The 110,093-nt window shown below is 43.9% G+C and overlaps 3 protein-coding genes across 8 annotated transcripts; 1 reads left to right on the forward strand and 2 right to left on the reverse strand.

Annotated features, from left to right (window-relative positions):
- Positions 1-11,369: 11,369 nt before the first annotated feature.
- Positions 11,370-43,094, reverse strand: Klrg1 (killer cell lectin like receptor G1). Of its 2 annotated transcripts, none has more exons than XM_040738786.1 (7): positions 42,936-43,094; positions 41,931-42,123; positions 24,112-24,277; positions 20,240-20,344; positions 18,948-19,108; positions 12,534-12,631; positions 11,370-12,233 (listed from the first exon to the last, which is right to left on the reverse strand). In XM_040738786.1, exons 3-7 carry the CDS (start codon positions 24,191-24,193, stop codon positions 12,122-12,124), a joined length of 558 nt encoding a protein of 185 aa, XP_040594720.1. In that variant the 5' UTR covers positions 24,194-24,277; positions 41,931-42,123; positions 42,936-43,094; the 3' UTR covers positions 11,370-12,121. The 2 variants fall into 2 exon arrangements, with proteins under 2 accessions (XP_040594720.1, XP_021080386.1); XM_021224727.2 differs by having other exon boundaries at positions 42,871-43,094.
- A 483-nt stretch (positions 43,095-43,577) lies between these two features.
- M6pr (mannose-6-phosphate receptor, cation dependent) lies at positions 43,578-52,857 on the forward strand. The gene is made up of 7 exons (XM_005066034.4): positions 43,578-43,760; positions 46,927-47,106; positions 47,923-48,089; positions 49,824-49,933; positions 50,201-50,331; positions 51,162-51,288; positions 51,387-52,857. The coding sequence occupies exons 2-7, from the start codon at positions 46,928-46,930 to the stop codon at positions 51,507-51,509; spliced, it is 837 nt and encodes a 278-aa protein (XP_005066091.1). The 5' UTR covers positions 43,578-43,760; position 46,927; the 3' UTR covers positions 51,510-52,857.
- A 282-nt stretch (positions 52,858-53,139) lies between these two features.
- On the reverse strand, positions 53,140-76,524 carry Phc1 (polyhomeotic homolog 1). 5 transcript variants are annotated; one of them, XM_040739402.1, is made up of 16 exons: positions 76,380-76,477; positions 75,267-75,275; positions 73,643-73,800; positions 71,962-72,072; positions 71,069-71,149; positions 70,291-70,440; positions 69,475-69,630; positions 61,278-61,767; positions 58,953-59,746; positions 58,285-58,432; positions 57,839-58,050; positions 56,740-56,854; positions 55,882-55,990; positions 55,539-55,689; positions 54,913-55,144; positions 53,140-53,897 (listed from the first exon to the last, which is right to left on the reverse strand). In XM_040739402.1, exons 2-16 carry the CDS (start codon positions 75,268-75,270, stop codon positions 53,743-53,745), a joined length of 3,066 nt encoding a protein of 1,021 aa, XP_040595336.1. In that variant the 5' UTR covers positions 75,271-75,275; positions 76,380-76,477; the 3' UTR covers positions 53,140-53,742. The 5 variants fall into 5 exon arrangements, with proteins under 5 accessions (XP_040595336.1, XP_040595340.1, XP_040595335.1 ...); XM_040739406.1 differs by having other exon boundaries at positions 76,283-76,419; XM_040739401.1 differs by having other exon boundaries at positions 69,475-69,606; positions 76,283-76,389.
- Positions 76,525-110,093: the final 33,569 nt, after the last annotated feature.

Below are 110,093 nucleotides of genomic sequence, written 5' to 3' on the forward strand. Positions count from 1 at the left end.
CATAGGTCCTATTTATTGATTATTGGCATTATTTCCTGAGTGATTGGAGTCATATTCTGAAATTCCTTACTTATGCCTACCATCTATTTTTTCATTATATGTACTTATTTGCTGGGGTGTGTGTGTGTGTGTGTGTGTGTGTGTGTGTGTGTGTGTGTGTGTGTGTGTGTGTGTACAGGTGCCCCAGCACTCATGAGAAAGTCAGAGGACAGCTTGCAGAAGTTGGTTCTCCCCTTCCACCATGTGAGACCCAGGGATGAAGCACAGGTTGTCAGGCTTGGCAGCAAGCACCTTTACCTTCTGAGCCATCTCACCAGCCCCGTGTGCCTGTAAGTTTATCACTGCATTTTTCCTCGAACACTCTCAGAGCTGGGTATCACACTGAAGTCCTCGATCCACTTGGACTTGATGTTTGTGTAGAATCAGAGCTAAGACTCTAGCTTCAGCCAGGCAATGATGGTATAGGTCTTTAATCCTAGCACTCTGGTGACAGAGGCAGGTGGATATCCTAGCTCTAGGCCAGCTTGATCTAAAGTGAATTCCAGCACACAGGTCAACCTTGGCTACACCGAGAAATTCTGTCAAAAAAAAGTCTCATTTCATTGTTTTGTCCAAAGATACCTGTTGAAAACCACTACCTTTTCTCCAGTGTGTATTTTTGTCCAAATCAGGTGGCTGTAGCTGGGTGGCCTTCTATCTGAATCCTCTGTTCTATTCCACTGATCTATATGTCTGGTGTTTTGTTTTGTTTTTTGTTGTCCTTGTTGTTTTGTTTTGTTTTGTTTTGTTTTGGGAGGGGTGGGGTTTTCAAGGCAGATCTTTTCTGTGGCTTTGAAGCCTGTCCTTGAACTCGCTCTGTAGAACAGCCTGGTCTCAAACTTGCAGAAATCCACCTATCTCTGCCTCCTGAGTGCTGACTGTATGTCTGTTATTATTACTTGGCTCCAAAGTATAGCACAGTTATGTGATGCCTCCAGCAGTATCATTTTCTGATCAAGATTGCTTTGGTTGTCCAGGTATTCTGTGTTTCCCTATGAACTGCAAATTTTTTATGTCAAATGTCCCTGGGACTAGGTATTGAAATTGTATTGATTCTATATTGGGGTTTTTGTTTGTTTGTTTGTTTGTTTTTTCTTTCTTTCTTTTCTTTTTTGGGGGGTAGGAAGACTGTTTTTACAATAGTAATTGCTGTAATCTGTGAGCATGGGGGACAAGGGGATCTTCCCATATCTTAGTGTCTTCCTCAGCTTCCTCTGTGTTTTGAAGTTCTCATCATGGAGAGTTCTTATGCCCTGTGTTAGATTTAGTCCAAGGTTGGTTTTGACTGTTGTTATTTTTGTGGTTGTCTTTGAGGTTGTCATGAATGGAACTATTTCCCTGATTTCTTTCTCTATGTATTTGTTATTAGAATATGGGAAGGCTGCTGATCTTTGTGTGTTAATTTTATATCTTGCCGAATGTGTTTACCAGATCTAAGTGTTTTCTGCTGGAGTCTTCAGGATCAGATCATCTGAAAATAGACACTTTGGTTTTTTCCTATTCACACCAATTTTACTTACTTCTTTTGTCTTATTGATATAGGTAAGAGTGCTAGCACTATATTGAAAAAGAACTGGGGAGGCTGACACCCTTGCCTTCCTCCTGATTTTAGTGGAAATGCTTTTGAGTTTTCCTCCACCTAACATCGTGCCAACTACAGGTTTGTCATTTACAGCCTTTACTGATATATGTTCCTTCTAGTCTATTTTTCAGGACTTTTAACATGAAGAATGCTTGATTCTTTTTCAGAAGCCTTTTCTTCTGCCCTTGGGTTCTTTTATGTAATATGCAACATTTATTAATTAACATGCATTGAGCCATCCTCATATCTTTGAATTAAAGGCACTAGATCATCATCAAGGCACCCCACAGGTTTTAGAATGTTGTCATTTCATTTTCACTTGGTTATAAAAAGAATGTCTTAATTCCTTCTTGATGTCTGAAAGGGCTTACTCCTCATCTAGCACTGTTGTTTAATCACCATGTGTTTCTCTTGCTGTTAACTTGTAGAATGATTGTATTGTGACAAGACAGAACTTTGGACTTGTTTCAAGTTGCCTGTATTTGTTGAGATTTGTTTTATGTCCTGGTACATGATCCATTTTAGAGAAAATTGTCCTGATTACTAATTGCTACAGGAAGCCCCAGCCTGAACATGGTCAGCACCATTCCCCAGTTTGGGGCCCTAGACTGGATAAGAGTAGAGAAAGTTAGCTGAGTGCCAAGGATGCACACATTCATTTCTGGTTGCTCTGGAGTGCAGATGCGATGTGATGTCTAAAGAAATATGTTACAGAGAAATAGGACATGTATAGGAAGTGGTTTTACTTCATTCATGTCCTACACTCAAAACTCTTCCTACCCAGCACACTCCTCCCTTCCTGCCTCCTACTGTTGGGTTTCTTGTCCACCTCTGTCTTTTTATATTTCTTAGACTTCTTTTCCTTCCTCTAAACCACCCTGTAAGCTCTCCACAGTTCACCATCACTACCTTCATCGGACTTGTCAGTTACTACAACCGAGGTGATGGCAGCTACTGCCCAAACTGTGCCACAGTGCAAGCTGGTGTCACTAGAAGGCACAGCCCCTGCCTTTTCTGGCTGTCACCATGACTCAGCAATGCTGTCTCTGAGCAGATGTCTATCTTTTCCTGGTTTAATTATTCCAAGCCTACGATTTCCTCCTTTGTTCTTGGTACATGATTTTATCATTCATCTTACGGAGAAGATAAATTCACTAGACAAGAAGAGTGTGCACTCTTTTTCCACCGTTCATTTCCTCAGTTATCTGTTGGGACTCACATTATATCAATACTAAAAGGCCCAAGAATGAGACATTCTTCCTTTCCATGCACTTTTAATCTCCTCCTTTTAACTGAATTTTTTTTACCTCCAGTGGTCAATGTGCGCTGTTCTATCTTATCCACGTTTGACCTCACTTGTGACTACTTAGATATAATATCCTTCCTTCCTGTCACCAGCTATTTCATGAGCTGTTCCCACTTACCTACCTTTCATCTGCCAACTCACTGAAACTGCGCATCTGTCACCATCACGCCAATAAAGAATATGAATAATAGCCTCCTTATTGTCAAATTCACGGAGCTCTCTTTCATTAATACAGCTCATTAACACTTCATGCTAATGTTTCTCTTTTGCTTTGAAAATCACTCCATCCTTGGCTTCCTAGACTTGACTTCAATGTAAGCCAGAACTAAAGTGTCTCCCCTCCTCTTCATTTCTTTCCATGCCTCAGTACTAACATGGAAACAAAGACTTTGTCATCTTCAAAGCTGTGCTCTCAGAGGGATGACTGCCAGCTCAGAACATGTTGTCAGAATATGTTGCAAAAGACCCAGAGCATCTCCATCTAATGAAAACTCACCACTGCCCTTCAAGACCAGAGCCAGGAGGGAAAGTCAGGTAAGCTTGAGGAATCTATGGTCTACATTCTCTTTGCCTTGTGAGAGTATAAACAGACACTTTGATTCACAGTTCTGGAAAGTTGAAGTTGGTGGGACACTTGGAGGACTCTTTAACCAAATTTCAAATACATATTCTCTGGTATATTCATATGAAAAATAATAAAATGTAAAGGGTAGTTACTTAAAATCTACAGGAAAGAGGATAAGGCCTAGAACAGCTAAAACAATTTTTAAAAAAAAGAAAGTGATAGAGGAACTGATTTCAAGATTGCTAAGCTATTATGAGTAAGTTGTAAAAGGAACAATCATAAATAACCGAGACAAAGGAGAAATACAGAAATTGATGTGTGTGTGTGTGTGTGTGTGTGTGTGTGTGTGTGTGTATTCACTGATTTTGAACAAAGCACTAAGTCACCAAAAAAGAGTAGTTACTTCAACAAACAGTGCTGAGAGATAAGGAGGGAGCTCAGTTGGTAAAATATCTGATGCATGAGCATGAGAACCTGAGTTTATCCCTAAAACCCACAGAAAAAGCCAAGTGAATGACTGTAGCTTCAGTGATGGAGGAAGGTGGGCAGAGACAGGAAAATCTCTGGATCTCATTGTCCAGACAGCCTAGTGAACTGATGAACCACACATTCAATGAGAGACTCTATCTTGAAAAGAAAGATGGAGAACAATTGAGGAAAAAAAACCTAATGGCCTCCACACATACATGCACATATGCAACCACATGCACACATGCACATCCCTGCTGTCTTAGTTCTATATTGTGACAAAGTGTCATGACCAAGGCAACTTATACAAGAAAGCATGCCTTTAATTCCAGCACTTGGGAGACAAAAACAAGTATATTTCTGTCAGTCTGAGGCCAGCCTAGTTTACATAATGAGTTCCAGAATAGCCAGAACTACACAGAGTAACCCTGCCTCAAAATTTATTTATTTATTTATTTTAAAAAGTATTTAATTTGGGGCTTATAGTTTCAAAGGGTTAGAGTTCATCTTTGTAGACAGGGAGCATAGCAGCAGACAGGAATGATGCTGGAGCAGTAGCTGAGACATCTCACATCCTAAGACACAACCATGAGGCAGAAAAACTTACCTGAGGATGGAATGAGCTTCTGAACTCTCAAAGCCCACCCCCAGTGACACATCTCCTCCAACAAGGCCACACCTCCTAATCCTTCCCAAACAATTCCACAAACTGGACACCAACTACTCAAATATATGAACATATGGGGACAATTCTTATTCAAACCACCACACCTACACAAACAAGTAGATATATAATATACACAGGACAACACGTGCAAAATAAAATGGTACTGAAATAATTGGGCACCTATAAGAAAAAAAGGAATTTCAACATATTCTTAAAGAATTGTTATATACTGAAGCTAAAACAGATCACAGATTTAAATGCAAAACCTAAAACTATTTCTAGAAGTTAGAAGACAACAACAATGTGATCTTTGTGGTACTGAACTAGGCAAAGATTTTAGACACAATAAGAAACCACAAGCTACAATACAAAAGGCCAACTACAAAAAAAAAAAAAAAAGAACAAACCGTGTATCTCCCAGAAACAAACTTCTGTATATAGTGTTTCTGTGACTTTAATTCAGAAACCCATGAACCAAGCAGGGAATTGATCTTGCAGGAGATTCTTTGGTAGAGACTAGCTTCACACTGTCTAACTTAATTCTGATACTATCTACCCCAAAATAGCGTCATAGGTTGATGTCCCAGTTCTGTGACAGTTATCCATATCAGATGATGTGACAGTTACAAGCAGTTTGCTCCCTCCTCCCTCCTCAGGTTGCCTCCATTTGTTAATGGACTACAGAACTCAGGAAAATCTTCCTTACGTGTGCTCATTTGTCATAAAGGATGCTATAAAGGATGCAGATGAACAGCCAGGTGGAAAAGGTAGACACAACAAGTCATGTAAGAAGGAATTCAGGGAGCACTCACACCCTCAATGGGTGTGCACCCTTCAGAACTCTGGCCTCTGAGATTTAGTGCCTCCTTTTGTAGACACAATTATTAAATAATTGGCCTGTGATGATCAAACCAACTTCCACCCCCTCCAGAGGTGGAACAGTAGAGTTCAAAGTCCCAACCCAATTGTTCTGGGGAGCAGCCTAAAGCAGAAACCGTGAAACTGAAGAGCCTAAAGCTACCTAGGAGTCACCAGTAATTAAATTGCTATTCAAGCGACATCACTCAGGGATGACAGAATTGTAGGAACTGTTTTGGGGGGAAAGTAATCAAATTGCTACACAAACAGCATCACTGTATGTCAGGGGGAAAAAAGGAAAAAAGTGTGATCAAATACATTTTCTAATATACATCTGTAAATGAGGTAAGCTGATTCAGTAGTTAAGAGACTGGCTGCTTTTCCAGAGGAACGAGGTTTACTTCCCAGCACCCACATGGCTGCTCCCAATGGTCTGGAGCTTCTGGACCAGGGAACCCAATGCTCTCTTCCAGCCTCCATGGCTCCTGCACACACGTGGAGAGCAGACACACATACATTTTTTTGTTTCCAGTTTTTGGGTTTTATTTGGTTTTTCAAGACAGGGTTTCCCTATGTAACAGCCTCGGCTGTCCTAGAACTCCCTCTGTAGACCAGGCTGGCCTCAAATTCACAGCAATCTGCAATGCCTCTGCATCCCAAGTTCTGGGCTTAAAGGCATGTGACATTGTTTCAAAAAAGTAGAATGAAAAGGCAAGACGCAGACTGAGAGTGCATTTGCAAAGTCTATCTGAGAAGAACTGTACAGAAAACCCATGATTGAAGCATTTGCGAGGTTAGCTAGGTAAATTAGGAGTTCAAGGTCACATTCTGCTGCATAGTGAGTTCAAGGCCAACCTGAGCCACAGAAGACTCTGGCTCAAGAGGATAAAGTAAAAAACTAAAACAAACAACAAAAAATAACAAAAAGTTAAATGGACAAAAGACTTGAACAGAAATCGCCTCAAGGGAAATACTTAGGCAGTGCATAAGTGCATTAAAAGATGTCAGTATCCTTAATCTTTAAGAAATAGGAAACTGTTGGGCGGATCTCTGTGAGTTTGAGGCCAGCCTGGTCTACAAGAGCTAGTTCCAGGACAGCCTCCAAAGCCACAGAGAAACCCTGTCTCAAAAAACCAAAAAAAAAAAAAAAAAAAAAGAAAGAAAGAAAGAAAGAAAGAAAGAAAGAAAGAAAGAAAGAAAGAAAGAGGAAACTAGTGAGATCCACCACTAAAATCTAAAGAACTGCCACAGGACACAGAGGAAATTGTACTGACTGGATTATGAAATGTTGCAACCACCCTGGGAAAGGGTTAGTATTTTCTAATTTAAACATAAACCTATATTTAATGCAATCATCCCATTTCCTGGGTATTTACCCAAAAGAAAAAATCTGATGTTCACATGTAGATTTGTGCCCAAATGTTCATAACCTATCTATTTATTTAAGGTATTTTGCAGTCTCTTTTAGCTCAGGATGGTCTCAAACAAACCTGAGATGACCTTTGAACACTGACCCTACCCAGTTCTGGGTTAACAGCTATGCACTACCACACTTGGTTCTATAACAATTTTAATCTCAAACTGGAAACAATATAAATGACCAAAATACATGGAAGAATAAATAAATCATGGTAAATCATATGAGGAAATATTAGCACACAAAAATAAAGTATTAATATGTACGATATGAATGAATATCAATTATTTTAAGTAAAGGAAGACAGGGAAATGTACATTATATGATTTCTTTAAAAATGTATATACTATGGCTTTAAATAGTGCAGTCTGGCCAGGCCTGGTGACACTGCCTGTAGTCTAAGTACTCAGAAGGCTGAGACATTCACTCATGAAGATCATAAGTTCAAGGCAAGTCTGATCCACAAAATGAGATCCTGTATCCTAAAAAGATGCAGCCTATAATGCCAAATAAATCATGTTCAGATTGAGTATGGGAGGGGTGTGCCACGTGGGAGACTGAAGGAAGGGGCAAAGAAGTATAAAATGTCATGAGAACCGTTACTGACCACAGTGGGTTTTCATCTTGGAAAGACAAGCAAGCGTGGCCGAGACACACAAGCGTGAGACAGTCGTGTCCTGTGTGGCAGGCAAGGAGAGCACAGCAGCCATTCCCAAAGCAATGGCTCCTCAATAAAGGTGAGGTGGTGATTTCATTCAGGGAGCTGCCCATACATACTCATGTCTGAGCATGCTCAGTTGCAAGGTTAAGGAATACATTTCTGAGCATGCTTGGATTAGGGTCATAATTTTAGAAGGAAAAAATAGTAAACACACTTTTTAGTGTACTTAGCTCAGGGTGGTTTCCGGTTTGAGTGTTTGGGTTTTTTGTTTGTTTGATTTTAGCAGTCCAAGGAACTGAACCCGGGTCTTCTCACACGCCAGACAATGCTGTGCCTCTGAGCTACTTTTTACATTGAGTCAAAGTCTAAGGTGCACAGACTGGCCTGGAATCCACTTTAATTCTTCTTGAACATTCAATCCTCCTGCCTCAGTCTCGTAGCTGGTATCACAGTCTGCACCACCAGGCCTGGTGTTCACGCTGGCTTCCAAGGGTGGCAGTGTCTAGAAAGCCAGTACTGTAATTACTCCAAGTAAACAGCAGTTCAGGTACCGTAGTTCAACCAGAAGGAAGGAGCAATAACGATAACCCTCTTTCGTTAGCACAGGCAAGAAAATTGGCCAACGGCATGAACAAGAAAGTGGGACAGAAGAAATTAGCAAAGTCTTCTGTTATCAAAGAGCTAGAGCGGAGGTTCACAACCTTCCTCACACCTCGACCCTGTGACACAGTTCCTCATGCTGTGGTGATCCACTAACCATAAAAGTTATTTCATTGCTACTTCACAACTGTACTTTTAATACTATTTTGACTTGCAACATAAATATATTTGGAGACAGAGGTACACCAAGGAGGTCTCCACAGGTTGAAAACTACTGAATCAGCCTGTAGGTGAGGAGGCTTGAGGTCAGGGACATGTGTCCTGCAGCACCTTCCCAGACCACAAGGCAAAAACCAGAAGAAAGGTTAAGGGTTACTTAAGGAAACCAGAGCTTCAGGAGGCGGGACAGACAAGCTAGGAAAAGAAACTAGATGCCTCATGTCTGCCCACTGAGACATTTATGAATGAAAACTGCATTCTGTCCAGGATGACTTGAACCACGGGCATGAAACACACACACACACACACACACACACACACACACACACACACTGCTTCCTCAGACCAACAGAGAAGAAAGATTAATCTCCTTCTGTTATTATCACTTTAACTTTGAGTCGGCCCTGTGTGGCTTAAAACTTGGGATGGGTGTTGGAAACAGGAGCTAGTTAACTTCATACACTACCAGGAGTTTATCTTTCAACATCTCTTAGCTTTGTCCCAGGAGAGAATAGCTAATTATATTTGCTGCCATCAGTTTAACCTTTAGATTGTGGTCAGTGCTCTGTTTTCCCCAAGGTCCGTGATTAATTCATCAGGAAGAAGCAGACCGAGGATCACTTGGTAAAATGTCAGTGTTTGTTTGTTCTTCTCTGCCTGTGATACTGAGGACAGAAACCAGAGCCTAGCGCATGCTAGACCAACACCATTCTACCACTGCCCTGTGTCTGAAAGTGTTATGTAGTCCCTGTAAGAAACTGGATCTTCGAGCCGGGCGTTGGTGGTGCACGCCTTTAATCCCAGCACTCAGGAGGCAGAGGCAGGCAGATCTCTGTGAGTTCGAGGCCAGCCTGGTCTACAGAGCGAGTTCCAGGACAGCCTCCAAAGCCACAGAGAAACCCTGTCTCGAAAAAAAAAAAAAAAAAAAAGAATCTGGATCTTCTCCCAATTCCCTAACTCTTTGCCAGGTCCAGCATTCCAGTCTGAAATCTAAACAACAGTATAGTGGGTAGGCCCATTCCCTGAGTAGAGAAAACTCAAGGATAGAGCTATGAAGAAATATTCATCCTGGCTTTAAAAAATTGTGGGGAATCAGAGGCAAACTACAGATATTCCAGTAAGACAATGGGTACAGCATACGGAGGCTGTGAAGCAGCCAAAAGGATGAATTAATTACACACAGCTGGGGTGGACAGGTCTCAATGGCGTAACACAGCCGAAAGCAGTGAAACAGTGAGGTGTGTTTTGAAACCCATTGAGTTACCTATGAAACAAAAATTAAAAAACCTACCCACTTCCTAAAGATGGAAGCAGACAGAAGGAACATTCCCCCAGAGGAAAGGTGAGAAGCAGAAACAGACATGAGAAACATACATGACCCAATAAAGACACTGATGCACACTGAGGAGTTTCATACTGCTGAACTTTGTACTCAGTAGAAGAAAATAATAAAAACCCAAAGAGACAGAAGCCTCAATTCCTGCTGCTGTCTCAAGAATACAGTTGTATTTCCCTCTTTACCATTGTCTCAGCCTCTACAGAGGTCTTTCTCTCTCTTGGTTATCTTAATCTTACTAATACTCTGGTGGTGTCTTAAGTTACTGCCTTATTCCAATCTGGAGAGAATGCCCAGTAAGTAGAGATGCCTGGTTCCATCCCCAGACCCCACATGGTAGAAAAAGCAAATAGCTCAACAAGCTGTCCTGACTTCCACACACACACTGTACCACACAAATTAAACACATTAAACTTCAACATACATAAATGACACCATATCCTGCTGGGAATGAGCAATTTCTATACTAACACTTGCCGGGAACAAGATGGCACCCAGCACTGGTAACCATGAGAAATCCTTACACATCAACTGAATTCTTTGTGAAGGAAACTGCACTCATCCTGCCTGCCATCCCCTTTCATTTATCTTTGGGTAGATAACTGAAATCGCACACCTTCCAGCAGTCAAGCCATGGCCCAAGTGGAACCATCATCATTACTCCAACAGAGTGGGAGAAAATACCACCACACCCATAAATTATGAGTCCTCATCCAGGGGCAAAGCCAAGAGACTGCAGGAGGATTGGCATGTGTCTCCACTATTTCCTTCTATGAACAGAAAATCCAAATTAACTGTTGCCTTTGGGGTGTTAGCACTTACTACTCCCTTGGGTGGGCTAGAAGGGCCAGGATACACTCTTTTTCTTGCCTTAAATCCCTCTAACTCATGGCCTAACAGAAACAACCTGAAGAAATATCTTTAACCTCTCTTGTTTTGTTCACCAGTTTGTTTATTAAATGTTTGCTGAATGTCAGTGCTATCTCGGAGGCTGAGATGGAGTGGTAGAAGAGTGGACTACGAAAAAAACATGGCAGCCCAGCATTGTCAGAAGACCAAGATTTACTTCAGTTCTGTTGTGTGCGGCCTCAAAGGGCACCTTCCCTCCTTACCTGTGTCCCGACTCTCCCAAGAAGAAATAATGAAGTCTTCTCACTTTCAAGGCATCAGGACAGGACTCAACCACATAAATTACTTCTGTCAAGTTTCCTCTATAAAAGCCCACTGTGAGATTAATGGCTGTCACTGAGCCAACATGCAAAGCACACATTCACCACACCGAACAGAAACTGTCACACATTGGCTCCTTCAACCACACTTGCGCAAGCTTACTTGCAAAAGCAGAGTAAGTGCAAGTGTGTAAGCATGAAGAGCGAAGCAGCAGAAAGCAGCAGGCTCCCTCGGCCGCTTCCACGCCTTGTAGTCAGGTCTTCCCGCAGCAAGCAGACTTTTAGAACAAAACTTCACACACCAAGAGCTACCGGTAGGACAGAACGCGCACCATGACAGGATGCACGGGACACACGTTATGTCACGTATTCTCTGTTTCACGCCAGGACACAGAAAAGAACCTCACCAAAATACTACATGCAGTGCCTCCTCACATTGGATCAGAATGTAAAACAGAAATGCAGCAGAATGTTTTTTTTTATTTTAATTGTGATTTATTTTATTTCAATTCTTAAATGACACATAATAATAATTGTACACACTTGTGGGGTACAGCATATTTCAACGCAGGTCAATGATCAATCAGAGGGGTCAGTATATCCATCCTGTCAGGCATTTGGAAACACCCATAGTTCTTTCTTCTAGCTATTTTGAAATTCACAGTAAATTGGCAGTCATACAGTAATTACTGACCATTGTTGTCACCCCATTGAGCTACAGAGCACTCCAGGCAAGCCATCAACCAATCTCTACCATCCCATTACTCTCCTGGACTCTGTACCTACTGTACTTCTCCCTGTAACTATGGCACAAACTTGTGTAGCTTCCAAGCATGAGTGAGAACTGACGTGTGTGTTTTTCTGTCTAGTTGATCTCCACGTAACAGTCACTGGACATGGCAGGGTTTCATTCTTCCTCGTAGAGGAATAGTTTTCCATATATCTTTGACAGAGATGGCAGAGGTGGGGATGGGGGAGCCAGTGTGAGTATCTACAAACAAACTCTATTGCCCAGATCTAGGCTTTAAATGGCTACCATAATACTTACTTAAATAGTCTCCAAGAAAGACCAGCAGGGAAATGCCAGCCCCCAGGAGGCTATGCTAACTAATCCTGCATAGCATAGCAGGTTTGGCATTCGGTAAACACACATTTGTGAACAAAGATTTCCTGGGCCAGTTCCCTGTTTTTAAGACCTGTGGGGGAGCCAAGGCTCTGGACAAAGTGGCACCCGTCAGTATATGGTCTTCTTACAGATCCACCGCAAAGGAGCTTCACAACTAGAGGCTTGAAGGCCAGTTCTGTGGATGGTACCACATGTCTGGATCAAGCTGTTAGAAAGAATCCTGTAAGAAATCACAGGTGTCAGTCACTTTGGGTAACATGCACAGGAGAAGACTTGAAAGGCGTGAAGGAAAAAAAGGTGAGTCTGTCTCTTTCTCAGATCCCGCAGGTCCCAAAACAGCAGGAGAATCTCCGGCTTTATCCGCCCCTTGAAAACATCACCACAGTTTTGACCTTCCCACGATCACCCCTGCTCATCCCTGTCACACTTTGCTGGCTGTGGTGTTTCCTTCTGTTTCCTAAGCCCCAGGTTTTTTCTGCCTCCTTCTGTTTTCATTGCCCTCGCTCTTCAAAAACTTTACCTTAAGCTTAGAACCGGGCCATCTTCCCACCTCCAGCCATCAGTTTTCCTCAAGCCGATCCAGTAAAAGTCGTTGTCCAAGTACTCTTGGAAGGGAATCTGAGAGAGAGATGGAAGATGCTGAATATAGATAACAAAGACTCAGAACACCAGAGACCCCTAAGTGAATCATGTGATCATCCACTCTCTCAGAAGTGGGTGAGGGCTGGATACCTATGTACCCTGAAATTCATGTTTGAAACCCTAACTTCCAGTGTGGTGGCATCTGAGTTAATTAGGCTTATGTGAGGCCATAGGATGGTGCTCCCATGACAGGATTCTGTGACCTTAAAATAAGAAGAGACCAGATAAAGACACCTTTGGATGAGTTGAAAGGGGCTCTCAGCAGGGACCTTGAGTTTTAGAGCCATCCTAGTCTCCAAAGCTGTTGAGTGTCTGGTGATTAAGCCATCCTCTCTATAGGACAACTGTTCCCCCTTTTAGCTTCTAATTCAAATGGGGTTCTGGGTGCTAACAGAAATCTGCCTACTGCAAGGAGCTACTTTCCCAGCACTGACCTTTAGTTTATAAGCACATTCTTACAGCACAGCAGATAAGATGCTGTCGCAGCTCCGCCTTCCATTGCTACTTCCTTTCTGATTAGATGGAGCCTGATAGTATCCAACAAAGCTCAACCCTGCTGCAGAAGTGCTTACTCCTCCAGCGCACCACCCAAGATCAAACTCAAAGCAATACGCTTGTGTGTTTCCCCACTAGACTTGTTTTCCAAATCCTTAATCTTGTATTTAACAAGGGGGGTGGGAGTACGGTAAGGCAATGAGCCTAAAGGTAGAGTTAAACTAAGTATACCAGTCTCTATGCTGTGCTGCCTACCGGGACCAAGATAGATGATGCTTTGCTCTGTACAGGGTACAATGAAGTGAAGATGTTTGTGTCCTAAGGGAACTGCCCAATACATTAAACAGAACAAAGAATACATCCAAGAAGCTTACTCTTTCTGGAAGCTTGAGCATTCACATAATGAATAATTGCATTTTTTTTTTTTGAGGCAGGGTTTCTCTGTGGCTTTGGAGGCTGTCCTGGAACTAGCTATTGTAGACCAGGCTGGTCTCGAACTCACAGAGATCCACCTGCCTCTGCCTCCCAAGTGCTGGGGTTAAAGGCGTGAGCTACCAACGCCCGGCGAATAACTGCATTTTTAATAATTTCCAGTGACAGCTTAATTAATTGAATTTGGCCTGAATTACTTGAACCATTTTTTTTATAGTTTTTTTTAGATTAGCTTTTGTTGAACAATTTCTTTTGGAGAAAATAGTCTTTTATTAGGAATCAAGAAAGCCCAGTGAAATTCCAACTCTATTGTCATGGAGATGCTACTAGATGTCCCATTTGGTGGTCATTGTTGTCCTATTCCTGGAAAGTGGTAGCTGAAGAGAAGGAATGTATGGGCTTTGCTTTGTAGGCCTTCCTTTGCCTACCTGCAGCCTGATGGGCAGAAAGAAAGGGCTCTTCTACTCATCGTCAAGTGAAGAATAAACTCTCTGCACACCCAGGGACAGCACAGTCTGAAAACGCTTCTGTGTTGTTTACTAAGGCCAGAATCTCTATTTTCTCTTCACTGGGCTTCAGGTTTCAAAACCTAAAATCTTTGCTACACACACAAAGGCTTGCATGATCTGGACCCTGCCAACCACCTCTCCACCAACTTCCAGCTCCATCAACCTTCTTGCATTAGGTCTTTCCACGTCTCCCTGTAACACCTTCCCCCGAGATTTTCACATGGCTGTTGCCTCGCAGGCCTCAGTCCGGCTTCGGAGGGGTTCATGTAAAAAAGCGCCCACAGTCACTGTTCCATCAAACTGCACATTGACTCCAAAGCTCAAATTAGCATATTTGTTTACAATTTTGTCTCTTCTCACTAAAATAGAATTACTGTAATGGCAAGTACTCTTGCTTACAATCTTCCCAACACCTTAAGGAGATATAGGAAACCCTATCCAAGGGGTATTTCTGGAGCAGTAGACTGAAGTCAGGTATCATGCTAGAAGGGGCAAAGCTTCCTAAACCTAAGTCTCCGCCCCTTTTGCCTCACCTGAGTCCTAAGTGTGCACGCTGGGGTGGCAAGGAAGAGCAAAGAAGAGAGAGACTGGGATGGAGTGGCATTGCAGTGTTCGGGGTGGCTTGGAACGTCACGCATTTCTAAGCAAACTTGCTTAAACAGATTGCTTAAATTAAAAGAGAAATGTGTGCTGTGTACTTTCTGGGCTGGAGCTGGGGTTCAGTGGTAAAGTGATTATCTAGTATATACAAGGTTCTGGATCAGTCTCCCTCACCACAGGAGAGAAGAAAAATATTCATTGCATTTTCTCATCATCACCAGAGGATGAACTGGAGCTGAAAATGGGGAGACCTCGGGCAGGGCACTTTCAGTAATTGCCTATTTGTGCTGGTTTAATGTCCACAAGACCCACACGATGCTAAGCCATTTGAACAGCCCTTTCTACCTAAGATGAACCCAGATAATCAAATTTTTCACAAGGACATCCCATGTGGAAAATGCCTTCAAAGACAGATAAAATTATTTTTCTCTCTTCTGGCTGGCTGATTGGAGTTTATGGTTGTGTGTATACATGTTTGACTGAAGAAACAGCATGAAAATACACCCAAGGGTTATACTCAGGACTTGCACTCCCCCCGCCAAAGAGACTACGAAATGGAACACTTGAGTATTGTGTCTTTTCTGGAACCATTAATGTTTGCTTGTATTCCAGAAAAGGAAACAAATGTAAAACCTAAAGGTAACAAAGACATTTGTTACTTTTAAAACTGTAATTAAAAAATAAACCAAATGCACAGGGCTGGAGGGCTCAGGGCTTAAGAGCACTGACTACTCTTCCAGAAGACCGGGGTTCAACTCCCAACACCCACATGACAGTTCTCAACTGTCTGTAACTCCAGTTCCAGGGGATCTGACACCTTCACACCAGTGCACATAAAATAAAGTTAAATAAATTTTTTAAAAAACAAATGCACATTTTTTTCCTTCCTTCTCCTCTTTTTCTAAGGTCAGTGTTTAAACTTGAAACCATGCATGATGGCACATACCTTTAATCCCAGCACTTGGGAAGGCAGAGGTAGGCAGATCTCCATGAGTTTGAGGCCAGCCTGGTCTACCTAGTGAGTTCCAGAACAGCCAGGACTACACAAAGAAAACTTATCTCAAAACCAACCAAACAAACCCCAAAAACATATATATTGCATATATAATCTATTCTATACTATATATAAATATGTGTGTATATGTACATACAACTTAGAGGTAATATTTTTTAATTAAAATAAAACTACAATTAAGGTACAAAGTATACTTTTTAAGTTTCCAAATTAAGGTGGTCCATGGAAGGCATCTGAGCTTTTAAAGACACATTGAGGAAAGTCAGTCACGCATCAGAACTATTAAATAGTCAGATGTTTTGATTAATCAACGAGGTCTTAATGACTAAAACATAAACTGTTGCCCAAAGAAAAATAATTGATGTCATGGCTCATAATAATTAAACACAGGTAGAATTTTATCTTAAGAATTTGAAAATATTTATGCAATATTAGAACAAAACAGAATCTTAAACAATCTCTAAAAATAAAATACTCCATGAATCTGAACAATTACCTAGGATAATTTAGCACTAGATGGAAGAAAATAAATGAACAACTCAGCGGAAAACACAAGGTGTCAATACACCCTAGAATCACAGGATGTGTGCTTTTAAACAGAAGGTCTCCTGTTTTCAAAAACATAAGAAAAGAATCTTTTCTTCATTTGAGATGAAGAAAGCCATGTGAGGTGCTTAACTATTGCATAGAAGTATTAACTTGAAAAATAGTTTCCCCGAAGTCTAACAACAATTGGATTTGCTACTTTAATAACCCTTTAACAAGTTCAAAAGGATACTGAGGGGTCACAACAGAAAACCTGCATTGGTCACACAATTTGAAATCATTGTAACCAGGCTCAGGGCACAGCGGAAAAGAAAATAGTTAACTAAGTTTGATTTAATAGTGACCATGTAGCCTTAGTTTACAGCAAATTAATTCTGGAGGAGTATTTTACACCAAGGGAAGGCCAGTTAAAGCTTTCACATTTTCATTGCATTTATTTACTTAAATGGTTAGGGGAAGTGGGACAAGTCACAGCACACGTGTGTGGAGGCCAGAGGACTACATGCAGGCAGTCCTGTCCCAGGGATCGAACTTGGGTTGTCAAGTTTGATGGCAAGCACCTTTACTCTCTGAACCATCTGGCTGCCCTGAAAGTCCTCAGTTTTAATAGACTTGTGTATCTGCAGAGTCTCACTCTGTAGTCCAGGATAGCCCAGAGCACACGCTTCTCCTGCCTGAACCTACTGAGCGGTGGAATTACAGCATATGCCTGCCACTAGGCCCAGGTTTTTGTTTTTAAATATGGTCTTTTGGGAGTTTTCCAGACCCGAGTATGAAACTGGGAATATTGCTCAGACCATAATATAGTGAGCAAGTCCTGCCTTGAGAACAAAAGAGTAACCACAGTGGGATAAGCTCGCTACCAATCCATACAGATCCTTTAGTTATAGAATTTGACAAAGTGTGGAGAAAGAAAAAAGCAAGAATATACAAGAATATGGAAAGTAACTTATTAGTAACTGTTATTAAATCCATCAGGAGCACTCCACAGCCTCCAACACTGACTGGAACCCAGGGCTCTGGGGTTGAGAGAAAATGGTCTCATTTTGGAAATGCAGTCGACTTAACTCTGTTGAGTGTTCTCCACAGTGAGTACAAGATCCAGGAAATATAAGGAGAGAAAGACAAAATCCCTCAAGAACCCTCTCTTCCTCTGGGCAGAAAGACAGAGATAAGATACGCCTCATCTTATCGCTTCTCAAAACTCCATGGCGCACGGTGTAATTTACATTGCTGCTAGAGCGAATTCTCTGTGGCCAGTTCTCAGCTGCTGTGTTGTGACTCACTGATGCTGTATCTGCAGTCTGGAGGCAAACTTTCCAAGCTAATGGCTCACTTTTGCTATTGACTTCAGTCAGACCCTCAAAACAGCTATATCAAAATGAAACCAGCTGCTATGAAAGTTCTAGAAGCCAAGGTTATTCCTCCCCTGTGCAGTGAAGAGAACCCGGGTCTCTTCCACCTTGGCTTAGAGAAGGAACGAAGGGAAAATCAAGTCTGAGGAATGGTTTGGAGTTCAGATCCTTCCAGAATTTTAAGTGTCTAGGTGTTCTTTTGAGAGAAAGTAAGCTAAGTACCGCATCTTTTCTCAGAATAGAAACTGGCAAGCCAGGTGTGCAGTGGACTCCTTTAATCACAGTGGATTTAGTGGGTAGAGGGCTGAGTCCAGAAAATCATGAATTTCAACCCAGCCGGGGCTCCAAAACCCCCATCTCTCAATTGTTAATAAACTATTCTCTGTGATGGATTTTATTCCCCCCAAATTAAAACAAACAGCAATATCAATACAAAAATAAATAATCAAGAAATTAACAGTAAAAAACCAGATTCCTTACTTTCTTTTTCTATGTGAACAGTAATCAAGTCTGGGTAAGTTTGTGCCAGCATGTCACACTGCTAACATCCTCCAGGACCAGCAGAGGTACGGAGGGGGACCTTAGGAAACAGGATCTCCACAGTTTTCTCTCCTTCTTAACTCAACCTTCTGCACATTGTTCCCAGTTTAGAATTTACTGAATTACAATGACTAAAAAGAAGGCACTCAGCCAAAGACATGAAGTCCCTGTGCGTGGCCCTGTTGTCCTGTGGCGCCTCTCCTATCCCTCCCTCCATAGACATGAAGTCCCTGTGCATAGCCCTGTGTCCTGTGGCACCCCTATGCGTGGCCCTGTTGTCCTGTGGCACCTCTTCTCTCCTCTCCTCTCCTCTCCTCTCCTCCCCTCCCCTCTCCTCTCCTCTCCTCTCCTCTCCTCTCCTCCTCTCCCTCCATAGAAACCACCGCTTCTTCCTTGGCCTGCGTGTTTCAGGGCCTACGGCCTTCTAACCAACTCTGTGTTTTAGGCCTAGTCCTTTGCTGCAATGCTTGCCACCTTCTCAACTTCAACACACACACACACACACACACACACACACACACACACACGCGCGCGCGCGCGCGAGCACACACACACACACACAATTGCTTGAATATCACACAAACAAATAAATATTTTTTAAAAACATACACAAATACCAATCAATAAATGTTTGACTGCACACACATACACACAGGAGCTACAAGACCGAGGCAGGACCACAGTTGAAAGCCTGGACTGCATAGCAAGATCTCAACTAACAGGAGGGAAAGAATGGGTGAGGGCAGAGGGAGGAAGAGGGAGGGGAAATAGTTCTATATTTTCTACACGTTTTTATTTACCACTTCCTTGTCGTCCAGAAATGTAAGGAGATGTGAGCCTTTGTACGCACAGAATTCCAGACTAGAATTCCAATCCTTTTTCTCCATTGAGAAATAGAAACAGTGGCTACCATTCCTCATCCAGAGGATGGGACATTGGGCACACACAGAGTCCTTGGAGCCTAGAAGGAAAAAGACACAATTCACATCTTTGTGAACGAACCAAATGGTCCTGGAAAGTAAAAGGGATGTATAAGAAAACACGGTATCCCCAGTGTCTATCTTGCCCTACCCCTTTTCAAACTAAGGTTTAGGGAAATCCTAACCTAAACACATGGCCTCAGACTGAACGGTACAATATCCAATTCATCACTTCTTGTGTACACATCACTTAGCAAGCTTGGATTCTGCCTGAGATCTGTGGGGTGCACATCATACTGAAAATCATCTGTACACATGTGACATATACAAACGCTGCATAAAGAATGCATTCATCTGCATGGTACACATCTAAGTACTGCCTGTACACCCCCAATGTAGAGCCACATGGGCTGAATCATGCAAGATGTCCAGCCTCAAGATAGCACGCCATGTGTGTACTGGAAAAGGAAACAAACCAGAAAGAACCAACAGATGTGGTCACCTGGAGTCAATAGAAACTGGAAAGAGTTTTTATACTCAGCAAAACTGACTTACCCGAATATAATTTCTTTTGACAGAAAAGCATATCAGACACTAAAGTGAAAAGTGCTAGAATTCTCCTTGATGGGTTCTTCTAGAAGATACAATCCTTGTTTCTTTAAAGTGCTTGAAATGAGCGGGTACTGTGAAAACATCTGGGGGGACTTCAAATAAGGCTCCACAGTCTGCTGGTTTTTCTCCTTCCATGAGGCACATTTGTATAAAATCATCACAAGTCATTCTACCACAGGACCACAGGAGCACATACATACATACATACAACTGCAATACAGACTACATATTCCAGATTGGGAACTAGAAAGTGGAGAAAGTTTTCCTCATCACATAAGGATTAGATAACTACCATTGGGAAGGCTGCACGTAGTATCAGGATTGGGTTCTGCAGACTGAGGTGTTACCTTTTCCAGACAACTGTGGCATAATCCACCTGAATCAGAAAGTCCCAGCTTCCTGGGAGTTTCTCTGCAGAAAGTTGGGGCTTGTATATGATGTAGGGAGTAGGGTTGAATCCTTGGAATTCTCTACTAAAGTCTGTAAAACCCTGCCACTGACAGTCATCTTGCTTTATAACATAAAATGAAAGGTTGATCTGGGGTGAAGTCAGCACTTACCACAGCCCAGGATCTGTTGACACATCAGTAAACCCATGAGAATCACAGTCAAAAGCCCCAAAGCCACAGTCACAAGGCAGGAAAGACGGAGCCTGTGGAGGGCAGCTGCGGGGACACAAGCCAAAGCAAGATCAGAGTCAGACATAGAAGCTCAGGCAAGAGCCTCTGCTATCTTACATCAATTCTGCCTGGAGGGACAGAGATCCAGGCCACACAGCTTCCTTTCCTCCTTCTGTCTGGCACTGGCTCTCACGTTAAGGAAACTCTTGCCTTTGTGATTGTGGCTTGTATGCTCGCACACTGGGACAGTGAGCTAATGGGCAGACAGCCTCTGCCTTTTGGGAACTGAAGGACAACTTGGCATTATTTACCAGAATTGCAAGCATTTGCCTTTTGGCCCCCACAATTTCTCCTCCAGAAACATTTTTCTATAGATATTCACACATGTGCAAAACATCAAACTTATAAGGCAGCAACATCTACAGGAAGAAAATGCTAAATGTCTAAATGTCTCAGCTAAAAATCTAAATTTTTATCAATAAAAGACTAGCCAGATCATTGTGGTGATGTATTGTTTATGATTTAATAAAGCTTGCTTGAAGATAGTTGTAGCCTTTTTTACTAGACAAAAGGGAGAATTGTGATATATTGTTTATGATCTAATAAACCCACTGAAAAACAGAATGCAAAGCCAGCCACACTAGACAGTCATAGAAGCTGGGCAGTGGTGGCTACACCTTTAATGCCAGGACTCAGGAGACAGAGGCAGATGGATCTCTGTGAGTTCAAGGCCACCCAGGGCTACATGAGAGTGAATCAATCTAAAAGAGTAACAGAGCTCATGCCTTTAATCCCAGCACTAGAGAGGTATATAAGGAAGAAGCAAAAGATCTCAGAGGAGATTTAGTCTCCAGCCACGTTGAGGACAGGAAGCCATTCAGTCCTCAGCCACACTGAGGATTCATGGAGCCAGGATCACCCTTTCAGTCTGAGGTAGAGGTGAGAGCTAGTGGCTGGCTGCTTTGCTTTTCTGATCTTCAGACAAGCTTTATTAAATCATAAACAATATATTACCACAATTTACATCCATGAAATATGTAGTATCTGAAGGAGGATTTTTTAAAAGCCAATATGAAGTGATTTTTATGCATATATAACTAAGAGAAAGACATATTCCTCAGCAAAGGGGACACTTGATATCGCTGAAGTCTCTCCAAGATCACTTCTCTGCCTTTCAGCTACGCTCAAACATGGCATTCCGCAGGGTTTCCTCTTCAAAGAGGAAATGGGTGGCTAAGAGAAGAAACAGAAGTGAGATACTTTCAAGTGTTTTCCTTTGTATCCTCCAAATTTTAAATAAATACAAAATTTAAAGTGAAGCAAAATAACCTTCACTGCAGGAGCAGATGACAAAATCCACCTTGTCTTGCCTGTAACTTTTTGGGAGCATATTAAATATAGGCTGGCCTTGTGTTTAAGGATGGAGCATTGTGTCATACTGTATGGTATATATCCTCTAAGAATACTGTATTTCTAGTTTGAAAATGAATTTTCTCAGATTTTTGTTTAGAAATCACAGGTGTCTTACAGTTTGATGGTATGGAAAATACGTGTAAAGAAAAAATTGTAAAGTTTTTTATTCTCTTTAGTTATTTTTAAATAAAACAATCATTTTGAATCTTGACGTGGTAGCCCATGACTATAACTTGGAATGTAGAGGCAGAAGAATCAGTAGTTCAAAGTCATCCTTACTATGAAGCAAATTTTGGGCCACTTTGGTCTATGTGAGACTCTGTCTCAGAAAGAGAGAAAGAGAGAAAAGAAAGAAGGAAGAAGGAAAGGAAAGATAATTTAATTTTCCTAATTCAGTTTCATGTACCTACTCAAATTTTAGATAAATTACTCTTATACATTTGTATCTATGAAAATGTATTGATTTCTTAAAGTAATTTCATAATGAAAAAGGCATCATAAGAGTTCAGCATGACAAATACTTTGACTCATGAATCCCAAATCACTAGCATTATACTACAACAAATAGATTTCACCTTTAATCACAGCACTCAGGAGGCAGGAGCAGGTGGATCTCTGTGAGTTCGAGGACAGCTTGGTCTACATAGTGAGTTCTAGGACATTCAGGGTTATATAGAGAGACCCTGTCTCAAATAAATAAAGATAAATAAATAACAAATACACCAGATTTGTGGCATAGATGACCTCTTTAAAAAATATGGTTATCCCATCCCCCACCCCACACCAGAGACAAGTTTTCTCTGTGTTGCCCTGGCTATAGTGGAACTTGCTCCATAGACCAGGATAGCCTTAAACTCATAGAGATTCTTTTGCCTCTGCTGGGATTAAAGGTGTATACCACCAAACCCACCTGCATAGATGACTTATTAATGAAATAAAAAAACCTTCATTTGTAGTTGTTTGCTAAATGAAAACAAAAAAGGCATCAAATTATAGTTATATTTGAATAGCCACCATCCAATTTAAGGAAATAAGCCAAAATTTTTTACTTATTTCATGTGTATATTAGTTCCAACTATTAATTATTAGGTTCTTTGGGGGCAGTTTCAAGACAGGCTTTCTCTGTTCCTGTCCTGGAACTCATTCTGTAAACCAGGCTGGCCTCGAACTCAGAGATTGGCCTGCATCTGCCTGCCAAGTGCTGGGATTAAAGGTGTGCCACCACCACCTGGCTTAGGTTCTTTACTTAGCATATAATATTGTATATAGCATATAATATTAAGTTCTATACTTCAAATATACATTCCTTTTGATTAATAGTTCTATTCCTTACAAATTAGAGTAGATTTAATAAAGAAAAACATCACACATATAAAGATGCATAGTTCTATTTAATTTATAGAAACAAAAATACCCATGTTTTAGAAAACATGCCAATTTTTTCAAAAGGCAGCATTAAAAATTATAACCAAAAAGGGAAAACATGATAACAAGATTATATAACAAACAGAGAAAGTCTACAAAACTACAAAAGAGAATATATATATCTTCTGGGAGTCACCTGCTTGAGTTATAAAATCAAGTATTAATTTTGGCATTTACATTGTTCCCTGTCTCAGATGGGAATCTGCATAGAAAATTGGTTTTGTGTGTGTTACTGTTGGTGTCCCCTGACCCCCCCCCCAGATCACATGGCCCAAGATCTACAGAGTTCAGCTTCTTTTTTTTTTTTTTTTTTTTGGTTTTTCGAGACAGAGTTTCTCTGTGGCTTTGGAGGCTGTCCTGGAACTCACTTTGTAGAACAGGCTGGCCTCGAACTCACAGAGATCTGCCTGCCTCTGCCTCCTGAGTGCTGGGATTAAAGGCATGCGCCACCAACGCCCGGCTAGAGTTCAGCATCTTTATTCCCCATCACCATTCAGTTGCAATATGAGAGGGGGGTGGACCCGTTTCTCATCCTAAGAAGTCTTGCCATTACCCCTCAATAAAGCTGTTACTTTCTTTATGTCATGGCTAGAGAAGCAGAGATGGTAGGGTTTCAACAGTCAAAGTCAACTGCTCAAAGCCTGGCTGCAGACAAAATTCTCTCACAAAGCTCTTATATAGATCGCGATCAACAAAGAATAGCACACTTGTCTAGATGTATAAAATCCTTAAGAATAAAGAAAACTTAAAACAACAACAACAAAAAGATGCCATAGCCATTGCTTGGCATTAGCTGGGATCTCAGAAGAGCCTAGAAAAGACTTATCTGAGACCCAGATCACGGGTGTACTCTACGCCGAAAGTCCATATCCCCCATCAGCACTGCAAACTGAACCCAAAAGCATTGCCTCAAATTGCCCTCAATTTTCTGCACCCTGTCCTCCCAGTCTTCAGGGCTGGTGTGGTTAACTCACCTCTGAGCTTCGATCCAGAGCCTTCTTGGACTTGAGGTGTGGCAGGCAGTTCTAATGTGCAATAAATATCTCTGTCAGCCATCTCTGCCAAACGCCTGTCACACTCGGTGGAGAGCGTTGAATGAGAGCAGGGTGAGAATGAGCACCAGTGAGGAAATGGCCCATCCTGTAAAATAGCAGCAGGAAACTTGACAGAAGCAGAAGCAACTTTCTCAGGAAATGATTGAAGTTGTAGGGTTGCTGTAGAGATAAATGTTCGAATTGCTCTTTAAACTCAACGGCAGCACTCCTTAGGTGCTCATCAGGCACATGCTGGCTCCCAGTCACATCTTGCTCTGCTGGGATAACAGTGCTTAAGTCCCTGGATTCTACACTAAAAGTGAGGGGCTCCTAGACCTCATCCCAGAGACTCCTTCCCTTCTAAAAGAGACAGACACCAACTAGAGCTGAGTTTATCATTTCCTGGGCCTCCTGAGTCGGGATGAATTCCTGTGTGATGGGCTGCTGGCCGCATGGGCCCGGATCATGCTAGAAACTGACTCCTGTGTATTTGGCAAGTGTGGCACAACGCTGTCTAGCCCAGAACATTCCTCCAGGCGTGTGCTCACCTTTATTCCACACAGTGGCAAATTCACCATGACCTTTTCTCATTGCTTTATCTTTCTGTGCAAAGACAGTTACAAAGAGAAACAAAACTAATGAGGTGTCAGCAATTGATTTCTAGTAGGAGAAAATAAAAATAATTTTAAAAAGCTAATAAAAATCCAAGTAAGAAAAACATAGGAATTGAAAATCAGATAAGATCATTGTCCTGGCTAGTTTACTGTCAACTTGACACAAGTTAGAGTCACTTAGAAAAAGGAGATTCTCAACTGAGAAACTTCCTCCATAAGATTGGCCTATAGACAAGATTGTAGGTGTTTTCTTAGTTAGTGACGGATATAGAAGGACCCAGCCCATTGTGAGTGGTGCCACTGGAATGGTGGTCCTGGGCTGTATAAGAAAGCAGGTTTCATATGGTGGCGCACGCCTTTAATCCCAGGCAGAGGCAGGCGGATCTCTGTGAGTTTGAGGCCAGCCTGGTCTACAGAGTGAGTTCCAGAACAGCCAAGGCTATGCAGAGAAACCCTGCCTAGAAAACAAAAAAAAAAAGCAGGCTGAGCAAGGTAGGGGAAGCAAGGTAGTAAGCAGCATTCCTCTGCCTCAGCTCCTGCATCGAGGTACCTGCCCTGTTGGAGTTCCCACCCTGACTTCCTTCAGTGATAGACATGGAAGTGAGATGAAGTAAACCCTTTCCTCCCCAAGCAGCTTCAGGGCATAATGTTTTATCACAGCAATAGAAATCTAAGACAGTCACTAAGTTAGAGTGAATAAAGACAGAAGAGGGAAAACAAAAGAGAAACAGGGACTGATAATGAAAACTAATAAAGTTGTTCCCAGTCACGACAGAGGGGTCCTGGACTGTCCTCCAACCAAGAAAATGAACACCTACAAATACACACACACACACACACACACACACACACACACACACACATAATGCTGTGGTCTTTGAGAAAAGAGAGTTATTAAGGTGAACACAGCTCTCCAGGCTGGCTTCCCCCCCAGGACCTGGTCTGACTCAGAACAGGAAAAAGAATTCTAAACAGGGAAGCAGTCACACTCACCAAGCAGGAGTCAGATACTGGCACTGGGAGCTGCTAATGTGGCTGGAATTTGCACAGCCCAGTAACTGATAAGAGCTATGCAGAGGGAAGTACCTGAAAAACAGAGGAATTCACCACAGGTCTGTGACTAAAAGCTAGGATGCTCGGTCATGAACTAAAACTGCATCTCATTAACACGGCCCCCTGCAGAGCCAAAGATGAATGTCAGACCAGAGATCATGTAGTGTTTGCCAGTCATACTAACACACACACACACACACACACACACACACACACGCACGCACACACGCACGCACGCACGCACGCACGCACACACCTAGGAAAACACCAAGAATCCACCAGTGACTTAGCCACAGACTTGAGGACAAATACTGATACCCTTAAAAGGAAAAAATGTCAAATATAGTTTATACTTGTAGTCAAATATAAATCAGCATTAAAGGGGAAGGAAATTCCATCGTGTGCTGTGACTGGTGTGGCGGTGCCTGCCTGCAATTCCAGCCCTGAGAAGGCAGAGGCAGGAAGATCATGAGTTCAAGGCCATCCTGGCTACACAGTCAGTTTCTGTTGCTACTTGAGTGTGTTAGTTGGTTTTCATACTGCTATGATTTTCCTGTTGCTATGACAGAAGCTTGTTCATGGAGGAGAGTTCCTTTGGGCTCACAGATGAGGAATGTGGTCCCTCATGGTGGAAAGGTCTGACAACAGGAGCTTGAGACAACTGAATCTACAAGTTGGGACAGAGAGAGAGAGAGAGAGAGAGAGAGAGAGAGAGAGAGAGAGAGAGAGAGAGAGAGAGAGAGAGAGAGAGAGAGAGAAATGCTGGTGCTCAGCTCATGTTTTTCTTTTTGAGTTGAGGACCCATTTTGGGTGGATCCTTCCACCTCAGTAACTCAATTTAGAAACTCCCTCATAGACATCACAGGAGGTTTGTCTCCTAGGTGACAATCAGCAGTGGTTCTCAACCCTCCAAAAGCTGAGATGCTTTAATCGAGTTTCTCATGCTGTGGTGACCCCGTTGCTATTTCATAACTGCAACTTTGCTACTATTATGAATTGTAATGTAAATATCTGATATGTGAACTCTGTGGTGTCACACCCACAGGGTAAGAACTACCGCTCTAGATCCTGTCAAGTTGACACCATCACAAGCTCTCCCCTTGCCAAGTTGACACTCAGGCATAACACGTTTAAACCTTCAGTTGAGGAAAAGGCATTAAGTAGAGATAATGAAACAGAGACTGGAGTCAGCAAACAAGAACTGTAATAATTACAAAAATATGTTCAAACACTTAGGAAAAAGGTAGAGTCAGAGTGAATAAAGAATCAATCAAATCTTTAAAAAATAATTGGATATGGTTAATAGCAAATTGGAACATTCAGAAGGAAAGGTCAATGAATATGAGGAACCTGTGGATAATACCAAGGTTGGGGAGTTGGCTTGCTTAGTAAAGTGCTTGTATGCATAAGGACCTGGGTTCAGATTTGGCGCCCACATAAAAAGCCAGTCATGGTGACATGCATCTGCAAAACCACACAGGACAGTGGAGACAGGAGGATCCCCAGGGCTCACTGGCCAACCAGTCTAGCCAAATTGATGAGCTACAGGTTCAGTGAGAGACTTGGTCTCAAAATAATTTATGATGATGATTTCAGAAGACACCTAACATCAACTTCTGGTCTGTACATGCACACACACACACACACACACACACACACACACACACACATTCACGGGGCAGAAGGGGCTGGTAATGTGTGATGAATGTCACCAGGTGAAAAAAATAGATTGTAAAAAATTTACTGTACAGGGCTAAGGAGATTGCTAAATGGTAAGAGCACTTTTCATACAAGCATGATTTGACATGAGTTCAAATCCTTATCATTCATGGAAGATTTTGAGCAAAAGCAGCATGCACCTATGACCACAGTATTGTGTTGAGCGGAGACACAAGACTTGCTGGAGCTTGTTGGCTGCCAGCCAAGCTACAGATTCAGAGAGAGACCCTCTCCAAGGCATAAAGTGAAGAGTGACAGAGCAGGACACTCAGCATGCTCCTCTGGCTTCCGTGTGCATGCATCCTTGCACACGCACTACACACACACATGCAGAAAAAGAAATATGTGTAAGTCAATGAATGGTCAACAAAAGAAGCCCAAAATGGTGTATTAGTTTCCTGCCGCTGCTTTAACAAACCACCTGTGACACACTTAAGAGCCACAGCATGTGTTTTCTCAATGGTCCAGGGGGTCAGAAGTCTACAAACACTGAGCTGCTTTCCCTGTGGAAGCAACCAGCTTCCTTCACTGCTCCAGTGCCTCGAGCTGCCTGCCTTCCTTGATTTACGGCTTAGTCCACCAGTGTCAAAGTATCAGTTCTATTTCTGCTTCTGCAGAGGCATCTCCTTTTTCTCACCGACTCACTGGGTCCCCCATGAGTACATTGGAGGCACAAGAGCAGTCCAACATAATCCCTCATATCAAGATTCTTACAATCTAGCCAGGCGGTGGTGGCGCACGCCTTTAATCCCAGCACTCGGGAGGCAGAGGCAGGTGGATCTCTGTGAGTTTGAGGCCAGGCTGGACCGACAGCCTCCAAAACAATACAGAGAAACCCTGTCTTGTAAAAACCAAAAAAAAAAAAAAAAAAAAAAAAAAACAACATTCTTACAATCTCGCCTATAATCCTAGTACTTGTAAAGCTGATGTCAGAGGATCACAAGTTTCAGGTCAGTCTGGGGGCATAATGATGACATACATGCACACATGCATGCATGCATACATACATACATACATACAGATATACATGTCAATCACAACTACTGAGTCCCTTTGGCTTCATAAGGTCATGAGAGCTATTACTAAGCCTGTCACAAATGGTCAGATTAACATAAAACAAAATTGACCTATACCAAGATAACATTTCATGATTACATTAGTCATGCCACTGAGACTATCAAACAACTACAAGTGAACACATGTATACAATTCAGAATTTTAAATCATTAGAAACAAAAGCTTAGTTAATTAAAGTGAAATCAACAAATACATAATCATGTAAAAAAACTTAATCTCTCTCTTCAGTAACTGGTAAAACTACAAAGCAAAAAAATCAGTAGTAATTTTAGAAAACTATTTCTCACTAATGATTTTCTTTTCTTTTTGTGTGTGTGTGTTTCTTTAAGGCAGAGTTTCTCTGTGTATCAGCCTTGGCTGTTCAGGAACTTGCTTTGTAGACCAGGCTGGCCTGGAACTCAAAGATCTGCCTATCTCTGCCCCCTGAGTGCTGGTATTAAAAGCATTTGCCACCACGCCTGGCCCAATGATTTTTCTTCTTGATGAGGAAAATGCTGCCCAGATAAAAGGCATCAGATGTTGGCTCAATTCAACACAACAGCACCGCTCTAAAGTCAACAGAGATATACCCACTATTGGCTTAACCTAAGAAATTAATGATGGCTTAATATCTTCTCTCTCTAAAAGACATCTAGGAGGGACCTCACACTGTGACTTTAGTTACTCCCAAAACTATGCAAGACCCTGAAAGTATCCTGGGGTCACCTTTCTCGAGTCCAGTCTTGGATGTCAAAAGAAAAGCAAGGAGAAGCCCTGTAGATGGATGCTGTCATTAGCCCATTGAACTAATGGACTTTGATTTGAACAGTTTCAAAACACTAGAGTGGGATTTTGCTGAGCCTCTGCCTCGGGCTTGTAATGATACACTTTTGCCTTTACGTTCCTCTCGTGACTCTTTCCAGGCTCAGTCACTTCTCTAAATTACTCAGAACAGTGTAACGTTTTTTCTCTTTTCTGTCTCTTCTGTAAGCAGGCTTTCCCTAACACAGCTTTCTGGGCTTCCTCACTCTCTCTAGCACCCTGCTCCTCGCCGTCCATGCCAGTTTAAACAGTGTGGCTCTTTTCCCTTCTCTTTTCATTCTCTTCTACCAGCAGCTGCTGAGATTTACAGCCTGCCTGCCCTGGAGGGTTCTCCTTTAAACACTAATAAAATTGTCCTTGAGCTTCAGAAAAATCAATAGTGATATAAAGCATTTCAGCCACACCATCACCCACGTTGATCTAATTAAAAATTTACCCCTGAAATTACCCTGAACAAGTAGAGAATACTTGGGTTTCTTTTTTTTTAAGTTTGAAAAACAATGTTAATTAAAAAAAACAGATAGTATATTGAGCTATAATATACATTTCAATAAATTTGAGATGCTAGGACATTTTCATCTTTATTTGTTAGTGGGGGGTTTGGGGGGAGCACACACATCACGCTGTGCATGTGTAGGTCAGAGAACAGTTTTGCAAAGGATGCTCCCTCCTCCCGCTTCTCTGCATTCTGAGGAATAAGTGCAAGTCACCAGGCTTGTGCAGAAAGCTCCTCACTACCAGAGCCATCCACAGCCCAATATTAGGCTATTAGACAGACATCCCACAGCTGCAAAGGAGTCAACAACAGGGAAAAAACTCCTGACAAGTTTTTAAGAACCTGGAAATTGAAACCCACTTCTAGGTAAGTCATAAATCAAAGAAAAGAAAACTAAATGCTTTAAACTGAGTGGGGTGAATGCAAACACTCACTAAACAGCTAGGCTGATACTTAAAGCTATTGCAGCCTCCAGTGGGTAGGAGACAGAAAAACATTTCATCTCTCCGTGCCACAGTGATTTATTTTTTTTAAGGAAAGAACAGAGCATTGCTGCATATGTCTGTAATCCCAGCATTCAAAAGGCAGAAGAAGGGGACCATCATAAATTCAAGGTCAGTCTGGGTCACAAAGCCTCTACCCTCCACCTCCCCAAAGTGGGAAGATCAGAAGCCCTAAACTCAACTTCTACCTTAAGGAAGAAGAAAAAGAACAAACTAAATCCGATGTTAGTAGATAGGAAATTATCTAGGTCAGAGAAGAAATAAATACAGAATATAAAAAAATGAAAGTAAGCTGTTTTGAAAGGACAAGCAGAGTCAACAAACCTTGGGCTTGTTTAAGCACAAGAATCAGGCTCAAACAGCTAAAATCAGCTTTTGACAAGGTGACCACCGTAACTTGGCTGATCCGTAGATATGGGAGAACTTCCCATCACCAACTGTCTTCTATAATTTCTGTCTTTGGTGCTGCATAGCTTTCATTGTAAAAGTCTGTAACATCTTGATTAAATCTGTGCCTAGGAGTTTTATTTATTGCTTTGTTTTTATATTTTATTCTTTATTGTGAATGAAAATTTTCCCTGACTTCTTTTATCCAAATAATTCATTTTCAGCATATATTAAAAGTCTACCAATTTTTAAGTTAGAAATGAAAGAGAAATCTGTTCCTGCAAAAGAACCAAGTCAAAGTGGATCAAAGCATTAATGTCAGATGTAAAACTATGGGAAGAAAGCATGGAAGAAACACTTCAAGATGTCACTGGCGACAAATCCTAGCAGGCTTCTAACAGCCCAGGATTATACGATCTTCTCTTCCAGAGAAGTTTATGAAGCATGCTAGCAATCAGCGCATAGGCAAGGGACAGATCTCTGCAACTGTGGGGCTGAACTTCCCCCTCCCCCTGCTCCCTAAAATCTGGCAATGTGACTTCTAGCACCTACTCATCATCTATTTGCCTGGGACCCACTCTCTTCTCTCTGAAGATTGCAAGAGGGGACCCTCATTTTGCTTAATGGCTGAAGTCTCCTCAGCACCTGAGCTCTCCTCAGAGATCCCACTTTTCTGTCTTCCCATGGAGCTAAGAATTGTCCTAATAAGAGACGTCAAGATGGCTCAGTAAGTAAAGGCAATTCCTACCTGATGGAAAGAGACAACCGAATCCCACAAGTTGTCCTCTGACCTCAACATATACATCGTGCTTTGAGTACACCAATCCTCCCTCCCCCCCCTCTCTCTGTCTATCTCATCTCCCCCAATAAATTTCTTACCCCAAAGGACAAGCCGTTTCAGTGACCCTCTTGAACCCTGAATTGTAAGAACTCAGATAATGGCCCTGAAATTTGGGCATGTGCATCACAAAAATGGATTGCCCAATGGAGACCCCCATGCCCATGCTACTGTTGTTTCCACACCCATGCAGGCCATCTGTCATCTCTGGACTGAGTAAAACTGAGTCAGAGGCTGCACATGGTTGGAGGTCAGACAGGCTAAGTTAAAGGGTACTTAACCCCTGCCATGGCTGTGATATCCTCAGCCACTTTGGGGCCACTCTCACCTTGGTCCCCACACTCTCTTCTGACGCCCACCTTCTTCTCCCCTTAATAGCCTCACAGGTTCCTACCCCAGACTGTCCTGTCCCTGCCCTCTGATTCCAGTAGATCCTCGAGTACGGGATATCTCCACTCCCGTGGTTGCTACTCACCACCAGCCAGTCCCAGTTTTCCTCAAGGACCTTCCTCCTTCCTTTCCAGACCCGCTTCCTATTTCTGAAACTCATCATTACCCACCTTTTATCTCGGGGACTTTAAATCCCTGTCTACTCGCCCTGCAGCACCCCATTCTTCCGGTTGGGAAATCCTTTGGTGCTTACCGTTTGGTCCAAGACCTGCTCCTCACTAATGAGGCGGTTATTCCAATACACCCAGTGCTTAACAACCCATACAACCTGCTTTCTAACATTCCTCCTACAGCCTCTCACTTTACTGTCCTGGACCTGAAAGACACCGTTGTCTTTGTAAATTGCCCCTTTACACCCTGACTCACACTTCCTCTTTGCTTTCACCTGGTAGGACCCTGACACCTGGTCCTCCAGACTGTACTCCCTCAGGGTTTCCAGGACAATTCTCATTTCTTTAGCCAAGCCTTGGCCCAAGACCTTTCCACCTTTGACCTCAGCCCTAGCATACTCCTCCAGTATATAGATGACTTCTTCTCTGTAATCCCTCCCTGCCTCTGTCCCAATGGGCCACCTCTTTGCTCCTAAACTACCTCGGCTCCCTGGGTGTTGTGTTTCTCCATCTAAGGCTCAACTATACTCTTCCACTGTGGTGTATTTGGGCTTTGAACTCAGCCTGGGGTCTAAGACACTCACCCCTGACAGGGTCCAAACCCTGTGGGATTTCAATCCATGCACTAGAGTTTAGGGTAGGGTACAGAGGGGTAAAAGGTGCGTGTGCACAGAGATAAGCCAGGAAAGCTAAACTTGCAGGCATCCTTCAAGGAAAAGAGATGTTTAACCTGTTCCTCCTGGAAAGCCCGGAATGGATATAGTTCACAGCCTCGGGGTCCTTTGCTGTCTGATGAGCCAGGCTCTGTCCACATCTCCCAGAATTTATGCTTTATATATCCCAGCCCCTCTCCCTCTAAATTAAACCATAAACCCATCCTTGTGAGAGATGCCAATGTGCTTCACAAGAGCCTAAGTGACTTCTGTGTTGTCTCTGGGCCAGGTCAAACTCTGACTCCTTGTTCTGTTTACCCCGGCCGTTCTCCTGGAGCCTTTTCTTGGTTACATTATTATCAGAAAACTTGTTTCCAAAATTGTGCGTGCTTAAGTATAACTAAATAAATGAACCAACCGGTGGTCAGAATCTCAAAGTCCTGGTCCGGAACCGGTACCAAAATTGGGCTGATGCAGTTTTATTCTTGTCTCTTCACTGATTATTTCCCTGCCGGCTATCAAAAGGGACCCTCTGCAGTAGGGGGCAGCGTGAGAAGAGCTGAGAGGAGCCACGGGTACCTCGTGAGCCGGGAAGCCAGGATGTGTTTTGGCGTGTTAGGCACCTCGGCTAGCCTTTTGTTTCCAGTTTCATTTTGGACGCCACACCCATCTGCCCACCTGATCACCAGACTTCAGAATGCTATCTCAAAGCAACACCGGACACACACAGCTTCATCCAGCGTGAGAGCAAACCAAGTGGAGTGTCCTACAGATCACCTTGCCAGCCGCTTCCATCCCTCCTCCAGCCGGCTCTGTCTCTTCCTTTCACAGACACAATGTGAGACCTAATTCTTCTCACCGCTCTCTCCTCGCACCCCTTCCTCCTTGCCAGTGCTCTGTCCCTGTCCCTCATCAGGAAAGACGTCTGGAGGACCCCTAACTGCAGCTTCTCTCTGTGGGAGTTCACAGGGCTGCAGCTGAGGACCCCTTTCCACCGGAGCCAGGCTCTGGGCGCTGATCAGATACTGAAAGTGCCAGCTGTAATGCGCAGGCTGGCTCATCGCGGCCACTTCCTTTCTTCCTGGGAGGCTCTCTATAATTACAAAGCATCCCCATTTCTCTGTTTCCCACTCCTTTCTCCTGGCCCAGCACTGCTAAACCCTGCCCTCCCCCTCTTTGCCAGCACGCCCCTCCCGCGCCCCTTGCAGCCGTCCTCGCCAGCAGGCTGTCTTCCTCTCCCGGTCCTGCTCCAGGACCTCACTGTAGCCCTGCTTCTCTCAGTGGGGGAAATTCCCCACGAGCCTCCACTTTATCCACTGTAAGTTCCCCCTCCTGCCCAGAAGGAAGAAAAGCAAGTAGCTACCTTCTCGGTTTCTCTAGAATGATGAGTTCCTCCCCATCCCCCTCACAGCTGATTTGAGTCCAATTATAGCCTATGAAATCCCCCTCCTGGTCAGTCCACCTAGATCTAAGCCCCCGCAACTCTGAAAGGGGACTCTGTTTCACCACCTCACCCCGTGTTATGACCCCAGCCTCCTTAGACTCGTGCCTGAACTGCATTTTTAAAGTATCCCATCTAAAATATGTCCAGTTTGCAAAGTCCCAACCTACTTCAGTCTACAAATTGCATTCAGTGACATCCTCCACCTTCCTCAGCCACCGTTTGGTTCTTCCTCTTTCATGCTCTTTCTCCTCCTCCTCCCCTCCTTTCCACAGAGTTCCTCCAACCTAGGAGCTACAGGACCCACACCCACACCTTACCCCACATACACACACCCCACATCTACACACACACCCCACACACAAAGACACTCCACAGCTACACATGCACACCCACACACCTCCCCACATACACACCCCACACCTACACACACACCCTCCACACACAAAGACACCCCACACCTACACACACCCCACACACACCTCCCCACATGCACACCCCACACCTACACATGCACACCCTCCACACACAAAGACACCCCACACCTACACACACACCCCACACACCTCCCCACATGCACACCCCACACCTACACATGCACACCCTCCACACACAAAGACACCCCACACCTACACACACCCCACACACACCTCCCTACATGCACACCCCACACCTACACAAACACAGCCCACACACCTCCCTACACGCCCCACACCTCCCCATGCCCACATCTCTCCCCCCAACACACACACACCTCCCATACACACACCCCTATACCTCAGCTCTCAGCTACAAGCTATAACAAACAAAAAAGGAGGCAAGATCGTCCAACTGCCTAAAATCTTCTACACACTTACTTTCCAGTGTCGTGTAGAGGGTTCCAAAACCTCCACTCAAGGCTCTCCCAGTGTCCTGTCATGGGTTATTTGGTTTGTCTACTGGCTGTGGCTGTGTTTGTAAGGGTCTTATGTGACCTGTCCATGTCATCTTATGTCTCAAAAGCAATCTAACTAAGAAGGCCACTTCTAAGGTTATGGCTTATTAGATGCTTGATTTTTAATGTGTGTGCATGTATGTATTAGTATGTATGGTTTATATGTGTATGTAAACTGTTGTGGTATTCAAATCCGCTTGAAGAAACAGGTATCAGCACAAGACACCCCAAGACCAAATTCTCAGCACAAAGATTTATTTGCCCCAGAGGGACAAAGGGCAGGGATAAGGGACAAACACAGGAGATAGAGGATGAGGAAGAAGGGGAAGGGAACAAGGCAAAGAGGCCAGAGGTATTTGTCCCAGAGAGAACTACCTCTGGATAGAGAGGAAACAGACATGGCCCATAGGCAAATGACAGTTTATAAAGGGGAAAGGGGAAACCCTTTGTTGGGATGAGGAGTTAAATTTTGATTGGACAGGTTAATTAGGGCAGCCAAAGGGGGCTTTTGATTGCTGGACTTCAGTACTTTGATAGCTAGGCCTTGGTAGACAACCTCACAAGGAGGAAGCGGTCAAATAAGGGAGCAGACCTTGGTGAGTAGCTTTAGGAATCTAATAGTTTTTAGCAAGGCAGAGGGAGTCAGGGAAGGGCAGAGCCTTTTTTGCCATGCTTGGGCCTGCTAGAGTCCTCTCACTCAGACTCAATGCAAACTTAGATTAAATGAATTTATTCTTACTGCTAGCCGGACAGCAGCCTGAGCACCAAACAGCATCTGTGCCGAGGTGGGGGCTAAGGTGCGGTTTGAAGGCAGACATCAGAAAGCCGTGCATCACAACTGTCCATGGAACCCATAGCTGGGCAGGAACATTGTTTTACTTCCCGACTTCCCCAGTATACAGTAATAAAAAGACCACTGCATCCCTGTCCCACAGCCATAAGCAAGTTTTACAGAAGCAAAGGCGTCTGTTAATACCTCACAGCCCATTATCCTAGTCTTACCTCACCCACAGGGCACTAGGATCTCCCTGGCATCCCAGAGCAAAAGGTCAATGGCCCTTAAAGGATGCCTGGCCCCATATTAAGTTCCTTTAGTCATCACAGGGACCTGTATAAGTTATTACTCCGAACAGAGCACATGGTACTATCAGGTTAGGCCTGGCTGTCACATCCCCATACACATTTTAAGGTGATGTTTTTTGTTTAAGGATCTTGGAATTTAGAGCAAATTCTGGCATGTTTCATTATGTTATAAATATAATTTATGCAATTTCCTGAGTATTCATTTAAAATACAACTGTTTGGTTGACAAAAAGGTGTTTTCAGGACTTTAAAAACAAAACATACTAATTGAGAAACATCTGATGAAAACTGCTATAGACTAGGGGTAATGAGAAGTTCGATGGATCCTTGACAGGCAGGCAGGCAGGGCAAGGGACCGCAGAAATACAGGGAGGATGGCAAACTTCCGGCTTCTTCCTTGACCTACTGACCTGAGGTAACAGCACAGCAGACCTATTTTCTTCCTCTCCTGCCAGGAGCCCCTGCCAGCTAACCAGCTCAAGGTGTGGTCTAAACCTGTTCACCCCAAGTTGTGGGCCTATCAGCTTGTCTGGTCTAAGCTGACCAATCTTGAACACCCCCAGGAAAGACCTAAGTCCCCTCCCCGCAGAGGGTCATCCTCTGAGTACTTTACTGTGTATACATGCTTTTGTTGTTTGTTTGTTTTATTAGTTTTTTTCCAGACTGGGTTTCTCTGTGTAGCCCTAGCTGTTCTGGAACTAGCTCTTGTAGACCAGGCTGGCCTTGAACTCACAGAGATTCACCTGCCTCTGCCTCCCAAGTGCTGAGATTAAAGGCATGCGCCACCACTGCCTGGCTTGTTTTTTTTAATATTTAAAAAGATTTACCTATTTTTATGTCTATGAGTGTTTTTTCTGAATGTATATACACCACATGCATGCCTGTGGAGGTCAGATGAGGGCATTGGATCCCCTGGAAATGGAGATCCAACATTTGTGAGCTTCATGTGGGTTCTGGGAATTGAACCCCAGTTCTCTTTCAAGAACAATAAGCTTGCTTGCTAGTTTGCTTTCCTGTTTGCCTTCTTTCTTCCTTTCTTCCTTTCTCTTGCTTTTGTTTTTGTTTTTTTATTTTTTGGGACAGGGTTTCTCTGTGTAGCCCTGACTGTCCTGGAACTCACCCTCGGCCTCAAACTCACAGAATTCTGCCTCCGGAGGGCTGGAATTAAAGGTGTGCACCAGTAAGCATTTTTTTAAAGGAAAATATTTTATTTACTTACTTAACCCAGTAGTTTGTAAGCTAATTAAAATGCTTATCTATCTATCTATCTATCTATCTATCTATTTATTGAGACAGGGTTTCTCTGTATAGCCTTGTTTGTCCTGATACTCACTTTATAGGTCAGGCTCAGAGATCCATCTATCTCTGCCTCCCATGTGCTGAGATTAAAGTATAAAAACACATTTTTAAAGGAGTTTGAACAGATGCGCCCTATGTGGGTGAGAAAGGATGCTCCCAGAAGACATGGGTTCTTAAATGAAAATATCAGTGCCAGGCATGACTTACCTTCCTTTGAGTCATTGGTCAGTAAGGTCCCAGAGGCACTTAAACAACACAGAGCATTGCCCCTGCTGATCTTGGGTGCCCACCATAACTAAATGGTAAGACCCTGTTGGCAAAGACAGTGAACACTTAGTTTGCAAGACATAAAGAAATTGATCTTGGCCAGGCAGTGATAGTGCACACCTTTAATCCCAGCACTCAGGTGGCAGAGGCAGATGAATCTCTTAGTTCAAAGCGAGCCTGATCTACAGAGGGAGTTCCAGGACAACCAGAGCTACACAGAAAATTCCTATCTGACTAGAAAACCCCTGCTGGCTAGCATTCACAGTGCTAGAAGGTACTATGCAGGCTTCTGGGGATGGGGGTGGGAGGGTCATTACACGTCATTGGTTTTATCCAGCACTGGGCCCTGCATACTGCACTACCATTCTAGCAGGCAAGATATGCCTGCTGATTCATGATGTGGGATAGACTTTTACTGGGGAGACACAACACATACATACTATACACATTGGCTCACCCCAGAAAGAGAGCTTTGACAGACCAAAATAACTATTGTACCCAAGTCCAATATGGTGAACCAGTGGAGTTTTTTATTGGGATTACTAGCAGGAGTATGAGTGAGGGTCACTTACAAGGAGCACAGATGATTCAAAAGCAGCTGCATCATCAGAAAGCCCACCCAAACATAAGTAATGAGTCCTAAAAAAATACAGTCCTGGAGCTCTCTAGCTAGTTAATCCCAGCAGCCCTTTCTCACCTCAGTTTGGCTGGTCATAGTCTCCATCCCCAGCAACCGTCCACTCTCTTTTAAACTGTTGGTATGGTCCCCCATGACTCTTCCAAGTTTGTGTTCTCTAGTATGCGAGACCTTTTGTGATCTTTTGCTTAACTCCTGAGGCTCTTGGGTCTTCCCTTCCTGGAAGAAATGTTTCCTTTTAGAGGGAATCTGCAAATCTGAGGAGCCATATAACAGACACTAGTGGCAAAGCTGTTGAAGGAAGTGACAACTGCTCTCTGAACTGGATTTGAGGCCTGCTCCAAAGGAGGAAATTAAAGCTTGGTACATGGTCAAAACCTGTTGCTGAAGTTTCTTTCCAGCCTGGTTCCACAGCCGCTTTGCTCCAAATAAACACACAAATGGTGGGGATGTCCTGTGTATATGTCAATAAAGCACTGTTGGCCAATAGGGAAGCAAGATAGGTGGGACTAGGAGTTGAGGAGGATTCTGGGAAAGAGAGACACAGGAGACATCATGTAGGTGTCCAGACCCTTTTCTCAGGTAAGAGAAATACTTAGATTAACAATTATGGGTTAAATACTTAAGTCAGAGCTAGTCAGTAAGAAACAAGCAAACAGCCAACAGCTTCATAATTAATATAGTGTCTTGTGTATTATTTGGGGACTGCAGCTGTGGCAGGGCCCAGATGGATGGCGGGGGAGGCAACATGTTACACACAAAGACATATTAATTTATATACTGTCTGGCCGATGGCTTAGGCTGCTTACTGGCTACTTCTCTCTTAATTATTAACCCATAACTATTAATCTATGTATTTTCACATGGTGTTGGCTTACCGGAGAATGCCCAAACCTGTTATTCCTTTGGCGGCTATATGCTGTCTCTCTCAAGGCTTCTCTCTGCCGCCTCTCCCCGAATTCTCCTGGTCTGGTAGTCCTGCCTATACTTTCTGCCTGGCTATTGGCCAATCAGTGTTTTATTCATCAACCAATAAAAGAAACATATATACAGAAGGACATCCCCCATTAAAAGCCCAAGGCTGGAGAAAGCACAGACGCTAGGAGAAAACCTAATGGTATTGTTTTACCAAACAGTAGTGTTGCCAAACTGTCTTCTACATGTTTACAATCATAGATTTGAGCTACTCCCAACCTTAATGGAAAAACTTATTGCAATAGGTTAATGCGGAGACTCATAACTGTTCAAAGTACTGAGAATGAGTGACTGAAGACTCAGCTGTAGATAGGATAACTATGTCAACCCCTGCCTCCTAAGGCTCAGGGAATATTCTGGAAGATGGGGATGTGAAGAAGGGAGGAGTGGTGTGAAATGCTGTCTTCTTGACATGAAAACCTGTTGTACACAATCTCACAGCAGCTGTGCTTACGTGCACAAGATCACACCAGTTAAAATTACAGTGTGAGAGGAAGGTACCCAAGGTCCTTCTCCTAACTGAAGACCTACCGGCAGTTAATGGCTGGTCAGAAAGGGAGAGTCACTTTTCTCTCAGTGTAGGTGACTATGGTGAAGTTGCCAGGGACCATGCGAATGATTCCATACCCAGGTGTATATGGGTATCCCTAATTAGACTCAGTGGATTATTGGGGGTGGGGTTGAGGTTGGGAGGTAGATGTGTTGCGGGGAGAGGGTTCCTAATGGAAGTTCGAAGGATGTAGTGGGGTGGATATTAATAAACATTGTATACATATATGAAATTTTCAGACTTTTTTTTTTGGTTTTGGTTTTGGTTTTTGGTTTTTCAAGATAGGGTTTCTCTGTGCCTTTGGAGGCTGTCCTGGAACTCACTCTGTAGACCAGGCTGGCCTCGAACTCACAGAGATCCGCCTGCCTCTTGCCTCCTGAGTGCTGGGATTAAAGTTCTGCCCCACCAACGTCAGGCTGAAATTTTCAGACTTTAAAAAGAAAGGAATGTCAGTTCTCAAATGGAACAAACTAGGACTGTTCTGTGCTTTATTATCAAAATGTGGTTCATAGTAATTGCTCATTAAGCACTGGCTAGATAATTGATTAAAGCAAGTCAGTAGAAATAAGTCAAAACCCAACATTTAGCATCGATTAGACAGGAATCTATGAAGCTAAATAATATGCAACTGTTAAAAAGTTTATTTGTAGGCCTGGGGATGTCATTCAGCAGTTTGTTTCGTTAGTTCCATTTTCCAATATCAAACAACTTCTTTTATTACAAAACTCAGGGTGCTTCTTTTTACTTATACACCCCAAAGAAAATATCCAATACCCAGCCCACATACCCACCAAGCCTAAAATAAGTGTGTCAGTTAATAACGTTAATCAACTCTGAGATACAGCTATACCACTACTTGGCTCATGCCAAAATGATTCAACGCCCTACTCTACAGATGCCTGCTCAGTCGCGCCCATTGCTGCTCTGTTCACCATGGCTAGGAAACGGAAACAACCGAAATGTCCTTCGGCAGAGAAACGGATAATGAAAATGTGGTACATGTACACCATGGAATACTATTCAGCTGTAAAGAAAAGGGAAAGCAGAATGTTTGAAGGTAAATGGATGGACCCAGAAAAGATTACATTGAGTTTGGTAACCCAGATTCAGAAAGGCAAATGCTGCATTTCCCTTTTATCTGTGGGCCCTAGCTCCAAATCTTCAGGTGTGAGGATATACATGGAGTAACAGCAGAAACCAGGAAGCTATAAAGCCACTGTGTGGTGGGGGAGGGGCGCCTGAGAAGGGAACAGCGGGATTCAGGTGATATGAAGTGGGAAATGGGAAACTGGGGAGCGAGGTTTCATTGAGTGGGGGGAAGGAGGTCAATAGAGAAGTAGAGGGAAGAAGGAGGGACAAGTAATAGCAAGGGTTTTTTGATAAATCCTTATGGGAACATTTTATATTTGCCTAAACTTGTACGACGCGTGTGCACACACACAATCACACACACACACACACACACACACACACACAGGTTATGTCATCATTTGGGCTGACAATGCTCCCTACAAGAACTATAGACTGACAAAACCCCCAGTACAAACCATAAGATGTCTCTCAAATGGTCGGTCAGGATAGTCCAAGTGACTCCCAAAACAATATAGACTATGTCTGTCACCCTTGGTAGCTTCTCAGAGTTGTCCCTATTGCTGAAGACATTCACACTTAGGATATGGAACTGATACTATTGGAGCTGGAGAGAACGTGAGAGCCTCATTCCTGCAGTCTAGCTTCCATGGGAGCAGAAAATACTACTCAAGCTGCCAAGGGAGGGAGGTATTTATAGTGCTACCCAGCTGTGACACCTATAAATGCCAACATTAGACAGCATAGCCAGGAAGTCATAAAAGTGCAGTAAGCCTTACTCACATGATGGCGGTAACCAGCTTCAGTCTAATTGAATTCAAGGCCCACTCAAAAGGAGGGAATTATGCCTGGTACTAGAAACCTACTCAGCTTCCCAGGGTTGAAGAGGTCATGGATCTTAGAAGAAAGAGATCAACGGATGGTGAGAGCTCCAACTCCAATGGATACTGCTACATCACAACTCCTGAATCCATGGCTGAGGGAACATGAGGAAGACAGAGACAGGAAAGAATTTAAGAGCTGGAATACCAGGAAGTGTGATGTGAAACAATGTATCATAGAAATGGCTGCACAAATAAGATCTGAACAATGGCAAAATCAATAGACACTCTAGCAGAGAAGAGAAAAATCTCAAGTGGCCCCACCCTTAAACAAAGAACTAGGGGTAATTAATGGGAGAGGGAGAATTAACGCCTTCCAGGGATGAGCCTCCTAAGTGGTTATCCAACACAAATTGATCATTCCTGTAACCATAGACACACAAACAGCAAAAATAGACTCAGCAGTTGTAATATATTTATGTTTACATGTAGCAATACTTTTTTTTAAAGATGCTATCAAATCAAGAGAGGCATGGAAAGACCTGGGTGGAGGAGTCTTTGAAGGAACTGGAAGAAAAGGGAAATAATTATATTTTAAGTAAAATGTATTAAAAATTTTAATTCACTTTTTAAAATAGTATGGGACACTACAGAGCTAGCAGTTTCAAACATAATACTGCCTCTAACATGAATCCCTATTTACGCAGAGAGTGGCATACACAAAAGCATTTAAGAGTCAGAAGGGAATGACTAGCTAAAGCCAAAAGAACCTTCAGAGGAAGAAATTAGTAACGCGGAGGGTAAATCCAGGAAGCCATAACAATTAAGTTTCAAACCGAGTTCTAAGAATAAGTAGGGACAGAGAGTGGCTAATAAACCCCGGAGCCTGCCAGGGACCTTACCAAAGTCACAAAGACCCCAGGAAACAGAATGCAGACTAGAGGACCCGCACATATAGGGCAGGTACCTTTGAAGAGCAGAGTATGCTTATCTAGCAAGACGCCACAAGAGGACAAGTTATTGCAGAGGTAGCAGTAATAATAGAATGTCCCCAGAGAGTTAGAAAATTCTGAATAAAGGTGTTAAGAAAACGAGGACACGCAGGACATCCTAACGTTCCACTGTCCTGGTCGTTCAGTCAACTATTATAGACCAGGAGAGATTTCAGCCGACGGACGGCTGAGCAGCGCCGCACAGAGGCCACTATGGTAGCAGACGAGCCCTAGGAACTACACCTCCCAGAGCGCCTCGGGAGCAGAAACTGCAACTCCCAGCGAGTCCCGGGAGCAACGCTCTCCGTAGTTTCCGCCGATCGCCCCTCTCTTACAGTCTTCAACCCGACCTAGCCGGACACCTGGCACGTGATCCCCGCGTGAGTGGGGAGCGCCAGACAAGAGTCCCTGGAGGCGGGGCTCGAACCCCATTGGTAGAAAGGCGACCCCAAAAGAAGAAACTGATCTTGACACTCTCGGAGTGATTGGAGTTGATGGGACGGGGGCAGAGCGAAGCAGACTGCTAACCAATCAGCGTTCGGGGAAAGGAAAGGGGCGTGATGGTTCTGCGGTCACATGCCGCGGGGTCTAGTGGGAGGAGCAGTTGCTCAGCAGCCTCTTCGCCGCTTCCTGTTTCCGGTTTCTGGAGCGGGGCGCAGAGCGGCGCTTTGGGGGAGCGCTGGCCTCAGACAGGAACCGAGGACCCGGGTCTGCGGCCCGCCGCTCTCCGGCCGCGTCTCTCAACCCCAGGGCCACGTTCTTGGGGGCTTCTTAGCTTCAGCTGCTGTTTTCCGTGACACGTGAGTGTGGGGGGCGTGGAGGAGTTGGGCCGGGGGTCCTTGCACACCCCTGCGCCCAAGGAGATGCAGCCCGAGAGTCATGCTTGGTGGTGGTTCTAGCCGAAGACCCTGCTAGGGAGCCGTAGAGCCGAGTGGAGGCGAAAGGCGTGAGGACCGGGAGCGTCGGACTACCAGGAGTGAGGGGGAGGACTTCCAGGATCAGAAGGGGATTTAAGATGTTTTCAAGGTGGAGGAAATTAAGTGCCTAGTGGGGAGACGTGTGACGTGTTCCTGGGTGCTTGTTGGATTTTGACCTGTATCGTGGAAGTAAAGGGGCGTCGTTGCATCATTTTGGGTAAGGTATGGCTTTGAGCAAAGGCGAGAATTTCCAGGGTCCTGGAAGAAGTTCGAGGAACGTGTGTTGGCTTGGTGTGGAAAAGAGTAACAGAGGGATTATCTGTTTCTTCGTGTAGGAGTTTGAAGCACAGAACCACTTCCCCGAGGCTCTTTCAGCATTGGGTCTTTCCTGCCAGTTAAGACTGATCTTAAAAGGGTTGGCTGCTGTGAACCAGGAGAAAGGAACCAAAGCCTTCCATTAGAAAATGGAAAATGGCCTCGAGTGGGAAAGAGCGAGTATAAATGATGTCAGCAGTTTCCCAATCTCTAACTTAGTCATTGGCCGTCCTGTAAAGGAGAATGTTCCAGCATCGCCAACAGATCTGTCTCTGTAGAGTAAGGAAATGGAAGATTTTCAAGCCTCTTAAGATCCTGTGTCACACACTGAAAATGTGTGCACTTCGAGGATCTATTTGTGCCATGTTAAAGGGGACTGTCCTGCTTGAATTTCATACTGTTCTGTCCTTGTGCCCATGTCCATCAGAAGTTCGCCAACAAATGCCCTCATGTCATTAGTCATCCAGGTTGTTCTAGGAACTTCACCCATTTACTATTTGTGTAACCCAGAACAGGTAACTCGGTGGGCTTCTGTAAGCCTCAGTTCCCTCGTCTTGCTTTTCCAAGATATGGAACTAACTAACATAATGTAAGTAAAGCATTTATGATCTCCACCATACTGAATCAAAAAGAAGCATCTCAGAGTCAAATCTTTCTCCTGGTTTTTCTGCTTACAGTCAAATCTTAATCTAGAAAGAATGTAAAATTATTCCTCTTTTTGAACAAATAAGCAAATGACAAGTCATATAATGTCTACCACGGTTTTTTTTTTAATTCTTCATCTCTTCCCAGTTCTGTGAAGTTTTTTGCCCTCATTTGGGAAGAGAAAGCAGCAGCAGTTAACAAATGAGGAACCAACTTTGAAGCCACAGTGCAGTGTTCATTCTGTGAGAGCATCCCCCCAAAATATGCTCCTGGGGAGAAAGAGCTTCAGAGCCCAGGATGTTGACATTTTCAGTCGGATCCTAAGAGAACTTAAGGAGTCGGTTAACAAAAGGGCCTCTCAGTGATTTGACTGGTTGGGCTATGTGTTGAGCAATAGGTGAGCTTAGGGAAGGCAAGAGCTTAAGTCCGAGCTCCTTGCTACACTCTAGTTAACTTTGTGAGGATTTGCTCCTCTTTCCTGCTTCGTTTTAAAAACAAGAAAGGCAACTCTGCTTTGGCTTCTACTGGCACCCCAGAAAATTATGATGAAAGATGTGTATTATGGTGACACGTAGAACTTGAGCTCTAAAGTCATTTATCTTGCTTACTCCATTAGCTGCGTCATTGGTGTTTGCTTTGTTTGAGTTTGCTTTTTAACCTGCGATATAGAGATGATTAAATTTACTACATAAGGTTTGGGGAGGATTGATTAATTAATGCGTTAAGTATTACAGTAATGCCTGGCTGAAGGCTGTCACTGTTAATGTGTCCTGGTGAGATGTGTTCCAGAGCCTTTGACCTCTCTTGGCCACCAGTGACTACTGTGTGGAAATGCCTTGTTTGTGTTTCTGTGGTTTGATATTTGGGGTATGGGAAGTCAGGTAGGTAAGTCCCCAAGCACTTGTTACCCTCCTTGCAGATGGGAAATAGAAACTCAGATTAAGTTTCAGGGAAAAAAGGAAATGTGATTAGATCACAAGGTTGGGGTGTCCATTTTCTTGTCATAAGGAAAGTCTGGAAGAGTTAAATGTCTCAGAAAAAAACAATGAAACTTAAAAAATGAGCAGTGTCAATGGCCTGAAAGATTACTGATAGATATGAGTGAAACCTTGTGCAAGCATAAATCACTGTGGCCTTACTACGGAGATGGTACAGGGATGGCCAACTTTTCAACACAGAGATGTGACATTCTCCGTCTACAGATATGTAGGGCTGCACTCACAGATACACCTGAGGGTGTATGTCTCCCATGGGCCATGCATAGGTCTGTTAGCATAGTACAGATGGTAAGTGAATGTAGTGGTACAGAACTGTAGAGTGTAGAAAGCTTCTGAAAGTCTAGAAGCCCTCGAGACTTGTGACTTGGAGAGGCTGGGGCAGGTTTTGGAAGACTTCTAAGCCCCTGTTTTGACCCAGTGAGTTTCCTTCTGCAGTTGGGTGGTTTTCCAGGGAAATGATATGCAAGTAATTGAGGTGATTTGGGGTGCTGTGGCTGCTTCACTGCCATCCCACGCACTTCCAGTGCATGTGAAGGATTGCTGGATGCTCCCAGAATACAGCTATGTTAGGACCCAGCACATTCAGGTTCCTCCCTCTACGTCCCATCTTTCTAATAACTTCAAGCTAGACGTGTTGGAGGATCTGTTTTTGTCATGATTGGAGCATTTTAAGGAAGATCACTGACATGAGCTTTATTTGTAAGCTAGTATTTAACTTTGAATAATGGAATAGTACAACGTAAGTTTTCATCAAACGGTAACAAAGCAAAGATGGTTGCACCCAAGTTATCGTAATTATTTTTGTCTTCTTACCCCCATAGTTTGTTTTGTTGGGTTTTTGTTTTCTGGAGGGTTTTGAGACAGAGTCACTCACCAAGTATCTCTTGCTGGCTTCAAGCTCACAGAGATCCACATGCCTCTGCCACTCAGGGCTGAGGTCAAAGACATTTGACACTATTTTGGCCATAGTTTTGAAGCAGATTCATGCTTTTGTTTGCATAACCAAAATAGCATTAATTTTTGCAGTCATGTGATTTATGTTTCCTTTCTCTCCGGAACCTGCCTTCACCTTCAACACACTCTTCCAAAAGGATGTTCCCCTTCTCTGGCTGTTGGAGGACTGAACTGTTACTGCTGCTAGTCCTGGCTTTGGCTGTGAGCAAGTCCTGGCAGGCAGAAGAAAAGTCTTGTGACCTGGTAGGAGACAATGATAAGGAGTCAAAGCAAGAGCAGGCTCTCCTGGAGAGGTTACGGCCACTGTTTAACAAAAGGTAGACGAGAAGAGCCTTAACGCGTTTAAGAAGTTATCTTTACTAGGGCTTTGCTTCTTGCTGACTGTACTTGAGTGCTAATGCGGAAGGAGTGCATGAACAATATGGATTCTAACCTGAATTTCGGCAGTATTAGTTTTATTTGGTTGTAATACATTGCCCTCTTAATGACAGACCAAATTTGCAGCCATTGATCATGTGTGTTTTTCTTATCTTTCACAGAAAAGTATTCATTTCTAATGACTGGCTCTAAAACACCAGTCTGTAGAAACCAGAACATAACTTGATAACTTCTTATAAATAAGACTTTAGAAACATTGAGCAGACGCCGGGCGTTGGTGGTGCACGCCTTTAATCCCAGCACTTGGGAGGCAGAGGCAGGTGGATCTCTGAGTTCCAGGCCAGCCTGGTCTACAGAGCAAGTTCCAGGACAGCCTCTAAAACAATACAGAGAAACCCTGTCTCAAAGAAAAAAGAAAGAAAGAAACATCAAGCAGACATACTTAAAGATAGACATGTCTAAGTATGTCTTTATCGCTGTCAGGGAATCTTCAAATAGAAAAATGATCCTTAAGCATAGGACTGTCTCTTGATGTAAGACAATAGCCAACACTTTTGCATAGCTCTGCTAGAATGTGTGGCTGTTTAAGGTGGTATATTTATCAACTAGTAGGATGGTCTATGCGGATATAAATAACTCATAATTCAACAAATATGCATTTTGTGCATTGGTTGTCACCAAAGGGAGGGGTGTGGTTTATTCCTATTTTGGTAACTAGTGATACTGTTCTTTCTCTCCCTACTTGTCTTCTGCAGTTTTGAGAGCACTGTGGGTCAGGGCTCAGACACATACAACTATAGATTCAGAGTATGCCGGGAAGCCAGCAACCACTCCTCTGGGGCAGGCCTGGTGCAAATCAGCAAAAACAATGGGAAGGAGACGGTGGTCGGGAGAATCAACGAGACTCACCTCTTCAATGGAAGTAAGTATTACCTGCTGACTCATGCCACTGCAGTCCTCTACCAATCCTGTATGTTTGGCCTTCCCCGGCTTCTTGAGTATGTCATGTTATGTGGAATTACTCCACCTGGGTTGTACCTCACACAGTGCCTACGTCCACAGCTGGTCTAGAGCCATGGCTCAGGACACCTCTGTGTTTGAAGATAGTGCAAAACTTTAACAAAAAGAATACAGGATTGGGGAAACAGTTCAGAGTAGAACATTTGTCCACATGCGCAAAGTTCTGGCTTTGACCCCTAGAACCACAAAAAGAAAGATGGAAGGAAGGGGTAGGAGAGACTGATTAATGAGAATGAATAAAAATCTGCCAGAATTTTTACATAGCCTGGAGTCCTTCTCGTCACCCAAATATGTAATGAGTTCCATACCAGCCACCACCATTTCTCATTAAATTAACCAAATTTGCCAACTGAATTTTAAAATGCCTTTTTATGCAAACCAGTAAGTATTTAAGGAAAAAGACTCACCACCTACTTGTACTAACATAGTTGTATTTTTTAAATGTCATGAAAGTGTATGCTGGAAGGGAACACTTGTGGCTTGACTTCGTCCCATAAGCAAATAAATTAATCTAGTGTAGAAAGTCATTATGTAAGGAACAAAAATAGAATACATGAGTGTATCATTTTCCTAGTATGGTGTCTTAGTCACTGTTCCGTGGCTGTGAAGAGATGTGTGGCCAAGGCAACTGTTATAAAAGAAAGCATTTAGTTGGAGGCTGGCTTACAGTTTAGGTCAGTCCGCTATCACCACAGAGGGGACATGGCAGTGTGCAGGCAGACATGGTGCTGGAGAAGTAGCTGAGAGTCTACATCCTGATTCTTAGGTAAAGAGAGAGACTGGGCCTGACATGGGCTTTTGAAACCTCAAAGCCCACCACCAGTAACAAACTTGCTCCAGCAAGGCCACACCGCCTAATGCTTAAAATCCATCCAAACAGTTCCACTTCTTGGTGACTAAGCCTTCCAATCTATAAGCCTATAAGGGGGCCATTCTTACTCAGACCACCACAGATGATTGTGAGGTACTAGCTCACTGATTATAAAATCTTCTCATAGGCAAAGTTAAAAGCATCCTTACCTATTCACTTCACATGGTGGTTAGTCAAACAAGATTTTACAAAGTACTTGAAAAGTAGTAAATACTAAGGAAGAGAGATGTATTCCAACTCAGTAAACATCCACTTTGAATTTATCTATGTTGTCTTGGACTAGCAATTATCCAGAACCTTCTCTGCTTTTGCTATGTTGAGAAAATGTGCATCAGTGTTAAAAGCACAAATAATAACTTTTTACAAATTCTCTTGCCTACCTATAATATAAAAAGTAGGATTAATCTTAAGTATTGAGTTCTTATTGTCTAAAATAAAGGTACACAAAATTTTGTCAAGAAACAAATTTTAAGGCCAAGCATAGTGGCTCATGCCTGTGGCCCCAAAACTTGAGAGGCAGAGGCAGGAAATGACAAGTTTGAGGCCAGCCTGGTCTATATAATTAGTGAATTAAGGCCAGCCAGTGCTATATAGCAAAACTCTTGTCTTTTAAAACAGAAACTTTGGCCTAGCGTTCAGATGTAGAGATCATACTAATTAGCATCAGTTGAAAACTGCTTTGGTAGCTGACTCCACTCTGCCATAGCTGTTATTGCCTCTGCTTCCCCTGCACTCCATAGTGTCGTTGCTCTTGTCCATCCTCAGGTAATTGGATCATGCTGATATATAAAGGGGGTGATGAATATGACAACCACTGTGGCAGAGAACAGCGTCGAGCGGTGGTGATGATCTCCTGCAACCGGCACACATTAGCGGTGAGGTACCTGGGGGGTAGCAGATTGAGAGACCTGGCTGGGGGGGGGTAACAGGAAGACAGGTCTATGTGGAGTGAACATGAGAAAACTAACTGAAATTTTCATTGTGCCAGATCCACACTGTACATGGAGAATGGGCCACATGGGCTACTTAACCAGGAGGAGCAAATGTTTGGAGATTATTTATTGAGGGTGCTCTTGTTCTTTGAATTCAAGTTGAAAGAAAACGTCTTATACATAATTACTGTTTGGTCCTCTCGTCATCAGGGTAATTTTAACCCAGTGTCTGAGGAACGGAACAAAGTCCAAGATTGTCTGTACCTCTTCGAGATGGACAGCAGCGTAGCCTGTTCACCAGAGGTTTCTCACCTCAGTGTGGGCTCTATCTTACTGGTCATGTGAGTACTTTCTACCTCTTCAGTACATGTGTGTTTACATACATGAAAAGTAACAGACCAGACAAGGTGAAAGAAGTTAAGCTGGGGGATCTAGCTTGGTGGCATAGTACTTGATCAGTATGCATGAGGTCCTAGGTTTAATCCCTGGCAGTGGCAAAAAGCAAAACTTTCTGAAGACAATCCTACTATGTGGCCGGCCTCAAACTCAAGAGCGTCACCTCCCTCTCAATGCCACCCATGTGCTGGGATTCCTGGTGTGTGCCTTGTCAGATCTGGCTTTTTAAAACTGAAAGGAATTAAGTGCTTAGTCCCAGCAAATATTTATATTTCGAGGTACTTCTCTCCCCCCCCCCCCCCCCTTAACGAGACAGGGTCTCACTTTGTAGCTCTGGCTAGCCTGGACTGAGATTCACTATGTAGACTATGGTGGCCTCAAACTCAAAGATCCCCTAGCCTCTGCCTCCAGAGTGCCAGGACTGTACACCACCATGTTTTTCCCAGGAAGGCTGGACTAAAGTTCTACACTAGTAGAACTTTGAAAAATTAAATAGAATTGTGTTTAATGGTGATTCCTGGAAGTTAGAATCACATACCAAGTCTTTTTTTTTTTTTTTTTCTTTTTCTTTTCCTCCTGGGTGTTTCTGTCAGATTGGCAGTGTTCCTAGCAGGTTTTCTAAGGGTACCAGACCTTTTGTTTGTTTTCAGGGTACAGATTAGGACACAGAGACTACTGAATATAAAGGTTAGCCTTGGCCTTCAAGTAGCTACTACAGGTATGTGGTACCACTTCAAGGCTGGTACATTTTAAGTGTGTGTCCTTTCCTCTCCAGATTTGCATCATTGGTTGCTGTCTACATTATTGGGGGTTTCTTATACCAGCGACTGGTGGTGGGAGCCAAGGGAATGGAGCAGTTTCCCCATTTGGCCTTCTGGCAAGATCTCGGCAACCTGGTAGCTGTAAGTAGCATAGTTTGGACTAAGCCTTGGATTTTGGGTGCTGTCTTTGTCACAGTCACTCTGTAGAGATTATCTTTCCTTTGCTTTTCGCCCCACAGGATGGTTGTGACTTCGTGTGCCGCTCCAAACCCCGCAATGTGCCTGCTGCATATCGTGGAGTTGGGGATGACCAGCTGGGGGAGGAGTCAGAAGAAAGGGATGATCATTTGCTGCCAATGTGATTGCACTTTCATGTCCAGCCACCTCTCTAGTCCCCAAACCAAAGCATACACAGCCAGACTTCTCAAGCCGTCTCTTCTCATCTCTAGCCTTGCCCTTACTCTTGCTTTCCAGTTGGCTTTTGATTTGACCCTAAACTGCCTCCCTTTGCTCCTATCGTTTCTCCTCTGCACAAGTACAGTGGAACGTAGACATAGGGTCTTCGGGGTTGATTCTTGCGCCGCCAGGAAGAGCAAGGACAGCTAAGTGGGCAGAAAGCCACGAGCCCTGTCTACCTAAACATTTTCACAAGTTGAGACACTGGATTTAATTTTAAAAAGAAGCAAAGATGACTTGTATCTTGATTGCTTCCTGTTGTCACTGTCCCTATAGCAGTCTCCCTGAGGGTCTGAGTGTGACTGCATAGTTGCTTTGCAGTGCTTACCTGGCTATAGCCCAAATAATGCCATTTGCTTTGAGCCTGGAGTGAGTCACTGAAATGCCCATTGTGTGGGATTAGGACAGGAAAAAAAATGTGAAATTTCCCAACTGCAGGATTCTAAGGTGCCATTACATTGTTTATAGGTCTTTCCGTGGCTTGATAGCTGGAATTGGGCTCTGAGCTGTGGTTATAAATCCATATGTAGCCCAAATGCCTAATCAAGCAGTCCTACCCTAAAGGAAATAGACCTGTGCTCTAGAGGCCCCAGAACTTGTATGTTACCTTGTGGTGGGATCTCTGGTTTTCTTCTTTTTGCAGGAAAATCTGGAAAACCTGTTCTTGCTCATTTCTCTCTACTAGTACTTCTCAACTTGTATTACACTTTTCTCACAGGTCTGTAGTTTGGCTTTTTATATTTATCCCAATCTTATAGAAAGGGAATGGAAGCAGAAGCGGACGTGGAGGGCTGTGCAGTTCTCTGCTGTGGGTAGGGAACACTGCTCCTCCTGTCCCTCCTGCTGGCTCAGGGAAGTGTCTTACCCATGTACCTATGAGAAAAGGGTTTTAATCCTCTCCCACTTCCTTCTGTTTAGGCCATGTGCCTAAAATCACAGGCTGATCTAGCTTCCTATAATAGTGAACTCCTAGGCCAATAAGTAGCAACACAGCTCATCTGAACACAGGAGATGTGGAAAAGGCAGGGTCATTTGTTACCTTTAGAGAAGGACATGAAATGATGTCATTCTGACTTCTCGGTACCCTTGTAATGGTAGTGGGATTTTTTTGTTTTCTTTCTATACAGGAAAATTAATGTTATTTTTTAAAAAGGCATCTCATTTGTTGTTTGCATCGTTCCCCAGTGTTTTAAAGGAAAAGAAATAACACACTTTTTGTACAAAAACATAATAATTAAAAAAACATACAAAACATGCTGGCTTTGTCATTTGTGTTAAGGAGAATAAAGAGTGAAATGAAGTACAACAATGGACCAATTTTCAGCCTTTTACTGAGGAAGAAAAAATATTTAATATTTTGTTTGTATAAGGAATAGTGCCTGAGGCCGGTGCTTCCAATCCTGGCCTTAGCCCCACGCACTCCTGTTTGTAAAGCTATAGGAAAGAGCAGAGTTGGAACAGAAAAGGAAGGGTGAAGATGGTAACAAATCAGAAGGGAGCGGGGATGCAGAAATAATGACAACAGCCACACGTGAGTCAGTCAAACACCTTTAGTCCCTGCAGCAAATCAGATACCAACCAAGTGTCTACACTGGCTAGTGACCCTGCCATGGATGCAGGAAGAAATAGCAGTATTAGGAAAAAATGATAACAGAAAACTGAGCTACAGCTACAATGAGACAATCCAGAGAAGGAGAGTATCAGGTTTTGCTGCTTGTGTCACACAAACTAGGAAAACTGACCTCTCCCATTAGGGAGGCAAACCTACATTTCACCCATTTCTTTGCCTTACCATACAAAACATTCTTCCTCTTGGCGAAGTGAGACCCTGGCTAGTCACTCCACTCGAGGATAAGGTTGAGCAGTTCTAGTCTCTAGTCTGCCTGCTTGAAAACTGGATAGGGTAGGTGTGAATAGTGAGAATGCTTCTGTGTTTGTTTTAAGGTGAAACCCAGAGAAAATGTCAAAGCTGCCACCATGTAGCACCAGCAACCAATTCTTCCACTTCTGTCTCCATACCCCCCATAGGGGGTCACATAAGAGGAACAGCTCACTGGTCCCTGCAAAGTCTGCTGGCCCCAGGTTATAACCTGAATGGTTGGGGCATCTGCATTAGGCTAATCTGTGCAGAGGGCCACATTAGGTCTCCTTGAGGACATTGATCTTGGCACAGATCTTGAGGGCAGGACCTAATTTGATGTTCATAGCACTCATAAGATGTTCTTCTTTAAGTAATAAAAGGGCCTGTCCATCAATCTCCTGGGAACGAAACTCTTCTGCAATCTCTTGGCAACCTAAAAGGAAAAGATGGGAACACATGAGAAACTGCATGGTATCGTCAGAAGACATGGGAAGAAACTAAAGATAAACCAGCCTAGTGGTAACGAACCCAAAACCCTGTCCTAAATTCAGTAATACAAAGACTGGGCAAACTTTGAAAGCAGGTAAAATTAGAGCCACTGGCTACTCCATATAGCTTCAAAAACAACAAATTGTTCACCACAGAAAGAATTTCAAACTCCTTTAGAGATAAAACCAACACGTTAGCCAGGCAGTGGTGGTGCACACCTTTAATCCCAGCACTGGGGAGGCAGAAGCACGCAGATCTCTGTGAGATGGAGGCCAGCCTGAAAAAAACAACAAAACGAAAAACTACACACATACTTTTTTAACAATGGCAAAAAGATTAACACCTTTTGTAACATTTTCCTTTAAAGACCCAGAATTCAGACAGATACCAAAAACAGAGCAAGAGTGTTCAACAGAGAGGCAGTCCTGCCTTGAAAGGGAGTCAGACAAAGGTCTTTTCAAATGTACTCCACTGAAAATCATGTATGCTCTGTTACTCTCACACAACAGAGATTTTTATCAAAAAAAAACAAGTGAGAAATAATGGTTAATTCAAAATAAAAACAAATACCCCCCCCCCCAAAAAACTGCAGACACTGTAATTAATGGTGTTGGAGCCGGGCGTTGGTGGCGCACGCCTTTAATCCCAGCACTCGGGAGGCAGAGGCAGGCGGATCTCTGTGAGTTCGAGGCCAGCCTGGTCTACAGAGTGAGTTCCAGGACAACCTCCAAAGCCACAGAGAAACCTTGTCTCGAAAAACCAAAAAAAAAAAAAAAAAAATTTTTAATGGTGTTGGCCCAGAAGGAAATGAAGTACACTGTAGGAAAGCAACAGAATAACTACCAAAGAGCCTCTGTGCTGCCAGACACAAGGCTAGCTGCTGACAGGTCAGTCAGGCGCTCTTGTGGGATGGCCTAGGGGAGAGGGGAGCTTGGATCAGCTGAAGAGGCTCCCAGTACCTTGCAGAGAAGCAATGAACTCGTAGACCTCCTCTACACTCCATCGGCTGGGATTACTGGACAGGAACACAGGGTTGATGCCATGTAATTCTGGTGTGGGTGGAGCTGTGATGGTGTTTCCTAGGTCACGTTCTCCATGTCCAGGTCTTACTGACAGTGGCCCAGGAGATGTTGGGGAGAGTGCTTCATCATAACTGGAATTATCCGAGCCTCGGCTAGAGTCCTCCTGGCCCTTTAGAAGAGACAGCAAAACAGTGCAGCCAGTTAAGAGCATCAAGAGCACCTTCTCCCTCCCCAACTACCCTGGGCTAGACAGGAGAACTTTGTCTTGCAGGTGAACTAAAGCTGGATTTCATTTGCAGATGTACAAAACCTACTCCAAATCATCATTCAGATATGAACTGTATTACTTCTTTGGTTTTCCCCTGAATTATCTCAAGCACAGTGAAGGCTTTATTTCATGAATGTATAAACTTGTAGTTAGATGAAAAAAAGATAGGACAGTCTCTTACAATATGGATCAACAGTGTCAAACTAGAGTTCTGTACCCAGTGCTTTTACCTGAGCAAAGTAACTGGGGGAAGGAGGGGCCTTAATGGCTAGCTAGCTCTGTGACAGAAGCTCACCCGATGGCGCTTGCCCTGGATCTTAGCACGAGCAATGTCAGAAGAACTGCGGCGGGGTCCACGCCTCCGAACACGGGCATAGCTGGCTTCCTGAAACTCTTTCATTTTTTTCCTCTTCAAGCGGAACTGGTGGCTACAGCTCACATTGTACCTACAGGTCAGGGTGCATATAAGACGTCAGGGTGCTGTTTAAACAACACATTGCCTTTTCCTTGAACTGGTATTTTAAGAGTTGACTTGGAGAACAGAATGAAAGCAAAGAGTGGTAAAGTACAGTTAGGAAAAGGGACAGAACGTTCAGTGGAAAATCCAATGAGGGTTAGCTGGCTGATGCCTGGCGTACCTCTTTGCACATGTCATGGAGCAAAACCTCTTAGAGCCACGAAACTGCTCTGCCGGGGCATACTTCCCACAGTACTCGCACTTTAGGAGATTTGCTTTCTTATCTAACTCTGAAAAGCAAGGCATTTGTGGGTTAACATAAGTCTCTGCTGCCCCACAATTACTTTAGGCTCAGAGGTAGATACTAATTCTCAAGGTTTTCTGCAAAGACCTCACACCCAAAGACTTGTCCCTCAAGAAGAGCATTGTTTGGCATAAGAGTACAGGCCTATCATCTCAGCACAGAGGAAACTGAGGCAGGAAGGTGAACGTCATCCTGGGCTACATCACAGCAAGTCAGAGACTACTTAGGTGCAGGGCAAGACTCTGGAGAGAGAAGGAGACCTTAAAGTCTTCTTAGCCTTAAGTCAGGTCATTTCCCTGTCAGCTAGCTGTCTCACTCATTGTACTCTGGCTCAACTCAGATTTCTGATGGACTCTGTTCTGGATATGGAAGAGGAACTGACCAACATATAGAAAGATACAATGCCCTCCTTCCACAAAGACTTACAAAAGCAACTTTTTACAGTGCTTTCTGTATGGTTCCACACACTTAGCAGAACATGTCTGTGCAAGGCAGACTTTACCTAAATTCCTACTTTAGATGCACAAGGACCAGGTAGCTGTGCTGACCCAAGCCTGTAATCCCTAGACTCAGGAGGGTCTGAAGTTAAAGCTCAGCTGGGCTACATGGTGAGACCTTGTCTGAAAAGAATGAAATCCAGGGATGTAGCGCAATAGAACTCTTGTATAACATGTGCCTCAACTGCGATCGATCCCCACCCCCACCAAACATCTCCACTGAGCATCCAATACTTACCTACAGAGGGGCTGTCTCCACCCAAAGGGCCACCTGACTGACTGTCATTCAGCCCTGTTGGAAGACCAGCCTGCAGTGGCTTCTCAGAGTCCTTCAGTAACTGAGAACATCCCACCTGTCCCAGAGAAAGACCAGTTAAGGTTAGCCTACTTCCTTTTTGCCCCTTTACAGCCTTGCATGACATTTCCCATGTCCTTGCAGGATGAGCTCTGAGCTGAAGGCCAAATCCAGCTCATAGTGGATCTCTTATTTCTTTTTTTTCTTAAGATTTTTTTTTTTTTGGATGGGGAGGATAGTTGGGTCAGAGTCTCATTGTATAGCCCTGGCTATCCTAGTGGTTGCTATGTAGACAGGGCTGGCCTTGAACTCAAGAGATCTGCCTGCTCCTCCACTACCTAAGGGCTCAAAAGTGTATACCACCACACCCAGCCAGGGAGGGAGGGAGGAAAGGAGGGTGTGTGTGTGTGTGTGTGTGTGTGTGTGTGTGTGTGTGTGTGTGTGTGTATGTGTGTGTGTGTATGTGTGTGTGTGTGTGTGTGTGTACTCGTGTGCACACACATCATGTAACCAAAGTCAGATACTCAAGAGCTGGATTTGGTATAGGTGGTTGTAAGCTGTGTGACATGGGTGCTGGGAATGCAATTCCGGTCCTCTACAAGAGCAATATATGCTGCTAACTGCTGAGGCATCTCTCCAGCCTCAGGATTTTTCAATGCGACAGCCAAGGGTCTCTAACTGGCTTTTTCTATCTAAGTTACTTAAGAATAGATTCTTACACTTACTCCCTCCTATCGAGTTCTTACATCCAGAAAGGTGCAAGGAATGTAAGAGGAATCAGGATGACTCGGTTTTGGTCCTGGTTTCCTTCATTATAAAGCCACCGAGTGTACTTTAACTAAACACTATAGTTCTGAAAGCAATTTTCCTGCCTTCTGGCCCCAGTACTTTTACTTTCTGAATTCCTTCCCTCCTCTGTAACTAAGTAAGCAGCATAATGAGCCATTCTCTAAACAGTTCTGCACTTTCTGTTTTTAGAGGAATCTGAAAAGAAACTAACTAAGATGACCTCTCCCCTCCCAGTGCCACGTCAAGCCCTCACCGGGAAAGGCTCTGCTCCCTCCTGGATGACAAAGCCTTCAATGATGTGCGTGAGGATCTGTGGCTTCACAATGGCCTGTGGGGGTTTTGAGTCACCCATCTGTCTGGACACCAAAGCTAGCGTAGGAGGCGGTACTGATGGCGTAGGGGCCAAGGCTACTAAGTCACTGCTTGGAGGATTAGCATTCAAACTGGCCACTGGTTCAGCTTTCTCTGAAAAAAAAAAAAAATCACACACACACACATTAAGGAACAGCTAAAGATGACACAACTAACTCCCTATTCCTGAGGCTGCCTCATCTTCCACAACATGCTCATCTTCAATCATTCACCATGAGCCCACGTTTCTTATCGAGTTACTGTTCCATCAAGTTCAGACCCATTTCCTACTGACTGGATTTATCTTTTAGTTCTGAGACATTTCTGTTTTAGGAGTTGGTTACTCACCTCCAACACTGTTCTTCTCCTCCATTACTTTTGGGCTCTCTGATGCTGGTGATGCCTTTGTAGGAAGCATAGAGCCCAATGTGGAGCCATCATCTCTCTCCTCCTCAGACTCAGCTTTTCGTTTCACAGCCAATGTCTGGGGTTTACCCTGTAAGATGAACCAACAAGAAAGTAGCTAAGGCCCAGGTGTGAAAGGAAAACTGTAATTGCATACTTCCGGAGAATATTCTTAGTTCCACATGCTCAAAGTTGCTTACTTCCTTTGATATATTAAACCTCTTGGTCATCCCCAATTAGTGTAACTTCTGCATCAGGACAAGAAAGACATCATTTTGTCCTGACTTGGGATTGAAAGACCAAGTAAGAACTGTTGGCTTTACAAAGACGGACTTGGTTAAGGTACTCTTGATCCAACATATAAATATATAAGATTTTAGTGATAAATTTAGGAATTTGAAGTTTAGACATTTTACATATGTTTACATGTATGTTTATATAAACATATCTAACATAAATATATATAAAAATCTCGCTTTTAAAAGAGAGCACATACACGCCACCATTCGCCTTCTCAATTCTTCATTCACCTATTCAATTAAGTTCTATTTGCACTCAGTCCCAAGCCCACTCAGGTAGGAATATCTTCAAAACGACTGGACGTCACTCACCGGCAGGTGCACAGACTGCATGTAGAAAGCGGCAGGGACTTGGGCCACCACAGGAGAGGAGGCTGTAGGCCCACCCTTTACCACATGTGCTGTCCCCTGCACAGGAGCAAGGGTCATCCCAGGGGCCAATGCGGGAGGGCACTCCTGAAGTGCCCCAGAGGCCTGTGATGAAGGTGGCGAGGAGGCCAGATGGGCCTGGCCAGGCTGGACTGCCCCTGGCATTCCCCGAGAAGTAGGTACAGCAGCTGCCAGCTGTGCTAATCCCAAAGCCTGTGCCTGGGCTGTACCTGGCTGCCGGGTACCCACAACTTGCACAGGGATATGTGGTGGTGGTTGCTGGGTAGCTGACATCTTAGCAGCTCCTAGTTGAGGAGGTTTGATAGGTGCTACAGGTGGTTTGGACTGAATGGGGATGGGTGGTTTGGGGGTTGGGTCAGGTGGAAGAGACAGGGGTGAAGACTGAAGCATGGGTTGGACCACCAGCGTCTGAGCTTGCTGTTGGGACTGGGAAGGTGGGACCTGCTGAGTAGGTGGGACCTGGGGTGTCTGAGGGGCAGTGAGGGTTGTTGCTTGCTGCTGCTGCTGCTGTTGCTGCTGCTGCTGTTGTTGCTGCTGCTGCTGCTGCTGGGCCAACTGAAGGTGTGTAGCTGTGTGAAGCAGCTGGGACTGGCGGTGTTGGAACTGCTGCTGGTGATGGATGGCAATCTGCTGCTGGATCACCACTTGCTTCTGCTGGAGGTGGATCTGCTGCTGCTGCTGAATCAGTGAATGCGGCTGGATCTGTGTGTATGTGGCTATGTGTAGAACAAGCCAGAATGAACAAAGAGGAAAAGAGCAGAAAACAGTAATCCTGAACACTAAAAACAAAGCTGTCTGTCTAAGATGTACCCAATGTTGCAATCACTGAGTGCAAATCTCATCATCTGGGAATTAGATGGTGAATGAAGTCAGCCTTCACGGAGCTTGAACATCACTTTATCCACACTTTTCCCACTGAGTTAGACATCACTGACTATCTCCAGGACGAAGATCTCTAGGGCTCAGCCTGGAAGCCCAGGGGACTTGGGCAAGTCCAGGGCCTGCATGAGCAACTTAGTGACCGGTTTCTCAAAATACAAGTTAAAAAGAAGGGCAGGAGTAGGATATAGTTCTGTGTTAGAAACTTGCCTTGGCATGTTTAAGGCCTAGATTCAACCCTAAGCAGCACATGCGCGTGCGCGCACACACAGAGATGGAAGGAGGAGATGGGAGGGAGTCCCGTAAGTCAGTAACCATCTTCAGTCAGTTCTTTTCTCTGCTATAACTATCCTACCACTCGGTACTTAGCAAAAAATGGCTGACCCCTCCTTCATTACCTCAAGGCTGAATCTGCATTTTATTAATTTTGATATCCCTAGAACCCACTCCAGTGTTTACAAATAAGATGTATTTAATATTCACAAATACCCAAAGTTAAAGTATCAACGTCCTTACAAATGCCTCCATTTTTACAGCTCATCACATTAGGTCACCATCTAAAGTCTTATGGAAGCAGACACGGGCTCTGACTACTGTTTCCTCTGCTGCACATTGGAGGTGACAGTCTCTGCCCTGCACATTATCAGACTGTCCAAAACACACAAAGCAAGAGATCTGAAAGCACTCTGGGACAGAAAGGCTAAGGTATCTAAGTAATATGGTAGTTTTTGTGATGATATTATCCAAATATATCAAATGATTAAGGCGATGGAAACGACAAGAACCAGCATTTCCAAGTATAGCCATTGGCTCTACTTGACCCAGTCTGAAAGCAAGTACAAACTAGGGTTATTGGTATTATTAATTCCTATTTGTCCTTACCATTAATACAAATAATCACAAGTCAACCATACACACTAAACCATAGCTCCTCTTGCTAGTCTTGCATAGTCTTTAGTATTTACACTATAGCTGCTTGAACTACCCACTAAAAAGAGAAGACGATTTATCCTTTATGCTACACTATAAGTAACATACAAACAGGGAATCAATCTGCCTTTCGAAGATGTATCTCTAGCACATTTGTTAATTTCATCAGAATTCAGTGAGATGAATAGAATAAACTGAAAATTCTGGGCCCCTACAAACATATAGGGGCCTATAAGCAGTTTGCTGTTTGAAAGAAACTGGTAAGATCTTCATCTGTTCATTATTCTGTCACTGAGCTAGAAGGTTCAAGACCAACAAGATTCTCTTTGCTTCTGCCATTCCATGGCCAAGAGTTTTTTAAAAAGCAGGTGGGGGGAGCTCTAAATATTTCAAATTACTTCTGAGAGATTAATGACATTGTGAGAGGTGACACCTTACCTGAGCTAATAAGCGTCTGGCTGGGGGCAGGTGTGGCCGTCCGTGTCAGGTTCATACCCACATTCTGTTGGCCACTCCCATCAGCTTCTGCCTTCTTGGCTGCTGCACTGTCTGCCTCTGTTTGGCTACCCTGGCTCACAGTCACTGTTTGAGCTGGGGGTAAGGGCTGCACCACTCCTGTGCCCTTCCTGGAACAGCTTCCACCGCCCAATCCAGAAGACAACTGACCCAAGCCCCCAGGCGCCTGGCCACCTCCACCTGGACCCATGGAGCCCGGGAGGCTATTCCCACTGCCTCCCCCAGCTTGACTAAGGTTGAGCGACTGCCCTGAGGCCCCAGAAGATGCCTGTGCCACAGCTAGGGCCTGGCTAGAAGCCTGGGAGAGGCCAGAAACAGGAGAAGCTCCAGGAGGAATGGCCTTCTGAGTGGAGCCTGGCATCTGGGGTCCTTGAGCTGAGGCCTGCTGGTTCCTCACTGCCAAGTTCTGCACCTGGAAGATAGAATACAGAGTGTGTAAGTCCCTGTGACTGACTCACAAGCACAGACTGCACTATAATACTCCACAGCCCACCTGACTTCTACAACAATATACTTCAGTCTTTCCAGTACACACATCTGAATCTTTAGTCTCTGTCATTCACTATCAAATTTATCATCAAATTTCAACATTATTCCTTCAAAATACATCTCTGACATTCTCTTTACTGACATTCACTTAGAATCTACCAAACACTGACACTCCACTCCATGTACTGCCTTGGACAGTGGAAACACAAGAACTATATGGTCTTGCTGCATCGTTTCTGTTAGACTAGAAAATCAGCAAGTATAACATAGCAATATATATACAAAATAAACCAACTTTACAGGAGCACAGAGGACGAAAATCAACTCCAACTGGAGAGACCAAAGAATCCCAAGCAGAGGATGTCTGTCTCAAACCTCAGAGGGGAGACAGCGAAGGGAAGGACAAGGACCTAAAGGCATTTTTGTTTTGTTTTGTTTTTCAAGACAGGGTTTCTCTGTGGTTTTGGAGGCTGTCCTGGAACTAGCTCTTGTAGACCAGGCTGGTCTCGAACTCACAAAGATCCTCCTGCCTCTGCCTCCTGAGTGCTGGGACTAAAGGCGTGTGCTACCACCACCAGGCCTAAGGGCATTTCTAAAAGCATCTGCAAGGCCACAGAACCAAAATATAACATCATGTTTTAATATAAACATTTCATTGTATTGAATTACAGGGAGCAGAAAAATAAGAAACAAGAAAGGTAGTTGGAGCTATGCTTGGTCATGAAGAGCTCCAGTGTTAAAATTAACAGTATGAATTCTAATTTACAAACAGCAAATTTATCTGTCTTGTTTACTGTTAACAGTCCTAGAATGTAACACAGTTGGGCATGAACAGAGAAGGAGAGAAAAATAACTACCTAGTTGATTCTATCAATCAGAATACTATCACAATTAATCTTAATAATAATCCAAATAGCCGGGCGTTGGTGGCGCACGCCTTTAATCCCAGCACTCGGGAGGCAGAGGCAGAGGCCATCCTGGTCTACAAAGCGAGTTCCAGGAAAGCCTCCAAAACAATACAGAGAAACCCTGCCTCGAAAAACCAAAAAAAAAAAATAATAATAATCCAAATAAACATGATAAAATCTATAGCTGAAGCCATTTCTTTGTAAGTATTTTGAGGAAAAAATGTCCTTATATCCTAATGATGACTATTCACACTGGAATTCCCCAATAGAAACTGCCAGGCAGCAGGATGAACCATGAAGAGTAACAACAGCTGGGTAACAACCCAAACTCTATCCACAGAAGACGGGTACTATATTTAAACAACAGAATATTATACAAAAATTAGAATCACAAATAATGACTGGAAGGTACATGTATCTTGGTAATATGCTGTGAAGAGAACATTCCCAGGAAGGTGCAGAGACATGCTGCTGTTATCCATGTTGCTGAGGCTGAGGCAAGAGGAAAACAAGACCAGTATTTGAGGCTGGTCTAGCCAACAAAGCAAGATTTCGTCTCAAAACCCAAAACTGTATTCTCAAAAAGATTACACACAGCCAAATTTCTTTCAATATATGTAAAATATATATATGACAATGTTTATATTACATATTGCTATTTAGATATTGTCATATATCACATTATATACAGTACACATGTATACATCTAAAAACATGGTATCTAGAGTCTACTTCAAATTAATCCATGGTCAGAGGTCAAAAGTGTGAACAGAATGGTCACATATTGGTAACTATTGAAATTTAGTGGTAAATACACAGATTCAATTTTGTGCTTATTTTTGAATTTCCCATGAAAAGTACTTTTCAAAGTAAATTTTAGAATTATGTAAAGAGGCAATGATGCTATACTAAAAGGGACCAAGGAAAGGATGATGCTAGAAATCAGTACATATACTCCATACCATGGATAAGAGCAGTCCTAGACACAGTGAAAAACTGCTCAATACATTATGTTTTTGGTTTGAAGCACTGGGGATTCAACCCAGGGCATCTTTCACATTCAAGGCAAGCACTCCACCACTGAGCTATACCCCTAGCCTGCTTCCTACTTCTACTAAAAATAGCTGAGTAAGAGGCTAGAGAGAAGGCTCATAGAACTAAGGGTACTTACTAACCTTGCAGAGGACCCAAGTTCTGTTCCCAGAACCCATATGGTGGTTCATACCCTCTTCTAACTCGAGTTCTGAGAGACGCAAGTTTCTGCAGGTCCTGCATACACATGCTACACATAAACTCAGGCAGGCATACATACATACATACATACATGTACAGAAATAATTTTTTTAATTGATTTTTTTAAAAAGTGAGCCATGGGAGGAGATAGTGATAAACCACATCACTAGAGTCGATCAAATTTTGTATGTTAATAACAAGACCTTTCTTGCCTTCTTTGTGCATATGTGAGTGTTCATAAATATGCAGCTGGTCACATGGGGGGATAACAGATATACATGTGTACACATCCATATGCAGGTCAAAAGATGCCACTACGCAATTCTCCAGGCACCATCGTTTCTGAGATGGTATCTCTCACTGTCCTGGAACTTGCCTATTGGGCTGGACTAACTAGACAGAAAGCCAAGAAACTATCTGTTTCGATCTCAACATCACTGGAATTACAAGCGAGCACCACATGACTGGGTGGTTTTTTTGTTTTCGTTTTTCGATTAGGGTTTCTCTGTGTAGTCCTGGTTGTCCTGGAACTCACTCTGTAGACAAAGATGGCCTCAAACTCACAGAGACCTACCTGCCTCTGCCTCCAGGGTCCTGGGAATAAAGGTGTGGGCCACTACTGCCAGCCTGCTTTATTGTTTTAATAATGTTCATATTGTGAATATGAACCTCGGGTTCTCATGCTTCCAGGGTGAGACTCTGTTGTTGTTTTAAAGTCATCTTGATTGAAACATGAAGAGGATTTAGAAGCATAGTACAGCCAGGTGAAGGGAAGGACTTGGATCCAACAGCTGGAGAGAAGACCAGCTTTGCAGAGGTGCCTGTAACCCCATCAGGAGTGAGAACTAGACCAATTACACAGCTTCCCTTCAGAATGACCATTCCACACTTTCCTACGCCCCCACACGCCAGAACCACCTTCTCCCCCTTCAGCTCTGCAGACAAAGTGAAGCCAGACTCACGGGTTCTACCATCTACGCATTTACCATCACTACCCTTCCTCCTAACAATGGGGAATCGTCTGCTCTGGACCCTTGCCCTCCTGCTTTTCTAGAAAGCTCAGCGTATCAGCTCTCTCTTACTCTTGGCTCTATCAGTCACTCCTGCCGGTGCCGCTCTGTTGCCCCCCCCCTCCCTGCTTGTTCCCCCTCCCCAGCGTCATCCCCCTTTCCCTCCTCTAAATAAACTGTGCATGTACTATACTCATTCACACTCTCCACACATGCTTCAAATTCAATACGCCTTCTAATTCAATCCCCTCCAACTCCTCTAAATTAGCAAATCATCCTTGTTTTCTTTTATAGCGAAAAGAAATGAGTGGTCCCCCCTCTACACCCATATCCACCCACCTTGTATGCCCTGTTCCTTTGTCTCCACGGTACTCCAGTGCAGACTTTCCCTCTCTGCTGCTCTCTCCTGCTTCCCTCTGAGCCCCTCTATCACCTTCCCATTTCCTAAGGGCTCAGCCCAGCCTTCAGAGTTCTAAACATTCTTCTCTTCAGCCCATATGCTCTTCCTCAACTTTTCTTTTTTGTTTGGTTTTTGTTTTTTCAAGACAGGGTTTCTCTGTATTGCTTTGGAGCCTGTCCTAGAACTTGGTCTTTAGACCAGGCTGGCCTCCAACTCAGAGATCCGCTTGCCTCTGCCTCCCGAGTGCTGGGATTAAAGGTGTGCGCCACCACCGCCCGGCTCCTCAACAGTTTTAAACATGTCCTTAACTTCAACAGATGTATCATCTGTGTCTACCATTTTCACATGTCTAGATCCAAGGTAGCTCTCCTAAACTCAAAACATGCACAGAGCTGCTGTCTTGGTATCTCACACATGTCTCAAAAGCATCTCTAATTTGGCATGTCCAAAACTGAACTTCAACCCAATTGCATTTCTCCAGTTTTCATCTCACATACAGCACCAGCAGCAGCTCTACAATGCTGCCTCAGACCTCACGCCCGGCACCTCCTTCAAGTCCACACTGAGTCAGCTCACCTTCAATAGCACTTCTAAATTTAAATCCATGCAATCCTGCCCATTTCATTGCTATGCACCCCAACACTAGCTTTCTCCTATACTAATCTTATCCTATTAACACATTCAACAAAGCCTTTAAAAAAGAAAAAAAAAAAGGATACACTTTCATGCTTAAGGTCTTTCTCTAGCTTCCCATTACTCTTGATAGAAGGCCTGAAGTCCTAAACACAGTCCCAAAACCTTGTGAGATGAGGTTCCTTCCAATGGTCCTCCTGGAAAATCAGCCATTTTATAATTCATTGGGCAAGTCAACTCTTCTGTCCTCAGGATCTTTAAATATCATGTTTTTCAGGCATTCAACATCTCCTCACAGACATATCTGGCTAATGTCTATAGAGCCCATTTTAAATGTCACTTCTTTGATTTCTAGCCCACCCTAGACTAATGTGCCTTTCTTTATTCTTAGAACACCTTATTCTTGCTAATGAAGCAATTATTATACCACTTAGGTAACTGTTTAATAACTAGTACTTTAAAGGTCCATAATCTCCATAAATGTAGGTATCATGACTTTCCTAAGCATCCAAGACTATAGAGTGACTGATAATAGTTAACTAACAATAGTTAACAATCTTAAACATTAAGTCCAGATATGATACAAGCACTTATAATCAACTCAATTAGTTCTTACAACACATTGAGAATTGGGTATACTCTATCTACAGATGAAGAGACCACAGCAGAAAGACATTTGATCACTTGCTCAAGTGCTATATTTAAATGCAGAGCTGTAGCCTAACCCAGACACCATGTGCATAGAATTAGCCACTATACTCATATTCAGTGTCGATGGATGGATGGATGGATGGATGGATGGATGGATGGATGGATGGATGGGTGGAAGGATGGGTGGATGGATGGATGGATGGATGGGTGGGTGGATGGATGGATGGATGCATGGGTAGATGGATGCATGGGTAGATGGATGGATGCATGGGTAGATGGATGGATGCATGGGTGGATGGATGGATGCATGGGTAGATGGATGCATGGGTAGATGGATGATGCATGGGTAGATGGATGGATGCATGGGTGGATGGATGGATGCATGGGTGGATGGATGCATGGGTAGATGGATGATGCATGGGTAGATGGATGGATGCATGGGTAGATGGATGGATGGGTAGATGGATGGATGCATGGGTGGATGGATGCATGGGTAGATGGATGGATGCATGGGTGGATGGATGGATGCATGGGTGGATGGATGGATGCATGGGTGGATGGATGCATGGGTAGATGGATGATGCATGGGTGGATGGATGCATGGGTAGATGGATGATGCATGGGTAGATGGATGGATGCATGGGTAGATGGATGGATGCATGGGTAGATGGATGCATGGGTAGATGGATGATGCATGGGTAGATGGATGATGCATGGGTAGATGGATGATGCATGGGTAGATGAATGCATGGGTAGATGGATGATGCATGGGTAGATGGATGGATGCATGGGTAGATGGATGATGCATGGGTAGATGGATGATGCATGGGTAGATGGATGGATGCATGGGTAGATGGATGATGCATGGGTAGATGGATGATGCATGGGTGGATGGATGATGCATGGGTAGATGGATGATGCATGGGTAGATGGATGATGCATGGGTAGATGGATGATGCATGGGTAGATGGATGGATGCATGGGTGGGTGATGAATAAAGTAAAGAACTGCTATGAAAGCACAACCGGCCTCCTCTTTGCCTTCCACTGCTAGAAGAACCTACTAAGATATTTTATAACTAGATGACTCCAATAGTCTTTTAGCAGTTCCCAGGCTATTACCCCTTGATTCTTTCTGAAGCATTTTTCTTATTCTGTTCATCTGCTGTTCAATAGCCAATAATGGTCTCTGCTATTATGACGTTATCTACACATAGCTATAACCTCCTTTCCTTGGTTTTTTAGTCTCCTTCTTAATAATGGCATCTTCTACCATTAAGCCCATTGTCTCTTTGCATTGTTTTTTTTGACAAAACTGGAGATCCAATCCAATGTTCATGACAGGCAAAAGCTCTACCACAGAGCTACATCAGAGGCCTGCTGTGGCTATTCCCCACTCCCCCCACAGGGGTCCCATGTGTGTAAATGAAGGTGCCCTTACACTTGTTCTTCTTTTTCAGTCTTCTCCTCACTCCAAATCAAATCTGCCTATCCTTCAAGACTCTACTCAAGTATCCCACAAAGTAACAACCAGTCCTTAAAACCCAGGTGTCTTGTTTCATATGACCCTGCTGTCCCCCAAACTCTTTGAAGAGTTGACTTATCTCTTTTAATCCTCCAAAGCTGTAAACATATACCAAGCCCAATATATTCATCTAGAAGCAAGACAACCATTATAAGGCCCTAGTTTACAACTTGTCTGTTGTTGGAGTTTCTTTCCAGCTTGGTCCCACAGCTGACTTGCCCCAAATAAACACATGGAGACATATTAATTATAAAACTACTGGTCAATAGCTAGGGCTTTTTATTGGCTACCTCTATTTTAATTATTAACCCATTTTTATTAATCTAAGTATTTCCACATGATCTTATCTTACCAAAGAATGGTCCGGACCTGTTATTCCTTTCTCTACTACATGGAGTCTCTCTACCCCTCTCTCTCCTCCTTCCTTTCATAGCCCCACCTATGCTTCCTGCCTGGCCAATCAGTGTTTTATTCATCAACCAATAAGAGAAATATATATATATATATATATATATATATATATATATATATATATATATATCACTTGTCCATGTGCTAAAAATTAAAATACGTGTATTTGGGGAAAAGGTCACAAAAAGCAAATGGAAGAAAGACTTTACTGAGAACATGAACAGGGACAGGAGACTGAAAGTTGAGAACTATAGTAAGTCAAGAACAAAAGGAGCCAGGCGTTGGTGACGCACACCTTAAATCCCAGCACTTGGGAGACAGGTGGATCTCTGTGAGTTTGAGACCCTGGCTGTCTATAAGAGCTAGTTCCAGGTCAGCCTCCAAAGTCACAGAGAAACCCTATCTCAAAAAAAAAAAAAAAAAAAAAAAAAAACCCAAAAACCAAAAACCAAAAACAAAACAAACAAACAAACAAAAAAGAACAAAAGGAACCAAATATCCTACCATCAACTCAGTCAGGACTAGTTCACATCTAACTCTACATCCCTAACTGCAGGAGACATTTCTATGAGGGACTTAAGACACAACAAAACTAAGCTACAGAGGACAAAACAATGCCCAGAAAAATCAACTTGTATTCTAAGACTTACAGCTCCACAGGGATCTTCTTGGGCAATTCTACTTCCTTCTTTAGCTCAAATCATCTCACAAATTTTAAGGGATTTATAGTTGAGGAAAGGGAAGCCAAAACACACAAAGTCGGAATTATAAAAATCAATAAAGGGTCCAAGTATGGGGCCTGGCCTACAGTCATCCCTTCATGCTCCTGGGCTTCTCCACAGTAAGTGGTTGCCACTGACCTGATCTGCATCTGCATGAACTCCCGGAGACTGAGCGGGTGGCACCTCCTGCTGGACTGCAGCCACTGCCCCATTGGGCATCAGGATGAGTTGGGAGGCTAGAGGCACATTCCGGCCCAAGGTCCGGTTAACCTGCAATAGGTTTCCCAGCTGTGGCTGGCGAGGAGGAGGAGGAAGGAGAGGAAAGAGAAAAAAAGAGAAGACAGAAGAAATGGAAGGAAAGGACCACAAGACAAAATAAACAGTAGATATTAAACAAGTGAGCCTGTCCCTTTCCACACCAACCCAAGAACCTCTCATTCTCCAAATGAGATGATGAATCGTCCAGAAGAAAACCTAGAATGTACAGAAGACTATGGAAGATAACCAAGAGTCAAACACCAAAGACATTCAGACAAGGATTTTAGACACATAGTTCTATACAGAAATAGATAAACTGAGAGATACTTAGAATGTGTGTATCCAAGCTGCACATTTAAAGGCTAGACTCTATCTAACATTGATTTATCAAATGTCAAGGCTACATCCTCCAGCAGAGGATCTCAGTGCTATCTAAAAGCATCTTTTCTAGCCTATGTAAGGCACGGGGAGTAGATCAGCTTGACTTTCAACATGTGGATGACCAGAATTAAATAAAACAGCTTTCAGGCTAAGGGTATTGCCCAGGGACAGAGAGCACTTGCCTAGTATGCATGAGGCCCTGGATTCCCTCCCTAACACCACAAAAGTAAATATATAAAATACTTTCACTCTTTGCAAGGGAAGACAAATTATGAACTATGCCCCTAGGACTATGGTGGCTATGGCATGACTTACCCGCAGATACATCTGGGCCTGGGACTGGTTGAGGGGTGGGGAAGTGGCGTTCCCCAGTAACACAGACTGGGTCAGTGTGGTAGCGCTGGGAGAGCTCACACTCTGGGATCGACTGATGAGCTGGGCGGCTGATGTGGTCGCCAGGTTGATCTGTACAGTACATAAAGGAACCAGGACTAAGGATGAGGTGAAATTACAAGAAAATATACAAAACTGACAACTTCAGAGTGACACAATCAAGAACAGGGTGTTACTTTCATGAAGTCAAGGGAAAGAAATAATAACTTCCTATCCAAAACTAGAATCCTAGATACTCTGGAGTATTACCAGAGCAAAAAGACAATCAAAAAGAAAGCCCACAACCACCACTGTCAGCACTTGAGCAGGCAAAGGAGGGAAATGGATAGATTTTCTTTCTCTCTGAAAAAAGCAACTTTTCATTTGTTATCTCTTCTCCCCCAAGATTTCTCCTTCCTTCTTTAGGTTTACTCATTTAAAGACTCCTACATAACAAACTATACTTAGTAATATATGCCTATCATCCCAACACTCAAGAGGGAGAGGCAGGGGACCACTATAAATACAAGGAAGCATGGACTAGCAAGGGAAAGCCTGTCTGAAAACAAAGACTCCTACACAGACTCAAATAGGTTCCCTGTTCTTTTATTGCCAGTAAGAACAATAAATACCGACTGATGACACGATAAGCCTTCTCAGATCAGCTGCAAAGAATAGACTTTGACAGATACTGTCTGCCTTCAAGAGAGATAGCACTCACCGAGGCCTGGGTGGTAGCGGTCTGCTGCTGTGCAGTGCTGCTGTTTGGGGAGCTAGCCTGCCGACTGGCAGCAATCGTGGCCTGTTAAAGGGAAACATAACAGAAACAATGGAAAGGCTGTGTCTCTCTGTCTTCTAGTATTCAGGTAAGAACAGAGACTCTATGTTGGAATAAGGAAAAAAATACAACACTATCCCTGCAACCTCAAACAAACATAAGCCTGCCCAGTAAGCTCAGGGCAGTAGGCACCCAGTCGTCTCCCTCTTTTACTCTTTGTTGAGTGGAAGAACTCCATCTTCAAGTCACATCATGAGTCACTGACACATCTAATGCAGAGTTGTGCACTACAACATCAAATGAGCTGCATATATAAGTTCCTACTCTGCATATTTAAAAAGTCTTAAGTGGAATAATACAAATTTCAGTAACTTATTTAATGCAATACATACAAAATAAATATTATCATCTGGGGAAGGATAGGAGGATGGGACTAAGTCCAAGGTTTCACACATCTAAGGCACATGGTTTTACCTCAAGGATCCATCTCTGTCCCAAATATTATCATCTCAACATTAAACTAATATAGAAGCTATTGAGGTATCTTACCTTCTTTTGTCAATCGAAGTCTTCTGTATCTTATAGTGTCATTTCAACTTGAACTAGCCACATTTCAAGTTCTCAATAGCTACATATGGCTGGTAGCTAACATATTAGACAGAGCAGGTCTACAACCCAGTCATTCCAGCTAAAAGTCTCCCACAGTTCATACTGCAGCCCCAGAATCTAAGAACCATCCTTGGATGGCTCTGGTGTAAGATACAGACTGCTCCTCTACCCTAACCCTGCAGTGCCTGACCCCTCCCTCCTGTCCCAGCTGGCTGCCGGCCTCTCACCTGCTGAACGGCTGCCAGGCTGTGCAGCTGGGCATTACTGAGCTGCTGCTGGAGCATGAACTGGTGGAAATACTGAGCTGCATTGGGTTGCCGCTGCAAGGCTTGCAGAGCCTAGAAGACAGGGTACAGAATTAAGAACAATCATTCCTGATCCTGTGTGCATCACTGTAACTTCCAGGAAAGCCATCAGGAAGGAGATAAACCAAAGGAGTTGGAGGCTGAACCACCATCAGTATCTAATTCATCACTACTATGTTGGATCCAGTAGTCTATACAGCCATCTAAAACAGGATAAACAACTGAGTATATGGTCTATTCCCACATATAAGGAAAAGCAAATCAGTGCACACAAACTTTTACTTCCCAAAATGAGTCCTGGAAATACATAGCAAGGACTAGACAAACTGAAAATAAATGGGATACTGATTAATATAAGGGAAAAGCTGCATATATACACACACACACACACACATACCAATAATTAAGGGAAAAAGCTATATACCGTATCTAGCATAGCTATACACCTAAGTGTTTGCAGATAGATGACAGAAAAGCGATAGTGACGTCTAAACAATTCTACTAGACAAAATTGTCAGCTAATTCATAAAATGATAATGATCATTTTAGTGTCAACTGGATTTACTATAATTACAACTATTCTACCATAATCTTTTAAATAAAATGCTTCATTTCCAAACAGGATATTTAAAGCATGGGATTTGCTATTTGTCTAAAAGTAAATATCTAAAAAGGTTCATGATATTTCTATTAGTCAGAATAACTCATAAAGCCCAAAATTGAAAATCTGATTACTGGAACAGGAAAGAGGGCTCGATGGGAAAGAGCACTTACAGCACAAGTCCAAGGACCTGAGCTCAATCCCCAGAACAATTTAAAACAAAAGGCCAGATGCAGTGATGTACATCTGTATTTCCAGCTCTTTTTTTGTTTTGTTTTGTTTTGGTTTGGTTTGGTTTTGGTTTTTTGAGACAGGGTTTCTCTGTATTGTTTTGGAGGCTGTCCTGGAACTCACTCTGTAGACCAGGCTGGCCTCGAACTCACAGAGATCTGCCTGCCTCTGCCTCCCAGGGGCTGGTATTAAAGGCATGTGTCACCATTATCTGGCTACCAGCACTCTTAAAATGAGACGGTAGACAGAGACAGAACTGGTCAGAAGCTCACAGGCCAACTGAATTTGTGTATACTGTATATACTGTGGAAGCAAAACCCATAAATTGTTCTCTGATTTCCACATATCCAGCACTATAAACACACACACACACACACACACAAATAGTAAATAAGCAAATAAATATTTTTAAACAATTTAGAGAAACAGCTAAAACCTAGTTAAATAGACTAAGCCTTATTTATTCATGTGTGAACTTTACAGCACTTCATATTGAATCAATGAACCACACTTTCCAGCTCTCTTTTATTATTTTTATTTCAAATTCTCACCAAGTTGCCCAAGTTGCCTTGAACTCGGTACATAGCTAAAAACAAAACAAAATAACCAAATTTCATTCCAGATTTGCTTGCTCTAATTTTGTAAACTGCTAAGATTCTGAAGTGGAAGAAAGCTGATTCTTTTCCTACTCCAGAAAAATCTGGGGATGGTGATCTCCTGGCATCTTTGCCTAACCCAAGCCAATACACATAGACCTGGGCTGAGCCTTACCTGCACTGCTTGCCGTTCATACAGGGACATCTGCGCTATCTGGGGCCGAGAGCTACCCCCGGAGCTGGAACTCCCACTGGTGGAGCTAGAGTTCTGCTCGCTCTCAGTCTCCATGATAGTGTTCCAGGGTCCCCAGGGATGGTGCTCTGCCTCAAGCCCTAGACGGGAATCAGCAAAGGGGCAAAGTTATACCTCGGATCTAAAATGTCATCTCGTAGTATTATTATTCAAAACCCAGTAAGTGCACAAAGTATCTAAGAATCCTTCTCTGAGGCCCCAGAGCTCCCAAATCTGCAACACGATCTTACAGTCATGTCTTCCTCACTTCCTCGCCTTTTCAAGCTAGTCACCATCTCAGGAGGAAGAGCCTTACACACCCCCTCCTGGGTACCAACAAATAAAATGACCAGACCATAACAAGCCACCTTACATTCCCCAGTACTTCTCAACAGTTTAGAAGTGACTCATTTAAAGCTTGCTGTTATCTTTATTCCCATCATACCACTGTCATCGTACAATAGGCAGCATTCCTTGTGAAGGCTCTAGCCGCTCCTTTCCCTGGCCTGCACCCTGCACCTGTACTATTTTTCACAGTGCTATATAGTATTGTTGCTCCCGTTTTATAATAGCAGAAACAAGGATTTTCTGTGTGTCAAGTCTTTACACTACTTTGTCTCTTCCCAAAACAAAAAGAGCAAACAAACAAATCTGTCATTAAAGCAGTGTCATTCAGTTTGAGTGTCCATTATCCTCATTTTCTGGAGGAGAGCCCTGGCTACCGGTGAGGTAGATGGAGTGGACAAGTCGTGGAAGGGGACAAACGCTGGGGACAGAAGACCTAGCCTACTGCCCACAAAGCCAAAGTAGCTGACTGGCTACAGGCCAAGCTACTAATTAAAGCCTCAGGCTTGTCGCTTCTCCTTATATAACTTCAGTGTCCCTATTAGCAAATAAGGTGATAAAGTGAACATGCTACATACTCTCACACATGTAACATTGAGTAACAGTCTGACTCAAAAAAATAAGATTCAACTTTACAAAAGTGTAAGAATTTACCCTCTAGAAGCTACAACAAAATTAGCAAAAATAAATAGAAATATATGAGCCAAAAAAAGAAAAAGAAACACGAGAAGCAAACACAAACATTTTTCTAAAGCGGCAAAAAAATGACTTTTTCTCCTTATTTTTTCTTTCTTTTGCTAAACTTACACTGCATATTCTTTACTTTTGAAACACCACACTACTAGAAATATCAAGTCACCAAATCACTATGTGGTTTAAGAATGCAAATCTCTGACCACAATTTCTGCTGAGGGCTGTCTACAGTTTGTTTCATGAGGTGAAAGGATTTATCTGAGGAATGCATCCCAAACAAGCAAACACACAAATAAAAGTTAAACTCTTGGCCTTGGCAGGTGAAGTTGAGATTTCTCCTAATTCTCTTCCCAGCACCACCTCTTCACATCACTGTCCTCAGGGAACTCTACCCATTTTGGGAAGAGCCGATGTCACTCCACACACGGATAATGAAAGAGGTACAGAGGACATTTTATCAGCTTCTCCTCAGTCCACCTTTCTCCCCACATCTTTTGCCAAAATATCAAAGCACTAAACAGATACAGACCCATGAATCCTCAATATCAGCATGTGAAGAAAAAAGTGGGTAAGGGTTAGAGGCAGCACGGCAGTTGTACGTATAGATTACTGGACTTAGCTCGCTGGACTCAGAGACATCAGACCATTACTTGCAATAGAGGCTTGTATAAAAAATGTTCATAAATTCAATGACCCCTTCATTTCCCCCAGATCGTGAAACAGAAAGGGGGCAATTTAAAGTCTTTCCATCGGGGGAACTGCCATCAAAAACCTCGCAGGCACACAAATCGACTCATTTTTAAAATTCACATTGTGAGTTCCAGATTAAATATAGGAAGTGAAGACAACAGTTTAGGAGGCAACCTGAATTAAAAATTAAAAACAGAGGGAAGAGGGAAAGGCCATCCTAAAAGGTACCACCACTTGGGTGTGGATGTATAAGGATTCAACCGGGGTCGATGCACACCGACGGGAGAGGACTAGAAAGTAATACTGAAGTGGATACGGTCCTGGGCCTGTGGGGTCAAGTGTTGGAAGAAGTCCACGTCCCTAGGTATAAAACTCTGTTGCAGTAAGAATGGAGCGAGAAGCAAGGGTTGGGGGTGCCTCGGCAAGACTCCCAGGGGTTCTTGTTCTACACAGAACCGTGATGAAAACGCAGTTCCAAAGAGAAATCAAACACACCGGGAGAAGGGGGTGGATACAGTGCTGTGCCCGGAGCGAACGGACTCGGTAAGCAGGGAAATGTACATTCTAATAGTAGGGTTGAGCCAAGCAGGAGGGGCACAGAAGTCAAGGAACTGGGGACTGGGGAGCCCGGCGGAGCGCGAGAAGCAGGGAAATAACCAGACAGCATGCTCGGATGTAAGGACCGAAGTCGGGGAAGGGAGAAATGAATGAGAAGACGAGCGGCCAGAGGCAACGAGGTGACGGACACACAGCACCGAGCACAGCGAGCGCAAAGCATCGAGACCGGGACGCACAGCACCGGAGCACCGCAGAGCGCAGCAGAGCGGGAGGCAGGAGCGCGGCTGGGGGAGGTACCTGGGCGTTGCACACGCCGAGGTGGCTGAGGAAACATCCCCGCGCCGCCGAGCCCCCCGGGATGCGGCCCCTCCCCGGCCCGCGGCCGCCCGGTTACCTTCGCGCCCGGCTCCGCACCGGAGTCCTCGCGGGGGGCGTCCACCTCAGGGCGGGGGAGGGGGGGTCGCTTGGCCTCGGCGGCGCGCCGCCTCCTCCCCTTCCTGGAGGGGCGGGGGCCCAGGCGCGGTGGGAGGTGCCCGGCGCGGCCGCCGCTCCCCGCCCCTCCCGCCGTCCGGGTGCCGGCCGCGCCGCGGCTCCGCCAGGCCGGGGGCTCGCGCGGGCCTGTCACTTCCTGCCCCGCCGCGAGGGTGGGGGCCTAGGCCGGGGGGCCGCGGGCCGGCGGGGAGGGGGCTGCGGGGAGGTGCTTCCGGGGCAGCCGACCCCTCCCCCGGCCCGCCCCCTCCCCGCGCCCGCCCTCGCGCGCGTCCCTCGCTTCCTGCCGGCGCCGGTTGCCATGGCGACGCCGCTCCCGGGCCTCCGCGCTCTAGGCCGGAGTGGTTTTTTTTTTTCTCCCCTGGCTCTGGTTCTCTTTCTCCTCCTTTCTTCCCCCCTTCTTTCTCTCCGAATTCCGCTCGCCGTCTGAAAGGACGGAACTAAGAAAGCGCTAGCCTCTAGAGGGGGACTCACCTCCGACAAGAGAGGGAGAGGGGAGGGAAGTGACGTGAAAGGGGGGAAAAGAAGGTATTTTCTGCAGCTTCTGGGAATAGGGGCTCAAAAGAAAGGATCAAAGGGGCTAGCAGGCGGAGAGGGAGGAAGCGGGGCAAAGACCCTTGAGAAACGACGGTCTGTGAAAGGAAACAGAGCAGAGGGAAGGAAAGAGGAGGAAAGAGAAACTTTGAGGTTGAGGGAACGGCGAGAGAATGCTGATTGTTTAATCCCTCGCCTCAACTCCAAGAAGGCGGGAAAGAACGCTGCACAGAAACTGAACCCGTTAGAAGCTGCAATTATTTAAAAGCAAGAACCCGGGGGCAGCTTGCTTTGAATAACATTCAAGTCCGTGATTTCAGGGTTGATTGTGAGCTTGTGAGTCTCTAAAGTCACATGCACATGTGAAAGAATTAGAACGCCCAAAACAATGGAAAAGGCGGGGTGTAAAGGGATGAACAATGGTGCTGCCTTCTGAAAGACCGAACATATGGTGGGGGAGGTTCGTTTTATTCGTAACACTAATTTATCAGGATTTAGTTATGCTCAGTCTTTCGGTGTTCTTAGAACACCTACTGTGTGCCGGCCACTCTTGGAAGCTTGACTCTTATCGGTGCACAGATAACAAAGATAACTGCTGCTCTCTTTAGCCTTTACCGAAGGGTGTTGCCTTGTGATAATAGCTGGAATTTGGCTTTATCTGTTGCCATCGTAGTCTTTTGCCAACCTCAACCATAATTAGTTGTTTTCTCAAGCCCATTCTTCATTCTCTCCTTTGAAAGCCCATGTGTAATTTGTAGAGAAAAGAAAATGAAGTATTCTCATTATAAATTAGATCCGTTTGTGTTTGTATTGACTCCCACTCTTAATTTGTTATAGCTAGATTTATGTAAGGCAAGATCCGTACGAGGTGTCTAGGAACCAGTTAAACAAGTATGCAAACCCCAAAGGGCAGCCAAAGGACTACAGAGGCAGAAACACGGGTGTGGAGAGGTGAAAGGGTTCGCTGCCAGGCAGTGGAAGATAGGTGTTGGCTGGGGATGAATGGAAACATTCTGGCAAGAAGATGGAGCAGTTAAAAACCAGCTGGAGCATTGCCCACTCAATTCAAATCTAGATCTTCAGTCCTCAAAGAAAGTTAAGGCTTTCTTGCAGAGGTTTAGGAATGGATTATTGAGCCTAAACTGTATTTAACACCAATGAAGAAAAATCTAGAGATGATTTCCAGATTATGCTTTTTCAGGACAAGAAACAAGGATCCTATGGAAAGCTATCACCACTACGGAGTCTAGACATGGCCTGTACTGCGTTCCAAGAAGAATCCAGATGCCAGAGGTCATTTTCTCAAAAACCTATAGGATGTGTGTAGATTATCATAGCCCTTTCCCATGGTATTTCGGCCTCCTTAAGAGTGAAGAGTTGATACTGCTGCATAGGGTTACCTACCACCTCAAGGTTTTTTTTTGTTTATTTTTGCAACCCAGGATCACTGGTTTCTTCATCTACTAGATGATATTAGGGAACTAAAGAGTGACATAATTTTGTTGAGCGTCTGGTTTGACTTTAGCCTAGGAATAATATATTGCAACACATGCTGCATTGATTATGGGCCCAGAGTTCAATTCTCATATAAAGGTCCCCAAGACAGGTCACTTTTCCAGGTCATAGGTCTAAGTAATCTCCACCAAAATAAATTTAACTTAGTGGAAAAAAGTATCGACAGCAAACTGAATTTACAGGAAAGCCTCCATCCACAAGAAAATCATTTTCATACCCTGAATTGTCTTGAGAAGAGTTCATCTCCATCTAAACAAATCAACAATTTTGTTCCCTGGAGAATCTTCAGCTGACTTTTTTTTCCACTTTTTTTTTTTTTTTTTTTTTTGCTAAACTTTCTCATTTTCATTTAATGATTCTTCTGGACTTAGTCCTTTCTCTTTTAAAACAAACAGTTCAATTGAAAGGGGGCTGGATAAGTTCTTTGCTCTACATGACACTAAAGGCCATTAGCCTAAACAGGTGAAAAGGAAATGCATTGAGCTTGTTTTGTGGAGATCTGAGACCTCCTGCAAATTTAGCTACCTCAAGAAGAGCAGGGATTTGGAAGGTGATTTGGCAGCAACTCAAGCAAATAGAAAGTAAGATAAAGGACTGTTGCTCATCCGCTGGGCACTGAGTGGTGTTTTCAAGCTGAACTATGAGGAGATAGTTCTTACTTGTCAAATGGTACGAGCTACACTAACCAAGTAAAAATGAGGGAACATTTTCATGCAAATATGGGGAGAGTGTACAGGAACAAGTCAATGACTGACTGACTATATTCTAAAATATATCACATCGCCCAATCAATACACAACCCATCCCATCTGTGGCAGTTCTTAAGATCTAGCTGGAAGAAAGGAGGGCAAACATTGAGAGCAGTTTGAGACTCTGATATTTAAATTTAAATGCTATCCAAGTCCTTTGGTCCTCAGCAGAGAAAAGAGCATTTCAGGGCTGGAGTTCATCCAATAGATGTCTGTCATTCTCCAATGTATCTAAACCATTCTTTGTGGTTTATTTAGCTTATGTCACTACTTGGTCATAATTTAGTGAGCAAGTTTATGCATCAATTAGTTTAATTAATGAATTTATCTCAGGCACTAAGTTTATAAGGCTTCAAATAGGCTTTTCTGGTCGGTATTTCAGAAATAATACATGATGAGATCCAACACCAGATTTATACCCTATGGGGTTATGTCTCCAGGCCAAGAAAGCTAGGCTTGGGGAAGTATAAAGGGAAAAAATTCAAAATAACCTTGAGTCTCTACTGCAGCTTCACCATTATGATGTTTAAATTGCTCATGAGGTCTTAAGTTTTAGAGTAAGAATTTCAAGTCTGTGTGAAGCCACAGCTCAGAACTACTCCCGGCCGGCCTCTAGGATCAGAGAAAAGTGTGAAAGTCCTATTCAAGTGCTTAAATCTGAATGTTTGTAGAGAAGTTAGGCATTTGCCATTTGAAAAAGCCTGCAATGGGGGGCCCACTCTGACTTAGCTAATATCTCCAGGTATCGGTCAAGAGGCACTGTGTGGGTAACAACTGGGGGGATGTTTATCAAATGAGAAAGAGAAATGGGGTACACACAATTTCCCTAAATTTTATGTCCTGTGTTATCTACTTGTAAACTGGGATTAGAATAATGGAGCCTAAATTTGTTCCAGTCGTGAAGCGTTACATAGCAAAGGGGAATTAAAGTTGTTTATTAACTGCCCTTTAAGTAGCAGGAGATTATCGTGCATAATCAGAGCAACTCCAGTGACATCTATTTGGAAGTGAAGTAGGGAGCAGGAGACACAGAGTGATTCACATGACCCGAGAGGTACTCAACATGGCAGGGATGAGTCAAGCAATATGGGAAGCCTGCAGAAAAGCCGTTCTCGATCTATGGGTTGCAACCCCGCTTGGGTGGCATATCAGATAGACAATTCATAACAGTAGCAATATTACAGTTATGAAGTAGCAACGAAATAATTTTATGATTGGAGGTCACCATAACCGGAGGAACTGTATTAAAGTGTTGCAGCATTAGGAAGGTTGAGAACCACTGCTCTGGAAGCTAGGAAAAATAATTAAATGAATCCTCCCAAGCTCTGACGAAAAAGAAGACAGGCTTCCTAGAAGGTTGACATCCACCCAGTGAAATGCATGTCAAATTTCTAACCTACAGAACTGTAAAGTAATACGTTTGTGTCAATTTAGGCCAGGAAATTTGTAACCGAATATTACAGCAGCTGCCAAAGGCCAGCATTCAAGCTAAAGTAGAGAAGGAAATGTCCCTTCTCTTCTCCTAGGTTCTCTGACTCCCCTAAGAATTAAAGCAGGACAAATATGTGTAATCGGTTTACATATTCAAAGGAATACTGAGAAGGAAAATGGTTAGGTCCAAAACATTCTGCCTTACACGAAGAATAATAAATTACAGGGATGAGAAAGACAACTGGACTTGCGCTCTAAGGCAGTGACCCCTGGTGCGGTGACTAGAAAACGTATGGAGAAAAAGACCTAGAAGTAGGGATTCTCTTAGTAAGTTTGCACATGTCCATTACAGCATCAAGTCTCGAGAAATGGGCCAGTCCAGTGATTCAAGGGTAAAGGTGCTTGCCACGAAAGCCTGCAACCAGAGTTCGATTCTCAGAACCCACCCGAGGAAAGACTCCACAAGGTTGTCCTCTTCTACAAACACACTGTTCCATGCACATAACACAATAATAAATGCAAATAGTTTAAGAATGCTCTCTTCACCGGGCGTTGGTGGCACACGCCTTTAATCCCAGCACTCGGGAGGCAGAGGCAGGCGGATCTCTGTGAGTTCGAGGCCAGCCTGGTCTACAGAGTGAGTTCCAGGACAGCCTCCAAAGCTACAGAGAAACCCTGTCTCAAAAAAACAAAAAAAAAAAAAACAAAAAAAAAAAGAATGCTCTCTTCTTGGTGTGGTAACCCTCCCTTATCCAAGATTTCCATCTTCATGTTTTCAGTTACCTAAAGAAAGCCATTGCTGAAAAAGACGTACTAGAAAAATGTATTCCACAGGTAATTCATAGGTTTCCAATTGTGTGGCATTCCGAGTAGCATGATGCAGTCTTGCATCCTTACCGACCTTGCTTCATCCCACCCTGGACAGATCATCCGTCAGGTGCACCACAATGTACCACCCACCAGCCAGTCACTTAGCTCAACTTACTTCGAAAATTGACTCCAGGTCATGGCAAGGAATTCAGGGTTCCCTTTCATGAGTTATTAGTCTTTTTAATAAAAGAATTTTAAACAGTCTCAGAAGGAAGCTCAAGGACCATTTTATTAGAGTTTGGAAGAAAAACAAGGCAAGCAAGCTGTAAATCTCTGCAGTGCTGGGAGGAAATGGAGAAGAGTAAGTCCTGCTTTTTGAATTAGGTTCTGGAAAGCCAGCATTTCTAGCAGGGGAGGTTAGTAAGCAGCTGCCCAGGGGGAGGGGAGGAGGGGGAGCTTCAGAGAACAAGTGAGAAGCCAGACTGTCAGGAAAAGTGGGGCAGGACAGGGCAAAGCCAGAGAAGAAGAAGAAGAAAAAAAAAAAAAAAACTGTGCTCTTAAATCTAGAATTCAAAAAGTTGTCCAGCAGAGACAAAGGCTGGCAGATCTCTGAGTTCGAGGTCAGCCAGGGCTACAGTGTAAGTTTCAGGACAGCCAGGGATACACAGAGAAACCCTGTCTCAAAATCAAACAAACAAAAACCTGGCAGGCTCAGCAGTGATTGGCAGTGGAGATCCATCCATCGAAAGTTATTGCACTGGGGAGGGGCTTTGTCAAGTATAAATAAGCACATTATCTCATTAAGGGATAATTATTCCATCTTCACAACACATCTTCAAGACAATCAGTTTTCCTGGGGGTAGACTTCTGGCCAGGTGATAGACAGGTCCTGCTGGATTGACCTTTTGTTATTTGTTGGGTTTTGAGACAGGGTCTTATGATGTAGCCTTGGCCTAGAACCTACTATGTAGATCAGGATGGCCTCCACCTCACAGAGACCCACCTGCCTCTACCTCCCAAGAGCTGGGATTAAAGGCAAATATAGCCATGCTGGGGGGGAGGGGGAATGGCATCTGGATTAATTAACTCTTAAGGGGCCAGAAATAGTCCTTTAAAAAAGGGGGGCCAAAAGAGGGTAAATTGTGATGTTTTCCTTTCTAGGGTTACTAGAGAAATGGGAGGTAGCATTCAAAGCAGTTCATGAGGGTTTATCCTCAATGACCTCCAAGGTTTTTTTTTTTTTTTTTTTTTTTTTTGGTTTTTCGAGACAGGGTTTCTCTGTGGCTTTGGAGGCTGTCCTGGAACTCACTCGGTAGTCCAGGCTGGTCTCGAACTCACAGAGATCCGCCTGCCTCTGCCTCCCGAGTGCTGGGATTAAAGGCGTGCGCCACCAACGCCCGGCTGACCTCCAAGGTTATTAATCCCTATCTAGATAACCAGCTTTCCCCCTTCAAGAGTTGAGACCCTAAAGTCATTTAAAAGATGGACTGAAATTGGAGGTTAAGTATAACCAAACTTCGCCATGAAAATCCAGAGCTCCGATTTCAAAGCTGTTCTCTAGAAGGGATTGTACTGTCTGAACTGGCTAGCTGACCTCACCAGGGCTTCTGGACAGCTGTGGTGTCCATTTAAGAGAAGGGAGTGACAGAAGAAAGAAGCCAGAGCTGCTTCTGGTGTTCTGCGTTCCAGCCAGCCAGGAAGAACCAAGGGCATTCCCAGCTTCTGGACCCAGATAAGAATGGAATCTGCCAGCCGGGCGTTGGTGGCACACGCCTTTAATCCCAGCACTTGGGAGGCAGAGGCAGGCGGATCTCGTGAGTTCGAGGCCAGCCTGGTCTACAAGAGCTAGTTCCAGGACAGCCTCCAAAGCCACAGAGAAACCCTGTCTCGAAAAACCAAAAAAAAAAAAAAAAAGAATGGAATCTGCCTGGCCAGTACCATTGTCCTGCTCTCGCCGCTGGTGACAGTGTCTGTCTTCAAGTAGCCCTTACGTAGTAACCTAACACCAGTCACAGTGCCTAAGTCTTACCTCACCCCATCTTACTGAATTGTCTCACATCAGCACCCAAAACAGGTGAGCATAGTAAAGGATGATACATCAACATATCAGGCCACATTTGCATAACTTGTTGCACTATTTGGTTATAGTAGAACTATTTTATAATGATTAATCCCTTACTGTGTCCATAAGTGAAACTTTAGCACATTAGGTATGTATCAGAAAAAAAAGTGTACATAGGGCTCTGCATTATCTGCAGTTTGTTTCAGGCATATATGAAATGTCAGAGAACATGTCCTCTATGGATAAGAATGCCATACTCTATTTTAAAAAGCAGCAGTTAGGGCAAGGTGCCGCTCTGTAGTACAGTGCTTGCTTGACAAGACCCTGGGTTTCATATGCCCCTGCACCACCAAAAATAAGATAATAGGTGACCGTACTTCTCATTTGTTCTACAGCCACAAGGGCACTCCTGGAACCCCAAGTTTGGACTGATCAATAAGTACTCAGGAATCCTCTCTCTGGCAGCTTTCAGTTTTGTGAAAATAATTCTAAAGTATTATTTTCAAGAAGGTTGACACTTAAGTCATGCAAATTTAAAATGAAGGCCAAAGACCTTATGCCACCTGTAGTCATGCAAGTAGCAGTATTAAAGCCAGCCCAATTACATTTGAGAATCTGGTATGTTTCCAAGCAATTTAGTAAGGATGATAAAGGCAGATCGCTGGTCTGGACACAAAAGGTTAATAACCTACATGAACCATAATCTTCATGGTTATCTTTTCACACTAGATGGGAATCTGAAGACGAGGAACACTGGTATCTATAAAATAACCTCTCAGCCGGGCATTGGTGGCGCACGCCTTTAATCCCAGCACTCGGGAGGCAGAGGCAGGCGGATCTCTGTGAGTTCGAGACCAGCCTGGACTACCAAGCGAGTTCCAGGACAGCCTCCAAAGACACAGAGAAACCCTGTCTCGAAAAACCAAAACAAAAAAAACCTCTCTCCCTTCTGAGTTGTAAAGTAACTGAGTCAATAGGAAATCAGGCAAAGATGAAGCCTAGAACCAATGAAGAGCAACTTCTCCCCTCTATATTCAACTTCCAGGTAACATTTTTGCAAAGTAGAAATCCCAGTTGAAGTTTCCAGAAACAGACTCAATAGGTGCAGCAGCAGCATTCTCCTGCCTCAGCTCCTGTGGCGGTTTATCAGTGTTTCTAGCCATCTTGCTTTCTGCTCCCACTGTCCCTTAGGAAATGGCAATCCCACTGGCCCAGGAAGAAACCCGTGGACTTTCATCCATCTATCACTCCCCAGTGTTCTGGTGGAAGCTTCCACCTGGCCCCTGGCATCCATCCAAATACACAAAACGTCTGGAATGTTTCCGGTGGAAGTTTCACCCTAAGCCCATTCCCCTCTCTCTCTCCAAACCCTGTTGCATCTCAGAAGGCCCACCAAACGATGACACCTCCCCCAGAAATGCTCAAGACCACTCCACAGGGTATTTAAACTGTCCCCAGAAAACAGACTCATGGGTTTCCAGTCTCTCTGTCCTGTCTCCTCTCAGGGGGGGCTAGACAATCAGCCGGGTTCATTGTATCCATTAAACATAGGCTTTTTCTAATTCAGTTGGATTTGGTCTGATTTGGATTGCTGTGTCAGCAGAGAGGCTTATCGTGGTACAGAAAATTTTCACCTAGATCTAATGCATCCTTTTATTTAGTATCAAAAGACTATGCTGTGGGTCTTCTAATAGGTGTCTTGGTTGGGGATGCCCATCAAGGTGGATGGGACACAAATATTCCTACCCTCCTGGAGTTTGTATTGCAGGAGGTAGGAATGACAGAAATTACAAATAGAACTTCCGGTCTGTAGGCTGTTAGGTGATGACCAACACAACAGGAAAAAGAAAAAAAAGAACGGAAGCCTGGGCCTTAGTGTTTGAAAGAAGTGATCCAGGAAGGCCTCGCAGAGACCAAGGGGCTGGAAAGACTGTCCAGCACTTAAAAGCACTGGCTCACAACCATCTACACCTCCAGTTCCGAAGGATCCAGGACCCTCTTCTGATGTCTGAGAGCACCAGGCACACACATGGCGCACAAACATATATGGAGGTAAAGCACTCAGGCACACAAAAAATAAATAAATACATACATACATTTAAAAGGGCTTTTTAAGAAGAGCCATGGAAAGACTGAGAGGAAGGACTGCATATCCGTCCCAGGCGGAGGGGTCACATATTCAGTGGGCTACAAGAACGAAAACAATGTGACCTTACTAAACCAAGTGCAAAGGGAAGCCCTGGAGACGAGGTCAGAGCTGAGGGAAGTAAAGTCGATACCAAGAGTCAATAACTAGACTCCGTGTTTCAAGTGTGTGAGCCTAGCCACTCTCAGGATGACGGAAGAGCACGAGGGGTGATATGATAACGAGGAGAACAAAGATGTCCCAGAGATGTTGCTGACCTGACCTGAGGGGCAAAATGAGCTCTGGGATGATTGTCCTTGCTGTGGGTTACCCTTATTCCCCAGTCATTTCTGAACCTGCTGGCTGGAACTGAAAACAGTTGTTTGGGGTGTTAGCATGCCACCTACTCAGATTGCTGGCTCTCCGAATAAAAAGCAGCCTAAAGATTCAGTCCTTAGGGCCAGACATGCCTTAGTGGTTGAGAGCACTGGTGTCAATCCAGAGGACCCAGGTTCACTTCCTAGCACCCACACAGTGACTTACAACCACCTATAACCCCAGTTCTGGAGGGCCCAATGTCCTCCTCTGGCCTCCACAGGCACCAGGCATACATGTGGCACACGGACATGTGTGTTGACCTCTGGTAAGAGCGGCAAGAGCTTTAGGTGTCCCAATAAAATCCTAGGCAAAGTACGGTGTCTGTACTCTAATGAACCCGGTAGTCCTGCTCAGAACACTTTACTGTTCCAGTATACATAGGCAGTGTGGCTTGTTTATTAGGTGTTAGAGACAGGGTCTGAGCAATCTTTGAACTTTCTTTATAACCAATGCTAACCTTAAACTCCTGATCCTCCTGCCTCCCTACCAACACACCCAGCTCCCCACCCCCACCTGTGTGTGTGGTGGCATGCATGTGGACATTTATGTGCATGCACATGTGTACATGTGGAGACCAGAGGTTGATGCTGTGCTGTTGCTGCTCTGTCCATCTTATTTTTTGAGACAGGGTTTGTCAATAAGTCTGGCTCACTAGTTGGCAGGACCAGCTAGCCAGCAAGACCCAGGAATCCTCCTGTCTCCCACCCCCTCACCCCCATCCATCAACACTGGTGACAGAAGCCAGTGGCCATACTCATATTTCCCCATGAGTGCTGGCAATCCAAACTCTGGTCCTTTTGTTTCCACAAGTACTTAACTCACTGAGTCATCTCCTCAGCCCTTCCTCCCTTCTCTCCTTTCTTCCTTCCTCCTCCTCTCCTTCCTCTTTCCTTCTTTCTTCCTTCCTTGCTTCCTCCTTCCTTTCTCCCTCCCTCCTTCCTTCTTCCCTCCCTCCTTCCTTCCTGTCTGTCTCTCTTTTATCACTGCTTCACTATGTAGCTAATGCTGGCCTTGTGATCTCATGCTACTCCTGCATCCAATTCTCAGGTGCTAAACCTAGAAGCACACACCACCATCCCCACCTGATTTCTTAACTTCATGTCCATCAGCCATAAAACCCAAATTCATATACCTGAATCTTTGTACAAACACGACACACTCCTGAGAGTTCATAAATATTTCCCATGAATTAATTACTGTAAGATGTGCTCTGGGCATTTATAGATATATTGAGATAAGGGAAAATCTTCATCCCTTGAGCCCACTGCTACGACTTAGAACATGAACCGTGAGATCTTGGATAGAATCCAACCCTACCGCTTAGTGATTCTGCTTCCTAATGTTGGGCATGTCACAACCTCTGAGAGTTTCATTAAAATGACAGCAATATCTAGCAGGGTCATTGTGAGGAATAAGTAATGTCTAGGATTTACTTTGTCTGTTGATTTTCCTCTGTAAGCATTCCTTAAATTGTTGTTATTAAACAATGATGATGTTAAGAGCTGACTGTGAAGCAAGTTTACTGAGATGGAGCTACCTATCCAGGGTTCCAGCATCCTCATCTGATCTCTGAAAGAACTGCTTGTGGTCAAGGGTTCAGAGAATGTATGGGACCTGGATTCCATCCCCAGCCTCCACCCGCAGGCCCAACAATAGTTGCCCACCCTAGAAAAAAGAAAAGAAATCAGGGCTGGAACTCATCGTAGAATGCTTGGCCAGCATGTTCAAGGTCCTGGTCTTGATCCTGAAAGAGGCTGGTGGGAGACTAATAGTCCCAGCAGGTATGGCCAACCTTTTGACACTGTTGTCACCTACAGACTTCACACTTGAGAACTGCCCAGTCTAGTTACAAATAAATAAATCATGAAAAAAGAAATATCAATGTTTTAAATTATTCTTGGCTGCAAGTGGCCCTTGGGTCACAAGCTGGATGCTTCTGGAAGGGGTTTGGTCAGAATGTGATTATGAAATTCAAAATCTTATTATCTTTCTATTATTTCTGTCTCTGTTGCTCTACCAACAAGTCATATCCCTCAGCCCAGAATGTAATCTCTTACTATCAAACTTGCCAAATGATGACTTCTGCAGTCACACATATTAATTAACTATGCTAGCAGATTTTTCTTTTTGTACATTTAACTTCCTCATCTGTCCTGAGAGCTCATTGCCCCCATGGTCTGCTCTAGCTCTGGGACTTGCTAAGGAGCCTGTACTTCTGGCATGTCTTCTGAAATGCTTGCCTACAAAGCCTTAAGAGAAAGCCAATCCAGAAAGCAACCAAGACACTTGTAAGTCACAGGCTCTCTCCTTTCTTAGCCCAAATCCTGTTAGTGTGTCGAAGGTTGATTGAGTAGAACTCCACCATTGCCTGCCATGTATATTATTAATTAAACTCATAAAGCCATCCTTGATTTCTACCCATTAATTGTGAAATGAGTGTAACCTCTCTTTGCATAGCACCTAGATGTGAATATAAAATAATCATTTGGAAACAAGTTATAGATTCTAGAAGAAAATATTGAAATTTGTCAAAATCTTCCTCAGCCTCCTGAGGAGTTAAACAGTTTTCAGAAGAAAATAATCAATATATGTTTTTAGCTCACATAGTTTTCAACACTGTAGTATGCATGTTGGAGACACACAAAGCATTCCCCTTGTCTGTCAAAAGCTTGTATTATAGTAAGGCAAGAGAAAGTTATTAACACAAATTGTAGCTCCTAAATCAACATGCACAGTTTGGTCCTAAATACAGTAAAAGCATGATACATTATTACTGGGTGGTGAATAGAAACAAAAAAAGAGAGTAGCATTGGGCTTGGTGATTCTATTACTTCACCTTCTCAAGCTTTCACTGAATGAAGGATTGCTTTTTCCTTTTCAAAGATGAAGGTCCTGGATCAAATTAGAGCAAATAACAAAGTCCTTCTAAACAAATTCTAAAACTCTTTTTGTTTGCTATATTAAGGAGAGCTTCAAGGCTTGTCACCAGTCTCCCTTGTGGATTATACCCCTCCACCTCCCTAAACGTGGTCCTCCCGTGGATGAGTGGACACGAGACACGTTGCTTCCGGCAGAAGCATCAGGAATCAGTCCACACACCACCTGGTTTCCTCTTTCTCCTGACACATCCCATCGCTATGATGGTGACTATTAAGTACCCCTTCCATCCTCAGATGAAGACAGTACCCATCACAGTCTCCATCCAAACTTCAGTAAAAATGTAGAATGGGAAATAAGGTGTTTTTACTGTAAGCACTTTGTGTTAAGACTTGGATTTTTTTTAAGATTTATTATGTATACTGTGTTCTGCCTGCAAGATTTATTTATTTATTTATTTATTTATTTATTTATTTATTTATTTATTATGTACAGTGTTCTGCCAGCATGTATGCCTACATTACAGAAGAGGGCACCAGATCTCATTACAGACGGCTGTGAGCCACCATGTGGTTGTTGGGAATTGAACTCAAGACCTCTGGAAGAGCAGTCAGTACTCTTAACTGCTGAGCCACCTCTCCAGGCCCTAGTCTTGGATTTTAAATCTCCTCCAGGACTTGTGTGTTGAAAATGTGCATTATTGGAAAGTTGTGGGACCTTCAGAAACTGGAACTTACTAGAAGGAAGTTAGGTCATTGAGTGCAAGTCCTCAAAGGAGATACTGGGACCTGGGATTTTCTTCTCTGTTTTCCAGGTTACGACAAAGTGAACCAGGTTGCCTGCCATAATGCTTCTCCTTGCCACATACCCGAAAACACCTAAGGCAAGCAACCATGAACCCAAAGGAACCTTTCCTCCTTGAAGCTGATTTTTCCCAGATGTTTTTGTCCTACAAGCATAAATCTAGCATGCTAAGATTTGAGATTATTTACTCTGATTTTTGCTTGTTTGTCTTATTAGTTTTTTTGAGACAGGATCTCCCTGTGGAATCTAGGTTGGCCTTCAATGTTGTATAGCTAGCAACTCTCTCGCCTCAGCTTCATGAGTTCTGAGATTACTTGCATGACCACTAAACCCTATTTATTTTAGTAATTTAAACCAACCAAACTTGACTTGTTGGGACTAGAAATAAGATAGTTGTACTGGCTTAGTTTGGTTTTGTTTGTTGTTTTGTTTGCTTGTAAAAGTGACACAAGCTAGAATCATCTGAGGAAAGAAGAACCTTAACTGAAAACAAAAACAAACAAGCAAACAAACAAACTCTACAAGATCAAGCTTGGGCAAGCCTATGGAGAACTTTCTTTTTTTTTTTTTTTTTTTTTTTTTTTTTTTGGTTTTTCGAGGCAGGGTTTCTCTGTGGCTTTGGAGGCTGTCCTGGAACTAGCTCTTGTAGACCAGGCTGGCCTCGAACTCACAGAGATCCGCCTGCCTCTGCCTCCCAAGTGCTGGGATCAAAGGCGTGCGCCACCAACGCCCGGCTTGTCTCATAGTTTATAAGGTAGCTTTTGTGTTTTATGATGTTACAACTCTAGTGAAGGGTAAGAAACTGGACTCATGTGACTGAGTGACAAGGAGAAATGACTTCAGCAAAGACTAGCTCAGTTTTGTTTGCTTTGTTCTGGTTTAGTTTGGATTTGATTTTTTTTTTCAAGATGAAATCTCATGGCCTCAAATTCATGATCCCCCTGCCTCCACCTCTCTAGTGTTACAATTGCACACTACCATGCCTATCTACCAAGTGAGTTTTAGTCAGAACAAAAAGGGATTAAGACATACGTTTGGAGACTTGCAGACAACTTTGCAGAGAAGGACTTGAGGAATAAAGTCTAATTAGACTGTGGCTTGTGGTAAGAGCAAATCAAAGTGCAATCATCACATTGCTGGCTGCAACCTCAGAGTAGATTAATATTTGTTCAACAGACCCTTTCACTTAGATACTTAGATACAATGGCTTAAGGTATTACTCTTCCGTGCAGTTCGGCAAGCCTGACACGGCCAGGATTAAATTGAGAAAGAGCTAAGTGGTGAAAGGAAGACATGTGCATTCAACTGTTGACACACAGACTCGAGAAGCAGAGCAGAGTCTGACTACATTTTCAAACCATGGGCCTAGAGTAAGAAACAAATCTCAGGATAGAATAATGACTGTTGCATTCTTAATCTTCTATAGTATAAAAAACTGTTCAGTAGCCCAATGCCCAGTAACAAGTCAGTATGATACTCTAAAATATGCCACTCTGGCATAAAGGTTATTTTGAGCTGAAGGTGCTTGAGGAAAAGCAAACAGAAGACAACCTCTCTTCCCTCCCCCACTCCAAGAAAGCAGAGCTTCGGTTCCCATGAAGGCTGTCCCTTTTCCAGAGCACAAAGGGAAGAGTAACCCTTATCACCACAGATGAACACGGCAGAATAGTTAGTCAATATGACAAGACTCCCAAATAACCAAAACTATAGGAAAGGTGCTACAAGAAAGAGCTACACATAAAAAATTAATGAAGCACTGTGCATCCTCCAAATTAACTGATTAAAAAAAATCCAATAGTGCCAAGCCTTGGCATGAAGTGGAGTGTGACTCACTTTCTTTGATGGTGTCAATGTAAAATGTTTCAAAAATATTTTTCCAAAGTTTGGAATTATCTAGCAAAATCAGATTCAAGAATCTGGTCCAGTCAATGAAATAAGATCACATGAACAGTGAAAATAAGATATAACGACATGTAACAATATGAATGAGTATTAAAGGGAATCACAAGAAGTAAAACCCAATACAAAAGAATACAGTCCTCAGCCGGGTGGTGGTGGCACACGTCTTTGATCCCAGCACTTGGGAGGCAGAGGCAGGTGGATCTCTGTGAGTTCTAGACCAGCCTGGTCTATAAGAGTTAGTTCCAGGACAGCCTCCAAAGCCTCAGAGAAACCCTGCCTTGAAAAAAAAAAAAAAAAAGAATACAGTCCTCAAGTCTTGTTCAGTGGTTATCACTCTCATACACACTCAAGGGCCTTCATCCAATAAAGAACACACAAAATCAAAGAATCCATATATCTGGAAGACTTGTTTATTTACACTAAGTGGAAAACCATACGGATCTTCCATACTTGGAAACACATGTGGACACTATAACTATAATTGAATAAAGTGTCAAGATCGTCAATATCTCTGGGGACGGGGGGAGGGATTTTTATGGATGAAAGACACACAAGGTTTGGGTTACCTGGCATCTCTACAGAAATAAGGAGTGATTTTGTAAATATTCTCTCTACAACACCAAATCAGTGCTCAGTCACTCTTCCTTTGATAAAAGCAAAGTCTGAGCCGGGCGGCGGTGGCGCATGCCTTTAATCCCAGCACTTGGGAGGCAGAGGCAGGCGGATCTCTGTGAGTTCGAGGCCGGGCTGGACCGACAGCCTCCAAAACAATACAGAGAAACCCTGTCTCGTAAAACTAAAAAAAAAAAAAAAAAAGTAAAGTCTGGGCACCAGTATTAGAACTGAGATTGTGAGTAGTGTCCCAAAAATTATTTGTGTCAAAGGCTAATCTGTGGTGTTTTCAAGATCATAATAGAAGCCAGGCATGGGGGTATGATGACAGATGTCCTTCTGTATATATGTTTCTCTTATTAGTTGATGAATAAAACACTATTTGGCCAATAGAGGCAGGAAGATAGGTGGGACTAGGAGACAAGAAGAATTCTGGGAAAGATAGGTAGAGAGAGACTTCGAGGAAACACCATGTAGACCACAAAGGTAAGCCAAGACCACATGGAAATGCAGAGAGAGAGAGAGAGAGAGAGAGAGAGAGAGAGAGAGAGAGACACTAGGCTGTCTGGCGTAGGCTTTTGAAATCTTGAAGTCCACCCCAGTGACACTCCTCTTCCAACAAAACCACACTTCCTAATCCTAAACACCGGGAACCAAACATTCAATATATAACCCTATTACAGCAAGTCCACCAGAGATGACCACTCAGACAGTGTGTAACCAATTGAAAGTCTTTATTCCTGTCAGCTAGGGCTGCACTCAAGTATTCAGGACCCAAGTGTAGTGCCTAGTGTTTAGAGTAAGAAAATTTTAAAAATAAAAATCACATCCCGGCATTTCACTGACAGCTGCAGGTTTTATGTAAGCAAGCAGTTTAACAGAAGCTAAGTTAACTGGGGCAGCTAGACCTCAGCTTCCTAGAAGAGTTGGATAATTTTCTACAGGATTCTCCATCAAGGAGATCAAATTCCAGTTAAATCTAAAGTGACCTCAACAAGAGTATAACATGAAGGAATCTCTGTTTTATATTTCCTGTCACAAGCCTACGGGAGCCACCCCATTCAAACCACCACAAGGTCCTTAATGGTAGGAGACAGGTGCCAATGTCAGTGATAATACTTTATATAACTGGAGCTTCGTGGCCTGCAGTCTGGAAAATGCCAATTATATGAAAGGGTATATAAGGAAGGGCCAAAAAGGAGACTTAAACTGATAGACCAAGGGAGAGTAACCAGAAAAGCCAGCTCCTGTATGCCCTTCCGGAGGAGCCATCCCTCAGAGATACTTTGTCTGAAGTCAGATGTCTCTTCTAACAGCCTTTTAGCATCGCTGGCAGGCAGACACAGCCTTCTCTCAGGTCAATCAGATAACCCCTCTGTCAGGTGTCATGATCGTGGCGGTTTGGGAGACTGCTGAGGCTAGAGAAGCAATCCTCAAGGGCCTCAGGGGCCACTAAGAAGCTAATCTTAGAGCTAATTGACCTATAAATTACAATAAGCATAAGAAGCTGCTGTGTGACACTATTTGCAGGGGGAAACATGAATAATTGACTAACTTCCCCAGAAAGGGAACCAACGACTTATCAAAGCGTGGACATTCGTGAGCCAGTGAGATTTACTGAGATTACTTATAGGAATATGGGTGAGGGATTACTTATAAGAGCAGAAACGATGTATAAATAGTTGCATCACCAAAGCCCGCCCCGGAATCGGGAGCATTCTGCACAGCCTGCACACAGGTCAACAAGCTGGGGAATGTTTCCTTCAGAAAACTCATCATCAGAGCCTTTGTTGGGCAGCTCAATTTGTCTGGGGCTGTTTTCCACAGTATTAACAGCTTACTTCTACTTAGAGAAGAGGCCTAGTGGATTTGGTCAGTTTCAGGGACTTCCAGAAGCTATAGAGTTACTTCCTGAGTGTAACCAGCTTCCCTATAGTAGCTTCCCTTCCCTTAGAAGACCCTGCCTGTGTCTGAAGAAGCTTCCTTCTGAGGTGGAAGATTTTATCTGAGAGGAAACTGCTACATAACAGAAATCAGTCTGAGCTGGTTTAGTTCAGTTTCTATGCCTGCTGCAAAGCTAGTCTCATTAAGAAGGATATGAACAGCCCTTAGGTCAAGAGATTCTGAAAGGGGTAAGGGAGGGGCTGGTTGTTAAGGGCAACTTGGATATCAAAGGGCAATGATACAGGTACTGATCTATTAGCCTGAAGACAACGTTCCTAGCTGGAGAGCTCAGGTGAGGGCAATTAAGTCTGCTTTTGGAGTTGATGCACTGGAGTTTCCCAGAAGGGATTCAGACTCTATGACCCCTCCATGAGGCTCCTGATTTAGCACTGCGGGTAAGGTCAATGTTTCTATGCAGGAATATCACAGGTTGGCCCTGATTAGGCCTAGCAGGATTTAAAGTTTGGCAACCTTGGGAGATGGCTCTGCCAGGAAAAGTTATTGCCACACAAGCTTGGTGACTTTAAGCTTGATCCATGGAGATCGAGTGGAGGTAGGAGAAAGAACCCATTTCACAATGTTGTCCTCGGGCCACCACAGTGCTATAGCAAGTTGTTATAGCTCCAGAGTTTGTTAAGTGTATGGTACCTGTTCATTCTGCTGAGCCCCAAAAGAAGGTTCTAAACTGAGAGTTTTATCTTTTTTTGTTTTTGTTTTTCTGAGTTGAGAGTTTTAAGATCTTGATAAAGTATGTAAATCATCAGGCTTTTTCCCAAAGTTAATTTTGAGATCTCCTCAACCTAAAGAGCCATAGCAGCCGGGCGTTGGTGGCGCACGCCTTTAATCCCAGCACTCGGGAGGCAGAGGCAGGCGGATCTCTGTAAATTCGAGACCAGCCTGGACTACCAAGCGAGTTCCAGGACAGCCTCCAAAGCCACAGAGAAACCCTGTCTCAAAAACAAAACAAAACAAAAAAAAGAGCCATAGCTACAAAGTGCCTCGAGGCAAGGGGAACAGCCTGTGCTACCAGGTCTAAGAACTAGAGAAGATAAGCCCTCAGCATAGGGCATGCCCCAGGGTTTGGGTTCAGTTCCCCAGTACTGTTTCTCCTGTGTAAAAAGGGTAAGACCAGAAGAGCAATGCTGGGGTGGGGGGGAGCAAGCTCCTGCTCTAGGGAGCCCAGAGCCAGCCAGGGTCATCACAGTCCATTCTGATGCCTCCCCCAATCCTTTCAAAGCCTTACAGAGGGATTAGCATCAGGCCAAACTGAGAAATCCAGACTCTGCAAAACCCCGCCAAGCCCAAGAAGGTCTTAAGCTGTTTTGTGATTAGGGTCCCCATGGTTAAAATGAAATCCTTGAGTGACCAGAAAGACCCCTTATGCCTGTGGTTGGAATAAGTCCCAAGAACCAGACTCCCCTCTCTTTTTTTTTCTAAGGGAGATTTGAGCCTCTGAAAGAGAAAACATATCCACATGCTAGCTTTTGAAGTCAGGGCAGAGTTTGCTCTGAACTAGAGATTAATAAATCATCTACAAACTGAGGTAGGTTACTCCCACAGAGAATCCAAGGGGGGACAGGTCTTTACATGGGCCTGTCCAAAGAATGGGTGCTGTCCCAAAGATGCTAAGGCGAGATGGTCCAGCTAAGACCTTAAGTAATCTGGGTGGAGGTGTCCAGTCATTTGAAGACAAACAGGAACTGAGTCAGGGTGGACAGGAACACAAAAGAAAGCATTCTTTAAAATATGACACCATAGCCGGGTAGTGGTGGTGCACACCTCTAATCCCAGCACTCAGGAGGCAGAGGCAGGTGGTCGTCTGTGAGTCAGAGCCCAGCCTGGTCTACAGAGTAAGTTCCAGGACAGCCTCCAAAGTTACATAGAGAAACCCCGTTTTAACCTCTCCCCACTAAAAAAAGAAATCTAGTATCATGAATGAAAAGGTATTGCTGGAGAGTATGTGCCCTCTCTGGGACTACGGGGTCGACCCAGGTCTACAGTCTCATTTATAGCCTCAAGGTCCTGGAGCATTCTACCAGACCCATCTAACAATTTTTTTTTTTTTTTTTTTGTTTTTCGAGACAGGGTTTCTCTGTAGCTTTGGAGGCTGTCCTGGAACTCACTTTGTAGACCAGGCTGGCCTCGAACTCACAGAGATCCTCCTGCCTCTGCCTCCCGAGTGCTGGGATTAAAGGAGTGTGCCACCAACACCCGGCTTCCATCTGACAAATTTTAAAAAGATTTATTTGTTTATTTATTATGTATACAATGTTCTGCCTGCATGCCAGAAGAAAGCATCAGATCCCATTATGGATGGCTGTGAGTCACCATGTGGGCGCTGGGAATTGAACTCAGGACCTCTGGAAGAGTAGACAGTGCTCTTAACCTCTGAGCCATCTCTCTGCCACTACCCCCTACATCTGATATTTTTATTGTACTCAAGGAAAGGAAAAGATGCAGCCAAATGTGATGGTCTTCTCAAAGGGAGTCAAGTGTCACTTTTGGTGGCTCTCAGGTTCCATCTCAAAGGGTTGTTTGGGCTATAACACTCAAATGAGAGTTCCATGGAGACTTATGTGGTAGCCAGGAATTCATCAGTGAAGCAGTGAGTGTAGACAAAAGTTTCTGTTCCACCTGGTCCCGCAGCCAATTAGCCCCAGATAAACACACAAAGACCTATATTAATTTATAAACTGTATGGTCGATGGCTAGGACTTCTTACTGGCTCTCTTAATTATTAATCCATTTCTATTAATCTAAGTATTCACACGTGCTCTTGGCTTACCTGGTAATGTCGCGGACGTTACTACTTCTGCCTCTACATGGCATCTCTCTGGCCGATCCTCTCTCCCTTCCTCTCACTAGCCTTCTCCTGGTCTGGTAGCCTCGCCTATGCTTCCTGCCTGGCTACTGACTGATCAGTGTTTTATTCATCAACCAATAAGAGAAACATATATACAGAAGGACATCCCCCGTCAGGTGAGTGTTTCTGCATTTCGGGAGTTAAAGGATGCTAGGTCCTTGGAGGGAAGTTGATGAGGTCCTTAAGGGCAGTTGGGACAGGAGTGACTGTTCTTAGCCAGAAAGGGAGGTATCCCAGATTCCAGGGGAACCTTGTCATGTGATATAGAGGCCTAGAGTAGAGAGACAAGAGAATGGGATTCGAGGTCTCAGACATCTCCAGGCCATTATAGGACAGGGCTCCATGCTAGTGAGCAAAGGAAACAGGGAAGACTGGGTGGGCATGGGGAGGGAAAAGACTCATCCTGGAGTCTGCTGAGTCTCTCACTAAACCAGAGTCAAGAGTTAGAGCGAGCGACTTTCTCTTCGAGAGGGTCACACCCTTGCTTTCAGGTGTCTTCTTTCTCTCAACCCTGTGCTTAAAAAAACAAACACAAACTCTGCTAAAAAAAAAAAAAGCAGAAGCCAGAATTATAGTACAACTAACTTTTGCTGTGAAGGCTGCACACTCAGAGAAAAATTGTTTTCTATAGAGATATTTTGATTGGAATGTTAAAATAGTCACAAACCATGCTTAAGTCCAAAGCATATGGGACCTTTCTCCTTTTCCCAGACATAAACCTGCAGTTTTCTAGGACTCTCCTGAGAACCACCCCCACCCCCCCCCTTTTTTGTTTGTTTGTTTGTTTTCGAGACAGGGTTTCTCTGTGGCTTTGGAGGCTGTCCTGGGACTAGCTCTTGTAGACCAGGCTGGTCTTGAACTCACAGAGATCCGCCTGCCTCTGCCTCCCGAGTGCTGGGATTAAAGGCGTGAGCCACCCTTCCCAATGCTACCACCCCCCCCTTCCAAGAGCCTCATTTCAGGAGAAGGCATTCCTTAACTCTAAATAACCCTTCTGACCCGTGGTTTTACCTTATCAGATTTCATCCAAAGCCCATCAGAAACCACCTGGTCTTGTTTACCAGAAAGAGAGAAAGGAGAGGGATTTGTTGGAAACCCTTTGAGACTTAATTTGAGAGCTACCAAAATTCCTGTATACAACACTGCTAATGTGTGCCCGATTCTCTTTGAAAAGTTCACACCACACTTGCTTGGTCTCATCCTTTCCCTGAGTGCTTCCTCTATGAATAATCTCAAATCTATATTAAACGCTCATCCTAGTAAAATCTAACTGCTTCTTATTGACTCATTCTAAAAGTTTCATCCCTGGCAATGTCAAGAGTCATGTCCTCATTGGAGGAGACATCTCCAACAAGACTCAGACTGCTGCTGCCAGTGGCCACACGCAGCTATGTCTCTGGCCCTTCCCACTGCTGCTGACATTAGGAGTGCCAAAAGAGCCTACAGAATCTCAAAAAGCCTTAAATGATGTCCCCAGTCAGAAAGAGAACGGGGACGCTAAGTAGGACAGAAAGGAATGGGTGAAAAGATGTTAACACACAAATTAAAAGGGTATTAAGAATAAGTGGGTATTAAGTGGACTGATTAAGCTTGGCATTGATGTCCGTAAGGAGAACCAGGGACCTGAAGATCAAAACAGAGATGGTGGTCTTAGCAGGAAAAGTCACTCCACATCAATAAGGAATGTAATCACATCAAAGCTTATCCAGATGAGATGGAGATCATGGGATTCTATATAAGCCTCAGAGTCATTCAAAGGGAGCAAGATAGGAAACCTCGCTCCTTGTTGGGTTTCTCATGGTCTAGGAATGATAGAAAGGCATTTGTCTTTTCTCCGGTATTTTTTATTTGTTTGGTTTGGTGTTTTGTTGTTGCTGATTTGGGTTTTGTTTTGTTTTGTTCCGTGACAGGGTTTCTCTGAGTAGTCCTGGGTGTTCTGGAACTTGCTCTGTAAACCAAGCTGGCCTCAAACTCACCTCCACCTCCTGAGGGTTGGGATTAAAGGTGTGCACCACCACCACTTGGGTTCTTTTTCCAGTTTGAGCTGAGTTTGAGGTGCTTGGATGGAGGTTGGTCTTCCCTCATGGCAAAAAGAGGGAGATTTATGCTGCCAGCGGACCCCTCCCCATTCTACAGATTGGACATGGCCCTCTGTCACGTCTGCTGCGCAGCCTGTGTCCGAGAACGTGCGGAGGGTGTCGGGTATTGAAAACACAGAGACTCGTTCAATGATATAAAGAGAACTTTAAACAGGCTCCAAAAAGGTTCAAGAAAAACTTCCTAAGAAAAGCTCCCACCAGAGAAACTTCTGCTCTCTCCTCTACCCTCGCTGGTTCTGCCCTGACACCAGAGGTGGATGTGTGTGGGTTTTTTGAAGGTGCGGTTAGTCTCTGGACAAGGTCGAGGTCAGGGCGGTTTCCGTGGGAAGGCCTTTTCCAGGAACTTATTGTATCATTTTTAGTAAACATGTTTTTACTAAACATTGTCTTACAGCTGCCTACTCCCAGGCAGAAGGGGAAGTGGGTCTCTGCTCAAGGTCTGGTGTTCCCACAATTCACCCCTTTTTATTTTCAAATGAGGCACTCCTGGCTTAGGTCAAGTAGGGTCACCCTCCCTTTCCTGTCTTTGGGGGACCTTGAACCCCTGTTTTAGGTGGGAGGGGTCTTCCCCACAGGTTGCCCGTCATCGGAGATACCCCAACCTTAAATCATCTGTAACCAACCTTCATGGCTATCGGGATTGCCATGGGCTAAGCTAATACTTGGTTACGGATCTCTTGTCTCTGGAACAAGGCACGTTTGAGCTCGGCATAAAGCCAGAATGCCTACTGCCACTGCCACCATTTCCAGGACCCCCATTGACATAGCGCCTCTCCATCACCATACCCATCACCAGATCTGGGCCATAACATTCTACCAGCTTTCATCTGTTACAAGGGTAACCCGCATGTGATTTACATTTACAATTTGATAAAGTTTCCAATCGTTTCAAGATCTGCTCAGGAAAGCATTTAGAAAGTGCACTTGCACAGATACATTAGGTATAATCATTGATGTTACACATGTAGCATTACGAAAAATATGAACAATAGTTGTCGCATTAGGACAAGTTGCATTTCTCCAGAAAAATACACTGGCCTAGTCGTGATTCCAGAAACAGGAACCATCAAGTGACCATGTCCTGTTCAAATACTGAAAAGAGGCTTTTGCCACTCATCATAGTCCATACCAATGTCCAAATGCTTTAAATGGGTCCTTTTTTCTCTGTTAGCTTCATGATGAAAACTCATGGGTCCGGAAGGTTGATGCAGCAGGTCTGTTGAGAAACTGGAAATCTCGAACCGACTGTTTTCTTTCTTTTTTTGGGCTGTAGATTCGATGACATCAAGGGTCAGGAACACTGATTTAGGAGATCTCACTCAAACTGGCTTAGGTAGGCTCCCATGGTCTCAGGTCCAGTTTTTCTCTGCTCCATGCATCTCACTAAATGGTCTGACAGTTGCCGAAGCTTTTTTTCTTTTCCTGCAAGAAAACACAAACATGCCCTCGACCCCAAATTAGGGTCTTCTCCACTGTCTAGTGCATGGATGTCTCCATTTGACCTGAGCAATGGTTGCTCAAGTTCCATCATGCCAGAATCTGTCTGAAGCTCACTGGCATTCACATTATAAAATTTTCAAATGAGGAGTGTATTACTTGATGAGTCATGTGGGGACTGGGGGCATTATTCACCCTTTTTTATTTAAAAAAAATTTTTTTGAACTGTTGAAGCTGGACCATAACAGTAGAAGAATTTGTCTACCCTCCTTGGTTGACTATCTAGGTAAATTGGGATTACTACTTAGATTATTTGTAGATGCCCATTAAAAAGGACATATCCATTAAATATTTCCCAAAAACTTTTGAAAATCACTCAAAGATTGTAAACTATACTGTGTCCAAATAAGTTTTTTTTAAAATTATTTGAAGTCTGTGAGCAGTCTTTCCCAATCTAACCTGTAGAGCTCTCACTAGCTGACAAGGCCTCGTTTGCATCTTAAATTTTTCTGTTAAAACATTAACAGACTGGCTGGATGTTCCTTTTGGCTATATTTAACGCAATCTAGGTAGCTTCTTAACTATTTTTGAAGGGATTCAAGTATCCTTTTAATCATATAAGCAGTTCACACTCACACATTCGCAATCACATTTCATACATACCGGTGTGGCCACACCATACATTCAGAACATACATGCATCTTTCAGTCATCCTTTTTCCCTAGGTCATGATTAGTCTGTTGCAATGAAGCTTCCTTAATTGAAATCTATGTAAAAGAACAACTCCAGCCAATCCTTGAACTAAAAAGGTTAAAAAGTCCTATATGTTTTTATCATTCCTCCATTTGAGCTACAGTCATGGGGTACAGCCGTACCTACTCCTTGTAACTCTGTAGATGCAAGGTAGAGAGGCCAGGCTTTTGGCCAAAAGTTTTTAGAGATGACTCACAAAATAGAACTTAAATGTAAACAAAATTTTCCATTCCATATACCTTTGTCTTTTTCTTTTTCTTTACTTAATACCAGTACCTCTTTTACTGTTACCAAAAAAATTTTTTTTGAGTCAGGGTTTCTCTGTATTGTTTGGAGGCTGTCCTGGAACTTGCATAAAGGTGTGTTGGGATTAAAGGCGTATGCCGCTGGGAATCTCTTGGATTCCCCTACTTCCTGACCCTGGTATCAGGCTTAGGAGGGGGAAACTCAGAATGTCTAGTTTCTGACTTTTTAATCTCATTGGCAGCAGCCGCTTCCAATGTATTATTGGTGTTATAAAAATTGATGAACAGGGAGCTGGAATGACTAACTGGCATTAACATGGGGGGGAATCCTCACCAACGCCCATATTTCCCTTACCTGAGTGTTCAGCAATGATTGGATCTTTATCATGGTGAGCATTCCTAGTATCCGGAGTAGTATTGGGGTCGACATGCCTGATGCACCGTTCGGGGACCCAAATGGGCTTCTCACTTCCTGGAGGGAAAACACAAACAGCCCCTCGGACCCTAGCTAGTAGGGGAGTGGGTGCCTGCCATTTTCCTGTAATCAAATCCTTCCATCTGACCCATCCCAAGGACTGGGAGGGTTTGTTCCAATGTCTCTCCATAGCAGACAAATTATTATGGTCTACGGTCAAAAAATTTAAAATGTAAAGTATGGTGGATAACTGAATATTGGGGAGGTAACATACTCCCCCTTTTTATTTTCTTAAAATACTGTTTGAGAGTGGCATGGGTGCGCTCCACAATAGCCTGTCCCGTGGGGTTGTGAGGAATACCAAAAGAATGGACAATGTGATGTTCCCTGCAAAAGGCAGCAAAGCGATTGCTGGCATAGGCAGGGCCATTGTCCGTTTTTAGGGCATCGGGTACGCCCATGTAGGCAAAGGCCTGTAGGCAATGAGAAATAACATCTTTAATCTTCTCTCCTGAGTGGAGAGAGGCAAAAATCAGTTTAGAATACGTATCCACAGAGACATGCATATATTTTAATTTCCCTGCCTGCGGCAGGTGAGTGACATCCATTTGCCAGAGATGGTTGGCCCTGAGGCCCCAGGGATTTACCCCTCATTGGGAGAATTATGATAAGGGGCACAATCAGGGCACTGAGAGGTAATCTGTGTAGCTATGGATAAGGGGCACCCAGTGTGAAATTTAATGGAGCGGGCATTTAGATGATACCTCTCATGGAGCTGGTGGGCCAGCTGCTCCTGAGTAAATAAGACCCTAGGGCGGGTCAAGGAGTCAGCAATTTCATTGCCCTGGGCAAGGGGTCCTGGAAGGTTAGTATGTGCACGAATAAATCCCACATAAGCAGGGTGGATGCGCTGCCAAATAAGATGTTGGAGCTGAACTAATAAGGAACGAACCTGGGAGGTTGGAAGAACATATGGAGAAGTTTCTAAAGGTCTAACAATGTTGGCAACATAAACACTATCAGTATATAAATTAAAGGGCTCTCCCTCAAACATTTGGAAAGCCATCAAGCATGCAAACAACTCGGCAGCTTGTGCTGACATCTGCCCTATGGGTACCCTCTTCCGTACCTGAGAAGAAACCACCACTGCAAAACCCTTGGAGGAGCCGTCTGTAAAGACTGAGCGAGCTCCCACTAGAGGGTTCTCCTTTAAAATCTTGGGAAAGATCACAGGGTGTTGTTTAAAAAAAGACATCAAGGGGCTGTTGGGATATTGGTTATCAAACTGTGCGCCTGTAGATGTAATAAACAGGGTCCACCCATCATGGAAGATCTGTAGATGTTCCACCTCCTCCTTACCATAAGGAAGGATAATTTTATCAGGACTCTTTCCAAAGGTTTGAATGCTAAACTTGTGTGCCTTCCACAACAATTGTAAAATGAGATCATAGTAAGGGGTCACTACCTTCTTAGGGGAGGCTGACAAATGTACCCAATAAATAGGACCAGTCTGCCAAAACACGGCAGTGGGCGAAAAGCTAGATGAAAGTACAACCAGAACAAGGGGCTGCCCATAATCTATACGCCAAAGGTGGGCTTGCTCTATACTTCTTAACAACAATTGTAGGGCTTCCCTGGCCTCTGGGGTAATCTGTCTAGGGGAAGTTGGAGCAGGATCTCCAGGAAGAATATCATAAAGCGCTTTAAGGGCCCCTGTTTTAATAGAAAGAGAAGGGCGAAACCATTGCACCTCTCCCAAGAATCTCTGCCAATCATGAAGTGTTTTTAAATTTGAACAATCAATTTGGAGTCTTTGTGGCCGGAGGCCAGTTTGTTGAATTTGATGACCCAAATAAGTATAAGGGGGTCTCTTTTGGATCTTTTCAGGAGCCAAAATAAATCCACGGGCCTCCAGAAGTTCCTGTAGCTCTGCAAAGGCTATGTAACATTGTCTTTCTTCGGCCGCGGCCAAAAGAATATCATCCATGTAGTGGATAATGTAAAGATCAGGGAACTTACGTCTGAGGGGATCTAAACAGGCAGCTACATAAATCTGGCATATAGTTGGACTATTAGCCATACCTTGAGGGAGCACCACCCATTGGAAGCGAAGGGCAGGCTCCCTAAAGTTAATCGCAGGAAGGCTAAACGCAAACCGAGGACTATCTTGAGAATGCAAGGGAATAGAAAAGAAGCAATCCTTCAAATCAATGACAATCAAATGCCAGTCTTTAGGAATGGCCACAGGCACGGGCAAGCCAGGCTGCAGAGCCCCCATAGGCTGCATGGTCGCATTCACGGCCCTCAAGTCTTGTAGTAACCTCCATTTCCCTGAAGATTTTTTTATTACAAATATAGGGGTATTCCAAGGGGACGTGGAAGGAACCAAATGACCTGCCTCCAATTGTTCTTGAACTAGCTGGTGAGCCGCCCTTAGTTTCTCCGCTGGTAAGGGCCACTGTTCCACCCATACCGGATCATCTGATAGCCATGTGATGGGTATGGGGGCTGGCGGCGCAACAGTGACCCTCATCAAAAATGGCCAAAACCCTTCCTATCCCCTGGGGCCCTGGTCTCCAAAGGGAGGGATGCCACAGGGCAAACCTCTCCCTGTTCTAGTTTACCTAGTTCCCTCCCCGGGCTCCAGCCCCTCCCTTGCGTCATCTGGGGGCCCCTGCTTTTGGACTTGGGTGCCTGGGTGGTGAGGACCACTCCCATTTCTTGCATGAGGTCCCGTCCCCAGAGGTTAATAGGGAGGCCAGGCAAAACATATGGCTGGAAAAGCCCTGTGTGGCCTTCAGAGTCTTGCCACTTTAAGATTCTGAGGCTTTTTGGGGCACAGCCTGTCCTATTCCCTGGAGGGTCACTGTCCCTTCCTCTTTCGGCCAGGCGGGGGCCAGAATTTATCTGAGAGGACAGAGAAATCTGCCCCAGAATCTAAGACACCCCTAAAGGACTTGCCTTCTATCTTTAATGTAAGCTGGGGGCGGTTCTCCATAGTGGCTACCCAAAATGCTGCCGGGCCGGTACTTCCAAAACCTTGGTTGCCCCTTTTCTCTTTAATTTTTCTAGCCTCACAAGGAGCTGTAGGGAGAAGGAGTATCTGAGCAATCCGTTCTCCTGCAGGGATGGCAACAACCCCACTGCCCACTGATGTCATTATTTTAATCTCCCCCTCACTATCCTGGTCTATAACACCGGGGTGTACCTGGATGCCTCGAAGAATAGTACTGGACCGTCCCAAAAGTAGTCCGACCGTGCCTGGGGGCAATGGCCCATGCACCCCAGTAGGGAGGGCCTGGATCCCCATTTCCGGTGTTAGGATTGCCCGGGCAGAGGGAGCGAGGTCCAATCCTGCACTCCCGAGGTGGCTCTAAGGAGGTCTGAGATATGAAGGGGTTGCTCTGGGGAGAAAATGAGTCCTGCCACTGCCCAGAGCAGGGGTCATTGCCCCGTACACATTGGTTTTGGGGCCCTGGGGCGGGGCCCTCCTCCCGTTTCCTGATTATTATTAGCAGAAAGGAAATTTCCCTCCCAGTCAGTTTTAGAGTAGCAGTCTTTGGCCCAATGATATCCCCTTCGGCAACGGGGGCATAAACCAGGTCTCTTGAGACCCGCAGTACTATTTTGAGGGCACTCTCTACGGAAGTGTCCCTCCCTACCGCAGCTGAAACATGTTTTTCTCCCTCCCAGAGTAGGTCTTTCTTTCCCCACTTGGGGCCGAATAGCAGCAGCTAACACTTGGCCCTGGATGAAGTTCCCATCAATGTCCCTACAGATCCGGATATAGTCATTTAGACTTTTATTGCGATAGGGGCGAAGGGCTTCCTTACAATATTTATTTGCATTTTCAAATGCCATCTGCTTTATGACTGGCATCGCAGGCCCAATGCCCCCAAATATTCTTTCTGCTACCTGACTGAGACGGTCTACGAAGTCTTGAAAAGGTTCGGAAGGTCCTTGAAGGACTTTGGACAGATGATCTCCTCCTTCCTTGGAAGGCAATGCTTTCAAGCCCCTTGGGCCGCTGCTGCCACTTGGGCATAGACTGCGATGTCATATTGTATTTGTTGCTGAATGGTGGCGTATTGACCACTCCCGGTAAGCATCTCCACATTTCTCTGGGGCTGTCCGGCCTGTGCATTTCTTTGGGCTGTCTGGCTGCATCTTTCCTGAAACTCACCTCTCCAAATCAAATAATCTCCCCCCGACAGAGCTGCTCTGCAAAGCTGCTGCCAATCGCCAGGTGTCAAATTAAGAGATGCAAAAGATTCCATTAAGGAAAGTGTAAAGGGAGCCTGTGCTCCATAATTTAAAGTTGCCTCTTTAAGTTGTTTTATATCCTTAAAATTTAAAGGGTTATGACGCCTAATGACCTGTCCAAAATTGTTCGGATCTGGAACTTCCATTACTGGGGCCACCACCGGGCAGCATTGGACCCCTCCCCTGGGTCTTCCCTCCAGGTCTGAGAAGGACTGGGTTATCTCATAGGAGGAGTCCCTTTTTCAGAGTATGGGGAAGGGTTTCTCTCCCTGTCCTGTCTTTCCTTAATTAGAATCTTTTTTAGTTCTTTTTTAAGGGCCGCGATCTCAGCAAGTAACCGTTCCTTTTCAGACTGTGACGAGTCTGAGTCTGAGCTACTTCCATTTTCTAGGTCTGATAGAGAAGGATATAACCGATTCTGACCGGAGTCCTTCTTTTGGGTCGCGCCCGGAGATGTCTACCCGTTTTTTGTTGTTACTAAGAGACTCCTCCTCATCCTCACTAACAATGGAGCCTCTAGTTTCAATCACGGTCTCTTCATCATCACTCTCTGCCCCTGAACTCAAGGAGGCTTGAGTCTCAGTCTCTTGTAACTCTAAAAAAGCCTCTTTTGTGTCCTGAACTACCTGGCGGTGACGAACCTTATCTGTCAAAAGTGCTCCCCTCACTAATCTCCATAAGGAGAATGTCGTAGGGGGCAAGGACTCAGATCCCTCTTTTCGTAAAAGTCTATGAAGATCACGGCGAACCTCCTCCCAATCTGGAATATTTAAGCTTCCCCCAGTAATGAACCATGGACTGGCTCGTTCGATCGATTTTAGAAAGCCTTCTAGGGTTTTAGACTTGACTGCAGTCCCATGTTCTTTAAGTAACTTTTTTAGTTGATACTGTAATGATTCTAGCTTCCCGGAACTATTCCCCATAGTTTCTTAACCCCGTCCACTTACCTCGCTTTCGAGATCTCAGTGGGACCTCCAATTGTCGCGTCTGCTGTGCGGCCTGTGTCCGAGAACGTGCGGAGGGTGTCGGGGATTGACAACACAGAGACTCGTTCAACGATATAAAGAGAACTTTTAACAGGCTCCAAAAAGGTTCAAGAAAAACTTCCTAAGAAAAGCTCCCACCAGAGAAGCTTCTGCTCTCTCCTCTACCCTCGCTGGTTCTGCCCTGACACCAGAGGTGGATGTGTGTGGGTTTTTTGAAGGTGCGGTTAGTCTCTGGACAAGGTCGAGGTCAGGGCGGTTTCCGTGGGAAGGCCTTTTCCAGGAACTTATTGTATCATTTTTAGTAAACATGTTTTTACTAAACATTGTCTTACAGCTGCCTACTCCCAGGCAGAAGGGGAAGTGGGTCTCTGCTCAAGGTCTGGTGTTCCCACAGCCCTCAGAGACATACATATATAGGCTAACCACTTAGGATGTTCCAGGTTGAAATGTCATGGCTGACCACAATAGAAAGGTTTTTGACCTGAGACTGCGTTAGCACCATCAGGCTGAGGGGGGTGGCCAGCAGATGGAACCCTAGGATTTCCTGATACGAGCAGAGGCACTAGCCTCATCCACATAGGGAGCTTGTGCCTTAAATCTATCCTCTTCCTGTTTGGCCCCTTTCCTGCTCTGGAGGTCACGTGCTTATCACAGACTTGGAACTCTAATTACTGCTTCTATGTCTTTAGGTGTTGTAGATCTGTTTATATTATTCAGTTACTCTCATTTTAACTTCGGTGGGCCATTTGCATCTAGAGTTCACTTTCTCTTAGAGTTTTCCAAATCGGTAGAAAATAAAATTTAAAGCATTTACTCATGAGCTTATGAATTTCCCCAGTATCTATTATGTCTTCTTTTCATCTTAAACTTTATTAATCTGGGTCCACTACCACCCCCTTCTTTCTGTTCATTAGGCTAAGTGTTTGACAATTTTTGTTTAATCTTTTCAAATAACAAGTGTGTGTTTCATTGATTATTGTGCTGTTGTTGTTGTTATTATTATTATTATTATTGAAGGGCCTAGACCCTCACCCAGCCCCCTGCTTTGGCAGCCATGACAGATTGCAGAAAAGGCCCAGCAAGATGTAGACCCCTGACTCAGCAGGAAGTTCTAAGCTGCCGCCTCTTCCCCAACCTTGTCCTAATTACTGGGAAGAAACTTCCATACCCTCCATGTGGTAAGGAACCAATTGAAGTTAGTAGGCAGGCTTTGGACATGTTTTACTGAAAACAGAGGAATGCAGTAGGTAGCAATGGCCCTGGGATGGCTCCAGGCACAGCAATCTTTCTGCAGCTGCAGCTGACCAATCAACTCAGGACAGGTTCCCCCAGCCAGGAGGCACACCAATCCTGAGACTGTTACTATGCAACTAGCAGACCCCCAGATGCCAGCCTTGCTCTACCCCCGATATATGTCCTGCCCCACTGTAGCTTGGGGTCCCTCCCATCCACCCACTATGTTGGATGACTGAGGACCTGAGTTAACTGGTAATTAAAGACTCTTGGCTTTTGTGTTGGATTTGGTCTCTTGGTGGTTTGGGGGGTCAAGATTTTAGGCACAGCAATTATTATTTGTATTTCATTAATATCTTCATTATCTCTCTGCATCTACTGTTTTTGGGTATTGGTCTGTTCTTATTTTTTCTGGTGCTCTAAAGTTCCTCATCAGGCCATTTATTTGAGTTATATCCGACTTTCTAATGTAGGCACTTAGAGCTATAAACTTCTGGGTAGGACTGCCTTCATTGTATCCCTTTGATTGAGGTATATTTTGTATTCATTTATACTTAATTATAGGGATTTAAATTTTTCTTTTTTGATTACTTTAATGACTCATTCATCAAATAATATTTTTTTTGGTTTGTTTTTGGGTTTTTTGGTTTGTTTTTGGAGATAGGATCTTTCTATGTAGCCCTGACTATCCTGAAACTCACTATATAGACCAGGTTGGCCTGTAACTCCCAGAGATCCACTTACCTCTGTCTTCTGAGTGTAGGAATTAAAGGTGTGCGCCGCCATGCTCAAGTAATGGTGTGCTGTTTATTCTCTATGAGTTTCTATGTTTTCTGTAGCTTCTCTTGCTGTTTCTAGCCTTATCCTATGGTGAATAACAGATACTGTTATAACTTTTCCTTTTCAAAGACAGGGTTTCTCTGTGTAGCCCTGATTGTGCTGGAACTCCCTCTGTAGACCATGCTGGCCTCGAACTCAGAATGGCCTGCCTCTGCCTTCCTAGTGCTAGGATTAAAGGCGTGTGCCACTGTACCCTGCTTATTCTTTGGTATTTTGACTTAACTGTAGATGTTAGTTAAGTCCATTTTGTTTATGATTTCATTTAATTTTTTAGTTTTATTTTCATATTGTGGATTAACTGTGATTCAGCTGTGTTCCCTTGGAAAATAGTCTCAGCTTTTTTGAGTTGTTTGATCATATTTACAGTCATTCTTTTGAATTCTGCATCTGGAATTTTGTCCAAGTTGTTTTCTTTGAGGATCTGGTTGGTAATCTGGGGAGCTGAAAAGCTGTCTTGATTTTTCATATTACTTTTGTTTCCATAGGGAGATTGGCCCATCAGTGGCAAGTGGTCCCTTAAGGCAGGGTTTGTTGTTGTTTTGGTTTTTAGTTTTTCCTTCTATTCAGTTGCTTTTCTTCTTTAAGTGGACATATTTGCAGTGTTCAGGATAGAGGGGGTTGTAGTCACATATTTCATCCGTTAAACTGATATCCCAGGTACTGTCTCCAGTCCATCCCTGTGACTTGAGCACTGTCTGTAGCAGTAGTCGGTATCCAGCAGTAATCTACTCTAATAATATAT

The sequence above is a fragment of the Mesocricetus auratus genome, unplaced genomic scaffold (assembly GCF_017639785.1).
Source record: "Mesocricetus auratus isolate SY011 unplaced genomic scaffold, BCM_Maur_2.0 Super-Scaffold_100676, whole genome shotgun sequence".
Lineage (NCBI taxonomy): Eukaryota > Metazoa > Chordata > Mammalia > Rodentia > Cricetidae > Mesocricetus > Mesocricetus auratus.

Excerpts from the sequence above, each read along its gene's own strand:
- Klrg1 (XM_040738786.1), bottom strand. The coding sequence starts at position 24,193 with ATGGCTGACAGAGATATTTATTGCACATTAGAACTGCCTGCCACACCT. Across the intron at positions 20,345-24,111 it reads CTCTGGATCGAAGCTCAGAG|CTGCCCTCCACAGGCTCCGT; the intron begins GTGAGTTAACCA and ends GTGTCCCCGCAG. Across the intron at positions 12,234-12,533 it reads GGCCCGGTTCTAAGCTTAAG|GATTCTTTCTAACAGCTTGA; the intron begins GTAAAGTTTTTG and ends GATTTCTTACAG.
- M6pr (XM_005066034.4), top strand. The coding sequence starts at position 46,928 with ATGTTCCCCTTCTCTGGCTGTTGGAGGACTGAACTGTTACTGCTGCTA. Across the intron at positions 48,090-49,823 it reads GACTCACCTCTTCAATGGAA|GTAATTGGATCATGCTGATA; the intron begins GTAAGTATTACC and ends GTCCATCCTCAG. Across the intron at positions 49,934-50,200 it reads GCAACCGGCACACATTAGCG|GGTAATTTTAACCCAGTGTC; the intron begins GTGAGGTACCTG and ends TCTCGTCATCAG.
- Phc1 (XM_040739406.1), bottom strand. The coding sequence starts at position 76,319 with ATGTTTCCTCAGCCACCTCGGCGTGTGCAACGCCCAG. Across the intron at positions 69,631-70,290 it reads AGGCCCAGATGTATCTGCGG|CCACAGCTGGGAAACCTATT; the intron begins GTAAGTCATGCC and ends CCTCCTCGCCAG. Across the intron at positions 53,898-54,912 it reads GTTCATTGCTTCTCTGCAAG|GTTGCCAAGAGATTGCAGAA; the intron begins GTACTGGGAGCC and ends TTTTCCTTTTAG.